At 43.4% G+C, this 127,290-nt stretch overlaps 3 protein-coding genes across 5 annotated transcripts; 1 reads left to right on the top strand and 2 right to left on the bottom strand.

Moving 5' to 3' along the window:
- Window positions 1-38,444: 38,444 nt before the first annotated feature.
- Window positions 38,445-58,624, bottom strand: SETD3 (SET domain containing 3, actin histidine methyltransferase). 2 transcript variants are annotated; one of them, XM_053474895.1, is made up of 13 exons: window positions 58,469-58,624; window positions 55,335-55,462; window positions 54,784-54,876; window positions 52,457-52,605; window positions 51,699-51,771; window positions 51,288-51,544; window positions 44,850-44,908; window positions 44,157-44,271; window positions 43,217-43,291; window positions 42,371-42,537; window positions 40,864-40,949; window positions 39,908-40,068; window positions 38,445-38,945 (listed from the first exon to the last, which is right to left on the bottom strand). In XM_053474895.1, the coding sequence occupies exons 2-13, from the start codon at window positions 55,447-55,449 to the stop codon at window positions 38,496-38,498; spliced, it is 1,800 nt and encodes a 599-aa protein (XP_053330870.1). In that variant the 5' UTR covers window positions 55,450-55,462; window positions 58,469-58,624; the 3' UTR covers window positions 38,445-38,495. The 2 variants fall into 2 exon arrangements, with proteins under 2 accessions (XP_053330870.1, XP_053330871.1); XM_053474896.1 differs by having other exon boundaries at window positions 55,335-55,458.
- Window positions 58,625-58,865: 241 nt separating this feature from the next.
- Window positions 58,866-65,182, top strand: CCNK (cyclin K). The gene is made up of 11 exons (XM_053475309.1): window positions 58,866-58,958; window positions 59,597-59,842; window positions 60,165-60,246; window positions 60,878-61,009; window positions 61,141-61,246; window positions 61,597-61,654; window positions 61,850-62,019; window positions 62,277-62,509; window positions 63,332-63,365; window positions 63,679-63,747; window positions 64,021-65,182. Exons 2-11 carry the CDS (start codon window positions 59,646-59,648, stop codon window positions 64,614-64,616), a joined length of 1,677 nt encoding a protein of 558 aa, XP_053331284.1. The 5' UTR covers window positions 58,866-58,958; window positions 59,597-59,645; the 3' UTR covers window positions 64,617-65,182.
- A 5,158-nt stretch (window positions 65,183-70,340) lies between these two features.
- On the bottom strand, window positions 70,341-113,260 carry CCDC85C (coiled-coil domain containing 85C). 2 transcript variants are annotated; one of them, XM_053475313.1, is made up of 6 exons: window positions 112,214-113,260; window positions 80,562-80,638; window positions 75,291-75,395; window positions 72,267-72,362; window positions 71,463-71,561; window positions 70,341-70,690 (listed from the first exon to the last, which is right to left on the bottom strand). In XM_053475313.1, the coding sequence occupies exons 1-6, from the start codon at window positions 112,926-112,928 to the stop codon at window positions 70,601-70,603; spliced, it is 1,182 nt and encodes a 393-aa protein (XP_053331288.1). In that variant the 5' UTR covers window positions 112,929-113,260; the 3' UTR covers window positions 70,341-70,600. The 2 variants fall into 2 exon arrangements, with proteins under 2 accessions (XP_053331288.1, XP_053331289.1); XM_053475314.1 differs by lacking the exon at window positions 72,267-72,362.
- Window positions 113,261-127,290: the final 14,030 nt, after the last annotated feature.

Below are 127,290 nucleotides of genomic sequence, written 5' to 3'. Positions count from 1 at the left end.
GACTTCTTGGGTTGGCATTGCTGGCCAAATGTCCTGATACATTGTTACCTAACAGGCATCCTTTCTAGGTTTATCAGTTGCAGATCTTGGGGTTTGTGAATGATTTGGAACAGAAGTTGTATTTTTTTTATTATTATTATTACTATTAAAAGGAAAAAATACTGTTGATGATACTGATCTTCAAAATGCTCACCTTAAGTGAAGAAGCAAGGTCTTTTAATATATATATATATATATATATATATATATATATATATATATATTTCTTTTTTTAAGAGGTACCATTGTGTTATCTTTTCACATTGGACATGGCGTTCTCCACGGGAGATTAGAAGGGCTTGGCATTCAAAGGGTTAACACAATTTTATTGATATCTGATTATTATACACACGGTTTAAGCAAGGCAAACATTTGCTTAATTTATTTCGTTTTCTCACGCGCCAGGTTACAGGCGAAGAAGGCACAGAGGAATTTAACCCTTTGGGGAGCCAGGGTTTTTTTTTTTTGCTGCACGGTGCATTGCTCATAATGAAACAGGAACACACATAAAATGACTTATTAAATATCCGTATCAACCCCCAGCAGTTATTTTTTGGTTTTTTTAAATACTACGGCGAAGGCACGAATTGCATTTAGGAAATTGTCTGCCCTCGCAAATCTTGCCATTTTTAAGAAGCTTAGATCACAAAATCTTTTTTTTTTTTATGAATTATTCCATAATGAACCCAAACCTAGAAAAATGACAATAGATATAATATAATTTTTATAATAAAAAATACATAAAATAGTATTTTAACTATTTTTCTGATCATTGCTGAAATGTCATTTTTTTTTCTTAAAGGCCACCATTCCTTCGCAAAATTCAGTGCCAAGGTGTCACAGGGCGACAATATTAGAGAATTAAAAAGACCACAACATTTATACGTGCAGATTAAAAGAGGTTAAAGACGAAAAAAGCCCAAACCCTGCAAATGTATGTCAACATGCAGAAATTAATTTTATTAGCACACATTTAATACAGATTTTCAAATACACCAATCCATATTCATTACTTTTAGAAAGAACACATGGTGATGAAAGAATACAACCAAGAACCGGCAGATTTTAAACCTAGAATGTCTTAGTTCATTAAAAAAAAAAAATCCTAATCCTGCTGTCATTTAAAATAATCTTTCAACAAAAATCCTTTAAAAAAAAAATAAAAAAAATACATATTTATATATATTATTTCCTTCTTTTACATGTAATTTTTTATAAAACACGTCAGTTTGTACGACTGCCAAATAAGATGTGGAAGTTATATTAATATGCAGCTGTCTCAATTAAAAATGTATTCATTGTTTTCAACTCATTTCAATAATATACTTAAAAAAAAAAATTCTCAAGTAATTTTTTTTTTTTATTATTATTTTTTCAAAGGCTAGTAACATAATATTTTTTATTATTTTTTTTTATCCAATGCGGATAAATAAGAATTCTGTTTTTAATTAATGACAATTGTCTCTTTTTATTTTCCTGGATGGCGGTGTCAGCTCCCCTTAATACCCTGTGGGCAGAACACAACAGGATTCTCCCAGCTTGAGGGGGGGGGGAAGGGAACAAGAGGGATGCTTTGCCTCACCCTGCTGTCCTCAGGCAGAATCCTAACAAAGTCCAGTGCATGGAAAGTTATTACTGATATGAAGCCAGCATGGTGCAGTAACTCCTCAGATGGTCAAAGAATTCCAAGGATCTTAACCCATTACCTCCCAGGGGTCTGACAAAGCCATGCGGCACAGGCCCTTTTGGGAGATCAAGAGTTAAAAAGAAATATTATGGAATAGAATAGAATGTGTTTATAAACAATCAATTGTTGTTAGTTGCCTGAAAGAGTGTGTGTGTGTGTGTGTGTAGAGGGGGGGGTAGGTTCAAAAGATTTTCAATGGGTTTCCCAGCAGTGGCTGCTGCACTGAAAGAGTTAATCATATAATTGCTGGTATCATTTGTTCTGTGCTTGTGAATGGAAATGTCCTTAGTGGTATATCAGGGGAGGGATGTGCCTCTTGAAATACACTCACACCCCTCTCTTTTATTCCACTCCCTTATGTTTTTTTGTAAACCAATTCTTTAGTGTCTATCCCTCCACCCATTCTCACCTAAAACACAACCGACCCCCCCACCCCCACCTGCTGTCATAATGATGGATGTCAGGGGGTCCGGGCCGCGTCCGGAATGCCAAAACCTTTACAATATAAATGTAAAAGAACACGGTGAGCTTTAAAACCAAAAACACAATGCAGAAGAACACGGGTTCTAACCTATTTGTGTCTCCTCCAAGAGCAAATATAATTAAATATCTTGCTACAGACATATACAGAGCTGCACCGTCAGTGCGTTTATCAGCAAAAACAACATAAATCTGATGTAAGGAAGTTTTACGTTACCAAGAGGGTGGTAGATACCTGGAACAGCCGCTCAGCAGAAGTGGTAGAAGTTAACACAGTAAGGGAATGCAAACATGCATGGGATAGGAACAGGGCTCCTGAACCCAACACTTTTTATTGAACATAGATGAATGTTGGGCTGCGGCATTAAAATCCTTAATGTACCTCTTTTTGTTTACTGTATCCCTTTGTGTGCCTGACAGACAGGGAAACGCAAGCTCAGGCGATGTGCAGACTGAGGACGATGGGAGTCGGAATCAAGTGCCAGAGCGCTGCCCATACCGACAGGAACAGACCCCATCCACCTGGCCACTTAAGGGTTAAACAAGAGGTGCTTATTGAATTAGGGCACCTGTGCCACGAAATTCCTACGATAAAAACGTTTCAGAATCTTAAGCAGAGTCAGCCGGCGCGTTGCTAGACGCCCGGGAGCGTTATCACGAAACGAAGGGGGGGAAAATCCCACAATAATGTATTTATTCATCTTGACTTTAAATTCCAGTTTCATATAAATAAAATAATTATTAATCATTATTTAAGAGGCTATATAGGCAGCGGCTTCTCCAGCCTTTTACATGGCTTTACATCAGCGTTCCATCGCTCCGGAATGTTTTATGGTTATACTATTCAACCCTAATAAATAAATAATAACGATGATAATAGTAATAATAATAATAATAACGGTGGTTTTTAAGCCGTAGATGGCGAGTTCTCCGCTCTCTCGTGTATTTGCGGATGCTTTGCCGGGTAGTGCTGCGTTCTGCGCTCTGCCGTCTGGCACTTGTGATCATTAGCTGTAAAAGCCGTTAATGCCTTGTCTAACAGCTCCCCCTTTAGTTCCTTTGCTATCTCTGTCTCACGTTCAATGGCAGATCAATAGCAGCTTCTTGCTAACCTTGACCCAACCCGCGACCCAGTCTCCCTCTGCAGCTGGCCCTCTGCTGCGGCTTCCCACCATGCCCCGCTGATACAGAGGCACGGCGGGCACCTGCAGACAAACATAAAAACGGCTCTCTACGGGGGCTTAGTAAATACACCGCTAGGTCTGCAACGGAGCAGAGCCAGACCACAAACTACCTCCGAGAGCTAGTTTATACAACCGCACATCGACTCTTCCATCGATCGGCACAGACGTAAAGAATTACCTATATTGCAAGGAGGATGATAGCGTCATGTTAAATAAATATATATATATACCCACCCTTTCTTTGCCAAAAATAAGGGGCGCTGCTTTAACCCTTTCAGCTGCACACTGGCGAAAAGCAGTTAAAGTACAGCAGGGAAGCGATTGTTATCTTTTATTATATATATATATATATATATATATATATATATATATATATATATATATATATATATATATATATATATATATATATATATAGCGCCAACATTTCCCGCAGCGCTTCTTACAGTCCAAACCTTTAAAGGGTCTGATATATGCCAAAGCAGGAGAAATACTAGAAAAAGAGGTCTTAATCTCAACCTAGAGAGTCAGAGGCTGAAATGTAGTGTAAGGAAGTTTTACTTTATAGAGAGGGCAGTAGATAAGTGGAACAGCTTCCTGGCAGAGGTGGTAGAGGGTACATTGAGTGAATTTAAACATGTATGGGAGAGGCATAGAGCTCCTGACGAGACCAACGACAGATTAAGGTTTGAGTTTTGGAGCTGGAAAGTTTTGTTTTTTTTGGCTTGCTCCCCTGTCTGTCACGGAATGGTTAATGGGGGTCCCCAAAAATACATTCTGGCCCCAAAGCTGCTGTTTTAGAGACTTGTCCTATAGCGCCACCTGTGAGGATCGTGGACGCCGGCGGGTGTCAAGGTCAATCGTCAACCCATCTCAAGCAGTATTTCATAAAATAATTTGAATGTAAGAAATAATAAATTTAACCCATAGGTAACAACTATTGTTAACCCATAGTTAACAACACCGCTCATTAGTTTAAAACCAGGTTGTCTTATTCATCATATAAATTTGTATACAGAAACGGACTCAAAAATTATAATACGCATTATAAATAATAGTTAAAAGTTCTGTTAACGAAAGAGTAAAACAATTGTATATAGATATATTTATACACAAAAAAGTGCACACATAATTAATTCATAAGCATGTATTCTGAGTATTTCAAAGAAAAATAATATGTTAATGCTGTCGCTTGCAGGTTCAACTTTGCCCCCTAACGTATTGGCTGTCGATCCTCTATAAAGCGGATTAATAATAAATGTATTTTTCAACTGCCCTGTGAGAAAAAAGGATTCATTGTTCCGTTTAGATGCGAACACAAGTGCTCCGCGATCCTTTTTTTTTTTTCTTCTGCGGAATAGATGCAGAATTTGCATTAAAAGCCAAAATCTTAATTAAGGATAGTCGGCATTAATGTATCTTTTTTTTTTTGGTGTTTATTTATTTATTTTTTTTGCTTCAAAATTATTTATTAAAAACTCAATTTATCACGGCGCAGACTACCGCGGGAACCTCTTGGAAAGGAATTACCGGGGATGGAAGTTTTGAGTTTTTTTAAAAAAACTTTAACCCTTAAACAGCCAAACATTCTACATAGCAAATCATCAGGCGTTGTTATTGTTGCACCTGTATTCAAGCAGGGATTTCAGCTATGATATATACCAATGAGGAAATGATATATATATATATATACATGGAGACATCATTAAAATAATGTAAATATGAAGTATTTTTTACTCATTGTTCCTGATATTACATTAAAGAACTTGGCAATACAAAAAGGTATAAATATACGTATATTGTTTATTGATTGGTTCAAATATAATTTCAAACTTAAAAATTATTATATAATAATATTATTATATATTAATGTTATTTTATTTTTTATTTCATTTTTAATAAATAAATAAGGGGGGGGCCTGAAGATAGGTCGAAGGTATAATCATCGGGAGTGAAGCCTCATTGCCTGCGATAAGTCAGCCTTCCGATAGAAACGTCTCCCTTTCCCGCATAATGGAGGATGATGTGATCTGAGAATAAATGGCCAGCGAGTTAACGCTGGACGGGGCTGCATTATAGGAATCAATGAACCCGCAGAATGGACTTCCCATCGATCCAGCTCATGAATACTTATTCCCCGAGTCTTTTCGTTGCGTTTTGTCATCTATCTGCACCTTCTGATAGACACATACGCGTTAACAACCCCCCGGCACCATCGCTCAAAGAGATGGCTTAATTGCCTGTTATCTCGGCCACGGCTTCCCGTGATAAAGGCCTCGCGCGGTACACGCTAACTTTCAATACAGAAATCCCACCGGAGTCATAGGGGGGATATTTATAAAGCGTAAAACATGGGCATCTTGGAAAAGTGGTGCAGTTGCCGTAGCAACTGCTTAAACAACGGGTGTCTTTTCTCTCTAGTGCCTGCTGAGAACAAACTTGGAAGTTTAAATTGTAAGCTCATAGGACAAGGCCCTCTTCCCCTCCGACCATCACTTTAATGCATATGATACGGGGTCCTTTAGATATTTATGGTAACCCTTCTAAATGCATGGAGGGACCCTGCAGAGGGATAGAAGGCAATGTTCAGCGGGGTAACCAGGTGGCAGTGGCAGATTCTCGTCTAGGCCTAAGGAGGCCGTTCCGGGGGGAGGCAGCATTCTCTCTGCCGCATAACCCTGGGAAGATTGCCTTGTTGGTCCGTAAGCCTCCCCACTTCTCCTTGGGCTGGTTGGTGAGGTCAAAGGTCTCCGTTGTAACCGGCCCGTATACACTATCGAGCACCGTGCCTGGCCGACACAGGCTCCATAGCGACCTCACTCCGCTCTGCACATGTATCGCACGGAGATATGATGTCATATCCCGACACTCAGCGTGACAGCAGCAGCGGACGTCAGTGGTAGGGGGCGGCTGGGGTATTGCCCCGGGTCAGGCCTAGAGCAATGCCCCACCAAGACTCTGTAAGAGCTGGGACACCATCGGGTACCTATGTTTTGCGCTAAACTTGACAAGAAATTTAGCAGGATCAAAATAACCTGAACCTCACTTATGTAGGGACTTCGGGGTCTGAGGGAATTCTCTATAGTAAATAGAGTCTTGGTGTCTAATAAATCCTCCCGTCTCATCCCCTACCCAATTACCACACTGCTAACACTAAAAAACCCACCGAAAACCCACCACACAACTATACAAATAACCGCATGTGATGGGGCCGGTGGTCCTGTGAGGGTCGGACCATCCTCCGTGTGTGTTTACCACGTCTCCGACACACAACCACTACAACTACAAAAGGATATTTGTAGAGTAATTACGCTTCGTGTCTTGATCGACGTATTGACAAAGGGATTTTCCGCCAACGAGGAACGTCGCACACGGAGCGTTAGAATGAGAGATTGCGATGAGCTGAGGGGAGTACCCGCTGTCTGATTAGTGACCAAACGTTAGCGTGTGTGTGTGTGTGTGTGTGTGTGTGTGTGTGTGTGTGTGTGTGCGTGTGCGGACCCCCACGGGAAACATGTCCCAGCGTAACATTTCTCACAAGCCAGAAAGCTGAACTTTGGATTTCCTTCCCATTATCAACGAGGGCGACGTATAGAATAATAGAAAACATACGCGACCCGATTCCCAATATTTAGGTATATACCAAATACTCATTTCATTCCGCTCTCTCCTTGCTCTAAATTTGTGCTGAAAGCGAAAAAAGGCAAAACTTTTGCAATGAGTGTCGACCAATATTAAAAGCACAAGAATGTCAGAACACCCCCCACTCTTGGCTGAGGATACTGGGAATTATAGTCTGACAAAGGTTTCCACCTAGTGCTATTTCAGACATTAGTCCGTATTAATTATTATCATAGAAACACAGAATTTATCCGCAGATTAGACCCATTCAGCCCGTCTAGTCTGCCCTTTTTTGAGACTCAGACCTTAATTAGTTGTTGGTCTCGCCTTAGATTCAGGAGCCGGATGAATGTTTAAGTTCCCTCACTGTATTAGTCTCTACCACTTCTGCTGAGAGGCTGTTCCACTAATCTACCACCCTCAGTGCAGTAAAACATCCTTAGATTACATCTAAGCCTCTGATTGCAGCTTCTCATTCTAGCCTTTTTTCCTCCTACTCTCAGTCCCCTCACATTATTTCTTTTTACCTTTTTTAACTCTTTTTCTCTATAAACTAATCTCCGCTGATCCCGGTGATGGGGGGTCTTCTTTGAATGGAGCCCAGTGTGTGTGTTTTCATTCTTTCGGTCTGTGGTCTGTGGTGTTCCTGGCTTTGATCTGCGCACACCCTCATTCCTGGGAGGCTGTAACGGTTGTCTGTGCACCTGGACCCTTGAAGCGTAAACAGGCAGGTAAGCGGTTAACCCTGCGCAGACCGTGTTTGATCGGCCGTTAATGGAATGGGTCTTTAAACTGGGGTTTTATGCCTTTAATTGAGCCGTAGGATCGCTGGCGACACATATTGTTTCATTGCACGGAATTAATTTAAAGTGAAAATCTTATATCTACATTATTATTATTATTTATTGTTTTATATAGCGCCATCAAATGCCCTAGCGCTGTACAATCTACATGCTGAACGACTGAATTGTTGGAAACTGGAGTGAAGCTCAGTTTTGGAGCTGGAACCAGCAGAATGTTTTTGTTCCACATTAACGTAAAGTTTTGGCTTCATAAAAAGGAGTCAACAACCCAACGACAGAGGGAAATAGGGCTAAATTCACTAAGCTCAGGATTTCAAAGATGAGCTCCTAACAATATATTTTTTTATTACTAGTATCAGGTCAGGAAACAATTCAAATGTATTAAGCGAGTTTCTTTTTTTTAATATAATAATTCAGTTTTTTTGCCACTGTGTAAATATTCTTAGCCCAATCTACTAGGCACCATTGAATGGCTCAGTCTTAATCACTCAGCCAGAGACTCTGACTAAAGAAAATGTATGGAGGAAGGACTTCATCAGCTTTACCATAAAGCATCAGCTCAGTGTGGTGTTTGAGCAGAGAAAGTCATCCGAAATATCACATGACTGACAGCAATGGCCGCCTCCAGGTCTGCAGATAAAGGAGTAGGTTTTTGGCAATAATAACCAACATTACCATTTACATATATATATATATATATATATATATATATGCACTGGGGGTTGTGTTTAAAGAAAAAATACTCAAATATTGAGTAAGGTACTGAATAAAATACCTGTTGGCTAAACTAGGACTCAGCTTCCCAGCTGCGGTAGAAATTTGGTAGAATTAAGTTCCTACATCTTCCAAGTTTACTTTATAGTTCTCCGTAGACTGTACAGACTGAAAAACCACCTAAGGGGGGCACTGTTGGGGGCGGGGGGGGGGTGCCAGGAGACATTGGCCGGTGACTGGCCTTGTGATAAATAATTGGATAATTGGGACGGCCATTTTGAAAATGAGCCAAAATATTGCATTTAAACATTCATGCTCTTTAAACTGCCATCACTGAGGCTCTGTTACACACAAATACGCTCCTTTCTGAGCTCCTTTGTCCTTCGGTCATTGTAGCTGCCCTACTGAACTGCTTTTTCCATACAGTGGGGATCAAGGGCAGGTTGGCGGGATTCTTTATCTCCGCTGACCAGTTGAGGTCGATGTACAATAAATGGGGATCTGGGCTGCACACGGCCACTTTGTGAGGTCCTGCAGCTGAGCACCCCTTGTTGAGTAAGGTAGACTGGGTGGCCAGGTCTATAGTCCTGGCCAATTCCACTTATGGACTTGCCCACTTGCCCCAGCACAGGGGTCCCGATTTGGACATGTTGAAATGGGTTCAGGTGACCCCAGGTGTATCAAAAATAATAACGAGTCAAAAAATAAATGAATACAAATCTGAAATAATGAAGTAACTTTATGATCTTTCTTCTAGGGTCTCTTTGGGATTTCAAAGATTTGGTGCGTATAGAGAGCTTTCTGAGATCTCTGGAAACGTTGCGTTGAAATGATCCACATGAGCGCTCTAAAAACATGTAGATTGGGGGTATTCAAAAAAAGTACTACTAATTCAACCGCGTACAGGAAGGAAACATTTCTACAAGCAAGAAAGGTGGGAGAACAAGGGTCATGCTTTGAACATAGAGGGTGGTAAAAGGAGTCAGCGTGTCCTCCCAAGAGAAATAGGAGAAGACTTATTGAATTAGTCCCCAGAAGTGCCTGGCGCAGACGTAGCGCTGGTGTAGCATAGTTAGATAGAAAGGCAGGGGGGGATTTAATGCAGACGTAACTGTGGTGTGTATGTTGAGGAATCATATAATCTAAAAACAAAGGAAAATATAAAAGTTAACTGACATTTACATTTTTTTATGTTACATTTACAGAGTCCCAGCCGTAGCGGAGAATACAAGATTAACAGTAAACACACGTTAAAGAGACAGTTTCATGTCCCAGGGGGGCTATTCCAAACAATAATGCATACTTTGTTTAATAGGCATTCTTGAAGAAATGAAAAGCGGATCTTAAAGGTAGAAGCTGCAGCTCCACAGCTGCAGCAGAGTGCATCTTTAGTGGCTCCATGATTCTCATCATTGATTGGCTGCTTAAAGCATGCTTGTTAGGCGGGGAGTCAAGGGGCCACTCAGCTGTCATATACATAAAAGTGCACATGATGGCTGGAGTGTCCCTTTAAGACATACTGATATGTATACACGGAACATAAAATATAGTCTAACCCTCTCCTGTCATCATCATCATCATCATCGTAATGCCGTAGGTGAGGGACGAGACCAAGAAAAGTAATACCAGATTTTCTTGATCTATACATTTGCTTGTTATTTGCAGAGCGGATTTGACGTGTAACTCATGACATGCAAAAAGTTTTTTCCCCAATTTTTTTTTTTCTGTTAGTTCTGTGTAACTTATTTCTGCCCAAAATGTGCAGGAAATGCTGAATTTGTTATTTCAGAGTATATTCCTTTTTTTTTTTATTTAATCAATGCAATTTGCATGTTCCAGACGTTCCTATGGCCGCAGAACGCGCAGAGTATGTTAGCGCTTTATAAATAAACATGGCACACTATTCCTACAGCTGCAAAACAGAACCACATGAAAAGGACGAAGAAAAATAAATATAAAACGAGCATTTCTCCGATTTGACGGGTGAAAATTACCCAAATTATCTGGCCCAAAAATGTCATTTCTCAACATTGTTTAAAACGATGTTTTCAACAGTTACAGCTTGCAGCAGACCATATTTCTTGTACCGTCTTGCCCTCAGTGATCGTAACACTTTCTATGCCAAATGTTATGGAAAGAAATTTCTGAATAAATACATAAAAAATCATTTTCCACAATTTCCCCAATTTACTAACAATGCAAGTCTTTATTTTAGATAAACACCTTGAGGGTCCACGGAAGCAGAACTTTAGAACGCTGATGCTGGGAAGAGCGATACGTACAGAAAGCAGGTCATGGACATGAGAGGAGAGAGAGGAGATGGAAAGGTAACGAGGAAAACACAAAATGAGACTAAATGAAACATAAAACATGCAAAAAAAATAGAAAAATGGCCCAGCATCTACCGAGTGGAGAACTCACCCCCTCCTCCTCTTGCCAGCCTTTCCTTGGGTGAAGTTGGCCAGAGAATGGCCCCATGATGATGATTTTTACTCATTTTCTGAGTATGTTAACGTGCCATCTCTAAATTCCATTAAGAACTAATTGAGCAGATTCAGTAAATTTTCCAGGAAAAACTTGAAGACTCAGTTGCAGTTGATTTTGAGTCTGCATGGAGGTCATTGAGTGGTACTAAACTTGGGATGACTCCACACGTGCAGGAAGAAAAGTGAAGGAAGGCCAAGTTAATTTTGCATTCCAACTCATGGCAACCACTGCTTGCTACAGCTTCCAGGGTTCTGATCTACAAAAAGTAAAATTTCCTTACGTTACATCTAAGCCTCTGACCCTCTACTTTTAGTTTCTGGCCTCTTGTTCTAACATTTCTCCACCTTTGAAATGAAATTCCCTCCTGTACTCTGTTAAATCCCTGAAAATCCTCAGGATACCCACTGAAGACTGAAAGCGAAGGCAACCGCTAACACAAGAGCGTAACATTACATTTGTCAACGTTATGGAATTATTACATCTCTGTTACATAAACATTCACCCCTTCAGTCCCCTATCGACGTACCAGTACTTCCCAAAAAAAACGCATCCCAAGAATCCCCTATGGACGTACCGGATAAGTCCTGCCCTTCTTGCAGAGGCAGGGACACATCGTTTGACAGCTTGGACCCCCTCCCTAACAGCAGAAGCCAGCATCAATAAATAACTTAATGAATACAGGCAATCCGATACAAGTGGCTTGGTTTGTGACTTCATGGAATATGTAAGTGCTGTGTACATTGTGCTGGTTATAACGGGGCATATAAGGAATGAATGCTTATAGGAAGATCAGAACCTGTATGATTCCAACAAGGTCGCTGGTTTCTGATACACTATACACAGTTAATTGTTACAAGAATATATTCCATAGGTCTTCCGTCAACGAAAGCTGCTCTCAACCAACTGCTCCACCTGGACCCCGATTTATTGTGCTCTATAACCACCTGTGCACCCTTTCCCGCGCAACGCATTGATGTAAAATTACTGCGACACCATTATAAATAAGTTATGCCGCAGTTATAAAAGGGAAGAAATTGCGCTGTAGCAATTATGTTCACCAAGATGACAAACTAAATTTCAAGCTCTGTGCCGGTTGTAACCTGGGGAATATAAACCTCATAATTTCCATTCATTTCAGATAATTTGCAGTAATTTCTACATGTAATAACTTTGTAATGAAAAAACACAGTGGTATTGAAGTGCTTTGACTCGTTTTTTTTTTTTTGTTTCTAGGTAAGACATGGTCCCTAAAATAAATAATAAAAATAATATTTCCTATTTTCAGAGCGAACGTTGGATAATTTTTCGCAGGAAAATCATAAACCAATACCAAGGGGTAAATCTCTTGTCCACAAAATGAAAAATAAATTGAGTTAAAGCAAGTGAAAAAAAAAAGTGTTATAGACAATGGATTTTTTTATTGTTAGTTTTATTAAATTGTGTGATTCTTTTGCTCTTAAGTACTTGAACCTTTTCCAACGAAAAAAAAAAAAAAAAGGGGGGAATGCAGGAAAATATACGTGTATATTCTCAGCGAATAATAGTAACCAATTATGCTCATTATTACTGAATATTAACCTTTTCACCTCCCTGTCTCGGGAGTTTTACATAATTTGTGTGGTTTAAATACAAAAAAAAGTCACTCTTGATTCCCAATTATATTTATGTTTTTAGAAAATCGCATTGTAGATGGTAACAGTGATTTATTTTCTCTTTATAATGTAAAAAAGGAACTGGGTTGCCCATCATGGCCGGGTAGGAAAGAGTGTTTATCAGCCCATGAAAAATCATCTTTTGGACCTTTACTTACCGTTTTTTTTTTGTTTGGGTGCATGGAGGATCCAAGATGATCACAAGAAACTAATTTGCAAAATACCATGCATAGATACTCATTATGAACCCAAATTTGAATATTATGTTGTCTGACCAAACATGACCGGCATTGTAGTCCTCCATCAACTGGAGGGTTTATAGAATTACAGCACTCACCCTGGGAGAGAAAATATAGTGTCAAGGGTGGTGGACCTGGAATTTAAAGACTCCTTGGTCATCTCTTATATTCAGGTGCCATATGCCTATCCCGATGAACATTTAAATTCCCTTACTGTATCAATATGCCAAATTACCAATGGTTTGACACTTTACATGTGCCTCAACCATATGTGTGTTGTAAAGACCATGATGACCTATTCGATTTTTGGCTCAGGGGGTGTTCTAACTTTCAACTTAACAACATGGGAAATATGTAATGGCCCAGATGGCTTTGCCCATAATACGTGGGCTACACAGGGTCATCACATTCCACCAACGGAAGGTCCAATCTCCACCAGTTTCCGTCCAGCTCAGGAGGAGTGCATGCGGGCATTCCCATTAAATAAGGAAACTGGCCGGAACAGTCAACACTCGGGATGCAAGCCAAGTTTGTGTCCCTGGCAAATTTGGGGCCGTTGGCTATGCACTGATAAATGGATTGGTGGAAATTTCCACTAGCCCACTAGCTATATCTGTATAGAGTAAAGAGAGGAAACAACACTGCAAAATATCTAAACCTTCACCTTCATAGATTAAAATGATGAAGGATAACAATATAAAGTGGACCTGTAAACAGATAGACGTGGTGGCTGATAAGCAGCCGTCTGATGTTCTCTATATGCCCTGTAATATGGCTTCAGATATACACTATATACATGTAACAGGATGACTGGGGAGAAGGAAGTCGACTCTAAATAAAATCCTATAATCATTTGTCCTGAGCATGGTCGTTCCTAAAGTGGGATAAACCAGGGAATCACAGTGTGCCCGGGCCCCTAGGGGTCCCAAATGGAAAATGTTAAAAAAAAGTTATTACCCCAGTGGCTGTGTTTGGTATTGCAAGTAAAAACCAAACAAATCAAAAAGGCTTAGGAAGTGGACAAACCTGAGAAGCCAAGGGGGGGGGGGATTGCCTCCTGACCCCCTTGGCCGCCTTTTTCTTGTTTCTAGGTTTAATGCTCAGCAAAGAACACTTTAAGCGTATGCTGTGTAGCCGGATGGCCTTTTAATTTGTCTAGTGGCAGGCTAGTGTCCCAATGGCACAGACAGGTCACAGCAGCGCATGTTCCCTATTAATCAACATAGGCCATTGATTAATATTATTACCGAAAAGCACATCAAAACTATAAGGACATAGCTGCCAATTTCGATGTATTTTTTGCATACTGTTGCCATTCTGCTAATTTGCATAAAACCGCATTAGCTGCAGTAGCCGTTCCTCTTTCAAAAAGAATGAAAAATACTGTTAAAAAATATATTTTTTGCCAGGCATTAAAATCCATGCCCAGGTACACAACATGACGGTAAAACTACAGTAACGTTACTGTATGTAACGTACATTCAACGCATACCACAGCGGCCAAAAGTCACGGCATTAGACACATTTATTGGCAATTATCACAGTAATCTTTAACCTTTCGTGACATGACAAGGTAATGCAAGAACAAACAAAGGCAGGGTATATGAACTCGGGTTAAACAAGTTTACTTTCTGTGATGTCCTGGAGTCCTCACCCAGTTACCATCTGGTCATCTGGGGCAGATACGTGATAGAAGGAGTATTTACACGTGAGCGGTGCAATCTACACGGCCGATCGGTTACTATGGTTTCTTCACAACAGATAATATCATATGTTATCTGCTTTACAGGTCTGTATGCTGTTGACCCGTATGAATGACAAGGTCCACTACAGGTACGTATGGCATGTTATGTGTGTGTCTGTCCAGAGAAATGGCGGCAGACATTAAAAAACAAGTTATACCTACCTGACGTTTGGAGCCCAATGTGACGGGACTACAAATACAGACATGCCCACAATCCCCTCCATGTATTCCCAGAATGCTCGGTAGGTAGGTATTGCCATGATCCGGCAGCCATATTTGAAGTACCTGATAGACTTGTGCTTCCGGATTCGTACGAATTGTAATCTTAACGAAATATGGTTAATTTGTAAGAATGTCCGAAAACGAGGAAGGACCCCCAAATAATAAACAAAATGAAGCAGAGAGCTCTGAATTTTCATTTGCGATTCGTTTGCTTTTATACGCTCTCTCGCACCCTTACGTTGACCAAAAATGGTCTGGGACCTGATGGCATAGAGCAGGGGCGTCCAACCTGGGGCCCTCCAGCTGCTGCAGGACTACATCTCCCATAATGCTCTTTCAGCTAAGGGGCTGGCTGAGGAGGATGCAAGATGTAGTCCTGCAGCAGCTGGAGGGCCGCAGGTTGGACGCCCCTGGCATAGAGATTAGTTGGGCAACTCTGATCTAGGTGATAGGCTCTGGGTAATAACAACCATATAATTATGAGCTTTTGGCAAAGTCTGCACTCCTTCCCTGTCCTCCTCTTCTTCCTCCTCCTTTCTCATTATGAAGACTCGCCAAGTGGAGCTACAACCAATCTCATACTGCCTGTGGTAAACAATAGAATGGCTTGGTCTTAATCCCCTACCGGGACACTCTGACTGGAGGAACAGACTTCATTAACATAAATCAGTTCAATGTTAAATGTCATGCAAAATTATGTTGTTACCATAGAAACGTCATAAAAATTCCTGTGTTGTTTCTATGTGATTAAACCTTCAAATGAAAGAATAAAATGACAGATCTGCTAAAGTTTATTTGTTTAACATAAATAGTACAATTCAGGCTTTACCTAAGGGTCAGTATCTTTAGAGAGGTCTATTATATAACTCTAGATTGTAAGCTCTTCGAGCAAGGCCTACCTCACCTTGTTTCTGTAAGTCAAATTGTTCTATTTTTCCCGTGATTTCCTGTTTACCCATTGGACTATATAAAATAATAAATAATAATAATATAAAACATGAAAACAAAAAAATAAAATAATATAAATAATAAGACTCTACGTTCTAGCAGCATTAATCCGTGTGGGATGTGCGGATACATTATTTATTCATCTTTGATAAGGCCACTAGCTTCTGCTCAGTGCCAGCACCGGATCGTGACAGCGTGTTATGTTTTAACTCTCAAATGTCACAAAGAATCCACATTGTTGGAGATTAAAAGAACCCCGCAGTATCTGATTGACTCCGGGGTCCTGGAGGTGACTTTGAAGAAGTACAGTGCAAGTAGCTGAGAGTGACTTGACTCTGTACTCCGAGCAGTAACAGCCGGTTGGGCTCCGTGCACCGCAGGTTAAATAGAGGCAGAAGATGAAACGGCAAGAATAGAACATAGATTCATTGTGAGAAGGGACATTTTAATGGTCCATGAGAAAGAAAGATGTTTGTCTTCTGCTAGTTTGACGAGGCTAACTGTATAAGGATTTTCACCGGAGAGAACCAAAAGACAGTTCTTCCCACCTCCTTTCCTCCTTTTCTTTTTTCTCTCTCTTCCATAGTCTTTTTTCCAGTTCTTGGTTCTCTTCTCTACCTTTCTATTTTCCATTGCTATTTTTCTTTTTTTCATTTCCTTTTCCCAAATCCTTCCCTCTTTTTTTATTCTCTTCTTCATGCTTACTCTATTTTCACTCTGCTTTCTTCCTATCCATAGCCCATTACTCTTCCATTCTCTCCCCTTTCTATCAGTCCACTTTTTCACATTTGGAATGATTAGTTTGGCCAATGGGTAATGGAAGAAGTTGGCCGTGGTAGAGGCAGGGTCTGTTAGTGAGCACCATGTTCCATCTACAAACCACCAGCAGCTTTTTCTCCATAACTTCTATTTTACTTTAATGACCGGGCGGTAGATAAATGGACCAGCCTCCCATGAGAGGTAGTAGAAGCTAATAGTGAGGGAATTTTAAAACAACATGAAAAAAGCATTTGACTCCAAAAGATGAGACCAATGGCTGATTCACGCTTGAGAAAACGGACAGACTAGACGGACCCAATGGTTCTTATCTTCAGTCAAATTCGGTATTTCTTTGTTCCTTATGTTACACTTTTTATATCCCAAGAGCATAACCAATATTATTTATTGAGATCTTTATTTTATGCTATTAAACATAGGCATCGCTTTGTAGGTGGCCAAAACTTTGACCTATACATTGTGATATTGTTTCGTTTGCAAGCAAATAAATATATATATATATAAAAAAAACATTATTTTACTTGGAAGACGCTATCTTCTCCATGTCCTGAGGTACAGACGACACATAAATATTTATTCATTTCATTCATCTACTTGTTCGTGTTCCATAATTCTGCTTTGCCCATTGTCCGTTTATACTCCGCAATATGTAAATGTCTCTCCGAAAATAAGTTTTATTTCTGTTGTTCCTCAAGGATGCACACGCTGTGGCTGAGCCACGTCTCCCTTTGATGCTTCCGATACGATTCTATTAAACACTAGAGTTCGAGAATCTTGCAACGCAGTAAAGTGTGAAGGATGTTTGAAGGACAAACAGTCGCTCAACTGGTTTGTCATGAATGCAGTGACACAAAACCTAGATTCACTCGGAGCTTCCCAGGCTTTGTTTTCAGTCACAGTCGCTTCATATCCGTGATCATGCGACGGAGTCAACCTCATCACCCCAGAGTTTGATCAAAAATCCTTCTTTTCAATAACCCCATGACCGTGTCGTCCATCAGATTAACAACAATTTTGAAATTTAATATATCGATATTAGCACTCAACGGGCTGGAGTCAATAACTTGTGCTATAGATTTACCTTTGATAATAGTGGTTCTACGTTAGGGTGAGAAGATTGATCTTAATCAGATTTTATTGAATGTTGAAGAAAGAATCTTTAGAGGGGAAAAAACTATGAAAACTCATTTTTGGCCAATTCTACAAAGCACTCTTGGTCTCCAGAAGATGTGGCCATTTAAATACTGTACCTTTGGTATGGTCCATGGTCTTCACAAAAAGTCCATAGGCTTTACATCAACATCATAATAAATCTTAAAGCTCAACCTGATTAAAACAATAGATAGCTACCCTTCCCTATGCTGAGTTATTGGCCAAACCACGTTATTTTATATTTATATTCTTATTTTTACTGAATATCTTTATTTCATCCAAAGAAAGCTCAGATGAAACGGTGTCTTCAAAAATGGCTGACACACACAGACGTGTGCAAAACCTGTAACGTCAACAGTACTAATGACAATATAATACACAGTTTTCCATTGTTTCCCTGATAATTTCACATTAAACATAAAAATATAAAGTTTGACAGCAGATAAGAAGAATTAAACCCATCTAGTCTGTCCATGTTCCTACCTGCTATAGGACCTCGAACCTTACTTTGTCCTCCGCCCTGTCTTAGAATCAGGATATTCCCTCTGTATCAACTTCTATTACTTCAGCTGGAAGACTGTTCCACTTATCCACCACCATCTCAGGGAAGTAAGACTTTCTTATATTGCATACATAAGCATTCCAACCTCTTTGTCTGTGACCTCTTGACCATTCATTCCACCAACCTTGTAGACCTTGTACGCCTTACTATTACCGCCCAAAAAAACGCAAGCTAAAAAAGTTAGTCGGACTTTAAAGCAGAAGATTTCCCCGTTAATCTAGCTGTTCCATTTTTTTTTTTTTACAAAGGAATTAATTAGCATATTGGCTGGCGCAATAACATTGTTTTATTTATTTTCAACAAAAAAAAAAATACCAAATTAATTTTGGCTTATAATATGAGCAACATGAAAGTGCCACTGCCTTTTGTCTTCCCCAATTCACGGCTACCCGCTTCTATCTACAATGCACAATTTCAATTATCCGAAATTGTTTTCCACGCGATGGCAGGAAAAAAAAAATTAAAAAAAAAAGCGTGTGATCTGTGAGAATGCGGTAAGTGTCTAATTGAAGGGAACGCCGTGTCTTTGCTATCTATGAAGGAATGGCTCATTCCGCTATTCAAAATGGGCTCTAGATAATGGAACTGAAAATAATTTCAATTAAAACTGGATATATATATATATATATATATATGTCTTTGCTGTTATATTTGCTCTTCTGTGAATTCCGAAAGAGAATTTGCTGTAAATATCCCCAAAAAAAAAAAGCACTGAAAAAGTCCTGTTTTGTATAATTGATGCCGATATACTCATCGTATTAATTGGTCCAGTTTTTCAGCCAGCCTGTTCAACAACTTAATTGTTTTCCACATCAGTGGAAATTATTTTCTATCATTAGCATCAAAACCAACATTCAAGTTGTGTATTCGAGTGGATCTGTCACCTGGACCCGTTTCCAGATCTCGGGTCTGTAACTGAGTGCGGTTCTGAAGACCTCATCTCTAGAGACGTTTGCACCGGAGGGCTACTAAAACGGTGAATGGTTGAAGGACTAAGGGGTCTCAAAATGTCCGGCTTGGGGGAGGGGGAGAAGAGAGAGAGGGGATGAGATACAACAAAAGTGGTAGAGGGTAATACAGTGAGGGTATTAAACATACATGGGATAGGAATATGGCTCCTGAATCTAAGACGAGACCAACGACTGATTAGGGTCCAAGTCTTACATCAGAAAGAATAGAAAGACTAGATCCAAGATATAACCTTTTCCTTGTTCTTAAACTCAGACGGGGTTTATTCACTAAACAGTGTTGAGCTAAAATCAGCTGCTTGTAAATGGCTACAAACATTACTTTTTCTATTGGCCAATATTATGAAACACAAAGGACACGGAAAGCTGTGAACGGGATAAGTAAGCGATTCCGGCTATAAGATGATTTCGTTTAGACAGGGATCGTGTTAAGTCTTCACTGTAAGGTCACGAGGATCCAGAGCGATATACATTCTGGCTGGGTCTGTTTTCCATCCGTGATATTAGACAGAGGCTTATAAGACAGAGGATTTCTTACAGGACTCCATGCAGATCTTAAAATAAACCTTCCTGTTATGTGCATTCCCTCGCGCATCCCGTATATTACTAGTCACCCCCGTCCAGCTTTGTTGAGATTTCTGGGTGAAAGGTAAACTGGGAGATAAAATCAGAGACAGTAAGGTTATAAAGGCTAAACACTCATGGAGTATTTGACAGAGGTAGATAATATAAAGCGTCGGTTGTTCTACAGATGGTACAGAAATGATCAACAAAGCTGGCCCTAGGGCAGTAAGGGGCCGAGGTCAAATGTAACATTTGTTCTGGTGCCCCTTTTCACACCATACGGGAAAACCTTGGAGCCTCCTAGTGATGTTCTCCTTCAGTTCTTCTACTCCTTCTCCTTATGGGAGAGTGCGGGGCAAACTCCAATATTCAGGGTAGGAATAAAGAGTGAGACGAGGATCCTTCCACCCAGAAGAGGTCTAAGAGAAGCCTCACCTCCCCAACCCAGACCCATCAGCTCCCAGTAGAGCCTTGAGGACAAAGCCCTAGTACAGGGGCGTCCAACGTGCGGCCCTCCAGCTGCTGCAGGACTACATTTCCCATACTCCTCAGCCTGCCCCTTAGCTGAAAGAGCGTTATGGGAGATGTAGTCCTGCAGCAGCTGGAGGGCCGCACGTTGGACGCCCCTGCCCTAGTAGGTACCAGATACGGTAGAAGAAGAAAACTAGAATGTCAAGAACCATGAAATAGTCGTCAGTTCATGGGCATGCCACTGGTAGAGGGAAAACCTGCCAAAAAAGAACCTTTGGTAGCCAATAACAGCAAAAATTAAAAATCACGCACACTCTAATGTAAAAAAAAAACCCTGAAACGTCTGTTTGTCATTCATAACAAATAGACCAGGCCAGTTTTTTTTTCGCCCTGATGATGGCTCCTTGTTAGGGCAGAAACGTAAGTTTTTTTTCACATTAGAGTGTGCGTGGTTTATTATTTTTCAGGTAATTTTAATGGGAAAACCTCGAAAACAACACTTTTTTTTTAATCAAGGCTATAATTCCACACCACAGGGTATTTGATTATTTTATTTAAAATTGCCAATTTCCTGTCCATCACCCCCCCCACAAAAAAATCTTGATTATTTTAATATGGCCAGGTAAAAATGTTGATCTGGCTAATAGCTAATTATGTTAGATTTCTAATTTTACCAAAATTTGGAATATCCCAGTCCTAAGGGAGGTATATAGAACGCAACAATGGAAGACGAGTGACAATAATGTTCTAAGAATGAAGATGCTTTACAAATATTACCTTTCATGTAGCGGTTTCCTTCTGCTCTACACCCGATATTGATCTACCTTCCTAAAGTCATCTGAATTTAATTTATTTTAATTAGTTCTTAACATTGGTAAACGGCAGCGGGAAAATGATGAATAATAATTATTTCTCACTTTCCCAGCCTCGTCCGCGGTTTCAGCAGCAATAATATTTAATTAAAACCAATGGTTTGTTGAAATGACGAGCCCCAAGAATTATCATTTTAAAACGAACAGCTTTTTTTTCCAACACTAAAACAAAATTCCCAAGCGAATTTTTTTTTTCTTTTTGTTAAAATATGTGTTAGTTTGCATTTGTTTGTTAAACGGGACAACTTACTGATACTGACAACCTCACCATAGAAGAATCCGTATTAAAATACTTTGCGGGTGCTTTAATTTGTATTTCTTTTTAATTACAATAAAACTACAATAAAAGGCTTGCCTTCAGTAGGAGCTGCAGCCCTGGAGCTGCAGCTTCCCACCTCTTCTGTTGTCCGACAATTCTTGACACTGATTTTCAATTTTTACTTTCTACTATTAAATCAGTTTATATAACTATTATTTTTATATATATATATATATATATATATATATAATACTTTTCATAAATTATTTTTTTTACATTAAATGTTAATATATATTTTATAATTAATATAATATATAATATATATAATAATAATATATTATATATATAATATATATAAAAAAATTACATTATAGAATTTACATTTAAATATGCCAATAACATATTTATAATATAATTGACTATTTTACTGTATAAATAATATATAAAAAGGTGAATATTCATATGATGTGAGTTAGCACTTGATCATGTGAAGGTCTGTAAGAGAATTTTCCCGACTAGACATCATCATGGAGGTATCCGTCCCCCACCCAAGTAATGGTAGTCATGGAGGGCCCAAGGAATGCTTTATTCATAGTGGGGAGACAGAGGGATTGTTTGATATGGAAAGAGAAGGAAATTTGAAAAGGAGATAAAGAAAAGCACTGGAGAAACAGGAAAATAGAACTGGGTTGAAGAAGATGGAGTTGGTGGGAAGAAGAAGAGTGAAGAGACTAAAGAGAGAAGTGAGAACGGCTGGAGTTGGTAGGAAGAAGAGTGAGGAGACTAAAGAGAGAAGTGAGAAAGACTTAAGAAAAGCAGGGGAGGAAATAAGCCAAGGGCAGGGGTGGATCCCAGGGTTAAACCCACCAGGGGAAATCTTTGGAAACTGAGCAGATACAGAGGCCTTCTTCCTTGGAGGCCATTGGCTTCCAGCTCAGTGTAGCAGTATTGGGCTGGTTAGACGAGAGCTCCATTTGGTGTCAGTTGGGTGCCCTATCAGCCAAAAGTCCAACCTGCTCCTGGCCAAGAGTGAAAGAGGGCAAGCTGATAATGAAGGCCCTTGGAGGCAGGGCCAGACTGACAACGGCAAGGGGCTCTGGCTCTTTCAGGCGGGCGAATGCCTGATGACATATGCGCAGCTGACGGCTGGATATACGTATAGCCTCACACTTGTGTATCATGCGGCGCGGCATATCCAGGTGGTGGCCGCACACATCGCAGCCCTTGGTCTGCCTCTGGACTGTGTGGCTCCCTTGGCCAGCAGCCCGCCGGCATCTTCCCCGGTGAGCCAGATAACGGGCCTGCTTGGAGTAAGGCTGGACGAGGAATGCATATTTATACAGATAAATGTATTTTAAATATTATTAAATATTGTATATCTTATCATCAAAATAGATCTGAATATCAAAACAAACCACTCCGCTCTAAATTCATGCGCAACATTTTCAAGCTCAAATATTCTATTTTTTTCATTTTTTTTTTTTAAAGCATACATTAACTCTTTGAGTGCCAGAGTCGGTAAAACAAAGCACTTTGTGGTTTTTATTCAGCAAATCCGAAGGAACAACCCCCACTGTCGCCAGTCCGTTTACTGTATTACTGGAGCCTCTTTAAATGGCGCAGAAGGGAACTATTAAGAGTGAATTCCCGGGCTCCATTCTCGCCGGCTGGCTGGTGCGTCTGAATAAATGTTCCTTTTATGTCGTGTCCAGATGTTTTTCGGGACACATTAAAGGGATCGACAATTAGGCTTATAGTGGAAGGAAACCCTTGCGGGACTTTGTGCTTGATAAAGGGTTAAAAGTGCAATGATAAAAGGGAAAACGCACCGCTATCAGGTACATGGCAATTATGGCGAGGAATTTCCTAGAATATGCGGAGTGTAAATATTTATGTTTTGATCAGCTACAGAGCTGCGGGAATATATATACACAGGACTCTCTAATGACCAGACCCGCGCTGTACCAAGTACTGACGCTCCTCATTCTACGGGGACACCCGTTAACCCATTTAGAACATCCGCCCCATCTAGTCCCTGATATAAAGATCTTAATCAGTCCACCTTAGATTCAGGAGCCATACGTCTATACCATGCGCTTTTAATGTTCCTCGCTGCATTATCCTCTACTGCTTCTACTGGGAGGCTGTTCCACTTATCTACCACTTTCTCAGCAAAGTAAAACATCCTTAGCCTCTAAGCCCCTGACCCTCTAGTTTTAGATCATGGCCTCTCAATACATTATTGGAATTTTCAGAACCCTGGGCTTTATCGTTTAACCCCGCAGAGCCTTCTTCACCCTTGCAGTGCCTTTTCCTTAAGCATTTAACCCCGTAAAGTCATGCTGGGAATGCAGAGCATTATACAGCCACTTTTACCCCTCCGCAGAGCCCTGAGTTGCCCCTTTACCTCCCGAGGAGCCTTATGTGCGCCCCCCCCCCGCATAGCCTTGTGCTGCCTCCGTCCGTTCCCGTACAGCCTTGTGACTCCTTCTTAACTCCTGCAGAGCCTCTCGCTGGCAGGACCCTCTGCAGACTCTTGAACTACATTCTGCTGAGCCAGTCTCGACGTCCCTTCTGAGGGTGATAAGAGTAGTTTCACCAACAGGTCAGCTAGGAACAAAATGACGACTTAGTTAGCCTGTCCCAGATTATTATTATTATTATTTATTTATTGTTTTATTTGGCGCCATTGGATATCAACCACCCTTCCTGTAAAGAGACTCCTCCGCATGTCACCCCGCGGTTTTCCTCCCCTCGGCTTCTCTCCGAATATAACGTTGGCTAAAGACGTTATTATACCCCCCCCCCCGGGCACCGAGTGTGTTTAAAGCTCGTCTGGCACTCTGAGGGTTATGACATTTATTAAATACTTTTAAAAACATTACTTTATGGGAAAAATGGATCTGCCGAATCAACACACATGAATACATTTTCTCTGGCTGCTGTCATTTCTTGTCATTGTCACCCTTTTTGCCTTTAAACCATTTTTTTTATTTTTTTTTACAAAAGATGTTTTTACTTTATAAATGGATATTTTTTTAAAATATTTTTTTCTTTTTTTTAATTAAAAAAAAATAAAAAAAATAAAGCGGCACGTATCTGCCTGCCACCGAGAGACGTTACAAAGGTTTGGAGATAATAGTTTCTAAAAAGCTGTTTTAATTCCGTAGAAAGGCTGCCTCGCTGCCAAGGTCAGCGTTGGTTTCTGAACGTTTTATATCGGAATTATCCATTCAAATGGCCTTTGTTTGGAGTCACATTTGTCACAGTCGGTCTCTTGGGTTTTTTCGCAGTTGTTGGCTCTCAGGTGGTGGGTAACGTCGGGGGGGGGGCTTCGCCCGCAGGCCTTAGCGGCACTTAAAAAAAAAAAAGGTTTTGCTTGCCACTTTGGCAGTGAAAGGGTTCAAGACCCCATCTTTCCTGTGCCTGCGCATACCCTCGCCCAAGTATCCATTTGTAAATCTTATCACCAGTCTGCATGTTGTCACTTGCACTTGGCCAGCCATTTATCATCAGCGCAGAAGCAGGGGTATTTTCTCCCTCCTTTGCCCCTTCATTTCAATCTATTGTTCACCCGTGACCCCCGGGGGGGGGGGGGAGCGGACGAGACAACGGGACCGGAGGGGGGGGGCAATGCAGACTGTGGGAAGACACGATTTTAGCCCTGAGAGTGACAGAGCGGTCTCTCCCCTCTGGCAGGGAAATTACTGATGAGACCGCAGCATTGAGACCCCCTCCCTCTGGCCTTAGCCGGTGTGCAGACTACTCCTTCTTGTCCACTAAGCCCGGACGCCCAGGGGACAGACACGACACAAGACCCCCCATATTACCATAAGGGTCTCATACACAACCTACAGGCCCAACAATGTTATCATTGGGCATTCATTTCTATGGGAGTACAGCGCTCCGCTATATGAAGCAATAAATAATAAAATAATATTATATTAACATATAGGCAAAGTAATAGTTGTAGAAAAGTAATGGGCATCCCTGGTTACGAGTTTCTTTTCTCTCGCCCTTTACGTGTTTTTAATGTTAATAATTGCGGGACGGGGCACGGCCTCCTAATTACAGGGGGGGGGCACGGCGAGCTTGGTCTGTGAAACACAGGAAAGCTTTCACCCGACGGACGCCTTCATTTACAAATTTGCATTTCTTCCTTAAATCTTAGGCCGCGTTCCGACATAGAAAAGCAAATAGAGAATTACATAGAAAAATAAAGCATCCAGACCGAGTGCATGTGACACCGCGATGGTGAGTCTGACACCCATACATCACAGCTGGACAATAAGATCCAGATGTTCCGGCTTTGGAATGTTAAAAATGTCATCATTTATTCTGCAGGCAGATGAGCCCCTGGAAGGGCCGGGCAGATGCTGCCCCCCAACCCCCCCGGGCGTTACACTCGGTGCCAGGACACCACGTATTTAGATATTTCTGTCATATTTATGGTTGATGGACACCGGTGGAGCTCCTGGGATTGGCGATGAAAACAGCCACGAAAAAATTCTAAAATGAATATTCTACGATAAAGCCTATGACATTACCAAATGCTGCTTCACAGCAAATCTGAATACTCTCAGCCAGCCAGAGGAAATAATCCCGCCAGCTTGTGTTCCACTACGACCACCCACACCCAGCCAGGGCCTAATTAAAACATTAACTGAATTGCATTAGATTGTAAGCTTTTTCGGGGCTACTTCTTCAAGCCTAGTATTATAATGTTATCCTTAAACAAGGTCGCCCTGAAGGTCGTTAAATGATAAATTAGCAAGAATGCCATTGCTCGCTTCCTTTCGGCTTTTAAAAGTATTTACCCAGGACATCCAAAGTCCCAAATCTCGATTTCTAGATTAAAGCGTTATGATATTTTCTCTGATGTACCAAGATCTGACTTCCCATCACCCAATCCTTTCCAGCACATGAAGCTTGTCAGAGTGAACGTAAAGTTATAAGGAAAGTGGATACATTTACCGGCATCTGCTTGACCCACAAAATTCTATAACAAATAGAATTCGGAATAGAATAATCAAGAATGAGGATTGTCTTTAAGGAGGATACCCCCCATTTGTTTAGAACATTTCAACATTCGCCCCTATGGGTGGTATATGTCTTCCTCATCCTCGGGTCCTCTACTAGAGGCCTCGGAGTTGAGGGTTCTGCGCAGTATTTTAGCTGTTCCAAGCTCTGCGCTCTTCTGGACAGAGTGTTCAGATAGGTTGTTCCTGGAATCTGTTGGAGCCTCTCTCCCAGCTTAGGAGTCGCAGCCCCAAGCGCTCCTATGACCACTGGGACCATTTTGGCCTTCACTCTCCACATCTTCTCTAGTTCTTCTCTTAGGCACTGGGGCTTCTCCAGCTTCTTGATGTTGCTGTCAATTGGCGCCACTACATCTATCTCCACCGCTGTCCTCTGGTCCTTGTCTACTACCATGTCAGGTTGATTGGCCAGTACCCGCCTGTCCGTCTGGATCTAGAAGTTCCACAGGATCTTAGCCCTGTTATTCTCTACAACCTTCTGTGGAATCTCCCATTTGGACTTGGGAGTGTTTAGCTCATACTCTGTGCAGATGTTCCCATACACAATGCCGGCTACTTGTACGCTGTTCCTGTGAGCTTCTTACACCCCGGCGCCATGTTTTGGATTGTCTCAGAAGCTTCTCTACATTGTCTGCACCTTAGGTCCTGTCTTGTGTGGTAGATGACTGCCTCTATGGATCTGCTGATTAGTTTTTTATATTGGTTCCTTACCAAAATCGAGCACCCTAACCCATACCCCCAAACTTCTTGGAATCGTGACACATTAGGGCACAGCTTGGGAGGTAGAGTGTCACTGAAACTGGCAGCTCTGCTGGGTATGCGCAGTATCCATTCTCTGATGTCTTGGATTGCGGTCTCGCTGTCCCACCAAGCTTAACCTCTGTCTTGAAAAGCAGGAGGTAGAGCTTGGTGGGATAAAGTAGCAAAATCGGGACAGTTGGGAGGTATGTTAGCCAGGCAGAGCCAGCAACCCAACCGCTAATAATGAAGATTTCCATCCGTAGAAATGCATCTGATTAAGCCCTGGTCATGTGACCCGTGGTTGCGCACGGCTGGTCGTCACATGACCCTGCACAGTAGATTTCTGAAATCAATGCACAGATGGCTACTTTGTGGTTGTTCTGTGAACTGACAGCTGCCGGTGTAAAAATAAAATCAATTCGATGGTACATGTCACAATACTTCCCCTTTCTCTGTACATTCACCGGTCTGCTGCCTTCACCTCTCTTACCCACATATGACAACAGCATCGAAAAACAAAATGTATTCCCGTTACCTCTGGTGCCAAAAATGTGTTTTTTCACACAAGAGGCAGAATTCCTTCCCGGAGGTGGCTGCGTCGGATCCCTGATGCTCACGTACCACATTCTGGGGATGAAACTGAGAATTCGGATTGTTTTCTTTAGCATGTGATTTGCCGGTAGCATATGGCTTCCTTGTGTGCCGTAAGCTTTTGGAGTATGAGGTCAAAGATTTGTACACGCTTCGTTTCTGTATCCACCACTGAACCCATAATAATACTTTGATATAACTCATCAAGTATTACATCACATCACATATCGCCTTGTATTACATCACAGCACATATCGCCTTGTATTACATCACAGCACCTATGGCCTTGTATTATATCACAACACATATCACCTTGTATTACATCACAGCACATATGGCCTTGTATTACATCACAGCACATATCACCTTGTATTACATCACAACACATATCACCTTGTATTACATCACAACACATATCACCTTGTATTACATCACAGCACATATCACCTTGTATTACATCACAACACATATCCCTTGTGGTAAAGTGTATGGGAAAGTGGTGGATGGGGTATATATCTCACATATGGCCTTGTATTACATCACAGCACATATCACCTTGTATTACATCACATCACATATCGCCTTGTATTACATCACAGCACATATCGCCTTGTATTACATCACAGCACCTATGGCCTTGTATTATATCACAACACATATCACCTTGTATTACATCACAGCACATATGGCCTTGTATTACATCACAGCACATATCACCTTGTATTACATCACAACACATATCACCTTGTATTACATCACAACACATATCACCTTGTATTACATCACAGCACATATCACCTTGTATTACATCACAGCACATATCACCTTGTATTACATCACAACACATATCCCTTGTGGTAAAGTGTATGGGAAAGTGGTGGATGGGGTATATATCTCACCTGGTTTCCTCAGCCAGGCACGGTAGCAAACCCAGGAGCCCTCAGGTGAGGCTTCCTATGCTCATTACTGGGGAGGAAGCCTTAAAAGAGAGGGCTGTTGGGTTTGCAGGGTGGAGGAGGGACTGAGGCAGGGAGCAGCTACAGCCAGTGCTGCAGCCCACCAGGTATGAAGCTTTACCCATGGACAACCTGTTACTTTGCTTTGTGTCAGACCGTAGGCTTGTAGAGAGGTATCCGGATGTTAAGTTAGAGCCGGACAGGCTTAGAGTTTGTTTTATTTGCAAGGGGCTCTGTGCCTACAGCATCTAAATAAACACGCTTGACTTTTGAAACCTGTGTGAATACTGTCATTGCCGCCCCATGTGTGAGCTGTCCCCTACACCCTCGTATTACATCACAACACATCTCGCTCCAGCTCACATAGATTCCGTTCAAAGGCGCAGCGTGTCATGACATCATATCCCAGCGCTCCGTTGGAGGATGGACAACATGTAGTGGACGGCTGAGGGTACTGACTCTCTGAATATTGCTATTAGATTCCATTAATATAGGGAATAACAGAGACCCAGCTGGCTGCCAAACACGTTTTAAGGATTTGAGATAACTAATACTTTATTTTATTTATATTAACCACCTATTGGGTCTCAAACGTTTCCCAAAAAAAAGCTCTCTGGCCGCCATTCTTTGAGAAAATTATGATTCTGCTATTTTTCTTTTTCCACCAGAATTTTAAATGATTAATCCAGAGAATTTCATGAACTTTCCGGGTTGTAAACGCTCTAGTCGAGGCTCTCCGTGGACAACTTCACCGTCATGTGTGTTTGTATCAGTTAAAGTGCAGCTATTTTAGGTCACGGTGAATAAGTCATGCTCTGCGTACCCCAAGCTTTGTGCAAATGCTTTCTGCTGGTTAATAATACATCCCGCTGTCCATTATAGGGTCTCTGCATGCGTGTTTGGATGGCGGTGTAGTCATGCAGCAATCCTCAGCCTGGTGATCTCTGCATAATGTTCTAAAGAGAGGTCATACGCCGTATGTTTGCCGTGACCATTTTAGGGTCAGAGACCAGACCCTTCACAGAGAAGAATGCATAATTTATAAGGGATTATTCCGGCTATATAATGTCCTTTTTGATACTTCCTTGAGAAATTTCCCACGAAAATGTAGCTAGATTGAATTCTATATTTATTCTTTAATTATTCACATTGCGACGTTAAAGGTGCAGTTCCGATAGTTGCCGTCTCTAGAATGTTATGCAGATAAATCGTAGCAGATGTGTCGTTTTATTCTTTCCTCTGAAGGGTGGATCTCATAGAAACTTTTAAGAAGTGTTTTCAATTTTTTTTATGGCAACAGCCTATCAATGTCTGCTTCTGTGTCACGTGAAAAATAAGGGTTCCCGGCAATAATTATTATTATAGAATTATTATTATTAGATTATTATAGAATTATTATCATTGTTAGATTATTATTAATGATTATTATTGATTATTAATTATTATTATTAGATTCATTATTATTTATTATTATTATTAATTATTATTATTAGATTCATTATTATTATTATTAGATTATTAATGTCGGCCGTACTAGGAGTGTTATTCCAAATGCTGTGTTTCGTTAGAATCGGCGTTAACGGCTTCTATCAGACATTGAATAAGATAACTGAATTTCCCTTTCTTTATTAACTCGATTATCTATATGACCCCTAAATGTTATTGATTTGCACGTATTATGTGGCATTTTTTCCTCAAACGCTGTCAAAAGTTACTTTCCGTAATTTTGGATTATAGATGAGCGCACGTTAACGCGATAAAGCTCACGCTGTCCGCCATCTTGGTTTAGTGCTGTTAGTGCCATAGACTCTTAAAGTGTGATTTAATCATCTGTTTATAAACATATTTCCTGTATAATATACACTAACCATGGGGTTCTGTGAGTTGTAAACGAGCCAGTTCTGAGACTCTTGGAATATTAACCCTTTAATTGCCCGTTGTGATGATTCTACGTGGCTACTCCAAATGTGTTACCTAAATGGCTGTAATGCCCGTCCTTGACTTTGTCATTATTTAAAAATATGCCTAATTGAATCACCTGCATTCAAGCAGGGATATCAACCATAACAGCAGTGAGTCTGCCCCCTTCTCCCAGAGAGTTCCCAGGCATGGTTATGAGTGCTGCAGAATATAATTATAATTTTTAATTATATCGCTTGTATTTCTTCCTTTTACTCAACAATATGGTGGTCTTCACAACAAATTAGTATACCTGGGAACGTTAAGGCTCTGGTTACCCGGAGCCCCCCATGTGTGATGTGGGCAGGATGTCCTCCTGATGAGCAGTTCTGCCGACGTTTCAGGACACATGGCTGTTTAAGGGGTAAATGGGCGGGGAGTGGGCGTGTTACAATACCGTTCCTGCCCACCCAGAGTCTTCCAGTGTCTCTGGGACAATTAGGCACCTTGTCACCATGTTTTTTCTTCTTCAGCATAACCCCCAGCGCTGTATACAGTAATAACCCCCAGCGCTGTATACAGTAATAACCTCCTGTGCTGTATACAGTAATAATAACCCCAGCGCTGTACACAGTAATAACTCCCTTTATCTGCAGACCTGGAGGCCGCCATTGCTGTCAGTCATGTGATATTTTGGTGACGTCCCCTGCTCAAACAACACTTAATTAATCAGAGTGTCTGACTGGGTGAATAAGACTGAGGCATTCTATTGTTTCCCTAAAGGCAGTATGATAATAAGCCAGGATGTTTATCTAGCAGATGAGACAATATAACAGAGCGAGAACTCATACAAATGGCTGATATACAGCTACCTGTAAACATTATATTATTCAAAAACTACAACTTTTTACAAACAAATCAGCACAATATTTGTAATCTGATACTAGTGATAATGCTTTGGGGAGAAGCTGCAGCTTCAGAGCTTCGGTCCGTCTCCTCCCCTGCAGCTTGAAGATTTTCACCACTTGGCATCGGTGGCAGAAAATGATCCTGACGATTCCCCCTTCTGTTCTGTTTATTATGTGCACTGAACAGCCAGTCGAAGGTTCCATCTCATAAATGAACTATACATTATACGGGGCCGGATCAGCCCTTCACAATGCATCTCCTCCAACCCCAACTCACCTGCTACTCACGCTTTAGAGAACGATCCCATTGCAATGGATGAGAAAATACTAAGCCTCGTTGCAATTCATCAAATTGCTGAATAAAATCCATACATTTATAAAAATGTTTACAAAATCGGCTAATTTACAGGATTCCTAAAAAAAAAGGCAAATTGGAGACTTAATGTCTACCATTTCTTAGTAAATACAGAAATCTTGGGGTTTTTTTTTACTAAAATCCCTGCCAAATTAAATGCAGACTGAGAAAGTTAACCCCATAGAGGATGGCAGCAGGGCGAGTACCCAGGGCTTGGGCGCTGGTGGGGATAATCTTCCTCGGTAATTCCGCATTAGGTAGAAAACACGCGTGTTACATTGTTACCAAAACACGATTTGCATTTTTTTCATTAAGCGTGTCACAGGAAGCCCGATCTCCCATCGATGCGCCAATTGAAGCCTCCGCCAGCAGAGTACTTGTGATATTAATTAACATCAAGGATGACGGAAAGATAAAAAAATAATAATAATGAAAAAAATAATAAAAAATAAAATAAAATATAGAACAATTTTCTTGCTCAGAGAAAAAAAATGACCTTTCACAAGTGTTTGTTCTGCTGTAAGAACCGGTCATTACGGGAAATTACGGAGTATTTGCAATAAAGCTTCAATAGCGGAGTCAATTTGTGATTTTAGACACAGAGATATGTTTTGTAATGAACAATCTGCTTTTATCAAAGGCCTGACTTTATCGCAGCCAGGAGCCGGTAATTCTCAAAGACAGATTAAAAAAACAAAAGGAGAGCGGATTCAGCCGGCTCACCCACCACCGGTACTTGCGTTTGATATTTGGAGCGCTTTACATGAATAATCTCAGCATCGATCGTCTTAATAGTGAAATGTTTCGGGGGCCGGAGCGGACGGAGCTACCTTCCTACCCACAGTAAAGAAATGATCAGGGTCTGATTAATCTCCGGGGGGACGGGGTTGATTCCGAAACGTTCTGTTCTAATTGAAAGGCATGATCATGTTGCAAATAGTTTGAGGCATGGCTGTATGGGGAGGAATTATTCCACTGCGCTACGGAATGTGCTGCCGCTATATAAATTAATGTGATGCGATGATGACCCCAACTTGCTCCATTCTGTGTTCTCTCTATGAAGCCCCCTTTTTAAAGGGCTTTTCTGCAAGTGTAGGGAAGCTTAAAAACTTCAAATTAAAGCCGAGGACATAGAATTTTACGGCAGATCGGGCCCATCCGGCCCCTCTAGTCACCCGTTTTCCTGTCGTAAAGACCCAAACCTAATCAGTACTTCGTCTTGTCTTAGATTCAGGAGCCGTATGCCTACACCACGCATGTTTAAATCCCCTCACTCTACCACTTCTGCTGGGAGGCTGTTCCGCTCATCTTCCACCCTCTCCTTACATTACAGATGATGGCCTCTTGTTCTAACATCTCTCCTCCTTTGAAACTTTCCCTTTATGAATTCAAAGATTTCTTTGAAGAGAAAAATAACAGATCCCCCCAGGAGATTTAAGAGGAGACAAAGGTCCCTTTTAAACCCCTTTAGTGGATACTGATGGCAGTCTGTAAGGACCAAATCCGTTTTAAGGTCTTTGCGTCGTATTTGCGTCGTACTTTATCTCCTGGGGTTATATGTTGGAAGCCTTGGACCTCATCGTCACATCGTCGATTATATTATAATGTCTCTTCCGCACTAAATCAGGGGCGGAATAATTCCATCAGCGCCAAAACAGGCAAATAGCTGCAATCATATCTTTATTTTGAAACACTGCTGACTCCTTCCACCTTTTCATTTGAAGTAATTATCACAATTCCATGAGATTAGGCTGAACTCATACCCCAAGCGCCAGGACTCTGTTTTAAGCGAGTAATACGTAGGCACAAAATTGAGACATAAGCTGCGGCCATTAGCGGTTATTAACAGACGTTTCATTTCAGTGAATAAACCTTAAGAGGCACTTTTAAATCCCCCCTGCAACGTCCGCGTCGTTATCATTCATTGTACGAGCCTCCGGCTAAACGTTCCTTCAACTTGAAGTCTTTTTCTGATGTGCAGGAAGGACAATGAACAGATTTAAGAACAGAGGATAAAGACTTCTGAAAGACCGACGCACGGAACCTCTCTATTGGGTCCTATGGTTCTTCGTAGAATTAAAGCTAATTGATTGGTTATTGGCGACCGTGCCGGTTAAGCGTGCGTTTGCGCAATATCATGTTGTGAAGATGGCCCGATCTATCCTCGGGTAGAACGTGTTTTCATTAGACTTGGAGCGCCGGCATAAAGTTTGTGTTCATTGTTCATTTTCGTATTCAACGAAATTTGTCCGTCTCTGTCTTCTGTTCAGATGACATTCGTCCAACATTTTAGAAACAAGAAGTAAACACGTAGAAGTTGAATTCAAATGTGGAGTTTTCCATAACAGGCACATCTTCCATGCTAGTGGGGTCCTACGTCAATATTAGAGTATATGACCTGTTAAGAGTTTCCAGAAGAAGGGCTACAACCATCTCTAATGGGCGAAGTCATGACGAGTGGACCAGGGGACAAAGCACATTTCATCTATAAAGTAGGACCACCATAACACACAATGTTTACAACGGTGGTTGTCAAGCTTTTTTTACACGGGGATCATGTTAGGATGGTGTTGGACAATACCGAAAACAAATGTTCACTTGTTCATTCATTCCATATGGTGCACACTTAGATAAAACCCCATACTACTATACAATACAGCGAGGGAATTTAAACATGCTTATGACTCCAAAATCTAAGACATGACCAACAGGTCCAAGTCCTAACGTCAGGAAAACGGGCGACTAGATGGGGGGAGATGGGTCTTCTCTGCAGATAAATTCTTTGTTCCTGTTTTATATTCATTCACTCGCATTACTTTGTATGGTCTTGGGAACCACCATAAACTGGTTTCCAAAGCTAAAGAACATTGTCCATGACTTAAGTTTATTGGGCGAGGTTGTGCTGCTGTTAAGTTTCCCAACTGCTACAGGTCCATCTAGGCAATACATTAAGGACTGGGTCAAATTTATATTCCCGTTGACTGTATGGGCAAACCACACCGGTGCCCACATCCAGTGGGCAAAAAATAAAAGGTTTTGGAGAAATTGGATAAGCAAGAGCAAGAAGAGACTGTAATCGAACGTAAGTGTGGTTAAACAGAAAAGTGAGAGCGGCGCCCTGGTGGCTATATGAGAAATCGCTAAAAACAAAGCTTTTTGGTGTTCCCAAGAACCTTCAAATGAGAGTTGCCCAGAGAAAATTGGAAAATTAACATATTGCTTCACATTAACTCTATAATAGCCTATAACAAGGTATAACCTTGCATTTAATACACCGGTACTTCTTATTTTCAACGATAAATTGTTATCATATATAAATATAGCATGTTTTTCTCGCATCTAGTCCATAGAGACCCAACACTTCCCTTTTAAATTTGTATTTTTAGTTTATTTTGCAAACTGATTTCTCGAATAATTACTGTTTCCTGATTTACATTTAATTTCTTGTCCCCGGTCTTCAGCTCCTTAATAATGATTTCTAGTCTTTTGTTCCCAAACCAGCTTTTCTGACAGCGGAGCCCAGAATGCATCCATTTAGGGCCATCATATCATTTCATGTTATTCACAGTTTTCAAATCAGTGAAGCCAGAACACAGGAATGGGGACAATGTGACCTTTTATTAACCAACTGAACTGTCAAGTCACCACAGGTACAGAACTAATGGCGACTCAATGGTGTTCTGGAAATCTGACATCTTAAGGACTTGTGTCCAAAACACTTTTTTTAGCTTTTTTTCCATTGAGCGTTTAAAAACGCTGAAAAAAAGTAAAAATTGTGGATGTCTGAAAGTCTGAAAACCTAATTATAATATGGTCCTTGCTGATGTTCATTGTCTTCTAAGACACAAGCTTCCTCATCCCTTGGGTTTTACTCCAGAAGTGGAAGGGCTATGACATCATATCCCAGAGTCCTTGTTGGTTCCTAGTATCTAATAATTTATTTGGCTCCTGAGTTCAATTACCAATAATATTCTGAGGAGGAGTGCTTGCCTTTGATGTGTCTAAGCAGGGACATCCCTAATACACAGAAGAACTAGTAGGTAGCTACCTGGGGCACTTCATTAGAAAGGTCCACCGCCACCATGATGTTCTTTCCCACGTTAACAATGAAATATACGCCGAAGGAGCCACCGGAAACATAGTTTGTTTACACCGGTGGGAGCCATGGCGCCAGAGGTATGTTTAGCAGCATCGTGACATTTTACAGCCAATATTTTTAATATTTCCTTTTCTCACAATTGCTATAAAAGAACACATGGCTTGAGAAATGAGACGATCACCAAACAATAAGATTGGCGACTCTCACGTGTGCTCGCCGTAAGCAATTGTGACAGCTACAAAGCTTTTCGATGGAATCGTCGCACCCGAGAGAAAACATAATGGCGTGCATCCATGTACAGACGCACGCCTGTCAGCGCTGCTCTTGGTGGTCTCGTACTGAAGTCTATTAAACATTTTACACCTGAAATGGTCAATTTGGGGATTTTGGAAACAGCATTTTTCATTCGGCCTGCTCCATGGGACCAAGTGTCATACTATATATATATATATACTTGTATGTCAGCGCATTGTAAAGAAAACCCCAAAAGGAATTGATTTCAGAAGGAGAAGCGGGTCCTTACAGGGCGCTCTGAGTGAAATGCGTTGGATGCGCTTCATTTTCTGACAAGGCCAAGTTTCTTCCTGGAAAAAAAACTGGAATTGCTGTAAACCCAACTTTGGTTTGTCATCGAATGACTTTCTCTTTTCGTTTAGAGACGTTTTAGCGGACCAGCAATCGCAGAGTAATCTGAAGAGCCGCGAAGGTCTCATCATCGGTTGGGGCCTCCAAGGTTTTCGAAGCTTAAGTTGGCTTCATGTTGCACAAACTTCTTTGGGCAATCTCGATGAAGCGTGAACATGATTGCAACACGTGAACAGCGCACTTGATGAAAATGAGATTGTTTTGTTGCAAACATCTTTTTTAAAATGCATATTTTGGAAAATGTCTCCGCACTATTGAAAGTCGGTAGAACACTCCCACGGCGGGACTCCGGGAAGGATGCTTTTGGGTCCTGATGTTCAATTTGTCTTAAAACAGAAGAAATTCCATCCATCTAGAATGGAAATAAACTGCGAGATGCATCCATTATTTTAAGCAGTTAATACGTTTCGAGAGCCATCAAGAGTTCTTTATCAATCTTATCCGGTGAGGAACTTTCACACTCGAAATCATTGCTACAGCGGAAAAGAGGTAGAAGCTCCTTAAAACTAAAATAATCACACTTCACAACAATATTTATGACATTGGTTAGACCTCCTAAAAATAACTAGTAGACGAAGTAAAATGTTTTTCAGTTGATTAACCAACAGAAGAGAAAAGTAAGAAGTCTTAAAACTTCTTGCATGGTCCATTAGCATTAGAGATCGTTAGTGAGATCTTAAACCGTACCAAAGAAGTCTGCCTCGTGTCATCGACTAACCCAGGGCCAGACTGGGGAGGACGGGTGGCGCTGGCACTTTAGGACCGGTGGCTGCTGGAGCTGATCGGGGTAAGTATGGAGCCATGTCGGCAGCAGCCCACCGGTGTAGCCAGTCCGGTGAAGAGTTATCGGAGAACCGACGAGGAGCAAAGCAATCAGAACACGACAACAAGATAATTTACGTTTCTTTTAATGAGGAATAAAAAAAAAAAAAAAAAAAGTATACCTTTCGTTCTATCTAAAGAACACGAGGAGCAACCTTTTTTGAAAACAGTTTTAATAATGCCTATGGTTTCGGAGGTTTTTGTGTAAAACGCTGCTAAGCCCCCCAATACTGATGCGGCTAAAGCTTTAGTGCGGACCCGTAAGCCTCCGAACTCCCAGTGACCGGCGCTGCCTACGAAACAATGGTAATGGTGTAGACCAAGGGTTGTCCAACCGGCGGCCCTCCAGCTGCTGCAGGACTACATCTCCCATCCTCCTCAGCCAGCCCCTTCGCTGAAAGAGCATTATGGGAGATGTAGTCCTGCAGCAGTTGGAGGGCCGCCGGTTGGACACCCCTTGTTGTAGACCCTCTCAAAATATTTGCACGTATATATTACCTTTGCCTTCAATAAAGGGTTCCGCGTTAAAACGAGAAAAGGCCGACCTCTAAAAGAAACGCCTGCAAACATACCAGCTACTGTGTGTTTTTCATCTGAAAAATAAAACGTAACAAAATTGCCGTTGTGCCGTCTAGTTCTCTTTTGACCTAAAAGGGCCAAAAACAAAAGCCGCCGCGGGTAAAACCAGAAAGATTACTAAATCTAAAGAGCTCACAAATGGCCCATCATTGTAAACAAACCAGAAAAAAATAATCCATTTTGGATTTTAAGGGGGGCTTTAGCTTCTTTTTTCTGTGTGTGTCGAGCCAGCCTCTCCGAAACAGAAACGTTTTACATTGTAAGTGAACTAAAAAAAATAAAAAAAATAAAAACAAAAGTCATAAAAGCAGCAACATTTTTCTTTCTGCAGAAAAGTTAACAAGGAAATACACTGACGCCAGCGCGCGGTTTCATAAACTTCTGTTTTAATCTCTTTTTGAAAGTCCTGCTTATTTTCACAATTGCACTTTTGCCTCTTCGGTACTTTCTGAAGGAAAATCTTTGGCGTTCTCGTTTTGCGTGGCGTTTCTTCCCGCGAGGACGTTCTCGTTCTCGGGTTTGGTCCCGTTGGGTAGAGAGTCCTTTCCGTTCACTAAACCGTTCTCGGTGATCTCGGAGATGGCGAGGGCTTCTTGGATCTTCAGATCCCCTTGACCCGCGTCCCCCTCCTCCAGATTCCGCAGCACCAGAGGGAGTTTGGAATCGCTGTTCTCGAGAAACGCAATGTTGCTCTCCTCGTATTTTGGGAGCGGAATTCCTTCCTCAGAGTTCTTAGTAAACAGCTTCCGATTGTCAGACGCACTTTTTACGGCTTTTTCTAAAATCTCCTTCTCCACCAGACGCAGCTTGATGGCCATCGAGGAATGAAATGTCAAGTCTCCCTGCTTCAAAATATATTTATCATCCTGGAAATAACGGACAGATTTGAGAAATTGCCATTTGTCCCCAGTATTACAATATTAATGGAAGCCGATACCTTTTATTGGGCCAACAAAGAAAAACATGGTATACCTCATACGATGGAACAATAGCCACAATATAAAATACACGAGTGAAACCCGGCAACGACTGCATAAAATAACCGGCCATTCCATGGGAAGACGAGACCTTGTGGTCCTGAAATCTTCTGTAGCTTTATATCTTCTTCTATGTCAGCCCAATAAAAAGAATCAACTTCAACAAAAGGCTCCGTTTCCTCTTTGGTCAATATGATGAAATCTATGATTCTTATGGATATTACAATTAGCAGTACATTTATTCCGAGAGCTATATATATATATATATATATATATCTTATATATAAAAGCAGACAAGCAAAGCCTTGGGGTTAATGGGTGGACAACTGCGCAGGCTAAGGGTGTTTAAAGATACTGTACTTATTGGCTACCTCATTCCACATTGACCTCTCTTGATTTTTTGGGGTGATGCCCCGATAAAAGATGGATATCCTTGCAGAACATAAAATTCAATTGGTCTTTTGAATTAGAAATTGTGCAGGAAACTGCTAGTTTAAAGGATATTTGTAACATTGTCTAAAACAGTGTAGCAGCCACCAAAGGCGCTACTTCATCCCCGACTCTGTTACCCAAGGACAAATACACTTTGGAGGATGTTGCACGTGGTCTGGCGGTTAGGATTCCTGGTTTTCACCCAGGTTCTGACGCCTGGTGTTGGAATTATTACGGGAAACGATTGAAATAAATGTATCCCTTATTAAACACGCATGGGATACGCATATGACTATCCCGACTATAAGCCAAGGGCTGATTAGATGGGCCCAGTTGCCCTAACAAAAAAAAAAAAAAAAAACAGACACGGTAATAGAAGAGAAACATGACTGGGACCCAAACCATGCATAAAGTATTACCTCTACTGTGGTTTTATATGTTTTTAAGAGGAGAGAAGCCCTGGCTTCGAGGAACGTCCACAGCTTGATCTCATTATCCCAGCTCACTGGAAAGTCGGCATTCCCAAGGGTGAAGATTTTATCGATGGCGTGGTCTCCTATCAGATGTTCTTTCAATTCATCTGCAAAAGATTCCAAACAGCATGAGGGACCCTGCAACCCAACAAACGGCGCATGGAGAAAAAGCATTTACATGCAATAAACCCTGAGACGGCTGCAGCAAAACGCATCCCCTTTAAATATAATTGATAATTGTTCCTAACGCGGTTCAGGATCTCCTCAGATGAACCCTGGTGGGTCTGCTCAGGGCTGCCCTAGGACCCCCCTGCCCACGTGAACAGAAAACAACCTGCATTGTTGGAGAAGCTTGAGGGCCAACGTCGATCAACTTCTCCTCCGGTAACTCAAACTCGACCAGGCTGGAGATCATTGTTGGGTAGAAGCAGTATATCTTGTGGTCATTAAAGCAGCGCAGGTGCTCAGAGGATCATGGCAGCCTGATATGTAGTATTTACCCCACGGAAGGAGAGCATGATCTTTAAAATGAGTTATTGATTATACGTTTGCCTGGCACAATGTGTAGGTGGAAAGTTACCTCCTACAAATATCTCTGGTGTCTGAATGACCAGCAAACTTTCTACGAGTCCCTTACCCTGAATAATTGTCGGGGGTCACATGGCTTAGCCGCTATTTAGACTGATGCCACATTCGTGCCCCATTGCGAGAGATGGATGCCAGGAAGGTTCAATCCTCAACGCCGCTCTAGGGAAGAGTACTTTGGGGCCATGAAAACATGGACCCCAACCACTGTGTACGGGTGAATAGTATTATCGGCACATACTAAAATATAGATTAATCGCCATCTTTTGCCTGGTCCGTGCCAACATTAGCCGACTCTACAGAACCAGCATACTTACCCTCACTCATACAGAAGACCCGAAGGAAGGCCAAGAGCTGGGCCGAGATCGGAGGCTCCGTGATATGCAGGGCAAACACGTTGGATCTAGAAAGATAAAAGCCATTGGAAAATTACCCCGGGGGCTAAAACGTGATATAAAAGGAGAAAAAACGTGACAACAAACATATTCGGGTACACTGGATTATAGACACTCTTACAAACATAGTTTTATATTGCTATTTCTTCTCTTCCACTTAGATAAAAACTTTATTGGCGCTCTCTAGTACGCAAATAAACCTTGGTGGATCTACTATTTTATTTTTTCCTCATAAATTAGGAATTAGAGGAGGAAGCAGGATGGAGTGATCTGGAACCCAAGAAGGGACTGCTCTATCAAAAGAGGGACACCTGGGAGATATGGCAAACATGATACAGCCACAGAAAACGTAGATCTGCATGCAGACGTGTTACCCGACGTTAGCAGCAGCTACGATATAACGGAAAGCTTAAGCTGTTAACTTTGCTAAGTAACCCCGGTGCGGAGAATAAAGGATTCCGTTGGCGTTTCCGTTGAAGCCGTTATCTGCGGGAACGTTCGTGTCTCGATGGTATCGCGAGCTGGTGTTACGGAGCCTGTCCCTCCTCTATCACAGAGCGGGATATCACAGCGTGTAACGTTCCTCCAGACACGATCTACACGCACACCGTGGAGCTTGATGGATGAGCGGAGCTCGGCACAAGAAGGATCTAAGCGGGCCGAAGCGCAGCGCGGATGACTGATATCAGCGGGGGGGGTGGGTTTTTGTGGTCGCACACGCTCTGCTCGGATCCTGGAAGACTTCCTTTTATTTAGTTATTGTTGATACAGTGAGGGGGCATAAGAAGCAACCGGCTTTATGGATGGAGGGGCAGAAGCACATGGCTAAATACAATGTGGGCAAGTACCCCACAGCATATTCGGGACGCAGCCTCGGGGTTACCTGTCCACCTACAGAGCCAAAGAACGCACGGTTTGGAAAGCAGACTCGCCTGTAATGTTTTTACGTGAATGGAGCCTCAGCCAGGGCTAGAAACATAAAAACATAGAATTTGACAGCATTTAGTAACCAAATCCGATCTCAATCCTTGGACTCGTCTTAGACTCTCGAGGTCTTCTCGTGTTGGATTAAGGGTTCGTATAACCGCCAGTCCTCCGACGGCCAGAAATAGAAAACGAGCAGAACGTTTCGCCCATGTAAGAAAATGAAATCATAAAGCACGAAACTTCTCAACTTTTTAAGGGTTTTGTTTTATGTTTCTGGTGGTCTGCGGGTGGAAGTTATTGGTTTCTCTCCCCCTTCCAGTTTGTTACCTCCCACAGGAGTATTTTTCAACTTTCCACCCAAAAAATAATTTTCACAAGTTAATAGCCTCTTCAAAACAAGGAAACGTGTTTTTTTTTTTTTTGATCACTTGTGCCGACAGCTCCAATAAGACCCCGGCTGCTGCCAATTTTTTATTAAAAAGCCTCAGTATGTGACACTTACGGGGGGATGCCAGCCCGGGCGAGGACTTCGGCCTTCATGGCATACAGCCTGTCGCTCTTACTGACGCCCAGCTTTATTTTCACTCGGTCGTGCGAGTTATTTTCAAAGAAGAAGCCGTTGTGGATCACAAACTCAGCGTTTGAACGAGTGCCATAAAATATGTAGATCTGCGGAAGGGGAAGAGGAGATGCCGTCCAAATTAACGTTAAATAAACAACCGTACGAAAAAGGGCTAAAGCCTTCCACTAAAAATGGTCTCTCTCGTGTTCTCTGGAATGGAATTAGAACTCCCCGCAGCTCTGTTTATCCAACTGTGATAGCAAAATAACAATTATCTGCCTCCCACCCCATAAAAATGATTGTGCCGTTTACGCATTACCGCTCGGCCGTTTTTTTTATTCCGTACATGGCTACCCCTGCAAGGGAAACGGCGGCCAGCGAGATGTCTGCGCGGCGTGCCAAGTGGGCAAGCCTGCTAGATGTGTAAATAATGACCCTGGAACACAGGATCAACCCTCACGCGCGTCCCACAACACATCAAAACCATTAAACTTATACATGCGCTCGGAAACGGCTTCTCTCCTGCGGGCACAGAAAATAATCCCACTTTACTTTAACTGTTTGCACGCCCTGCTACTCCCTTTAAAACGCCCTATTCAACAGGCAGATAAAGAATATATATATATATATATATATATATATATATATATATATATATATATATTAGACATATATATACACACACACACACATATATAAGATATAATAAATTACACACAGCCAATACATGAACAGCGTGCGCCCGGTCAGCAATACGTCGTCAGTAAGTGTCGCAGCGGCTCTTACCTGTTCGCCTTCTTTAAAGTCCTGCAGCGCCACGCACTCACATCGGTCATCCTCTAAATTATAACCTGTAGTTATCTAACAGGGGAGAAGAAAAAAAAAGGAGCAATAAATAAAGATCTCAACGCTTTTACCTGAAGCAAAATCATAAAACATTCATGAAACTCGTTGAACAAGCGGGTCTGTTCTACCCGACGCGACAGGTTTCCAGCTCAATATTTTATGAAACCCACCGGAGATAACAAGTACCCGGGACGTGAGAGCAGCCGAACCGTACCCCATTCAGCAGCTGCCCCCCCATCTCTCTGAAACGCCGATATCAAATCAGCGAGAAAAGGAGAGCTGGCGATACAATCTATTCCCGTCGCGGTATTCTATCGCTCGGCAAAGTCCGCATGGTGGGCAAGTGATGCCTGTTAGACGCGGAATGGATTCTGCGCGGTTTGGGTATTGTGCGAAACCCGGTTCAGGTGACCGCGTGGAGCGATGTGGTGGGCGGCCGTGAGTCACGCGTGTAATCTACGTTCCTTCCCTGCTAGAAGTAATTATATATATATACATATATACACACACACGTTATTCGCCATATTATATATTAATAAAATAAAAATAGCCTTTTGACTTCTCCGCAACCCTGCGGGGGCCGCGAGAAAGCCTCGGGGGATTTAAATGCCAGGCTGAGAACCTTGTAATTAACACATTTTGATTAAAGAACACAAGAAGAGTCCAAAAGCTGCCTCAATTCTGTGTCAAAAGACAATTCACAATGGGGAGAAGTAAGGGGACCGAGTGTTAACCCTCTGAATGCCGCCTGTGGATTTACAGATATGATATGTGAGGGTGGGGTGGGACGGGTTACTATTTTAAAGGCATGAATACACTCCATAAAGGTAAATAGGGCAGGTAAGGGGGCGCTCGCTTATTCCGAACGCCCGGCACTTACCAAGCCGTTGGTGTGATTGCACATATCCCAGAGCGGGATCAAAGCCAAGGTGACCCGACTGCCGTCCTCCGTCGGGATCTGATTCTGCCGCGTCATGACGGAAGAGACGGCCCACCTAGGACAAAAGACACGGAAATCCAAAAAAACATTCCTGATTCCATGATGGCGGAGATGGTTCAGAGACTGCGAGCAGGGGCTGGATACCATTATAGCGGAGATGGTTCAGAGACGGCGAGCGGGGGCCATACGCTATTATGGCGGAGATGGTTCAGAGACTGCAGGCGGGGGGCGGATATTGTTATGTCGGAGATGGTTCAGAGACTGCAAGCGGGGGCCGGATACTGTTATGGCGGAGATGGTTCAGAGACTGCAGGCGGGGGCCGGATATTGTTATGGCAGAGATGGTTCAGAGACTGCAGGCGGGGGCCGGATATTGTTATGGCGGAGATGGTTCAGAGACTGCAGGCGGGGGCCGGATACTGTTATGGCGGAGATGGTTCAGAGACTGCTGGCGGGGGCCGGATATTGTTATGGCGGAGATGGTTCAGAGACTGCAGGCGGGGGCCGGATACTGTTATGGCGGAGATGGTTCAGAGACTGCTGGCGGGGGCCGGATATTGTTATGGCGGAGATGTTTCTGGGTGGGAAATGCGCTTAATATAGAAATTTAGGAAACACAAAATCTGGTCCAACCTGTAATCGTCAAAAGTGAAGGAATCCTTCAGTGGGAGCTTCGCAGCGCTGGGGTGCGTCTGTGGAGGGAAGAGAGAAGAGAATAAACATCAGAAAACATTTCACTTCCGAGTAAATCCTAACAAGGGGCCAAACGAAGCAGGGGGGCCCCCGAAAACGTTACGCGGGGATCATCGCGTCGTTCCGCTCCCATCCATCACCGTCACTTTAATTTGCGGTGCCCAGCAGCTGCCATTAATCTGTGTCTTCGCAGTCTGAGGCTGGGGGCTGCAGGCATCGGGGGCTTTCGCGATATAATGAGGGGCAGCCATCATTTACACACGTCTGGAATTAATTAGGCAGCGAACCGCGCTAAACGATCGGAACGCCTGGCGATCGCTCGGCGGCGGTGGATCGGCACCGTTTAGCGGCCACCCTCCGTGTTTAGGGCTATCTTGTTCGCTGTCGTTCTGAGTATCGCCGGGGGTTAATGACTTAACCCTCTCGGTGCCAATGGCTATGCACACGTGATGGAGGGCGGACGCGAGGGTGCCCGGACGCCTCCGCTCGCCGCGGGAGGCTTTGCATCTGAGTGGAAGGTGATTTATCACTCACTGTAATGTACTCGCTGGCACCGAGCGCAGGACAGTAGGGGACGAGGCAGAAGTGGCTCAAACTATAAATCAATTAGAAAACAAAAGCCTGGGCTCTGTGCGCCATTTAAAGGGAAATTATACCCTGCAAGGGCTGCCAATTGGGTGGGAGATCTCGGCGGATTCCCCCCCTGTTCCTTCCCACATTACTTAAAGTATTACTGAGAGCCTGGTTATTATCTGTAAATTATCGTACCTTGTATTTGCATTTACCTAACTTTAGAGAGAGTGTGGAAGGTAAGTGGAACAGACTCCCAGCAGAAGCAGCAGAGGGGAATATAAACATGCATGCATAGGCAGACTAGATGGGTCGAATCTGCCGGCATTGGCAGGTAGAACTGGTTTGGATGTTGGTCAATTGGTAAGGGGGTTAAAAATGGCTGCCTTAGACAGTACGAGGTGGGGGGTGCATTGGCTCTGCATTCACTGATAAACAATTACAGCTCGATGGCCATTTAAACCCCAGACAAAGCCCACGTTATTTCAATTTAAACATATACATAACCCACAGGAACACTGACAGCAGATAAGACCCATCGCTATATTAACGTGTACCATTTCTGCTGGGAGGCTCTCTCGCTTATCCACCACCGCATCAAGAAGGAAATATTGCATTTCCGTCTGAGCCCGACGAGCCAGATTTAGACTACGATCTCTTGGGTGTGTATATTTAAATACATACAATACGCCACGACCTTTGTGAGAGTAGAAAACCCTTTTTGTAATTATGTTTCAGCTAGAAATGTCCTTGTTTTCCATGAAAACAGCGGAGCGACCCCAAAACTTATAGAAAAGGGAAAAGATAGGATGTAATTTTATTTTTTACATTTAAATCAATCAAGATTTTCACAAGCAGGGCTGGAGTAATCAGTAGGAAAAGGGGTGAAATAGATTGGAATTACACATTTGTGGTGTTCTAGCGCCCTCTAGTGGGATAATATCGTCAATGCGCTATATTACAGCAACAGCACCGTAATCCACTTATTTATCACGGTGACACATTGACACAAGTAAAAACAGCCTATGGACACATAACAGAATCAAACCACGTCTGTTTCACTCAGAGCGCATAAAAATGTTCACATGTAAAAGGTCGACACGTGTTTTCACCAGGTGAAAAACATTTTTTCAATTAAATTCACACCCCGGTGAAGTCCCAGGTTTTTAGGCTTCTGTCCCTTTAAGTGTATATCGGTCACTTTAATTCTGTAGCAGGACTGGAACAATGACGACTGGACAGTGAGTTGCAGAATACAATATGTAGAGCTTTGCAAAATGTGGTAACGCCAAGTTAAAATTATAACTTACACAAGCGTTTTCCATACAAAATCTTTTTAATACTATTTTTTTTTTAAATAAGACTTTTAGCCATTATTAATCTAATTAAAATCCTACTCCTAGAAACCGCTTGATAAAACTATACTGACCCAATATTGCCGATTTCTAGTGGGAAAAGCATTTACCCTTTCAGTGCCAATGGGGGTAAAATGTATTGCAAAAATCCACCGGCCCTCAGAGCTCATGGAGATTTGATGTAGTTTTTTTTTTTTTTTTAATGTTTTTTTATTTATTTATTTTTATTACTTGCGCTGTCGCCAGACGCACTCAAGTAACATCTCAAGACTGGGTTTGGGAGCCGCAGCTGAAAGGTTTATGAGATGATAAATCCATTTTTTATTAAATGAGAGCACCTCTACAACGTCGGAGAGTAATTTGGTAAACACGAGCCGTCTGCGGCACGCAGAGACCGGCTCCCCCGCTTCTCCGCAATCGGCATATTAAATGGATGAATTTACGTCTCGTAAACAGAAAAAACACACATCTCGGAGCCGCGTCTGCAGACCGCGACGTACCGCGCGATGCTACATGGCTGGGTATCGATTCATGGAGCGCAATCATATGCCACGGCGCTGTACAACCAGTAAAGAAATATAAAGGTGACAACAGTGCTGCTCCAATAACCTCTATATTTTAACAATAAATCATGCCTTTGATTTTGTTAGACGACCAAATCGCCTAAATTATTTCCACCCAAAACACTCCCGTAAATGAAAAAAATAATATTTTCTGACCATGTTCATTTATTGTGCTTTAAATTCCAAAGGTCTCGCATTAAATCTTTGCTCCTTTATTTTTAAGTCATATCTTATGTATATTTTATGCAGCTTTAACATTGTGTGTTTTTTTTTTTTAATGAACAGATCAGATGCGACCCCACATCATATGACGCTCAACGCCTGGCACGTATACGCCACGGCCCGTCCATACATAGAACACGCTAGACTCGCGCATTCATTTTCATACAAATGCGTCTTCGGGCTGAATTTTACAGTTTTGTCCGAAAAACGAACGAACAAATGCAACATTTGCCGAAAAACAAACAAAAATACTTTATTCGTTTGTTGGCCGCCGCGGCCGCCACTTTATCTGCACTAAGAAGGAGAATCTCACCATTTTAATTCAACTTTTTCTATGCGTTTATTTCTGGATTCCATGGCAACCAGGACGGACGAATGGGATTTCCCAAAATGAAAAGGTTGGACGAAGAAAATTATTTCCCCCAAAAATGAACACAAACTTTCCACCGGCGCCTAAAGTCTAGAACGTACTTCTCAACGCAGCTCCCAATCTTGTCGGAAGCCAGAAGACTCGATCAGCTGGGAAGGGAGTTACAGAAATTCCTCAAGTTCAAAAACAAGGAAGCACAACGGGCATTAAAACCCACAAGAGCTTTTCCGGATATAAACGGACAGGCCGAGGAAACGCTCTGTTCCGGAGCGGGGAGGAATCCGGCGTACCGTTCTGATGACTACCTAGAACTCTCACAGATACGCCATGCCTGGGGTGCCGTCCATTATATCCAGGAACGGGAGAGTCTAGACCAGGGGTGTCCAGCTCCAGGACAGATTCTCTGGATATCCAGCACGAGCGCCAGCAGCTTAATCAAAACGGTTTTTAAAATCACTTAAAGATTTATGACCCCCGAGGCCTTGCGGTGGACCCCCTGGAGTAGATAAAGCAGCATATTCCATCCTCGTGATCTAGAACGCGAGCGGTTCTTGATAAACGTTTTAAGATTGTAAAGACTGTACGTGCGTAAATAATACTGACTATTGGGATACAGCATGTCTATACCTATTGATCTGCCATAGCCGAGTCTTGTATACAGGCCAAGAGTCCCTGTTTAAGTGGGTAGTCCCTCTTTCCTCCCCTGATGTCCCTCTTTTGGAGCCACTCAGAATGTCTGCAGGGTATGAGGGTATCACAGGGCGCTGCAGCCACCCAGATCCCTTTCTTTAACGTAGAAATATTGATTACAATAAGTGCTTGCATTTACATCAAAATGACGCAAGCCACGTCCTTATGTTACACAGAAATACATAAATATAATTTATTTTAAATGACTTAAGGTATGACAGCTGAATAAATCTGAATATACGACGAGCGCAGTATGGAGTTATGGACACGCGGCGGAATCGGGTATCAAACGAAGACATGGTGGACTCAATCGCCTTCATTCACGTCCTCAATACTACAGACACCAGAGAACAGGCCGCTACTGTCGGAAAATGGTTAGTTTGGAGGGGCAGACTTACCGTTATAATCTCTATTATTATATAGCGCATAGGGGTATATTTTCCATCTAGCAGAAACACTGCAAAGTCTTCCATTTACATAAAGCACTTAATTCTTCTTAGACTAATCGATGGCTCGGAAACAGACGTATATAAGAGGAAAACGCCCGTTTACCACCAACGTCCAGCCAAACGTCACCGCGATGAGGAGACAACGGAAGCAGCTTATGATTGCAGGCGGTCGCCCGATCTCGGTGCCACAGAATGATAAATCAGCCATCCCTGGGAACGGCTGGTCATGTTGTTCCTCGGCCTACGTTAATTGGAGTGAACGCTTGTTGATGACGTGACTGAATACCACAACACGCACTCCCCAAGCGGGATGTTCTGTTCCTTTTCTGGCCATCGTGGTCTATGTTGGCAGCTATTCTCATCGATAACTTTTTTGTTACCTTGTTTAGTCTACCAGCTGTCGGGACCTTCACCCACTCCACATTTGCCCACAAGGTAGCCGGTCACCAAGCCGCCAAGGAGCTCCGAATAGCATTTCAAGAAGAAACCCTTCTTTACTGTTCCTCTAACGCATCGCCCACAATAACTTGTCGATAGGAGCCTAGAATTAGCCCACGCTGGTTTTGGAAGTGAAGTGAATATACTCCCTAACGCTGAAGTCAGGCAGTTGCCCCCCCCCCGAGCCGTGAGTTTGATTTCTCGGTGCCGTTTTGCACATGTTTTTTCTCATCGCCTCGAGCTCTGGCCTCGAGCTTCGGAACAGCAGGTGAAGGATAAACGCCGCGTCAGGGCAGTTGACATCCCGTTGAGGGTTTGTCGGCGCTCTCTCCTCGCTGAATACGGCCATTTATGGGCAAGTGGAGAAAACAAAGCCCAGAGCCGGCTGACTGTTTAGAGGAGAACAGCGTCTGGAGCAGGACGGTCTAACCTCTCCAGACCACAGGCTGTCACATTCACATAATGCAGCTCATTGCAAATTAAAACCGAACGCAGCGGTCAAAATCACCGACACGGAGAGAGAGGGGCGCATGGCGGGATAACACATACGTGGCTGCGTGTATACGAGGGGCAACCTCCCCGAAATAAGTACGCGTCAGAAAACTGTTAGTTAAATTAACGCTGGTATAGTTTAAGGATTCCAACATATAACATTTGATCAAGCAAATTAACCATATGCTGGACTATATAAAGGGTTGGGCCGGCCCTGTATAAAGCACACTAAAAGATACAGCATATTTTTAATCGTTTAAAGTAACGAGGTGCATATTCTCAGACACAGCCCATTTTCTGTAGCCGTCCGACTGTCAGCCGAGGGGCCGCATACCCACGCTGACATCATTAGTTCACTACCCAGCTGAGATCGGGGGGCTGATCATCTCGCTCTGTCCCTGCAGCGAGGGCGGCTCGCTTTGGCTCGCAGAGTGGATCTAATTAAGATCCTCTCCCCTTTTGAAAAAGCCCAAATTATTTTTTTTATTTTTTTAAAGGTTACTGGCACTTTAATAATTGAAAGGTTCTTGAAACATATCTCACTTATTTAACTGGATTATGAAGGGCCTGCTGAGCAAGCCTCGTAAGAGAAGCATGGAGGACTACGCCATACAATATATACGACTGTAGGCATAGAGCATTGCTCCATAGTGTTAGAATGACCTGGCCGCTGGTGCCAATATCTCACAGAGCATTGCTAGAGAGGACTAATATATATGCACACACACACTGTCTATACACACATAATGTATATAGTGTGTTTGCTATTCAACAAAAAGATTAGAAGCTGACCTTTCGGGTGAAAGTATAGTGTATATATACATATACATATATATATATAAGTTAGTAGATATTTTTTTTACAAGGCTCTCCAGAGTTGTAACTAATGCAGTGAGATGAAATTTTCAACTCAAAGTAAACTTCCGGTTTATTAGATATGATCCTAAGATATAAATAGTAAGAATTATTATACAAAACCAGTGTCCCGGAGACTGGGGTGTGACACTACTAGATTAACCATCATATATTCAGCATCGGAGTACCGAAGGTGTTTCGCCTTCCCATCAAATAAAAATTTTGGGTTATTTTCTGAAGGCACTTTGAATATTGTGCCGATCGTGTGATTAGAATATCCAGTATGTGAAGTGCGATGGGTTATACCAATTTCAGAACCCGATTCTCTTGATTTGTATAAGGTTTCTGCCGTACAATAGTCGATCTCAACATACCTGAATGACCTTGTAGAAGTAGGCATACTGGCGGGCTGTGTTCTTATACTGACTGAATACGTCGTGTATGGCTTGGGTCGACTGGAGATGCTGAACTTCGTCTTCCTCGAAGTACAAAGGGGTGTCATACTCGCTGGGGAGGGTTTTAATGTAAGGAAGCCAGAAGGAATTGGGGTCGGCTCGCTCACAAAGGAGGTGGAAAGCCAAAGTGATATTTCCCATGGCCTGCAAAATCCGGTCTTGAGAATAAAGGGAACCTACACACACAAAATTAAACGGTGTTAAGGAGCAACCATAGCCATTTAACCATGCTGGAAAATATTAAAATGTTAATATTACTTTCACTTTTTGGGTACGCTTTAATTACTCTTGACACAGAAAGGTTAAAGAAATAAATCTGAGGAGCCTTACCCAACACTGAGTTTTTAGCAGATTCAACAGTCATCAGTACTTTCCTGGGGACCCAAAGAAATAACTCTTCAGCCTGGGAAAGAAGGGAACATAAACTCAACTTCTTCCAGAGGAATTCTCACACACGGACAAAGAAAGCAACAGGAGACAGTCCCAGTTTAAAAAGGGGCTGCATCATGTAGAGAAGAGTATCTACTATATTATTGTTATCCTTAGTGCTACCTGTCTCTTAAAAAAAACTGTTTAAGAGTTTATTAAAATCCTACAGTTGCCTAGAAATAAAGTCCTGTTGTTTCTCCTCTATGTATTACATCACGTGTGTGCGGAATAGCAAAGCTTTACAGATCCTAATACACAGTGATGGCCAGAGATGGGGAGTGAGTGCGATTGAGTGAGTTGTCTCGTGTGATGGGTGTGGTAAGAGTTATGTGATTTGTGTGATAGAAGTGATGTGTGAAAGGTGTGAGGTGTTTTATGTGAGTGAATGAATGAATGAATGAATGATTGAATGTGCAAGGTAGTCAGTCTACCAAGGCTTCCTTTAACATACAAGCAGAAGGTTACCTTTTTAGCCCTTTCTACAGATCTTATAGAAAGATTGTTAAAACATCATACATCTTAAGGTAACATTTAGCAGGCCGCAAACATGGGGGAAAAGCTAATACAAATATAAATGTCTTGGGATGAGGATTCCAGCTGTTATAAAACCAGACAGCCAATGTGTGCTGCCCCTCTTTACATCGCAAACCTTCTCTTACCTTTATTGCTTTTGTAGCTTTTAAGCCAAAGCCTTCAGCAGGAAACTCTACTAATTCAAAGCCATCTGTCCAAGAGCCGTTCTTTTGGGCCCATTCCATTAGTTCTGGAAAATAATCCTCCCTTTTACCTTCAAATACAACAGATAAACCTGGAAAGATGAAACAACGAACACAGGAGTTAGCAATCACTAGCATCTTCTATATATACATTGTACTGGGATAGGTTTATTGGAGCAGATTGAATGCAGTGACTTTTCTGTATTAAGAACCTCTCCTAGTCTCTCCCAATCTGCCCGTGTAACCCTCCATTTTCTACTGACTTTCTTTCATGTAAATTAGAAAAGTACTTTTTTTTTTTTATATAGCCAATAATTTCCAGTGCTATATTTCACTGGGCACATTTTCATAAACCGGGTTCCGCAAAGTGAACACGGTTTGTTTCTCTGAGGTTTGTTCAAAGTCCTGATTTGAGGCAGAAAACAGCTTTTGTTAAGTGCAAATTATTGTTTTAGACTAAATGTTAATTCAGGGCTCGACAAATCCCAGGCGCCAGGTCGCCATGGCGACAGAGAATTTTGTCCTGGCGCCTAGGTTTTGTCAGCCTCTTACATCCAGAAAAAATTGCGGATGTAAGAGGCTGAGTCACCACACGGGGGCGCTGCTGCTACTGTCTGCCCAGAAGACAGCCACTCAGAGCCCGCCCCCGAGCCTGAGATCACTCCCACGGAGTGATCCTGTAGGCTGAAAACGCGGTTGCTGGAAAAGCAGCAATCGTGTTTTCAGTTGCCACAGGCAGCCTCAGGGAAGGGGTTTGTGTGTTGATTGGGTCCCCACACAAGTCTGGGGACCTCACCCAACACCCCCCAGCTGCCTGATCGCTCCATGGGAGCGACAGCGCAGCGTTAACCCCTTCAATGCCGCGATCGCGGCATTTAGGGGTTAATTCCCGTTTTGGGGGCTTTGCTGCTGGTGGTCTGCCTGGAAGCTCAGACAGACCAGCAACAGCAAAAACGAGCCCCCACAAGCCCTTTGATGACTCCTGTAGGTATGGAAGCCTACAGCAGTCATCATAGACTCCCCCCTGCAGTGGCTGGTCCATAGACCAGCAATTGAGTCCCAGCTGCCAGAGGCAGCTTCAGGGACAGGGGAGAGGGTTCTTCGGTCTCCACATGAGTGTGGAGACCAGCCGCAACACCCCCCGCTGCCTGATCGCTCCCTGAGAGCGACAGTGCAGTGTTAACCCCTTCAATGCCGCGATCGCGGCGTTTTAGGGGTTAACTCCCATTTTGTAAGGGGCTCTGCTGCCGGTGGTCTGCCTGGAAGCCCAGGCAGACCAGCAACAGCAAAAAAACGAGCCCCCACAAGCCCTTTGATGATTCATGTAGGCATAGAAGCCTACAGCAGTCATCATAGACTCCCCCCTGCAGTGGCTGGTCTATAGACCAGCAATTGCTTCCCAGCTGCCAGAGGCAGCTTCAGGGACAGGGTGAGAGGGTTCTTTGGTCTGCCATGAGTGTGGAGACCAGCCTCAACACCCCCCTGCTGCCTGATCACTCCATGAGAGCGACAGTGCAGCGTTAACCCCTTCAATGCCACAATTGTGTATGACACATTCGTGGCATTGCAGGGGTTAACATTTGTCCCCACAAGCTTTTGGGGACTAAATATCTGTCAATGCTGTGCTCCAATGGAACATCAGCATCGAAAGAGTTAAAAAAAATGAAAAAAATGTATTTAAAAAAAAAAAACAAACAGCACTGACCTGAAAGTCCAGGGTGCTTCCAGGTCAAACGCTGTGAGTTTAGTAAGTGGGCTGATGATGATCGGATCCCTCCTGACCAACTGTTGGTTTAAAAAAAATCCTGGCTCCTAACTTTTTTACCTGGCGCCGAGATTCACAACAAATTTGTCAAGCCCTGTGTTAATTTAACCAATTCTTCTGTAAATCTCTAAGTGCGGTCACTTCGGCAGCAACACATAATCTATATTCCTATGTTTGATAAGCAAGTGCTTTACTATTTTTATTTTTAGTCCTTTAATGGATGTGGGTATAAAGCAGTTTGCCGAATATCACCTTGGAGTATCTTAACATGGGCGCTGTGTTTTAACTCCGCGAAGTATAATACCGTTAGGTCCATAGCAGGACGTCATTAGAAATACTTACTTTGCAGGTTAAGTCATATATATATATATATATGGCATGGATTTAAATATTAGGATACAAAGAACAGGTAGGAATCAAAACCTTTGTGTTGTAGCACCTTTACGTCCTTTAAGTAAAGGCGTGAAGGCGATTTGAAAACAGCTAAGACCCAAGAACCACCGACCTTTCTGTTTTTTGCGGATTCGGTCCACAAGTCCTCTGATCTGTACATATTCCTCCCATTCTCTCCCGGGAACGGAGTTCGGGTTGGTGCACTCTACAGGAAATACAATGTATGAAAATATGTATTAAAGAAAATTCTAAATAGGAAAACAAGCAGAACATTCACATTTCCAGATATATGACCCTGGTAGAAACTATTGTTTATTATTTTTGTGGTGAAGGGAGTTGTAGTCCAAAACCATTTATACGCCTGCTTTTTAATAAAATATGGCTTGGATGAATCAGGTTTGTCAAACCTTTCTCAGAACTGATTGTTGCGCGATGTGAACACAAGGCATCTATCTATAAGGGAAGTCTTGCACGTACACATGTGAGATGTCTGCACCCCTACATGGCAGAAACAATTTAATAGCGATTGCCATCAAGTGCATCATTCTAAGCCCTGGCTTCCAGCTTGTGCACCGTATGCTGCCGATACTCTACAGGTTTAGACAGAAGTCTCTGCAATAAACATCGGCTAAAACAGATTAGTGTTTCCCGTGGATCACTTACTCTGCAGCAGTTCACTGACCAGGTTCAGCATTTCTTTTGGTGAAACCTGCGCTGTGGCTCCGCTCCCCGACTTCTGCGTTTTCACTCTGCTTTTCACTCTGCTTTTCTTCCCCATCTCGGAGTGCTGGCTGAAACAAAACAGGCTTTTAATGCGAGTAACTAACGAGACAGTACGAATCCACCAGCGCTCACCACATACACACACAACTGGCTTCAACAATAAGAAAAAAACACGGTAAAAGCATACAAAAAATACTCTAATAAATGTCAAAAAATAAATAAAATTAATGAAATGCAACCTATAGCAGACCACTGCGTCATTTTAAAGACTGGGTATATTGTACCCCCCACCCAAAAAAACTCTTGACACATTCAACTAGTAAGTATTTTAAACCATTAAGAGGGAAACTCCAGCCATCATCTCCATTCCATTTCCATGGTGCCCCCTTCCAAATGCACGGCAGGATTTCCCAATAACGCCTTGTATGAATTTGGCCCTTGCCCCGCACTCCCTAGCCAGCGCCACGCCACGGCGATGTGTTCTGCAGCCAAGCGTCTGACCACCGATGATACACCCTGCTGCATCTCTGGAGCTGCAGCTTTTCCTGCAGGCAAGTAGTTTAATGTTATTACTAAACATTGTTGGTGGGGATCCTGCCAGGGACATTAGGGCACCGCTTTAAGAGCCATACCCCATAGCAATGTCCCATTACACACATTAAGGAGCAGGCAAGCACTTAAAGAAAAGCTTTGACTCAACTACCATTTTTTTCATTTACAACGTAACATTTCGCGTCCGTACCGAGCATTGCGTCTAAACGTCAGGGGCGAAATCGCTGCTGAAAGAGTTAGGGCAGATGAAACGTTCCGTAAGACCCCGATGTTATAGACCATCACACAGCCGACGTGTTATTCCGGTCTAAACTCGCTGACTTTAACACATCAGGCATTAAAAAGTTGTGACAGAGGGCAATGGATTGGGAAATTCACAAATATAGGAATAACTATTTTCGGGATCTGCGCAAAAAAAAGAAAAAGGCTTTTTTTTATAGAATGAATATATAAATTTGTACGTTAGGCGTTTCGCGTTAGATACAAGAACCCCGTATAGTTCCAGCTTAGAAAAGGATAATTATTGTGTCGTCAGCTCCATGGAAACAGATGAAGGGGATAATTTAAATATGACAGAGCGGTCACAGCATATAACGCTGAAATACGGAGAGAATTGGCGTCTAAATGGGGTTTTATTTCTTTATAGAACAAATTCTCAACCCCCCAAAACAATCTATCTGTGTATAGGCGGATTAGGATATAGGCGATTTCAATGCACACAAAGTAAAATCCCTCACTGTATTGGCCACTACCACTTCTACCGAGAGGCTGCTCCGCTTACCTACCACTATCCGTAAAGTTAAACTATTTTAGATTACATCTAAGCCTGTCGCCCTCTAGATTTGGATTATTGCCTCTCTTCCCCTGCTATGGTTTTCCGACACCTGACAAGATTTACCAAACACTCCTGATCTGTTTACACTAAAGGTTTAAATATTTGGACAGATTGTTTTATTTTCCTCAGTAGCAAAAAAATAACAGCGACGAAACCAAGTAAACTATAGGAATGAGGGTAGCTGGGCTTATAGCCAGGCCGGGAGGCTACCGGCCCGCCATCACCTTGGGGGAAACAGCTCAGTCTGACTACGGGGCGTCCACCCAAAAGCCGCGTAACGCGCTACGATAGGAGGGAAAACCTTAAACTGCACTCAAAGGGTTAACGTGAACGCCTCAGAGAACCTGAACTATAAATGTACGTGTTGGGGAGAAATCAACTAAGCAGCTTTTCTCATCATTAAATGCCATAAAGCGGCGTGGGGTGAAACGTCGTTCCCGGGCGTGTTCACAGCTTCGAAACCCTAAAGATGTCAAACATTAAGCCGCATTTATTTGGCGTGAAGTAGCCTCTGCGGGACTGGTAGCTGCCTCCTGTCATCACGTGTTCAGCATCGAGGGGCCGAGTGGGCCAGTCAAATGAAGCCAGTGCAACGTTATGCTTATGTGAAAGCAAAGCCTATCATCATAAGCCACACACATATATATATATATATATATATGTATGTATGTATGTATGTACGGGTAACGCTATAGTAAATTTAGTCTTTGGAGTTTATTCACTAAGAGGAGAGTTGTCGGGAGAGTCAGGGCAGCCCCCATTCACTGCATTAAAAGCTGCCGCGTGCCTTTAAGACACGAGGACTGGGATATGCTGGCGCCGTTTGTCTGTGCGTAGAACCGGCACATGGTCCATAATGTACACGGGCTGGTAGAGGGGTCTCAGTGACACCCCCCCAACTGGCAGCGGACAGGGGGGGGGGGCCTGATCGCCCAAGACGGCGATCTGCCCCCCATCTATCGCCTGTAATATTTTGTAATTAAAGGTAGAGTTGTGAACATCAGCAGATTTCTCCAGCGTGAATGACTGAGCCAGCCCTGTATAATGTATAATTTAAACAGGGGCAATCAACTTCCTTCTGAAACTCTAGCTCAACCGCCCTCCTAACGTATAACAAAGCCAGTCGGAAATACAACTCTCCAGCTGGCCCTTCAGTGACTAGACCTGGACGGGCCGAGCTTGCCATGTACGATGAATAATTCAGTCTTGCTGATTTAAGGGCCCTTTACGTAAAATCGGCCAAATCCTTCCACGGCAGAAGCTCATTGGCTTTTCATAAGGAATAGTGAAGTCAAGAAGCTGAAGCATAAACCACTCCCGCCATTAGTTAATGAACCCAACGTTCAGATGGGGCCAATGACAGGGATAAGAGCCCTTGGCTAGCTGAGAATGATGGGAGTTGAGAATCCTTGGCCTTGGGTCATAGCAACTAGTAGCGATAAACATGCAACCAGTTATCCAGCCCTGGCCCCTGATGGCAAAATGGTGCCGAAAGCTAAGAGGAAGGAAAACGGTTCTCCTCATAAAATCACTACAGACATGTGCTGGGTTTAGTGTTTGACAGCCGGGTGCAGGCATGACACAGGGCACACGCCCCAATTAGACTGCAAGCTCCTGGGGCCCAGTCTATGCCACACTGCGTAAGCGCCAATTAAAGGCCCATGAAGAGGGAGGGGAGGATACTTACCTCCCGGCTCCCTCCCCTGCGACCCTGTTGCAAGACCAGCTCTTCTAAACCGTTACCGGCGGGGGAGAAACCAACCGACTGCGTCTAACAGAAATGAAGAGAAGCTGAGCACAGTCTAACCTCGCACTCCCAACGTCTTTCGCCACTTACGGCTACTCTGCGCCAATTGGGCAGCAGGCGGGAGACGCTGGCACGTTATTTGCTATCGTCCCTGTCACTCCCCTCATGTGTTCCCACCTCCCACGCGTACATGCAATGATTTGCCATCATGCTTGGTTGTGCCGTAGTGCTCCCTCGCGCCGCCCTATTCTGTGAAGAATTGCTCGTCCATTGGCTGTCCTGTTTCTTTCTCCTTTTTAGACTAGCCGGAGGGGGCGTGGCCAACTTTGCGACGTCACTGGCTTTGCTCACTTCCCAAGATGGCTGCTCTAGTAGTGCTGTGCCCGTAGTCTCCCGGAGGAAGAGTCTGTGGCCCCCTGGGACGCAGTGGGTAAGCGTGTGGCCCCTCAAGGCCCTTCCTTATGTTCCCCGCTCCATTATATACCTCAGCCCGGCCAGCAAGGCATTTTTAGAGGGGAAACTAGGGGCCATTACCCCAATATAGTCGTGCCAGTGGCAGAGGCTTTAAATTAACACTTTATCCACCAGGGGGGTAAATAGACTCAGGTGGCTGTTAAAGGGGAAATGGTATCTGTGTGACTCGTTTCTAAAGAGCTTTCTGCCATTCGTTCCTTTCTGAAGTAAAAGTACAGATACAAAGGATGCGAGCTTTATTTAAAGTTTTGTCACATGGCAGTGTGATCATGTGATATGAGGAGATTCCCCTTTAATGTGTTACTAGGTGACAATGCTTGCAAATCGAATGAACTTGGGACGAAACCGAACTTTTTTTAACCCCCCCCAGGGTTTGTTCTCCCGAATATACCAAAGCTTTGTGGTTGTATGTGGTAGTTAGATGCGCTTTGCTGGGAGGGTGGTAGACAAGTGGAACAGCGTCCCATCAGCGGTAGTAGAGACTCAGCTCCAGAATCTATGATCAGACTGACTGATTCAATTGCATTGTAGAAAATGATTAAGAAGTTACTATGGACTTCTGACGGTCTATATAATGCACTAATCTATTTCCAGATGAGACTTAATTTGGAAGCAAAAGAATCCAGAAGACGATCCGGCCTCCATGAAGGAGAACAAGGAAAACTCCAGCCCGTCTGTGCTGTCTGGCTGTCTGGACCATGTAAAACCATGCTGGTATTGGGATAAGAAAGACTTGGCTCATACCCCGTCCCAGGTGGAGGGGCTGGATCCTGCTACAGAGGCAAGATACCGCAGAGAAGGAGCCAGATTCATATTCGATGTGGGAACCCGACTTGGGCTGTATCCTTAAGAAGTAAAAACTTGGGCAAAGATTACGCTTGGCAAAGCTGGCGATTTTCGTAACTCGTCAGGAGTTACCGGTGCGAAGAGACCTGACGCCTAGAATAATCAGGGGAGGGCATACCCGGCACAGCCATGTTTTTGGTGTCTTGCCTCCCACGATGCTCTGCTGAGGATCCTAGGCGCACATTATTAAGGTTTTACGCTCAGCGTTATTGGGGTGTTGGGTTCACATCGCCCGGAGCGTTGTGCGTTACCACGAGTGGCGGGTGCCATTGTGTGACATGTAAGTATTGTTTGTGTTCCTTAACGCAGCCTCTAGACACTATGACACGCTGGCTACCGGAATTATATATTTCCATCGATTCTATATGTTTCATTCCTTCAAGCAATTTGCTAGATATGTAAGTATCTCCTTCTATATCAGAAGCAATGAAGGGTTATACAGATCTATTTATCTTGTTTTAAAAAAAAAATTGGGATAACAACATGAAATCCTTTCTGTAAAAAATGTCTGTTTTTGCCTCTGTTGCACCCAGTGCCTCATGTGGCTCATTGAGCTTGGACTCAGGGGTCCTAACCAAAAAAACCTGCCCCCTCTGAGCGTGATATAAAGTTCCTATAGAGTTGAGCTGAAAGTACTTTACGTGGCTGAGCAAAATCATTGATCAGGCACAAAGATAAAGGAGCCAAACCGTCGCCAAGAGCTACTTTAGAATTTGGCTTGACCTCTGAGTTTAACAAATGGTCCTCTTACCAGGTAACGTAGGCCTTTGATGTCCATAGAAGACTCCAGAGCCATATTTGAATCACCAGATTTGAGTCTGGGGCTGTAGCGATGGTGAGGGTCACTAAGCACGGTTTGAAAAAGCACTGTGTGAAGGTGGGGTGTCAAAACCCCCCTAAAGCCAGCCCTGTCGCATTACAGGGGGTCAGCCTGACATTGGATAGTGCGATCCGGCGTGGAGTAAGTACCTGAGAGTATTTTATAGTCTGTGAAGGGTAATCCCTCTAAACCACTAACCTTCTCTCCAGGTAACCGGCGCCTGCTGTCTTTTCCTGGCCGGGAAAGTGGAAGAAACGCCCAAGAAGTGTAAAGACATTATAAAGACGGCCCGGAGCTTACTGAATGATGTGCAGTTTGGTCAGTTTGGAGACGACCCAAAGGTAACAGTTTTAATGATTGTGGGTGTTCGCATCGTTTATTTTTCAGCAGGTGTGGTTTTTAAGAGTTTTAAAGATACCGTTATGAAAACTTTAGCTTAATCTGATTTATTTTGACCTGTTTTGCCTTCCAGGAAGAAGTCATGGTGCTTGAGAGAATTCTTCTCCAAACAATCAAATTTGACTTACAAGTAGAGCACCCGTACCAGTTCCTTCTCCGATACGCCAAGCAACTGAAAGGTCTGTCTATGCACAGCTAGTTTGGTTTTATGAATGTATACATAAATAATATATATATATAGGGTAAAGCTAAAAAAAAGCCATATCGTTGTTACAGATGGACCTTAGTAAATGTCCCTGTAATATTATACAGAGGTGAAGAACTTTCACTCGCTGATTCACAAGACCTGGCTTTAGTGTCCCTTATAGGCGCTTTTCCACTTAAAACCGGTAGCTTTGGGATTACTTTCTCTCTCCCCTAATTCTTTAATTTTAAGATTTGGTGCAAAATATAGGATTTACTAATGTAAAATCTGTGTGTTTTGCTTCTGTTCACTTTTTTGTGTTTTTATTTGTTTTTTATGTCTCAGGCGATAAGAACAAGATACAAAAATTGGTGCAGATGGCGTGGACGTTTGTAAATGACAGGTATGGCCGAATTATTCTAGACCGGATGCGTTGGCGTTCCAACAAGTCGGAAGCTCCTTCCTGCGACGCTGTCAGGGATAAGCCTGAGACATGAATAATAATCTTTAGAATTCAGAGTTTGCTTGTTGTGCCCATAATATATATATATTTTTTTATGGAACCCGCCTCTTACACGTCTTTTTCTGTTCCCATTAGCCTATGCACCACGCTGTCTCTGCAGTGGGAGCCTGAGATCATCGCGGTGGCCGTAATGTACCTAGCTGGGCGTTTGTGCAAATTCGAGATCCAAGAGTGGACGTCAAAGCCAATGTACAGAAGGTGGTGGGAGCAGTTTGTCCAAGATGTGCCTGTAGATGTCCTTGAAGGTGAATGCCATATTTCACAAATCAACGTCTTTTCCTTATTTTTACTGCGACATCTGAGTAGGGCTTTAAATAGACGTGGCTGTAATTGTATTTATTGCACGGATTTGTATCCTGGGGTGTGCAGTTTGTGGTGAATGCTGTCTGTGTTCACAGAAATACCCAGCTTCACACTTAACACTGTTCCTCATGGTTTGTTTTGTTCCCATCCTCAGATGGGTAGCTTTGACTCTCGTAACACGTTGCTTTTTGGTCCGCAGACATCTGTCACCAGATCCTTGACCTGTATTCTCAAGGAAAACAGCAGATGCCGCACCATGGAGCCCAGCAGACCTCCCCGCAAGTCCAAGCGCAGATCGCCTCGGTGCAACCGCAGCAAAGTACAGACTCCCAGAGCACTCAGCAGAAAGACCAGCAGCAGCCGTCTGCGTCTCAGCAACCCAAGAAGCCTTCTCCTCATTCAAGCCCCCCTAAGCCAGCAAAGCGACCCCTGGTGTGTGTTTTTTTTATTTTTTTTTTATTATTTGCTGTTTAGTACACTGGAATTTGTGGATGTACCATGTGCAGAACTCAGAAAAAACACTAAGACACACCCCCATTTTTGGGGGCCAAAATTAAAAGAAAAAAAAAAAATTGTTATTGTACTGGCTGCCTGGTCATGATATGAGTGTGATTGATGTTGGCTGCTAGCAACTGTTAGCAATCGCACTTCTATCATGCTCAGGCAGCCAGTACATGCACATCACTTTCAGCCTCCCTGTGCCCCCTACACACGGATCCATGCTAACATACATACATACATACATACAATTTACTCCCCAACCTTACCTGAACTGCCGATCTTCTGCTGCCGCTCGCCGACTTCCGTGGGGTCCGCTGTTTCCCCTCTGCCTTGCTCGACGCGACTGCACAGGAACTGAGCGGAGTCATGTGGATGCGATGTGCATTCACGTGACTCCACCGGGTTCCAGTGCAGCCGCGGCGGATCAAGGTAAGCAGCAGTAAGTAAAAAAAATCTACCACCACTGGATAAGAATTTTTAGACCCCATTTTTTTCTAAAAAAGGTGCATCTTATACATGGGGAAATACGGTAACTGGTGAAAGGTGCTTATGATGTAAATTGCTTAAAAGGCAATATGATCTGGATACTGTTATCTTAACTACCTCCCGCAAGGCTACAATTTCTACGTCACATATCGGGGCTGAGTATAAGTCAAGTATTCCTGGTGCGAGCCCTTTATTTGATGTTACACAATATTATGCTATCTAATAAATATACACATATATAATATATTAACAACGTTTGTATTTCAGCCTACTTCGCCCAAGGATGACATGAAGACACTGGGTAAGTGCTTAGGCTCTCTTTTTATTTTTGTCTAGCATTATGCCGTGAAGTAGCTTTATGAAATTTGTTATTCCATTATATGAGCTGGTAGGGTTTGGTTTTCTGTGTTTTTTGCATGGATTTATTTGTGGAATTCCGAATGACTTGGTGATTGCTCTATCAGGATGTGCAGCCAGGGAAATCTTTTGCTTGTGACAGACGTATATGTTATGTTATAGGGGTGTTATAACGATTGTGGTACTTCACACGTAACCGGTTATGAAACTGCACCATCACGGGGCTGCAACTAATGGACTTTTTTTTATATTTGCAGATCAGCCATCTAAAATGCCTAAAATCGATGCCCCCCTCCCACCACTGCCCCCAGTCCCTCCACCACCAGGTGAGTCTTATTTACTGTACAAGTTATCTCTTCTGACCTTCTATTTCTAAGCTTCTACTCCATTCTGTTACCCAGTAATAGTCAGTAAGTGGATATTCAGCATCTATTGTTGTCTGAGGATGATGGGAGTATCATAGGTGCAAACAGGGAGCCACATATTTTTTTTTTCTTCTGAATGTAAGTCCTAAACATGTTTGTGACGGCGAATGAGCACCTTTTACTCATCATTTCTTCACGATTACAAGTTTGTTTGTTTTTCTGTGTTTTTCATAGAGAGGAAATCTTTGGGGTCTGTAATGACATCGGCCGAGGGAGAGACCACCGGAGTTTCCGAGTCGTCAGAATTAACAAAAATTCCGATTCCTCCTCCTGCGCACCCAGCCCCGGTACATCAACCTCCGCCGCTTCCACACCGGCCTCCACCTCCTTCCAGCTACATCACGGGGATGTCCACCACCAACTCCTATATGTCTGGGGAAGGTTATCAGAATCTACAGTCCATGATGAAGACTGAAGGGCCATCCTATGGGACTCTGCCTCCAGCATATGGGCCTCCAGCTCATATACCCTATCACCCTCATGTCTATCCACCCAATCCTCCACCTTCCGTCCCACCACCTCCATCCTCATTCCCTCCTCCCAACATCCCACCTCCTGCACCCGTCTACCCACCTCCGCCTGCTTACAACCCCAACTTCCCCCCACCTAGACTTCCTCCTAGTCATCCGCCTCCAGGAATTGGTATACCGCCAACCAACTACCCCCCTCCCGCAGTGCCACCAGGTGGGCAGCCTCCGGTTCCCCCACCAATTCCACCTCCCGGCATGCCGCCTGTCGCTGGATTAGGCCGTGCCGCTTGGATGAGATAGCATGGGGTACGCAGGCTGATATCTGGGGTGCGTGTCATCGAGGACACAATGCGATAAAACACCCATTGAAACACGTTCAGAGCTTATAGTTCGAAATACGTAGAATAATATGCAACATTCAGTATTCTATCTCAAAAAAAATCTATACCGGGCAGAACAGTGAAGAACTTCAGTTCACCCGGCGTGGAAGGAGGATAATGCTGAGAGACCAGTAACAGACCTCAAGACTAATTGGAATCTGTGGCCTTTATGTCTTGATATACGTCGGCAAGTGTTCCCTATACGTTTCGCTTTATGAAATCCGCTTTGATTTCCGCTCACAGAGAGAAAAAAATGAATTGAGGGCCATATTGGCCGAGCTGCGGATTTCCTGGTCAGATCAAACATTAAACTGGCCTCGCTTCTGACTTTTTTTTTTTTGTTCTTTCTTTCTAAATACCATAATAACTTTTACGAACGCTTGTAAATATTTTTTAAATATAAAGTTCTAACTGTGGCGCTGGCTGACATTAAAAAACTGAAATGGAATTGTCACCCTCTTGAATAAAACAAACATTCCCAAGTTACTGTGTGCTATGTGTTTTTTTTTTTCATACTGGTGCTAAATACTACAGGTCAAAATTTTCTAAAACGCATCAGATACGAATGCAAGTAAATGAAATACTGTCAGAGCAGCTAATTATCTAAGAGGGGTCTTTAATATCTGGAAAGTATAGCCTCGTTTCATCTTACTGAAATGCCTGCTTCTTCTGTAATGCCTGCGTTGTACACAGGGGGGCAATAGTGTATCTGCGGTTCATACATATGCTGTATTCCACATAGAACACGTTCGTTTATGCCGGTGCCTAATATTTGTAGGTTGTACAAGGTTTTTAGTTTGCAAGTTCTCTGCTCCCTTGTTGTTTTCCTTGTGATGATCGTGTTCAGCACTGCGGAATATGATGGCGTTGCCACGAGGAAGTCCCATGGGAAAATATCCTTTACCATACAATCCAGCGAGGCACACGGTAATGTAGGTCTGCAATTGGGAAAAAACCTGATTCTGTTGTGTTTTGTGCCAATAAATTTCTTTTATCTGCTGACCCGAAGGCCGCCATCAGTCTTATGATGTTTTGGGTGACGTTCCTGGCTCAAACACCACACTGAGTTGATGCTTTATGGCAATTCTAATGAAGTCTGTTCCTCCATAGAATTTCAGGAGTCCAGCTGGGCGATTAAGACTGAGTCATTCTATTATTTCCCACAGCTAGTATAATAAGGGGTAAGGGATGGCAGTGGGATAACCAAAAATGTCATGGACCCCTGGAAGGCATATTGTGGAGAGTCTCCAAGCTCCTACACACACAATAACATACTAACATACACGCATACATACTATCATACTTACGCACACAGTAACATACTTACACACATACATACTAACACATCAGAACACATTTACACAGTTATATACTTACACAGAAAAACACTAACATATTTACAGCAATATATTTACACACACAGTAACATACTCATGCTAACATCCCTATATACACACACAGGAACATATTTACACATACGATAACATACTTATACACACAGCAATATATTAACAAATGCATACAGTAACATTCTTACAGTAAAAATTAGACACAGTAACATACTTCCACAGCAAGATATGTATAAGTGCACACACACACAGTAACATACTTACACTCACGCTAACATTCTTATACACACACATACTAACATATGTACTCAAACTAACATACACAGTAATATATTTACACATGCACACAGTAACACAATCACGCTAACATTGTTACACACAAACACACAGTGAAAATTAGACACACTAACATACTTACCAGCAATTATACAAACACACACACAGTAACATACTTACACACACACTAACATTCTCACACACATACATACTAACATATGTACTCTAACACATACGCACTAACATACTTACACACGTATACCCAACCCCCTTGCCCTCCTACTTTGGAAGGGTTGCTCCCTGCACATGGGACCCCCTACAATGCTGGGGCTGAGGGGGCCTCCATTACGCCCATCCATCAGGGTGTTTGTCTAGCACATTGAGCCAAGATAAGAGAACGAGCAAAAATACAAATATCTAATACGCAGCTGTCTGAAAATATTATATTACGCTAAAACCGGAACTGTTTTAAAAAAAAGAAAACAGCTCAATATTTTTAAGTTTCCCTTTAAGGCCACCGGCCGTCCGATCTGAACGCGCTCTTTAACCTCCTGCGATGTGTGGTTCCCCAAACTGACCAGCAGGTGTCTCTAGCAGCCTAGAATATGTTCATGTGCGCCCTGGAACACCTTGCCCTCTCTGCCCCTGTTCTGGGGGCTGATTGCATGCAGGTCATGTGACCCTCGCATGTGACCATTAGTTTGGCACGATACGCACTGATCATTATCCTAAATGCAAATTCATATTGTCTACATACTATACATATATATATATATATCTAGATATTTTTTATCAATTAAAACTATGGATTATTTGATAATGTTTTGCCAGGAACATTTAATTGTCACGTGACACAAAAAACTGGCACCGATAGGTTGTTGCCATACAAACTAAAAAAAAAAAAAAGTTTATGTTTTAATGCGCTTAAAACTTTTTTAAAGGAAAAGGAAACTAACACCTGCTTAGGATATTTTTGCTTAAAATAACAGAGAGTGCAATTAATTGCCAAAAAAAAATGCTCTATAAAAATAAATCCTTTATTTTTGAAAGGAAAAGATTATTTCAATAATGCCACGCTTTGGTTTAAAAATATAAATTTATATCTATACGTGTATTTCTGGTCTCCTGTGGATACGGCGGAGAGGTTAAGATTTGCGAGCCGCGGCGTCTGAGTCATCGAACGTCTTGTTCCCAGATCGGCAGAAAATCCTCGCTGTGCGCAAACACAGCAGCGGCTGGATACTTACCGAGAAAAAACAGAATTCTTCCACGGAGAAACCCACCCACGGCGGGGAAAAAGCGCCATCGTTAAACACTGCGAGGGACGAGAGTGCTGAAAGAAAAGGGTGTTTTTTTTGCCATTTTTTGACACATTTTAACTTAAAAGAGAATTTCAACAGCCAGAAAAACTTTAATAGAATCCAGAAGACTTATTTAAGCCACCGGCCCCCACACCAAAGGCACAAAATCCGCTTCTTTTCTTATGTCCTCATAGAATCATAGAACCTCTACCACTTCTTCCGGGAGGCTGTTCCACTTATCTGCCAATAAAGTACTTGGGCTGGTTATAACCATAAGAATTCGGCGTAATTCTTTGGAATCCCGTAAGGACTTTATGAGTGCATAATATGTCCCGAAAAGATTAAATTCTTTTTTTTTTAACTACTTTTGCTGAAGAACATGCAAAAAAGAGGACCGCAACCCAATGGGCAAATATAACATTTTTATTAATTTTTTGTATCCCCCCCCCAACTTTTCCAAAGATATTTACAACACAATTCACTATAAAATCAGGAAATCATTTTTGAACGGGTGATACTTTGATACGGAGCTTCTGGGAAGTCGACGTTTCGACCCGGAGCTTCTGCACCTCCCTAAAGCTGATACAAACGGGGCGAGTGTTTCGAAGAAGAAGGAAATTCCATTGTTTAAAGAAAAAAAAAAAACACAATTTTTTTTCCAGGGACGAGTAAGGCTGAAAACTAGACAACTACGCCATGTTTAACCCATTAGTGGAAGACCAACGTGATTCCTCTTGATGGAGCTTCTGTCGCTTTGCTATTATTGAATCTTTTAATATAATAAAAAGGTTTAGCCGTTTCTAGTTCCCCGCGGAGGCTATTAAGCTACGCTCATCCCTTGACCCCAAAACCACAAATTTTGGTGGCAGCAATGCCGATTGTATCATTTACTCGTTAAAAAAACGTATACCAAGACCCCCGAACAGAAATCTAGCTTAAGACAAACTGCTGGATACGGCTTGTGATCCGCGGCTGGAGGCCAATATGCTTTAATGTGAATTTCCTACAAAATGATACGTTTGAATTGTTCCAAAACCAGTTAAATGACCCCAAAATAAAGGGGGTATGTGGAAAAAATTTCAATGGTTTATATTTACCGACTTATAATGTCCCTGATCTTCATGTTTTCGACAAAGAACTTTCTTACAATAGAAGCCGTTAATGCGGAAGATTATAGCACGATCGGGCCCCGTTCCGGACTTTTACGGGATCATATGGCAAATATTTTCTGGAGAAGAATCCATTTCCCAAAAAGAACCCGCTCTTTGTTCTCCCCAAAGCCCGGCGGCCGGGAGACCTGCCATAATACAGCCTGCATTCTTCACAATGAAGTCTTTGATATGTGACGACCTGTCAGTGATGCGCGGCAGGGTCTTCAACACCCCTCCAAACCTCCTTCATCGGGGGGAGTCATGAAAAGCCTGCCTATGTACCCATGTATACAGCACCTTCTTACATCATGAATGCCGAAGTCAAAATACAGCTACTGCCACAATCCTTTACCAAAATATATATATATCTATACCATGTCTGTACAATCAAATACAGAGATCCTTATATTTTGGCCGGTAGGCAATAAGGTTATTCATAAAAAAATATGTTCGTTGGTAGCTACATCTTTAATACCCAATAAAATATATCTATCATTACCAAATAGGTCATATTCCGAGGGGGGCTTCATTAGGGGCTCCCTCTATTTCCAGATCTACCCAATCAGCGCCTTTAGTTTCTTTGATATTAAAATGATTCAGCCCCCTCCATGGAGGAGTTATCTGGAGAATATGTATGTAGAAGATATAAACCTGGTCTAATATAAAAGAACATTTTAAGACACTGACTTTGTATATGTGCAGAGCTTTCTATACCTTATCGGAACTCATGGTATCGGAACTTTTTTTTCTCAGCATGGGGGAAGCAGTTTTCGGTTACACTCATTGCTGCTGAGCCTCACTACAGCTTCCTGCTTGAGAAAATGGGATTTCAATGATTGTAGGTTTTGTTAAAGTGTTAGACCCTTCCATCTCTTTCCTATAAGAGACAGAGTGGGGTTTCCCTATAGCTTTTCTTTAACTCGGTTGGGTTTATGTTTTATTCTTGGATATTCCCCAAATGCACAATACTTTCTAGTGACCAATGCTATTCATCTGGAAGAAAATCCCCCAAAATGCAGAAAAAAACCCCCAAAATTCTTCATTGGTAAGAAGTTCAATAAAAATAAAGATTTGTTCCGATCCTCTGAAAAATTTAAAAATACTTACAATTACATAATTACAAAAAAAAGGAAATTATTTTCCAGTTTCCAAGGACGCTTAATCCTCTCTGGCCGTAAATGGCCTTAACCCCCCCCCCTCACCCATAAACATATCTTTCATAAAAATAATGAGAACTTAACTGACTTTACTAAAAATTTGATTTTTATTCTCAAATTAACCCGTTGGGTTATAATTAGGGGCAGCCTATATTTGGGTCAATAAGGTAAACCAGAAAATTGTTTAAGGAGATGCTGCTCGCCGGGGAGAAGCATTCTCAAGACGCCAAAAGCACCTAACTGTCCTGAATCATCCCAGCAGTGCCTGCCGGCTGTAACGTGACTCCGATCACCCGCAGGGCGTTCCGGCAAGGAAACGGCCGAGGACAATAATAGCTCTGAACGTCCCAAACGCTGCTTCTGCCAGATCCGCTTAACATAATACTTAAAAGCAAACACTAGAAAATAAGTGTCCTGATTTTTAAGTGTTAATATTCTTTTTAGACAAATGTAAAAGTCCATAAACATTTTATAACGAATCCTCGGGTTAGTGTTTTATTCCTATTTTTATCTACACAGCCTGTACAGTAAGTGAACTACAATAGAAAATATTCCTGTAACGCGATGATTAAACATATGTACAAGGTAATCGCCGGAGCCTCCGTATTTACAATGGTCACAGTTCGCCCTACGCCGGACTCCCAGCTCACGTCTTCGCTTTATTTCTTCACTACAAGGGTCCTTTGAACTGGTTTCCAGAGAGGTGCTGCCGGATGGATGGCTTAGAATTTGCCGCGTCGCCCAACTTTCGCCACACGACCTGTCGGCCAACAAAAAAAAACACCCATACTTAATGACACGTTATTTATTACATAGACTCCTGCTATATGATTCCCCTATTACGGATTGGTCATAAGGGGTTAATTTTATTACCCCATTGCTATTTAGCCACGCACGTCATGGTTCATCCCCAAAAACCCCTTCCGTTCTACTACATAACTGATTTAATAAACCCCGGGGTATTCATGTTACTGATCACCTTCAGGAAATCCTCGAACACGGTGATTTAAACCGATGAACCAGATGTTTTCCTAACCTGCCTTAAATGAAATCATTGAAATGATTGCCCGATGATCTGATTCTGGATACTATCCCCCTACAGCCAACGGATGCCACGCGGGTCAATTAGCCCAGGTGCAGGAATAGACGCTGACTGGTCCACCTGTGCTCAACGGTGAAGATCCTGAAGATGCACTAATAAGGGGTTAATTGAGGATACAGCATTATATCCCCAAAGTTATAGATGGGTATAGCGATTTAGCGCGGGTATCGGCTGTATTGGGCTTTGCTTTACGCCCTGTAACTGGATGTGATGATGGGTAGAGATTTCGAAAGCAGCCCATGGTCCCAATATCTCGGCATTGTTGCCGTCGGCTCTAGAACGTGGTCTTGTAAACACAGTGAAAAACGGTATCGTCACCGAGGGCTTTATCATTGAATTACACCCTACTTTGTAATGTGTCCTTGGCTCAAAGTCCACGGAACAGGCACAGCCAGAAAAGCTGTTTGAAAAGCGCTGTCCAAATACTCACGTTGCACATTTCTCGAACGATTGCCTTCTCCTTCTCACTGAGGTCCTCCTCGTAGCTATCAGGAGCCTGCCTGTCCAGATTTTCATGGACTTCAAGAACCTAGGTGAAGAAAATGATGAAAATGCAGAGGAAACAAAGTAAATATAATCACACACACGCATTCACCTCTGATCTCAACCACGCCAGAGCCATGATCAGGAGCATGGGGGGGGATCCACTGCCCTGAACTTCTCCTCATTCCAGAATCAACCATCTACCATTGTCAATACATATATTGGTTATTTTCATATTATTATAATAGTATAACATTGGTTTATAGTAAATAGTATGTTACGAAGTTCGGCATGTGAGAGCCACTTGGTGGAAACTGATTAACTTGTCTATTTACTAAAGTGAACTTGACCGCCAACTTGCATGGAGTAGCCATGAAAAGTACAGCAACTCGTTTTACCAAAGAAATCCCAACTGAGACGAGGCAGCAGAATGAACTTAACCGCTCGGGAAGAGCAGAGGTGACCCAGAACTCCATTAAACTGAATAGCACTGCCAAACTCAAGCTTAAGTCAACACTCGCCAAGCTGAACTTGACTGCATCCCCACTAAAGACTCCCAATGTCCATCTCGTCAACAAGGTTCCTGCTTAAAGAGGGGCTCCCACCAAATGTATTTATTACTAGTATCAGATAAACTCACTTTACAAACATTGTCCTGTATTATTTTTATTATAATTGCACTATTTTAGCCCTCACCCCCCTCTGACCCAACGCTATTCTATGTATCGGCATTAAATCACCGGTTTCCTACCTTCATTGCATGCACAACAGCCTCTGGTTTCTGTGCCATGGAGACATATCCAGCAGGAGATGTGGATGAAATGTCGGGGGCTATGCGTGCTGAGCCCTGTAGGAAGGGACAGACTAAAGATTAGAAGGATCCAACAAACACGGTGAAAGTAGCCTTATAGACACATTCTAGGTCATTCAATGTTAGCGCAACCCTAAAGTTCTAGACTACCGAATAAGCGCCAACTAAATGCATGAGCTTATCGTCATGTTTTCTCTCTCACTTTGGAGACTGAATCGTTACAATACAACGTAAAGACCTGAGCTTACTTAAGCCTGGGTTCCCCTAAGACCACCAAGCTCCCATCCTGAAAGGAATGACTTTTAAAATCCCATACATTCTATATGGGACCCAGTGGTCCAGCTAGTCTCAAAAGGTCCATCTGCATCTGTGACCTAACAAAGTCCAGCACAGGTACAGTCCCAAAAACTGGGCTAATGTGACGTGTTCTGGTGTCCAGGACAGTTGGTAAGTATTTGTCGAGGATTAGTCCTAATTACTCCGCTACTTTTGAGAGATGAGGAGGGGAGATCAAGTAAGGGAAGCAATCAATGTGTTGCCACCATCTGCCACTGAATTCAGCTTAAGTAAACAAAGATCTCCAAGAAATAAATGGCACTAATTGTAAAGAAAAAAAACAAGACTGTAAATACATTTAATGAGGCTAAAAGCTGTACGGGCGACACATCCACATTACGTTCCCGAACCAAGTCCCTATTAATACCTGGAGACTTTGTCATTTGCCAGCTGTTCAGAGCTTAGATCATCTCTTAGCCTCAGAGATTAGCTCTCTAGCTCTCGAGCACCAACCGGATTCACAATAATGCCCGACAAAATAATAACATTTAAGATTTTACATAAATAATAATAAAATAATAAAAAAAAGTCCTTATTGCAAATCACATGATTTTGCGTAAGACACGGTTCTAGACTTTTCAGTCCTCCTTGGCTATTTTGGAAAAAAAATTCCATTAAAGGAGGAATTTGGTAAATAAACATGACATGACCTCTCGCATACTATGGTATGATCAGCCATCACACGCTGTTTTATCTGTGTAATGGATGAAAGGCAGAGGCCAAACCCTTAAACAAACAATTAGATGCTGCTGTCTTTATGATAGAATCAGCTCCAGAGGTAATAATGGATCTGTCATACATCACTTTCCTGTAAGTTCAAAGGGCATGGTGTGTTTCAGATGTTCCACTGCCCTAAACTCTTGATGGCTTCACCATGTATCTAGATGTTTACTCCGGGAGATAACGCCGGCAATAAAACTCTTAAACTATGGTGGATCCATCAATACAGGCTGGATGATCAAACAATGACAGACACAGGGGATCCATCAGCCGAGAAGCATCTTCTACCAGGTTTAACCCACCACCTTCTTCAGGCATCCATCCTGGACTGAGAACATCTAAACTATCATTGTAGAAGAGTCTATGGTGGAATTTTCAGGACAATATCAAGACGTCAAGGACAGCTTTCTACAGCCGTGCTGCACACGGACACCAGGGCCAGCCTAGGACATCGAGGGGTCTGACCTTCAATGGTAGATGAAGACACATGGAATAGAATAGTGGATCTAATCCCATGCCTCGGGGTCTTCTCTCCCGAAGAATAACTATTCAGCTGGCAGATATCCGCAGTCTCAGGATCAAAAGACAGGTTTCCAGGGTCTCGGGGGTCGATAGGGACATTTTCAGGATGTCAGAATAAAAGGAAGGGTTCTTAGGGTGAATTTCTGTAGACTATCAGGTTGAAGTCTTATTGTAAGGGTGAAGGGGTGGATTCCCAGTGCCTCGGGCAGATCGATGGGCAGGATATTAGGGTGGGGCAAGGGAGAGGATATGAAGATCTCCAATATAGGAAGGGATAGAGTGAGGGGTTAAAAAAATCAAACATAGCGAATAAGTGATCACGTTTGCCACTGAAACTCCGGGAGAAAGTGACAGCGAAGGAAACACATGAACACATTGCGGCTTTATCGAGAATAAAAGGAGATTGGGGAACAAAGTCAGGAAGCGGCTGACCTTACAGATGTCCTAAAATTCTGCAGCATTGTTTAAAATGACTTTATGAAGTCCTATTAAAAACAAAAACACTTCTGTGAGCCCAGGGCGGACCGGCTGCAGATTACAGACCCAACAGGGGACCTTTAAATTTAAACTACAGAGCGGCGGCTTAAACCCGACCCCCCCAGTATCAGACTATTGTTCAAAGGCCGCTCTGCACAATGCGGCTGGAAGTTCTGGCCAAGGAACCCGGGGGGGGGGGGCTTTCTCTTCTGTATTTATTTAAATGGAAACCAACGAGCGAGACTGGAAACATCTGAAGACCGCGACGGCCCAGAGCTACATTTTACGAAATATGTATTTCTTTATATGGAGATGTCACGCTTTGCCCCAATAAAGAGACCCTCGCACCTGTGTCCCCCCGGGGGGGGGGCAGTTCCTTCCAGGAGATCAGGACAGAGCCTCGGCATTTAAAGGGACAGTATCTGGGACAAAGGTGCAAAATTTCATCAGCGTTTCATCCGGGAAGCAGATTTAGGCAACATGGGCCATTGATGGGAAAAGTCCAACCAACCATTAATGAAGCCATAATGTGAAGGAAGGATCTTATTCGTATTAACGCTGTCCTGTTAAGCGACTGCAAACAAATATTCTTTCCTTGGAGGCCTTTAACCCTATAAGCTCCACGCCAGGGCAATGGTTAATAGCTGGCGGCTACCGTAATAAGCATAAGAACAATGAGAAGTGCATGAGATTTATGTGGCTCTTAAGGTTCGGGTCATAAATATTCATGGTTTCCTTTGTTCGGGGTGGGTAACAATAACCCCCTTCCCATTGTCGTTGCTTATAAATATTCATTTGGTCTCGACGGAGAGAACGAGGGCCGCTCTCCTGCACATACAAACATGCGTGTGGCCTTCGCCTGCGGCTCGTCGTCATGCGTGTGAGAATTAAAGGGAAAGGCTCGCTTACGTTCTGCACGGGCTCCTGGTAGTGGGGTGCGGGCGACAGCTGGGATTCCGAGTGATACGGAGATAAGCCTTTTCTTAACGTCCTCAACTCGCCGTGGCTCGAGTGCTGAAACACAAAACATTCAACGGCCAGCGTGAGCGAGACATGCAAAAAGGTGACATGCGTGACGACGGTCATGGGCACCGATCACACTAAATAAATAATAAAATAACGTTACATGTGCCATATGAAATGTGTTTTTATCATAAAATCATTTATTGTGCATGAAACCGAGAGAAAAAATTCAGACAAAATAATTAACGGATCAGACAAATCCCCCAAATACTGAAAAACTGATTAAAAAAACAGCAGGAGGTGGATATTAATTCCCCAAAACATTGAGATTTGTCTCGGAGAACAGCTGAGTATGATCTGGAGCTGTAGCATACAAGACCAGGTTACGAGTTCATGGACAGATGGGCGCGTGCAGAAAACCGCCTATCAGCAGAGGTGGTACAGGCAAAAAGGTGGGGGGGGAGAGAGGAATCCTTGGGATTAACTAAATGTTCTCTTCACATAACTCTAAGTTGGGTCAATTGCAACTAGATAATTGATGGACATGTGACATATTGATAGATTATTATTATTATTATATTATTATTGTTAATTATAATATCATTGTTTATTTCTATAGCGCCAGCAATTCCTGCAGAGCTTCTTACAGTCCCTACATTCAAAGCGTCTGACAGATCTAAAACCGAGTGCATGAGTTATATAGGGCTCGGCTCGCAGGCTTACAATCTAGATGCATATTTATGAACCTGAGTGCAGGTGAAGAATGATGTATTGTTTAGTTACACAATTTACCGTAATTTATATACACTTTATCCTCGGTTTGTATATTAATTATTGTGGCTTTTAAACATTCTGAGCTCCTAGAAAAGAGTAGAAAAGAGGGGCATCAGGGCAAAAAAGAGGGGCCTTAGGGGAGGTAAGTAGGACAGGGGCATTTGGGTCCTAAAATGAGGCCTACTTGAAGAATCCATAAGTTGTGGCAAAAGCGAACAAAAGGCATGTAGGAGCCTTCAAGGATAGAGAAGACTAAAACGCCCCGATACTGAGTCTTAGATGACAAGGCTTTGTTGCCGCGAGAAGAACTTCAGACACAAAGTAGCAGAATGAATATTTTAACTATAATTTCCATAAAGAGGTGAAATGTTTTCATTTCATAAATATTAAGTATAATAGATTGGCCAAACGCGTGCTTTTCGGGGAGGAAGAGGCTTGGGCTTTGGCCGAACCATCCCACGGTCTCCACAGAAGACGTCATTAGGAGATTCGGAGATACGAGTCACAGCGGAAAGGATTAAAAAGATCAGAAGAAAATGCAGCTACAGAAGGACATTGTAAATCATAACTTCGTCAACACTTCAGAAAGCAGATACGTGTAAGGGATCGTCCGGGCTTCCTTACTGCACATCTACATATCGTCCCTTTGACCAGGATCTGCACCACCTGTGTCTCTCGATCAGGTGGCAGCCAGAGCCGCAGCTCCATCTTCTAGGAGTCTCTGAGGTCTTATTTTAGTAACTCTCATGCTCGTTGTTGGCTAACCCGGCTCACGCAGTCCTTCCCAACATCATAAGCAAGAGGTCAGGGACTAAGCAAAAGTCAGGGCCGGTCCCACCTGAACCGCCATTTTTCTTTGTGTTAGATGTCAGCACAAGACAAGTTCTGCCATACCCAACGAAATTCTTCATCCGTTTAAAATATAGGAACAGCAAGGATCCCAGATCATTCTTATTATTTATTATTTTATACAGCGCCATCATATTCCACAGAGCTGTACAATGGGGCACCAAAAATTATTCCCAAATGTATATTTAATAGTTGGGTTGACTGATAAAGGCCACTTAGCTCGTTGGCTATGCCCTGCACCTAGCTGGTACCCAAGCCCTGGTTTTAACCCTGCCCGTGCCAATTTGGAAGGGATATATTTCGTACCCACCTATCACTCCGCTGTTAACACACACAGTGCTTGCTGATCCCCCTGTTAGTCTTCTTACAGGCCATTAATCTCGTTAAATCCTTTCTATCAAACCGTGAACCGACACAGAGGAAGAATATATCCTTGTAACTCCCTCGGCGGCTGGCGGTTAATTCTTGAGATGCGGGCGAACTTACAGAGTTACAAAAGAGAGTCTAAGACAAGGGTGTCCAACCTGCGGCCCTCCAGCTGCTGCAGGACTGTATCTCCCATACTCCTCTGCCAGCCATTTAGCTGAAAGAGCATTATGGGAGATGTAGTCCTGCAGCAGCTGGAGGACCGCAGGTTGGACACCCCTGGTTTAAGAGGAACATATGAGGCCTGTGATCAGCAGGAACGCTCATCTCAAACCAGCTCTGGGGTTTGGGACTACAGCGTCACTCAAGAGAAACTTAATGGCTCTGAGCACCAACACCAAGAACCAAACCATAATAAAGGGAAATGCTTGTTCCCCGTTGAGTGGCCGGGATCAAATAGACATGTCTGACTAGGGGTGAATACATTATTTAGGAAACGGTCACCCTACCCGGTGACGATCATTGTATATAACGGCACCCAAACTGTATCCAGCTGGCTCATAACCAACAAGAAGCAGAAGGCGGGCGATCCCTCTGCTGGCTCGATGGGCGACCAAACAAGCATCTGTCACTCTGTGCATCTTCTGGATTAAAACCCGCTGCGGTAATCGAGCTGACAAACGCGGCTTAACACCAGAATCCAGCGTGGGCAGCCTGGGCTGATGCATGGCGGCAGCGTGGAGAGACGTGGCGCTCGGGGGCATCGCTGCACGGTTTTGTCTCAGGGTTCCTTCATTATCTCAGCTACTGGTTCTATCACTGATAAGCCACGGTAGAAGCCCCGGCATGACATCTCTACAATATTTAAGAGCCAGGCAATCTTAAGAGCCGGAGTTTCAGAATTTTGGACTTTGAGAAGCCCCGGCTGTTACTCCAACGATGTTCTCCCGATCCCAAACCATGTCTTCCTTCAGACTGATGTGAAGGATCTATACGTTATGTGTTATGGAAACATTAAAAAGTGTCCTTTGTTCTTGACGAGGCTCCATAACACGTTTTAGTTTCCTTTTCATTATTACTTTATCAGGGTAATTTCTGTTCAGTTCCGTTAATTTGAAACGTTGGTAAGATGGATACGTAGCCATATTTATCACGGATTTACGCATCTCGCTTGGAAAATTGTGTAATACTGATTTCTCAATACGTTCTAAATGCGAAAAAGTTATAGAAGAAAATGTTAATAAAAAGAGATTTATTAAAATATATATTTTTAAAAAAACATTTAAAAAGCAAAATATATTGTGTTTTTATCCATAAAAGGTCAGAGAGATGATTTGGGGATAGTGGTAATGTCCCTGCGTTCGTACTGAGCGATCGTTTTGTGAGCTTTACTGAATGAAGCCATTTTTTTTAGGTATGGTGCCCAAAAACGTGATTTTTAGCAGCCTCGGAATTGAATCATTCATGATTACGCCGGCCCATTAGGACACACAACGATTTACATCTACGAGACTCTCTATTCTTCTTCTTCTCTTATTTAACTTCTTTAAAGGTAAAAAAAGCTAAAGGAAGATGAGATAACAGTGTTATGGTCACGGACTTAATGAGTATTTATACAGAACATCAAAAAAAATTGGTTGATTTAAGCGAATATCCATCACAATTAGGAAGAAGGTTCTGATAGAATGTCCCTGAGGTCCGATATTAATAACCATGTTCCGGAGCAGATAGAAAGAGACAGCCCGAGACAACTAGAGCAGAGACCTCGCGTGATAAACGCGCTCTATTTTAAGTAGTGAGTCCGAGAAGGTAAGTGAAGCAGAAGTAATACGCTGCTATGGCAATACTCTAGATTGCACACTGCAGAACTTCGAGTGGGATTAAATCATATTATCCTCTCTGCGCCAGTTAAAGGGAAAGGTCCCTGTATTCATATAAAGAAAGGGCTTACGGGGCAGGGATCCTGCCAGCAGGTAGGGAACAAGGTCATTAGGTAGCCAAAGCATATTATATTCCCCCCCTGCTGGCCAAACGGAGAACTGCCCCACACAGTTGGCTGCCAAACCAGAGGGCATCTGGGGTAAATCCAAAATGATTGAACCAGTCGACATGACTGCCCGAGCGTCATGGGAGTTGCAGCCCATTAAGAGTGAGAGGTCCAGCGCTCGCCGGCCCCGGATCAAAGGATAACATCTTATTAGCCGTGACACACTTCAGTAGCGATGCTCACACCCAAAGCCAGACAGCACCCGGCTCATAAACATGCAAGCACTTCAAGAGAGCGCCACACTTCAAAGGGAAATGAAGGGAGGCTTTCCAGTATTAACCCCCGAGTGCCCGCACAGTGGATGCACTGGTAGTTGGTACAGTGACCGCAGAGATACACTGGCAGAGCTGGGAACCCCCGGACACGGTGAGAATGACACAGCTGTCCGATCACTCCTGGAACCCACGCAACCCACTCTGCTGCCCCATAAGAAGAGAAAAGTGGGACATTTCTCAGGGGCGAAGGGGACAGGGCTGGGGGAGAATTTGTCCGTGGAAGGGTGACGAGACTGGGGGAAATTCCCAGTGGGTAGAAGGGACGGGGTAGTGGGGACGGGGGTTAGAGAGAAGAGATTTTTTTTTTAATAGTTGGTCCAAAGTTCCACAGCACAAATCGATTAATGAAACATTTCTTTCCCGGGGATACATACACGACCGGCTGGCATGCTAAGAGGAGAACGTTACATGCGCCGGCCAGCAATAGGTGAAAAGTCCATGTGTCATCACCCTACATGAAACCGGAGACCCCCTTCCATACCAGGAGCGCTGCTGGAACGTACTCACCGGAATGGACTAAAGAACACAAGATTTCAACAGAACCTGCCCAATTCCGTACAGACATTTCGTTCCTTCAACTTGAGAAAAGGTCCCTCTTGAGTTTTCAAGCAGGGTACGATGCCACGTTCTTGACATTTTTTTCAGATTTGGAATTCCTTTGGCTTATTAGAACTTGCCGATTTATCACTGGTTGAGTGTTTTTGTGCTGGTCATTTATATATATAATTATTTATTTATTTATTTTAATAATTAGGGGCTCTGCATCTCTTTTATCTCACTTTATGGCATTTTCACAACATCAACGCCCTGCTTAACAAGACACTGTGTTGAGCAATTGACACCGTCAGTAATACATGAAAAAGGATCGGATACTAAGCTTTGAGAACACTTTATCTGGATTTGTACCTGAGTTAAATGTTTGCTGTCGTCTTCGAGAAGTTTGACTTTAGTTTCCAACTGCCTGATGTAGCCGGGAGAAGAATCTGGGGGGAAAAAAAGAGAAAGAAAATGTCAGGTTTCTGCGGTTATTACATGTCGTCAGCTGCTAATTAATAGGCGTTTGATATTTAAGTTTATTGCATGGAATGGGTTAAATTCTTTATCAGGAAAAAGGGAAAATCAATACCTTCTTTTTTATATATATTTTAAATATTACCATTTTATCGATTATTGGAATGGGGAAATTGTTTTATTAAATAATTATTTATAAAAAAAAAAAAAAAAAAACACCTTTTCCCCAAATAAGCAGATATTTAAATAGCTTTTTTTAAGAAGACTTACTTATTTGTAAATTATAATAAATATGTAAACCTTTTAAAGGGCAATCGAGAAAGTAATTCATTATGACTTGTTAGGGAAAGCGACACTTGGCGACAAAAGAACAGCGTTTGGAAGGGAAAACATTTGTTGCCAACAAATGAGATCTCTTGATAGATTGTAAGCTCACAGGCCAAGGCCCTCTTTTTCTCTTGTACCTCTTAATATTTATGAGTGCTATTGTTCATTTGAATGTTTAATGTTCCGTATATTAGCTCTCTACAATCCAATCCAATCAATACATCCAAAGTAATTAGAGGGCTAATTAGAGGGGTAAACGCTATCAAAATAGGAACCTATTTATCCAATAATGCATGCGGATCGGTGATAATCAACAAGGTGCAGGGCTCATAGAAAGAGATGGAGACGGCCCCTGTGAGCCGCCACGTCCATGTAACAGATCAGTCTCATGACATACTGTATGTCCGTGGAGATCCGAGAACAGCCAAATTGTGATCAATGGGATCATTTAAAAGGCGCTAGGACTGCCTTCGAGAAACCGATCATTAGGAACTGTCCTCGTAAAGAAAGAAGGGGAAAACTCTGTAAACTTTTTCTAAGCGTAAAAATGATACGACATTATGGGAGAATTAACTCAAACAATGGCTCGGAAACTGTAAGCAGAGCCTCTTGTCCTTAATGAGATCGAGAGGGATTACGTTACTGCAGAAAACGGCCACGAGGGATTAATGACCATCGCTGGAAAACTGGGGCAGGGGACGGCGATTTATCAGTTAAAAAAAAAAATACCGCTGAAGCCCGATTTCTTATTGTACGTATTAATAAATATTAATCCTTACACAAAGATAGAATAGATAGTCAAAAAAGAAATCTACACTAAAGGTATTGATATATTGTAGCTCACGATACATGCTACTGTTCAAAAGTTTGGGGTCACACAGACATGTTCTTGTTTTTTAAAAGAAAATCAGATTTTGTCCATTAAAAGAACATGAAATGGATCAGAAATCCAGGCCAGACGGGGTTAATGTTGTAAATGACTATTGTCGATCTTCATAGGGGTACGGAGGCCCTTTGTCACTCCCATCACTCCTTTGTCACTCCCATCACTCCTGTGTTCCAATGGCCCTTTCTCCCTTCCATTTGCCTTGAAAGACGGGGTTAAATGTATATATTACGATCTGTGTTAAATTTTAACCATCGACCCATAGAATAGGATCCTGCCACATCTCTTTCAACTCGATCGGATTCAATCAACCCCAAGAAAAGTATATTCTGCTTCTCATACAGAGATTTATTTTACTTATTAGTATTTTTAATCGTATTTTTAGATATATTGTGGATATTTTTGCTTAAAAACATAAAACCAGCGTCAGAAAAACATTGCCGGTTTGGAGAATAGAAGTCACTGGTGCAGAAGCATGTGAGTCTGTGTCACGCTTTTAACACCTTCAATCCTCGTGACAACTACCCCCACGCCTTTAAAATCCCCACAATCTCCAGTGGTTCCTCTGGGACGCCTCTCCCTTATCATATCCTCCTCCCAGGTCTCCTTCCTCCCTCTCCACTAGTCTCCATGTCCCCATTTCCCCCCTAAAACTAGAGGGTCAGAGGTTTAGATGTAATGCAAGGACGTTTTACTTAACTGAGTGGGTGGTAGATCAATGGAACAGCCTTACGGCAGAAATGGTAGAGGTTAATACAGTGAGGGAACATGCATGGGATAGACACATGGCTCCTGAATCTAAGACGAGGCCAACTGATTAAGGTCTGAAGTCTTTAGTTTAATAATGGCTACAGGAGATCCAGGGCAGAGGATGTTTTATTATGTAACCGCCATTTGGAACCTCGTAACACGGCGCGTTCCTTGTCATTTCTTTTAAGAATAATACAGAGAGGTTGAATATACCGTATTTGCTCGATTATAAGACGAGGTTTTTTCCAGAGCAAATGCTCTGAAAAATACCCCTCGTCTTATAATCGGGGTCGTCTTCTAATCAGACCCCAAAAAAATGCTGGCGCCATGCTGCTTACCGGTCGCGAGCAGCGTCTCTTCTGTTAGAAGCAGGGCAGGAAGCTTGCAGCGTCCTCACAGAACTCTATCTCCCCCCTCCCTCCTCTGAGGGCGGGGCCAGAGAAGTTGCTACAGCCGGTCCCCTGCAGAAGTCTGCGAGTGGGAGATCTGCAGTTCAGGTGAGGGTGTGGGGGAGGGTTTTTGAATATGTGTGAAGTGTGTGTGATTAAGGGAATGAATGAGTATTTAAATGTTTGTGAATGAGTGTGAGTGTGTGTGTGATAGCATGGATGTGTAAGGGGGGTGGGGGTTGTAGCATGGCATATGGAGGCTGTAATCCCACTGCTATCATCCCCAGGTTCCAGCATGTACTGGCTGCCTTGGCTTGATAGGAGTGTGATTGCTGTTAGCAGTTTGATATATATATATATATATATCAAACTGCTAACAGCAATCACACTCCTATCAAGCCAAGGCAGCCAGTACATGCTGGGTTAAAAGGCATATCATGGGGCTGAGTGGCATATAGGGGGTTAAAATGCATTTCTGGACCTCCAGAAATGCATTTTAACCCCCTATATGCCACTCAGCCCCATGATATGCCTATATACCTCCAGAAATGCTTTATACCCCCCTATATGCCACTCAGCCCCATGATATGCCTTTTAACCCCCTATATGCCAGAGTGGCATACAGGGGTATAAGGCATATCATGGGGCAGAGTGGCAAATAGGGGGGTATAAAGCATTTCTGGGGGCAGAGTGGCATAACTGGGGGGGGCAGGTTGGCAAATAAAAGGAAATTTAAAAAATATATTTTTCTCAATCATAGCTTTTATTAAACATGAAAATAATTTACATTAATTAATATTTACTGGTAAAACTTTTTCCCTATAGGGTAGTCTTATATTCAGGCTTTTTGTTTTTTTCCTAAATTAATATTTTGATTTTGGGAGGTCGTCTTATAATCGGGGTCGTCTTATAATCGAGCAAATACGGTATGTATTGATTGCGGCAGAAAAAATGCAGTCATTTACTAGGGTTTTAGTAATCCATGGTGGTAATCCATAATCCTCGGCTGAGTCCACCATACGCTCAGACACATGTCGCAGCCAAGAGTAATCTGGTTAATTGGCTTCCTTACAAGCAAAACAAACGATTTTGCTCATAATCAATACACATGCTGCATAAACATGGCTTCCCATGATGCGAGGTGGAGTCTGAACGACAACAGGTGATGTCACAGCGTATCTTCTACAAGTTGAAGAAGACAATTAAATAAGTCATTAAAATCTAGGGTTGGTTCGGCATCTTTAAAGCCATGGTCTGCAACACAAAGGTTCGCCATAACCGCCTCTGTGCTTCGTCCTTTTATTCTTTCAGGCCACCCATTCTGGTCTTCAAAGCAAGAATGTCAGATGCCTGCACACCCTCCACGCTGATAAATTGTCTCTTTCAATGAAAATTAAACTAGATATTCACATCCTCTGCGTTGAAACCAAATGAAGAACGAGTTAAAAATGAAATTATGATGGAAAAAATACTATGCAGTCAGATGATGGTGGCCATTGTTCAAGAACCTGCACCCTGATGTTTCTTCCTTATTCTGGAGAACCAACTAACCCATCTCATCCAGCTTCATATCTCCTAAAAACTGCTTATTTTTCAGGTAATCCTCCGAAATGTATATTTTAGTTCCAAGAGGCGATTCATTGAGCTGTTCCTGCATTCACTGAACTGTTGAGAATGGAGTCCCTTTGCTTTTGATGGTGAAGCACACCTTGCAGGAAACACAAGGCTCTCAAGTTGCCATGATCTTCCCATGGGTCAAAAGCATGTGCCAATTCTGTATATTTTTATAATGGGGTCTTCGGAGCCTGAGGTAGCAAGGAACCCTGGTAGGTTCATTTTTGGTCCATATAGATAGCCCTTCCTATTGGTTAACGACATCCCCGAGAGGACCAGCAGACCTATGGGGAGTGGAGGTCCTTGTGGGATAAATTAACTAGGTAATGTACCCTGATCTGTGATCTTCTCATTAATGAGATGACTGTTTAAATACAAAGAGGTAATATCTTGAAGGACCAATACTAGAAGAATCTAAGAGTCAGGACAATTTTCCAGCTATGGCAAAAAAAAGTGTAGTTGCTACATGAGAGGACGCTAATCGGGTCTTGTGAAGCACCATCTCTCGCCTATGCCAATTAACACTCAGTTCCTCTTCATTAAGTCTGTCTTCATACATTTCCGAGTCAGCCTGTGAAACATCAGATAAAACCTCTCCCGTGATTTTTCTACCCATCTCTAAAAACAGGCACGTGAAACCACCCGGAATGTCTCATTCCTCCGCAGAATCTCTCCAACGTACTAAACCCACAGGGGTCAGCGGCCAACTGCCTCCCCTCTGGGTAAGGGTCTGAGATTGGCAATAAGTAAACAGTCATATTGTTTTTACTTGTAAATATAATAAAAATGCTGAGTTTTAGTGTGCAAAAAATAGCATTGAAAAGGAAGTATGGAATATGTTATATACAGTTAAGGGGCAATTTAAAATTCTTATCGCCATAGCGACACGGGGGCATTGGGGGCACTACCTCCACTGAATGCTGGGCAGACACGCTATCTACCTTAGTGATGCGTTCAAGTTATATTTAGACAGGAGGTCGTCATGGGAACCATTCAGTACATGAATGACCTTTTACGCATGAGAATGAGTTCTGATTCTCCCTCCGGTAAGTAAAATGTTTTACTTAAAATACCTCAGAAGGTTTCACACCATCTGAGCTATAAGCAGACGGTGGATTCACTGAGGACCAAAAATTGTGTATTTTAAATAAAAAGGTTTTAAACTCGTTGGAAGGGTCACGAGTGATATATGCTGCAGACACAGGGGCTGGGGAGGGCCAGACGAGAAGAAGTTGTTTGCCCTGGGTTCTTGTGATCTCAACATGGTGGGCAACTGGCAGCGAAAGGATTATAAACTGCAATAAGACATGTGACCCTGAGCTGGTCTAGAGTCATTATCCACGTTCCTTCAATATGGTTTCCATTGGTTAACAAGATTGTCAAAGACCCGATGGCACTCGAAAGGTTAGATGTCCTTCCGTGAGAGATACCGGGACATGCAGACAAAATGAAGAAACAAAGTAGATGAATTACATGATCAGCTCCATGACTGTTTCCTATAAACAATGACCTGGGAGACAAAGCTAAGTCTGTTCACGGGCTGCAGTATAAACAGGACACAGATTGGGGGGGGGGGACTGGGAATTAATGGAAAAAAGAAAACTGTGGAAGATCATGGATGAAGATTTGTAGTCCAATGTTTTACAACGGTGCAACCATTCATAAACCAGATGAAGACGATCATTCTTTCTGATCTTAACATCTACACACCAGAGCGTAAAGAACCTAAAGCTGGCCTCTCTTATTCACGTACAGGATTCCTTCCACTGTATAGGCGGCGCGGGGGGTGGTGAAGGTGCAATCGCTTTTTGATTTACCCCTGGATACTGCAGCTCTTCCCACACCAGCCATCATCCACCACCAATGGTCCAGGAGGTAGGGGTTTACCCGGTGGTCTGTAAGGACAGTTGGTGGTCTGTAAGGACTGTTGGTGGTCTTTGACAAATTGTTTGCAAAATGCTTTCCAAATTAAATTGGAGACGGAACGTTCATAAAACCAGCTCTGCAAGAGTTAAAAGTGACCTGCGGGGTGCCCTCGGCTTTAAGCCTCTTTTAATTCCTCGTGCTCCGTTAATCCAAGCAACATGCGGTCATTCATGGTCACATGACCTGGCGGCACAAACAAGCCGATTACTGGCTCCCACAAGCCAAGCTCAGCCGTACCTTCAATTACACGGCGTGATTGATTTGTATTGGAAGCGGCTCCTTCGCCTCCCAAAAACCAGTAATTGCCATTGGGTCTGTAAGAGTTAAACGAGCCCCCCAGCTGAACAAACATATCACACACACACGCGATATAATTACCCGTACACTTCATGGGTATGTATCACATGCATGGGGGGGGGATCCTGAAGAAGACCCCCCAATGTACTTGTGTATGATGTAACTTTAAAGAGACCTCTCATCATAAGCATCAAAGTGCCCAAGGGGTAAAGTCCGTATGACCGGCCCCTTTAGAGCCCCCTGGGTATGTCATTCGAGGAGACGGGCAATAACGTCAATCTAGATCCTGATTTCCTAACTAGTCATCGAGAACCGCGCCCCCGGCGGACAGAAAACTTTCTCCATCGTATAATTAGCCGTGTGTATTGCAAACAGTAAATCGGCGCGGCTCTAGAATCCGGGCCCTCCGGTTCTAGATTTGATCATTTTAATCCTCAGATCCCGTGTATTTCTAACTTTAGTTAAAGAGATTTAATGCCTCGAAAGCCGAGAGGTCCCTTTACATTTTCATGGGGTCCCCCTTCTGCAGAACCCCCCCATATGCATTTGCCCCCCTCGCTCGCCCACCAGACATGTGATAAACGTACCGCCAGTCAGCTCCAGTGCTGCCTCGGCTACCCCAGTGGGCCGGGGGTCTATGGAGACCCCCGTGCGCATGTGCGGAAAGCGTCCCTTTAATAAAACATGTTGTGCGAATGTTCTCTGCTCTAGTGAATTATTCACGAGCCGGCCCCGGCTGCATGTTGTGTAACATTATATGCCGTATTGTTACACGGCGTGTTTACACAGTGTGTGGGAGACGCATTCCGCACTCGGCCCCTGACACTCCCTATGATCAGAGGAATAAAAGAGTTCCCATCCAGATCATGTCGTCTACTGAGCAGCCCTGAGCCAGGTGGCCAAGTTATAAACGCAGCACTAACATACGTGGGGCACAGACAAAAGCCAGCCTGGCCAACAAAAATGACACAGAAAGACTGAAAAGGGAACACAGAAAGGATCCACTACTGGGGGGAGTGTGCCTGAAAACTACTGCAGCTTCTGCAACATCGCCCCCTATGGCTACCAGCAGAATTGCAGCTGACATTCATCAAATGAGAGGAGTCCAGAAACAACACCCCATGCCAGGTCTCTCCATCATAACACAAACTCTGATAGGATCCATGGCCCCCCGGGGTCTGCTTTAAGCTTCCTATCCAGCTGAAAGGGGGCGACGTTATTTCCCCCATTTACTGGAATAGTGTACACTGATGGGTTTTTGGAAGAGCCATCTGGTTACCCCCAGGTTCTTCTATGTGTGGTTATGGGATAAAGGTTAGTAAAGGTGGGCGAGACAGACAGAGGAACACGAGATGACCACATAGGACATTATTTCCAGGACACGCGTTGCTGGCCAGCGGATGGAAAGTGCTGCCCCCTGCAGGATGGGATGTATGAGCGCACGGAAGGGAATTCATTACTCAGCTATACAGACAACATACTGTAGGGGGCAGCACTTTGCACCAGCCGGTCTACAACATGTCAACGAGCCCTTCTCTCCAGCCAATAGTGAATAACACCAATTCTTTACATGTCTATTTCTAGATTATACACTCTAGATCTGTCAGACGCTTTGAATGTAGGGACTGTAAGAAGCGCTGTTGGTGCTATATAAATAAACGATAATAATAACAGTAATAATAATATAATTTACAATGATTACCATCAGAAGATGCACCCCCCCATGGAAGGGATCTCACTAAATGATCTCATTAAGATTTTTTTTAAATTAAAATTAATCAGGTAAAACATTAATATTTACCGCGACCTACAAGGCTGCGCTGTCCCTTTAAATCCTAATATTTAAGCCATAATGATTATTTTATAAGAGGCGCCATGGAAATCACCTTTATAATAATAATAATAATAATAATAGCCAAATCTCTCGCTAATTACTATTAAGTTTCAGCAAACAGCCTCGCAGGTAATTAGGATTTAATTCAGAAAACTCACGACCCCCCCCCCCAAGGCTTGTATTCAAATCATTTTCAATGCAAATCCTGGGAATTAAATCAACTGTGGGAAGGAAACAAATTAATCTAAAAGTACTCATTAAAAATATATTTTTTAGCTAAAAAAAAAAAAAGATAAAACCTCAGCTTGGATGCTGCATCCACTTTCTATAAACGCCAGCCTCAGCATTTCCAGTGCTGGCAAAAAAAACACACTTCTATCACCAATTCTTTCACGTTATATATATATATATATATCTATAGTTACACGGGGTGCCAAATTGCCACTTTAATAAAGTAATAAAGAGAGATAAAATAAAACATGTAACGCTGCCAATATAACCCTGCAGTATCTATATTTCTGCATTTAACCCTTTCTAAACTATGTATAAGCATGCGCAGAAGAATGGATGTCCGTATGATTCTTCATGGGGGGGGGCTTAGGACAGGAGGACAAACTCATCCAGCAACATATAGAAGTTGTGTTAAAATTGGCCAAAAAATGAAACTGTCTAACAAGACAAGGTCTGCTGCGGGAAATAATCCGGGACGGGGCTCGACCTCTCCACCCCAGCACTGAATGAGTATAATATACAGCAGCCTCCCTAATAATGGGCCAATGTGCACTCTATTAATGTTTTTTCCTCCCCGTGATACTCACTCTGGGCCTCATCAACCAGTTGATGATAAATGACAATTTCATGCACCAATTAGCACAACATTGCATGGGGACTTCTACTTCTTTTCTGCTCCGTACAACTGTGACCCTCAAAGGCTTCTTTTCAAAAGAATTCACTTTGTGAGCCCTTCTCATCCCCATATAGCTTTACACGGTTCCCTGCCAAGTGTCCCGCTTTAAGGGGGACAGTCCCTCTTTGGGACCCAAATCCCAGTGACCCTCTTCTCCAAGGGCTCAGAGTGTTTGTTCCTTAACCAGAATGTATGCAGAAAGGGCAAAAACCAAAAAAAAACTTACATTCTTCTTTTCTGTGCCTTTCACTGAATAATAGTAAATCCGTGCCCCAAGCCATACCTCTAATCACATCCATATCCGGTGTCTCTCCGTAATCTCGGAAGGTTCACGGGCTGAATGGTCCTCATCTGCCATCAAATTCTATGTCCCTATACAACAAGCCAACGTATTCCATTTATATATATATATATATATATATATATATATATATATATATATAATATATATAATTATTATTATATATATTTATTATATATTTACATATACTTTATATTTATATATTATTATATACCAGTATTTATATATATATATATTTATTTTATGTATTGTATATTTACATATCTTATATTTATATATTATTTTATACCGTATATATGTATATATATATTATATATATATTTACATATCTTATATTTATATATTATTATAAATAATATTATTTATATATTATTATATTTATATAATAATATTCTTTAATCAGAGGTACAGCCTCGGGCAAAAAGGGACACTTGACAACTCTGCGCCTCTACTGTTGTAAGATATTTTATTCATTTGAACCCCAAAATGTAAAAAAAAAAAAAAAAAAGCCTGACCCCCCCCCACACCCCTCTCTGAATATACACAGGAGGCGCGATGTACGCAGATACACGCGGCTCTCTTTTTTATTTATTTACTAAATATTTTCCTAGTAATGACACGTTTTACAATCCCAGCAACAATGTTACACGCTTAAATATACAGACATGAATGCATATTAACCCTTTGTGAGTACTTTCATCTTCCAAGCAGCGAGGATTACAAACCTCTTCTCTCTATAATCATTCCTGGGGGGAGCCCTATTTGACCCTGAATCCAGTTCAGATAACGTACCGCTCTCCATATATTGCCCAGTCTCTCAGCAAGGAAACGGTTAAAGTGCTTTTAGGCTGCGGCACGTTCCCGGCCCCCCCGGACAGCCTCATAGATATTAATATATGCAGAGTATATCAACTCAAATGTAATAAATCTTTCCAGCAGATGGGACGCCTTCGGATGGCTTTCCAGAACCTGCCCCGTTTTGGGTTGGTTTGGCGGCTGGCGCATATTCCCCTCCGTGGGGGGGCATTTACAGCAGGCTGCTCGCGGGATCAGGTTTTGCGCATGTTTGCCAAGAAGCACCAGGACAGCTCTTATCTCTTACACTGCGAATATAATTAAATTAAAAGAAAAATAAAAAAGGCAAACGTACCGTCTGTATGATGTCATTAGAAAACTTTAATAAGTGTGATGTGTGTCAATGTATGCCGGATGAGAAGAGACCCTTTTTTTGCCCCAAATCCTCAGGTGTTGCCCCAATAAAAGGTATCTGAATGCCATGTATATTGATTGCTGCGCATGTACTGATTTTTCGCGGGTGTTGTCGTAGATATCAGTCGTAACGTCTAAGTTTCAAAGCTATGGCTGACTTAGAATGATGTGAGTTGGACTCTACAGCCATTAGACATTTTTAGGGATTGATTGAATTAGCAGAAAAGGTTAGTATCCGGATGTAACATTTTCCCGATGTATCCCATTTGTGTGTCTTTTTAGATCAGTGATTCAGAAGCACGTTGGCGAGGACCCCCGTTACTGGATCCAAGTGGCAGTTTGATTTGTTCACGGTTCCAGCCTGTTTGCAGAGTCGGGTGATATTCTCAGCGCTGACTCGGACTCCGCTGATCCCCGGATCTATTCAGATCCATTGAGGGAGAGGCCCCGTCACCCCGAGTTAATCGCTGCCTTTTTAAAAGGCGTAATACCCTTTGTCTGCTAGACAATGGCCGCTCGCAGATGGCAGGGATGTGAGAATCACGTCGCCCGCGCTAATTGTTCATCCCGGCAGCAGGGATCTGGGAGACACGTAGCCGGATCAGGAGCCGCGCGGCCACAAATTATCCAGAGACGGCCGCATCTGCTACCCTCGTGTCTCCAGACCAGTCCCAAACCACAACGCCCCGGAGCCGCGTCTACATCTTATTAACAAGGGGCCATAATCTAACACTACAGGGTCAGAGGCTTAGTTGTAGTATATATGGAAGTCTTACTTTACTGAGAGGGTGGTAGATAAGTGGAACAGCCTCCCAGTAGAAGTGGTAGAGGATATTACAGTGAAGGAATTTAAACATGCCATGGGACGGGGATATGGCTCCTGAATCTAAGGCGAGACCAACGACTGATTACGGTCTGGGTCTTTAAAGCAGGGGAAACGAGAGCACTAGACGGGGTCTGATCTGCCATCAAATTCTGTAACCAGTTCATTGGCTTATTTAAGGGATAGAACTGGGACGCAATGGAAAAAAGCAAGAAATCCACTATTATGCGTCACCCGCCGAGTTTGTTTCCAGGAGAAACCTCGCCTTTAGCTCAAAAGGAACATTCCGAAATCAAGTGCGAACAAGAAATCCTCATACTCAACCTATAATTACATGAAACCAGATTTATATTATATATACTATGTGTGTGCGTGTATATTATATATAAAAATATATATATATATATATATATATATATATATCATAAAATAAATGCCTACTCGTGACCTTAAATATCCTACCAATACTGAGCACTGAATGTTAAATCAGTTGTTAACCATTTGAATGCCACAAGGACCAATTTTGGTGTTTTTCAACACCATTCACCGCGGGTTTTGCCCGGAGACTCTCGGGTTCGGGGAATGCACTCTGAAGGTCGAGGGAGCCGTGTTTAGCCACGCCCAATCTCCGCCCATTTTCCCCGACCACCCCCTTACAAATGCAGAGATTTGTGATTAGCCCTGCCCACATGTACTGATAGCCCCACCCACACAGGCAATCAGTCCCGCCGCTCATGAAGCCACTCTTCTCTGTAGAGGGAGGGCTCCGGGAAGCTGGGCACCATCATATCCCGCAATGAGGATGTGAGTTTATAGAGGGGGTTATTGGTAGGACACATCCTGCTGGAATTTCAGATCCTGAGAAGAGGGACCTTCAGGGATAACCACCTGCCAAGGGGAATCCTTATAACGTTCTTGTGTGATCTGAACCATGTCATCCCTCATATCATATCTCTGGGTTGTATGTCAACACCTGACCAGCTGGAGACCACTAGAAACATTTAAGGCACCAAGGACCATTTCGAGGTATCTGTACTATAAACAGAATGAGGTCTGATGATCATCATTGGTCTTCTGAACCTTCAAAAAAGTGACCTAGTCCACCAAAAAAAAAGCTAGACCCTTTTGAGCACCTCGGCATTTTCCTTGGAATTTCTCGGTAGTTATCAATACAAATAATTTCGGAACCAATTACATTTACATTTTTTTGGCCACAGCCATTCATATCCATAGCCACCAACCCCAACCGTGACCACTGTGGCATTTCCAGAAGAGACAAGCAAGACAGTTACCTGATCGTACGGTAAAAGTTAGGAAAAAAAAAAAAAAAAGTTTTAGAGGTTGCCCCGTCTTTGAGAGCGGAGGGAGAATCGGGTAAATGAACAATGGGATCTGACTTCAGAGCCTTCTCCGTGTCTTAGAAGGATTATGTTTTCCGAGTGAACGGAATAATAACATTGTTAGGCTGAGCGGCTTTCAACTCTTCTATTTCCTCCAACAACAACAAAAAAAAGGTCCTAATTCATCTCCGCATCACGAATGACCTGGTACCCCGGGGAGTTTTTTTTGATTTTCAATTACCAAAAAAAAAAAAAAAAAACAGATTGAGGGAACTGGTCGAATTAAATGTATGTAAGACGCGCGGGGACTCCGGGAACGGATGCCCGGAAAGGAATAATGAACGGCGAAACATAAAAGGAACTGGAAGTCCTTTTCAAAATACAATATGCCAAATGCATTGTTCTCCAATAAAGGACTCAAGGGTCACTTGAAGGGGCGCTCCATCCATCATAGGCGCTTTAATGCAATATTATTATAGCGGAGAGGGCCCTTTAAATATTCCTGGTGTTCCCCATGAAAACGCAATGGGGGGGGGGTTCTACAGAATGTTCCGTGCAGGAGATCTGTTTAGTCATGTGATATGCTTACAGCCAATCAGGTCCACTAAGGGGGTGGTGGGTGCAGCTCTGGGGCTTTCTCCGTCATAAGGTTTATTATATATATAATATATAATATATATACACACACACACACATATATAATATATAAAGCTTTACATTTTTTGCGCAGGAATAGCTGACGAGGCGTGTTTTCTTTACTCCGTGTTGAATGAGATGTTGGGACCGTTTATTTGGTGTAAAGAAAACATACATTCCTCCCGTGATAAGGAAGAATGTCCAAACTATTCATGGAGTGAATGTATATTTATGTTTCAATGGATAGAAAGGGTTCGGTGGAATGTAGCACTTGGACATTAATCACTTCCAGGCCGATTCACCCAGACAGATGGCCGTCATTAAACCAGACCCCACCAGCACCACTGCCCCCCCCCTGGCTAAATCTAGAACTTTATAAAGTGAAATATATAATATAATCATATTTCATCTATAAAACACTAACAACGGGGTTCTATGGCAGCCTAGATTAAGCCAACACGGATGCTTCAGTTCATCTGCCTCTAGATTGTAAGCTTGTGAGCCGAGCCCTCTATACCCAATGTATCGGCTGGTTTTAATCTGTCAGTTCTAGTTTTATCAGACCTTTTGAATGCATGGACCATAAGAAGCGCTGCGGAATTAAATATATAATATATGATATATATATATAATTAAAAGGTAGTAATAATAAATATGAATAAAATAAATAATAAAATAATAATAATTTGCCTGATTCCATGATTTTTAGAATGTGTTTTAATACATTTTTAAAAGCCCTTCTAATAAACCGCTTTTCCTTACCGTAATGATTCCTGCACCAGTAAGAGATAATCTACAAAGATTCTTTTTTTCAAAGATGCAGATAATAATAATAAATAATAAAATCATGGAAAAAAACTATTTATGATGTAAAAAGACTATATGCTCAGGGGATGAACGTTTAGTATGTTAGGAGGCAGGCGTGTTGGAATACACAGCTCTAAACGCATGCTGGTTTTCAAATGGAATCAGTCATCTGACCAATCAGAGAGGCTGTCCCGCGCATGCCGGGGGGTGCCGCGTGTGAATGCTAAGAGCCATGGGGTATGGAGGACGTTCTGTGTTTACAAAGAAGGCGATCGGAGGACAAAGAAAGGTGACGGATAAACTGGCGATGGGGGTGAAACGGGATGAGAACGAGCAAGCGCCTGAAGAGCGGAGGACTCGGCCCCCCACAGACTCAAAAGTCTCCAGCACAGAAGCAGTTAAACGTAGACCCTCTTTGGAAAATAATTATTATTTATTGCTTTATATATAGTGCCATCATATTCTATAGCAATGTACAATGGGAAAATATAACGTACAGTTAGCACCTATCATCCTCAGGCAAAGGCTTGCATTGTCCATGGCTGCTTGCCCCTGTGGGAGTTGTTAGCCCACACGTGGAAGCGGCCACACAAGTTACCTGCACCCCACTGTCCACTTCTGCAATGACGCCAACGGGACACGCGTGTAGATTGCAAGCTCTTTTGGACCAGTCCCTCAATTTCTTGAGAGGGTGGTAGATAAATGGGCCAGCCTCTCATCAGAGGTGGTAGGGGCAAATACAGAGAGAGAATTTAAACATGATATGATTAACTCGCGCTCCGTTCCCCTTTCTGATATCCCAGAGACGTTCCACCCGCTGCTGATATTTCCGCATCTTCCCCCAGTCTCGCTTACAAAATAAGATTTTCAATTCCGTCTATTTTTGAGTCTATTTTGGAGCCGGCTGGAGGAGGATAGATCAGAGTCGGCACCCGGCTGCGAAGCACTTAGATAAACTTCACAGCCTTGGAGACTTTCACAAGAGCAGGGATCTCATCCTCGAGGATTAACCATTTCCCAGCCAGAGCCCCGCACAACACCTATCCCCTTTTAATAACAGCATACATACAAAGCAAATGTCTAACATACAATAAACACCCCAGCGGGTAACGGGGGCCGAGCAGGCGGACACATTAACGGGTGTGTATCAAGATCCTCGATTCCCTGCACCATGCATTTTTTAATTACGCTCCCTGGTTAAAGGGACACCGTCACAGCTTTGTGCATACTCAACTGCGCTTATCCGATGTTGGCAAACAACCCCCCTTCCCCGTCACTCTGTTTGCAGTCCCACTGATTACGGTGTCAAAGTGAAGTCAAAATATATAAGCAGAGGGACTTCTAATAACCGCGTTCTATGAATTACCCTGACAGTCGCAGCCGGGGTGCAGCTTTAATGAGTTGTAATTAAGCCGGAACAAATTATAAGGCAAGAGGGTGAAAAAAATGCGATGGAAGAATTCATGTAAACAGTCATTGTTCGTATAAATTAGGGGGTCTGGGAATAATGGTTACGCTGCGTTTACTGGGAAATAACCAGGGCTGACTTTCTAAAACCCCAAAACGTGCCGGGTCACCCGTCAGGGTCACTCCGGCCATCGTGTGCCCACCCAGCCTCCTTCCACCGCCCGATGACGTTGGGGCCATTTCTGAACCCATCGGGATGGATCTCCCCAGCTCTGCCGCAAGGGAACCTATTTGGTTTGTATTGCGAACCACTAGTTTTGAAGCTCGGTGTCATTGGTATTTTCCAGCAGTGATAAGGATCGCGCTCAACAAGTCTAGAAGACAAACGACACACAAGAGCGGTTCATGCTCTCCGATCATATCTTATCCCGAGGCAACTTCCCCGCCGCACGTAAAACTCACATCCAGAACAATTTCCCTTTCTTGAGACCGAGCTCTAATTAGGAGGAAAATACTTTCCTGCTCAACCGGTCGCGGTGGATCCTTAATGAATGTGAACAAGTCTCTGGCCGTGTACACAGTATCTCACAAACGCGAGCACGCCGACACCCCTCACATTTCTGTAAATATTTTATAATATCTTTTCATGTGACAACACTGAAGAAACGACACTCTGCTACAAAGGAAAGTAGTGAGTATACAGCCGGTAGATTTGCTGTCTCCTCAAATCCAAATTGGGCCCAATTAGCCATTTCCCCTCCCCGGTGTCACGAGCCCCCTTAGGGGTCAGAGAAAATTCTTGCTGAGTCGATGAAATAAACAATAGAAAGTCACCTCCGGCAGGCATACTGGCACCAGCCTGGCCAATATCTGTAGGAAGAGCCCCTCGGGGATCGGTCGAAACGCAGGTAGGAATGATTATCGCAAGTTATTAACCAAAACACGGCACCCGTCCCAAAGGAAAACCCATCAAGATAAATGGAGCCATTCGTTCTCCTTTCAATGTTATGAAGGGTTAGCAGAAGGATGGGAAGCGTCTCCAGAGGCCGTCACACGCAGCTCAACGTAATCGACGCGAAACATACTCCTCGTGAGATCAAAGTTTCATATGAAATTAGCTGATTTAGCCCCAAAAACCTCTCGATAAAAGGCAATACGCTCAGCTTCTTGAAGGGGCTAGCAGTCTGAAGTGTAATTAGTGAGACGGCTGCTGTGAGACGAAAGCCTGATTTGATTTATTTTCATTGCCCTTCAATCTAGTTGTGACCCCCACGAGTATCCGCTGAAGACCACTCATGTCTCCGATCAGCAATTAGCGGAATCGGAGAGCCTCTCTTCGAGTTCTTTCCTTTCGTGCAGGATTAGCCGGTGGCCATGGTCCTGCCAAGTAAAGATTATGCAGGACAGGATTCCCCGACTAGAAGGCTTTTAATAAAAACTCACAGCCAGCACTGGGATTCCACGTGGCCTTCATGGCAATAACGATCTGTGGGAACGGGATAATGGGATTAAAAAGAGGAAAATTCACATCCACGGGAGCCAACAGCCAGGCTAATGATGACCGCCATCCAAGGCTCCACGCGGGGGAAACAGTTGGTGCGTCCTGTAAGCTCCTGCGCGTGGACAGAGCCTGTTAAAAACGCCAACATTTAAACGTCTAAATGAGAAAAATCTGTAAGTTTGAAACCACAATGAATAGCTCATTCTTGAAATGTCATGAAAAATTAAATTGATTTAGGAGACAAACGTCTTCATCCAGGAGACACTGATCGGGGAAACCAAATCCCCAATGGTCACCACGGCTAATTTCCCACAAGGCACATTATTTTAAAAGGGACTGCAAAGAGCAATTGGAGGTGACTGCTTGTCTATCCTAACCCCCCCCCCGACCCCACATCCACCTTAAAAAATACCCCTTACTAACTTTTGGACGGACGCGCATGGCTTTTGGGTGTCAGTATGTGTTACTGTGTGTTCATGCTATTGTTTGTTTAGCATATTGTCAGTTTTAAAGTTTATTGTTCATCTAGAATGAACCCATTCGGCCCGCCTAGTCTGCCCGTTTTCCTGATGTAAAACCAAAACTTCAAGTCAGCCTCTACCACTTCTGATGGATTTATTGACTCCTCTTGCACACTAGGGAAACCGCTGGCCCTCTATAAATCAAATGTATTGTAATATGAGAAGAGTTTAGGTTGAGACGCTAATTAAGTCCATTCTCCATAGACTTCCATTAGTCAAAGTGCCTTGTTGGCGATTAAGACTGAGTCATTCTATTGTTCAGCACAGTAGGTAGTATGATAAGAAGGCAGGGTGTTTCTCTAGTAGACTGAGCGAAGATAACAATATAAAGTCATGTGTTTTTTATCTGATCCCCTTTAAAACCTCACAAGACTGGGGGTTAACCACACACGTCAAGCCCATGTTTTACTCATCTACGGGACTTTAAACAAAGCCCCATGTTTGATGTTTCTCTTTCAATCCAGGACATTTTCCGAGGTTCCAACATAAACACACAAGACGGGACATCAAAGAACACGAAGACGCTTTCTCAGGGACTCGGATTCCATCATCTATCGTGGAGGTGAATGGATACAGGGATGAAAGTTACAGTGAGAACGGGCCATGGTGACCCTCCATGATGATGATGATGACGATAGTCCCGGAGCGCTGAGGGACTGGAGGCTGTCAGACTCCGCACTTTATTTATGTGGAGATAACGGAATCTCTCTGTTTTACAGGCCTTGGAGGGCTCTGGGTCCTCTCAGCCTTTCATTTGTTTCTTTAACCTCTCCGCAGACAGTCTGGAATGACCCCGAACACTCAATGTTTAGCCAATTTTATGCCTGTAGGGTTTCGACTCCAACACAGGTCAGGAGGTCAACCACGGTCTTCAGATAACAACATCTGGAACCTCCATTTGTTCAGCATCACCTTGCCGAAAACTTTGACATCTGCTTGGAACTTTTTTTCCCTCCCATCTATCGATTACTTAAAAAATTGGATGTTTCTCAGTAAAGGCCGAGCTCTTAAAATGTATTTTCAAACAAAACGCATCAAAAAGACCAACCACGTCGGAAATTCCTTTTTTGGGCCTTGACCTGATGAGTTCCTTCCGTAAAATACAGAATCTGAGATATAACGTGACATTTTTATAACATTCCAGTTGCTAAAAACTGTGTTATTTTAATTATTTTGAATTGCTTTTTGGAGGTTATTTTATAGAGTAAGATAGCAAGCAAATGGTTAAACAGTTAAACCCTTACATATTGATTCCCTACACGCAGGCATTAATGAGACGAGCAGATTAACTCTTTACAGATGATTCTGGTAAAGATCAGCGCGACGATCGTCGGATATGAAATCAGTTGTTGACTGCCTTCAGGTAAAGACGCAACGGCTTGGGCCGTCAGTTCTAGTTTTGTCAGACCCTTTGAGCGCACGGGCTGTACGGAGCGCTGCGTAGATTGCTGGCGCCATATAAATAAAAGATAAGAGGAAGAAATTCTATGGAAATGTTTTTGGTTTCGTTAAATCAAAGCGAGGGGTCGCTTATTGGTTGGAAAAAGCAGAGACCTCATTAGTTTAATGAATGTTTGCTCTGCCGTGTTGTTTAATAGACCCTAAACGCAAAGGCTTGCATACCAAGCTATTTGCATACGGTCACAGGGAAGGATAGGTTCACACGCTAATTGCCCCCCCGTTCCGTGTGAGCGGGTTCTCCTCTCCCCGGCGTTACGCATGGTGAGATTTCGACGGGCCGTCGTTTTTTTTCGCTGGTTCTCGCCGCGTAAGCAGTTTCCCGTCGACCTTACTCGGCAGTCGCCTTCCCAAATCGCTGGAAAACCAATTAATGCCACAATGGGCTTAGGCCAGGAGGACGCCCCGAAAGCAGCAGCAGCAGCAACCTTTGTTTTAGTCCATCTCCTCCGCATCCCATCACGAAGGACATGAAGAGGATGCTCAGGTTTATGGATGAGCGTTGGGAGCATCAAGCGGGCCGGATTAACCATTTCAGCTCCTGCTCTAATAGTGGACTTCTACCAATATCTTATTTCCAGTAACAGACAGAGAATAATGGTTTCAGACACAATCTGTGAATTCCCTGCTGATTAGTAAATTGATGAGGGCGTAAATGACCCAATGACATCACCGGCAAAAAAGATAACAGACTGTGACATCGTTCATCAAAATGGGGTTCCCATAACGCGTGAAGCTCTATCCATCTTCCCCCCACCTTGTCCAATGCTTGTGATGCGTCTGTCGAGTCATTTAATCCCTTAAAACCTCGGAATGACTCCCATTTACTGCAGGCTGCTGCTTTATATAAACGCGGGAAGCTGGCATTTAGAGCATGTAAACAATGTGAAGTTTCTGTTTATGGAGCTGGACGGGACCATGAGAAATCCGGGACGCCACGGGACAGGACGCAGAAGAGAGGGGTCTAAGAAGGGCGTCATGATAGCACGGTATTAAGAGACAGATCAGAGGCTGCCGTTATGGGCTCGGTGCACGGAAACAAAGAACGTTTATCTTGAGGAAGCCGGGTTTGTGAATCACACAGTAAGGTGCGTCATTCCACCAAAATAAAAAGAGACGGGGTCCTCTCCTATTATTCCTCCTCATCAATTTGCCGTGCGCAGAACGGATTGCATTGCAATGGAACGCATGTTCTTGATTAGATGGCTTTGATACATACCCTCAGTCATTGTCATCCCACCAGCAGACCTACGGCTGCCCGTATAAAGGCATACATACATAACAGTATATATATATATTATATATATATATATATATATATATATTAAATGTAAACCAAAATATAATTCCTGCAATGTTTCAAATACCCCCATAGAACCCACCAGGGGTAAGAAGCAGCTGGGAGCTGGGATGTTACAGACTTGCGGGGTAAACCCATCCCTTTACACCATACAGAGAGCTGGGTTTCTTTTTCCGACACAAGGTTCTGTATAATTTAGTGTGCAGCCCGATGACCTGGAAAGTCTACCGCAGAAGCCTCTTATCCCTGGAGTAATTATTTAACAAGCGACCTCTCTCTCACCCTCCTAATATCTGCTCTCGCTTTCTTATTTTCCTTATATTACTCTGACCACAGGATTTTTTTTCAAGCGTTCTTCCTAATCCACCACTGAAAAAATGTATAATATAAACCGATTTAATTTTTATTTTGTGTAAAATAAAATAAAAAAATAATATTTTTTTATTTGAATGTATTTATTGCTGGAAGGACAGTTAAGATCTAGAATTCACCATTAAGCTTGTAGATTCAGTTTCTAGCTTCAGACAAAGGGTTTGATGTTTTAAATGCAGGCAGGCACCGAAATGGTTAATCAAATTGTGTAACGCATATACTGAATATTTAAACTGTCCCCATAACTACCCTTTTTTTTCGGATGCTCTGCACTTATTTTTGAGACTCTGCCCCCCCCCCCCAGACAATCCATAAGGGTCCATCTGAAGAAAGAGTCCCACTGTCTATTTGTGATCCTCCCAGTAGGACAGGAAAGCGGTGTAACGTGTGATATTTCCTTGTTCCTGCCAAACCCACAAAAATGGCCAAACACGCAGGTGACCTACCCGCTGAGAGACATCTGGATCCTTCAGGACTCAGTGCCAGACTGGCTTTGTTGCTTTACGTCATCGGTAACAATACTTACATCTCTGCCAGCATGAGCTCATAGTTTACATAAAGGATAAAGAAGTCTGTTCAGAATGAAGTCATTTTCCTTACTGGCAGTGCCCAATGAAAGTGCCAAGATGTCGGGGACCTCGTACTTCTCAGGGAAAGGGTAGAAGGATTTCCGTGTCGGCATAAATTATTAGGCGATGAGATCATGGCTCCCTGCAAGTTACACTCGTATATGTGCATTTATATGAGAGAGAGGAGAGAAGAGAGAAAAGAGAATGGAAAGGAGAGAAGAGAGAAAAGAGAATGGAAAAGAGAGAAGAGAGAATGGAAAGGAGAGAAGAGGAGAAAATTGAAAGGAGAGAAGAGAAGAGAGAGAATAGAAAGGAGAGAAGAGAGAATGGAAAGGAGAGAAGAGAAGAGAGAAAAGAGAATGGAGAAGAGAGAAAAGAGAATGGAAAGGAGAGAAGAGAGAAAAGAGAATGGAAAGGAGAGAAGAGAAGAGAAGAAAGAATGGAAAGGAGAGAAGAGAAGAGAAAATGGAAAGGAGAGAAGAGAAGAGAGAAAGGAGAATGGAGAAGAGAGAAAAGAGAATGGAGAAGAGAGAAAATAGAATGGAAAGGAGAGAAGATAATGTAAAAGAGAATGAAGAGGAGAGAAGAGAGAAAAGAGAATGGAAAGGAGAGAAGAGAATGTAAAAGAGAATGAAGAGGAGAGAAGAGATTGGAAAAGAGAATGGAAAAGAGAGCAAAAAGAATGGAGAGAAGAGAGATGGTTATTCAATAGGCCGCTTGCTAGCTACTGGTAGGTTCTATAATACCCCCTGTGTGACCCCTACGTCTTTTTTAAAGCCCTGCCTTAATTCCATAACTTGCACCGTGGTTTCCGTAGCCCGATTACAAAAGAGAATGAAAAAAGCCTTAAAAACACTTAAAATTCACAAAAAAAGTGTCCATTAAGACACCCGGGTAGCAGAAGAGGGCTCTGCTCAAGAGCTTACAATCTAGCGTGCGGTACGCATGGAGCCGCACGTAGTGTATGAAAGCTTCCTGAACGAGTTTTCCCATCACAGGCGCGACTCCAGCCGAACGCCATTTAGGAAGCGCGAGAAGCAGCAGACTGTTTATCCCATAACAAGAGGCTTTCCTGGCAGCGACGGAGGCACAGATGCAGAAATAACAGAAAAAAAGCCTTTCCGAGACGCGGCGGCGGCAGGCGCTCCATCCTGTATCCCACCTCTCTACTGTGACTCACAGTATCCTCAGCCGGTTACCTCACTGTGCGATAAACACTGGAGTTCTACGGGCTTGTGGAGCCCCGAGCCATGATGCACGCCATCTCTGGAAGGCGGATTTAAAGGGAAACACACATAATAAGACAGCGGGTAAACCTACCAAACGCGGCCGCTTCTATAATACACATCTCTCCTGCCTACAGACCGCACAGCATGCGCGGCCACCGGGTACAGACGCAAGGGAGATGAATCATGTTATCGCACCTCGCTGCGTTATACCGCCGGCCCGTGAAGGAAACCAAATATAACTTCCTTGTGTTGTTCGCGCTGCATTTTGCCTTAAACTCCGCCGATACCAAGCCGAGCAGCGCATGCCCAACGACTACATTTTAACTAAACTCCAGAGCTAAAGAAACTCACAGCTAAAATGCCGGAAAACAGGTTCCATTGTAAAAATATGTTAAGGGTGCTGTTCCACCTACTCTTCGGAATTGAACACCTTCCCTCTGTTATATTTTTTGTCGGGAACAGTTATTAGTCATGCGATACAAACATAAGCACAGATAAGCTGACGTCGGAACAGAAAAGGCGTTCTATTTTTAATATTAAGCAACAAGGTCCCTAAAGGAGGCATGAATCGGACACATGAATCTTGGCTTTCTTTCTCGGTCTTTGTGCGTCTCGCTCTGTCTCTCCGCAGCTCTATAAATCCAGATGTCACTCGGCATCGCAATCAAAGGCTTTGGAACAGGTGAATGAATGGAAGGGTAAAAAAACCTCATCTGCACGGTGATCACGGCGATGAAAGAAAAGTCAAATTATGGAATCATTTACAGTGAAATAAGAGACCGTAAAGCGATGAAACGGAAGATCCGAGTAACGAAGCGCTGTTCCGATGGCATGTATGGCTACCAGCGAGCTTTGCTTTGAAACGGAAACAATGGGCCATTGTCACAGCGCATTATGCCCGACGTGTAACAGTTCTTAGCTGAAATAATATTTCAGGTTGTCACGGTATGGAATGCTAAGCTGCATCTCCTGACAGGAAAGCATGTGAGATAAATGGATTCTAGAAAAAAAAATCCAGAGTACCCCAGAGTGTCGGAGGATGTCTCAGAATGCGGGTTGTGTATTCTACCCAACGGTCAATTTTGATGTCCATGGGCTCGTTCCACTAACGGGATTTTGGGATCTACTGAAATGTGCACAGGTGGAATAACCCAAGGACCGGCGGTGACTGGTCTACCTGTGCAGGTTTTCATTAATTGTGAATACAGCAAAAGGCCAAACACACCATGAGCACACCAGTACTGAGTGGACCATCTGTGAGAAAGGATCCATCCAGAGGAGAAAGTCTGCCTTCAAGTGTTTTATTCCACAGGATCAGAACGATGAAAATTCTGCTGATGACCCAAGTTTTTCAAGACCAGCGGCTGTTGGCCAAATTATCAGGTGGCCACCCAGGTAAGGATTGGGTGCAGCTCAAGAAGCATACAGTCCATGAAAACCCGTACATACAATGTGACAAGCAGAAAACGGCTAACGTTTTGAGCTACCATGAGGCGGCCTTCCAATAACTTTCTGGCTCATTCAAATGCAGAACCACTTGGGCCTTCAACTCACACCAGAGTAGAAACAACCTGTGGACATTCTCAACGGAGCTTTGGTGAGACCAGCAAGACCCACAACAGTATCCATTTTCCTGGGAATCAAATGCCTGAAGAAGAGACCCAAGTACTAATCTAATACAATTTAGCTGGCCAATAAATGTAGCATCTTAGCCAGGATTGTTGGGATTCAAAGAACGAAAACGCCAAATACATATCATACATATCAGGGTCATGGAAAGAGATGGTAGGACAAGTACCAGCGCGTGGCCGCATCCTGCCCTGGCACGTATTCTCCACCGAGCCCTTTTCTCTGCTACAAAAGTCAAAAGCACATATCATCAGCTCTGGAACTCAGGATAATACTTGTGAAAGAGTAACATGAACACCAGCAGGACTGTCCAGATCCAGTCGTGACAGTTGGCACCTACTGGAAAAAAAACTCAGCAAAGAACGCTCCAGGGATTCATTCCTGTGCCGCGTCGGAGACAACAGAGAGCCCCGTTCCCTCATACATTTTACAGGCTTGATTTTCCTTTTCTTTCGCAGTAGACAGAACCTGGTAACGGTAATAGGAACAGACAGCTCTCCCCGGCGTTTAGAAGGCAGGGGAGCTCAGATAAGAATAATCCTGTTGCTATGGAGGAATATAAAATGGTGGCTGCGCGTACCTCCTTTGCCATGGTGCGGCGTTCTTTCAAATTTAAAATTCACTTAGACAATGCCGGGCTTTCTCTACCAGAAATCTATTTATAAAAGTGGGTCAGGAACAATTCGGTCAGAAACGTAGGATTAAAAAAAAAATAAATAAATAAAAAAAAGTATAAAGAAAAAAAAAAACACTTGGAAAAGCCTGGCAGCAGCACATGCCCATCCATGTACAGTACACAAGTAACACGCTATAAACACGCGCCTCTTCGTGGAGTGTCTGTTTTGCCAACAGCAAAGAGCTTGCCATCTGGACGCTCCGCGCAACGCACAGAAGTCACGAAGAATTCATTTTTGCCGAAAACGATATAGGACCAGGGGTGGTTGGTATGTTCCTCCAGCACAGCGGTCGCTGGTCGATCACTCGGCCAAAAATAATCTAGAACCATTACAGACACAGACTGAGGGAACCCACGTTCTACAGTCGTAATAGAACATGGACCTAGCACTGGCGCTCTAATATAGATTCCATTGCCCTTTAAGTCATGGTCGCCGTTGTCCTCTCCCAAGTATACCCTGAAGAATTCCATCTATCATTTTGGTGTGACCAAGGAAATCCATTCCAGCAGCCGAAAGGGTTAATTTGCAACCTGTGGATTCTATCAACTAAAGCAGGTTAAATATTGAGATTTGCACAATGAAGCTGTAAACAAGATCAATAAAAATCCTCGGGGAACGAGCGTCTTTTTGTGCTGGTGATACTGCGTTGGCTGGGAGGCAGATATGGGTCAGCACGGCGGGGAGCGACTGTCTTAGCAGCTCTTCATCGGAGTCGGAATGCATTATGTCAAGGAGAGAAATCAATTACTGATGATTACCGCTTAACTCCTCCATTAACGTCCTCCCCAGAGCGAGCTGCCTGCGATGGAATCCAGCGAGAGCTTCCCGCTGATCTAATGGCTTTCCGCAGGGATCTAGGTTTCCATCGGTGCTGAAAATGAATTTGGGAAACAAGGAACCCACTCGGTCCTTCACTGGTCTGAAGAAACTCAAGCCGTAATTCCGCAGAGCACAGGCTCAGCCAACGGACACTCAGATTTTATACCTGGTGGCCATCGCCTGCGGTGGCCGGGGCTTGCATCCACTGCCCTTTCTAGGTTTAGTGAATAAGCCCCTCTGCAGCATTCACAGACCTGCGCCCATATTGCCGCGGGTGGCATTAGAGAAATGTCACCCAACGTTGAGAATCTTAACGGAGAGAATGAGCGTCCTGGAGGAGATCCCACAGAAACAGCTGTGATCAATTAACCCTTTACTTTCTGCCTGCGCATGAATGCTACATTACATAGGTCCGCATTATGGAATTACAAAATAAGAACTGGAGCCGTTCGCCGCTGCGAGACTAAGGTCTATGATGGTGAAAAGAAGTCCAACAACTAGAGTTTAAAAGTCCCTCTTCTTCCTCCATGAAGCGCAGGCACGTGAGCCCATCATACGGATGCCTTATGTCTTTCATAGCTGGCTCTTATCCAAAATGTACATTTTTTTTAACCCTTTGGGTCACAGGCTGTTTAAATTATGAGCAGAGGTCAGGGCAGGCAAAATGATCCTCCAAATTATCTGCTTAAAAAAAGTCTTTTGATCTATACATTTGACAGGCAACTTGGTCAGCACAATGTTTAGCTCTGATAACATGCTGTACCGGGGGCCGTTCCACATGGTATGTTAGGCAAAGACACCTTAGCAGATCCGTCACTTTTGTTCTTTCATGTAATTATTTCACCACACGGAAACATTTAATAAGATTTTCCGTTTCCATGGTAACAACCTATCAGCGCCTGCTTTTGAGTCACATGACAATTAAGTGTTCCTGGCAAGAACGCTGCATAGGTTTCATGACTGAAGAATTATTTCTGGGAAGGGTTTAGGTGCTAAAAGTACCAGGAATTGTGTTTAATGCTGCAAGAAAAGTGCTAAATTCCGCAGCGAAGGCGGATCAGCGCTTTAAAGAACAGCCACGCGATTGCTTCAAACAACCCGAAAACAGTTCCCGTTTAAGATGAAAGATCACGGCCATTTTAATAGGGAAGCCGTCACCATTCTGCATTCTTTACATAACTTCCCCCTTTTTTAACCCTTCCAGTGACAGGGCCATTGCACTTCCTATAGACTTTCTCCTGGGTGACCTTTTATTTGCACACCATCAGTTTTTTTTCAAGGCTGCATATCATCAGCATTTCAACACTAAATTCCACAAAGGAGAAGTCAAAATCAGGGGTGTCCAACCTGCGGCCCTCCAGCTGCTGCAGGACCACATCGCTCATAATGCTCTTTCAGCTAAGGGGCTGGCTGAGAAGTATGGAAGATGTAGTCCTGCAGCAGCTGGAGGGCGGCAGGTTGGACGCCCCTGGTGTAAATAGTGATTGAGCTGTAGGATCCCCTAAGCTAATTTCTTAATATTACAACAATTTTATTAAGACAAACTCAAATTAGCAAAGGAAGTCGTTCATCTACCCGCCATCACTGACATCTGGGGATAGGAGTGTTCTATATGGGTAACTTAACCCTTTGAGAGCCAGGGGGATAACACTTCATCGGTATGTGTGTATATTTATATATTTGCATGCCACGCTATGACAATCCAATATATTCGTAACGATCTTTCCATAAACAAACAATAATGATGATTAGAATACTTTTCTGTATAACAGACACACTTGGACATATGTACAAAACGCGTATTAAACCTGATCGCAAGCATTCTATACAGGTGGGACGAAATGCCTCTAGGCCAAGAATCAGGCCAGGGACAAAATCAGTGATTGTATTAACAGTGTTCAAGCAGGGATTCCGTCCAGCGCTCGGGAAGTTGAATAAAGCCTCTATTGTTATGAGATCAGTGTGAAAGAACAGGCGTGTAAACCTAGAGCCCACGACCCTGAGAATCTGGCACTGTACCCAGAGGACGAGACACATTTTGGGACTTTTAGATAAGGTATGTGAAACATTGTTGCTATTTTGCGGAATCCGGTGAGAACGATCTCCCGGCGTTTTTCATTTCCTGTTGTGTGAACAGGGGGCGGCTGTTAGATGGAAGTTTGGAGATTTGATCGGAGGCTCAGCAGTCTTCCAATATATCGGATTTGCTCATCTGAAGCTGAAAAAACACCCCGCCTTATACCCGAGGCCATCTTTCATTCAGACCTCAGATCCGCAGCATCGCCGCACAGCCGGGCAAGCTAGGGGTCGACAAATTTGGTTTGGATCTAGGAGCTTTTTTTTCCTTCTTCAATCATGTTTTGATTTTTATATATTTCCCAACCTGGCACCCGGTTTGTCGAACCTTGCCATACACTGACATGCATTTACACACTAACACCATACAGTAACAGACACACACGAACATCTAATGCACACAAACACACTACAGTAACACACGCGTGCTAACACCATACACTAATACACACACCAACACTATATGCTGACATACACACATGCTAATCCTGTACTGTAACAAACACAACACACCAATACACACACTATATGCCATACACACATATGCTAATGCTGTACTGTAACATACACACACTATATGCCATACACACATATGCTAATGCTGTACTGTAACATACACACACTATATGCCATACACACTCATGCTAATACCATACTGTTACATAACCATACACACTGGCTAACACTACATATATACAAATACACACTCTAACCCTATGGACACATACATATTGACACTGGCACTATCCAGTTACACACATACACACTGACTCTATAGCATACACACACTCACAGACTCACTCCAGCACTATACATATACACACTGACTGTATAGCATACACACACTCACACTCACATACACTGCTCCCCCTCTCACCCGCCACACCGCAGCCTATCTTCTTCCATTGAAAATCCAGCACAAGTGACGTGAGGCACCCAGCGCGGTTCTGTAGCGTGTATTATGTGACCCCGCCGGGCACCTCACAGCACCCGCTACACCGGATTCATGATGGCAGTCCAACAAAACCCTAGGCCAACAAGTGGTTTCTAATCGCCATGCCAATCAGGCCCCTAGGGTTTGTCGAGCCCTGTACTAAGGGCTCCTTCATGCTCTCTCACGTTCATCCGATCAGAGAAGATGGCACGCCTGGCCCTTTTGCAGAAGTAGCTGGACAATGGAGCTGATGCAGGAGTTATACACATTTTGTTATAAAATACACGGGGCTTTCCGTTTATACCTCTAAAAGTGAACGGGCTATAAATTCTTACTTATCTGTGTATTTTCCACATTTTACGACTTTATGGAACCGGCTGACTATCGCTTTACAGGCGAGCAATAATGATATTAACCCCCGCATTGTCCTCCAGCAAGAAGAAAGAGTTCATCCAGGCGCTGTAAGTTCAGTGATTACGGTCTTCCCTGCCACAATGAAGGTATTTATCCCCTACCCGACTATCCGGATTCCTTGCACGCCACCTGCACGTTGGCCTGCACCGCACAGAGGTCACCGAGCGCTTCCTGGAATCCTGTCAATCAAAACTTGTGTGATAATCCCCATATCCAACCCTCCCGTCTAAACACCCGCCACGAGAACGGACTCTGGACTCTGCTGGTAATTGCTGTTTATTCTAATGCACAGTTCTCATAACTCTCATGTAAACATATTATTAAATGTGGATGTATATATTATATACACATACACACGCAGGCACGCACGCTCTTCCCATTAGGTTTTATAAGGTGCTATCCTCATAATCTTTCAGAAATTCAGCATGATCGGGCAGGCACAGAGGTGCTGTGTATGGTCTACGAGAGGGTTTATTTGACACATGACAAAAAGTAAAAGAAAAACAGGGCAGGAACTGATCTTAAGTAGAAATCGGATGCTTGACAGCAGATAGGAACATCCAGGCCAATCTAACGCACACCTAGGTCTTCACTCATACACACACTAGGTCTTCGCTCATACACACACTAGGTCTTCGCTCATACACACACTAGGTCTTCGCTCATACACACACTAGGTCTTCGCTCATACACACACTAGGTCTTCGCTCATACACACACTAGGTCTTCACTCTTACACACACTAGCTCTTCACTCTTACACACACTAGGTCTTCACTCAGCTCTGATGAATGAATATCCCAGGGCTTCCGGGTTTCCTCTTCTGTAAAACCAGCGTTTATCACAGCTGTCAGACATCCATTCCGCCTCTCTAATGCTTCCGCTGGGATGCTATTGCATGTACCCACTACCTTTTGTTATACCTTGTCTTCCAGTAGTAGGCATTGACCAGCTTTGGAGTGACATTTTTTTACTAAATGGTACAAAAGGTGAATTCCATCCACAGACGCTTGCTGACTTCCCAACACAATAAAGACTATGTCATAGAAACTGAGATGTTCCGCCGAGGGTCTGATTCGATGTCGACATACACCCTACGAAACTATCCCAGCACGCTGGAGAAGAAAGAGTCCTTCCAATGGAGAGCCATCTTTCCGTGCCATTCCTGAAACATTTCAGTCCACAGCTACACTTATGAATTAAAAAAAAAAGAGATAATTTTGAATGAGCGACTCTGTTATTAGAGCGCGCATGTTAGATATTTCCCAGCTGGCAGCAAGAATAATGTCAGGCAGGAGCCAGGAGAGCTTCCCGAAGCTAAACAACCCGAAGTGATTCCAAGAGCGGCAGGGAATGAACTGAACCAGCACTGGTTCCCACTACTACCTTACCGGTGCTATGAGCAGGACGCCAATAGAGACATCCAATGTTTAACCCTCGCACTGAATCACGAAATAGAGTTTAATCAGGATTCAAACGTTTTGTGAAAGCGTTCTTCATCCTTCTCGGACAGAGCGGTTTATGTATACAATTCTGGTGCAAGGCGCAGTCACCGTGGCAACCAAAGCAATGCTTCTGGTGTCCAATCTTTACCACCTTGCACCAGAACTGTGCTTTTCCGAAGGGTTAAAAAAGCAGCAACTCTTTAGATCGAGAGAATCGCGTGTGCCAGACTGTAAAGACTCTCATTACACATACACCCAGTACTGGACTCAACCCAGCTCCAAAGAGCAAACACTCTGCACCAACTGTAAATATTAACCTTGCACTGGGGCAACGATCAATGCGGGCTTCACGTTGACTGCGTTTACACGGGAGACGCTCGGGGAATGTGTCATTGTGTAATAAACACGAGCGCTTTCACTGATTCACGATCACTATCCCATCAGGGTTGTGTTCTGCGGTTAGCCAGCCATTACGCACCTTAGTACATCAGCTGAACAGCCTAGCATGGGGGACTGGAGAGGATCCTCTGCACTGGCATATGCCCACCATACTCAATACCCCTTTAAATCCATCTTGCATTATGCAGTCAAAGGCGCATCTGCGTACAACCATTGAATATTACTATAAGCACCAACAGAGACAGAAGTGCAGTACAAAGGGGGGAGTAAAGATCATCCGAGTACATCCTTCCTCAATCTATATTAAGACCCCCACACACCACAAATTAGAAAGAGGATTGGGGGCCAGGCGTGGTCCCTAGGTAGGGATTTTCTTCTGATCACACAAGAAAAATACTCGCACAGTAAATTCCATTTTTCACCACTTTAGGTAAGGCATATGGTCCCCAAATCCAATGGGTTCATAAAAATAAAATATAACACATAATACAGAATGCAAATAATTTATGTTGATTAGTAAAGATTCAGTGCAAAAAAATCAAGATCATCTACTTTTAATTAGTAACTCCATGTCATTAAAAGTTAACCTAAAAAACCCATAAATCAAATGAAGTTGGGTTAAAAGTATTTATGTTCTTGACATGCCTGGAAATCTCATAAACTGTCTCCTTCACATGGTTATTTTGCTGAGAACTTCAAACAAGAATCACCAGGGAAACCCTGATGACAAAGCAAGCGCCGCACACACTTACCATTCAGACCATTTGGGATGCTTCTGTGGTGGGGTGGGGTGGAGAGGTCATCGGCTGATCTTCTTATAGTTCCAGCTTTGTTCTCCAATGGTTTGGGGTGAGGAGGATGATGATGATGATGATTGTGGTCAGGACTGCCTACACTCCCAGTGCTGGAGGTGCTACTCCCATCACCTACATCCCTGGTGCCAGATCCCCCATTCAAATTGGTCAAACTGGCCTGGCTGTCTATGGAACTCCTAGACCCAGGTCCATTCCTCTCCTCGTCCATCATAAGGACTATCTCCTTGAGTTCCAGGTTGTCCCTCAGGAGGGACTCCTGCTTCATCTCCAGCTCCTTCAGCTTCTGCTGATAAGCTGCAACCTCCTTCCACAAGACACTGGCAGTGTGTCTACCAAACCTCTGCCATTCCCTGGACAATTTCTTGCCCTTTTGCCTGTCATCATCCAGGAAGCAGCAGAGTTCCCTCAGCTCCTGGTTATCATCCTGAAGTTTTTGGTTGACCTCCTTCAAGCCCCTGATCTCGTGCAGATGGACCTGCAGCCTCCTGTTCACATCTTTCATCAGATTCCCGTGTTCCACCATCAGATTAATCTTCTCCGTCTCCACTTTCCTCAACCGCTTCACAATGTCCTCCTTGCTCCATCTCAGCAGCTCCTCATCAGAGATCTTGCCGAGATCTTCCACAGACCCTCCTTGGGAATGTTTGGCCATATTAGTAAAGGGTTACAAGAAGAGGGGTGTAGATGACCAAAAAAAAAATCCAAAATCTCCCCTCAACTACACCTTCCAAACATCCCTTCGCTATAAAATAAAACGAGCGATGTACCACACAAGCCAACGGGTAAAGGCTCATTCATTGCTGACAGGTCCTCATGTCCCAGGAACTTGTGCAGAACAAATAGGAGAAGGTCCCATGGAGTTGCCCCTCCCCTCTATTAATATATTTACGTCTATTTGCCCCTCTCATGTGCAGAATATGTCCGGTTTGCATATAATCCCCGCGCGAAGCCACATCAACGATCCGCTCCCTCCGGTGTCTCCGACACATCTGAGCCTCTGTGTGTGTGAGAGGGAGAGATTTTTTTTTCTATATCCCTCTCAACAAGCTTTATTGAAAACGACACAACACAGAAGTTTGAACAATGCTCAATCTCTCAAACTAGGTCAACGTTCAGTTCTGGTTACAAAAACAATAACTACAGCTAACAAGAGAAAAATACACCCGGGGCGGAAAGGGTGGCCGCTACATAGTAAGCAAGCTGGCGCCTGTGAGATGATGGCTGAGTGTTGTGGGGGTTGCCGGCTTTTAAGGCCACACGCAATGAAATCATGATTTCCACTGATTGCTTTCCTTTACGGGTTTGCGCCAAGAACTGGTGCGATGAAATCTTCTTCACTTCATTACAATTCCCGCTGGGTTTCTGTTATCCTTTTGTACTGCGCTACAGAACATGTTGAGTCATACAATATACTATACAAGCTGCTGTACGTGCACCCACTGGGGTACTTCTCTTCATCCAAGGGGTCGTTTCTAGAAACAGAATGGTTTTTGGGTTTTTATCAACAGATTAAGCGGCTGCTTAGGACCCCCACTGACCTACGGCGCCCCCTTTACAAAGTGAAGGGGAGAGACCTATGCAAGTCTGACACAGATTCCATAAATATATTTTACTATAATGTATTTTAGTTAAACCAAATTTGTAACAATTTATATGATCATTTGTATTAAAGATAGGACCGCAATAATCAATTTGGCTTAGAACCCCTAAAAACCTAAAGCCGCCTCTAACTATGGGGCACTTACTAAAGAAAAACCCAATTAGAGGTATTTTGCGATAAATCAATTAAACAGGGTGGGAATAGTTTGAGAAAACGCTGTTCTGGACTATTGTGTTCATTTATGGTCATTGTCAGAGACGATTTTACTAAAATGTTGGGAAATTGGGGCTGTAAATTCCTGAATAGCCCCTGTGTGAAGGGTGAGAAGATAAATCTAGAAGTCTTTTGTTGGAGTTGAATTGGTTTTCAGTTGGGGGTGTCCTGCTTAGTGCGACCCCCACCGAGCAGCGAAATCTTCCCATTCACATTCTGCTTCTGTTCCCACCTATTCAAGGACTGACCAAAACTCCCACCCGATGAAGTCCAGGTTTATAGTCCCTTTCAATGAAGGTCACATCATTAAACCCTTCAAATGTCCATATTTATGAGGGCCAATTCCTCTGTGGGACCCAAATCCCTCTGTCCTTAATTCCTACCATGTTGTCGCTCTTGTCTGAGGGGTGAGAATGTTTGGGCGGTATATAGTAAGGGTCAAAATCACACCCAACACCAACTAATAAACATATCCATGTAGCACCCTCACAGGATCACTGAAGAAGAAGGTATATTAAAGTACCCTCAAAGTAGGCAATCAGTGGCAGGAAATTGCCCCAACTAAAATAAATACAGGCGCTTTCCATGTATGCACATGGGGGTCTTGCGAGACCCCACTCGCAGTGTTTATAGAGCCAGCGCTGGAGCTGACTGGTGGTCATACCTGGGAACTTTTGGGCTCCAGCTACCCAGAGCCTACCCTAGTGGGACACGGCAAGGAGGACTACCCGCTGACGTCACGGGCGGAGAGTTCAGCCATCACCCCAGAGGACCGGAGAAGCCACCTTTCCCCTGGAGTCTCGGGGTGAAACCCAGAGAGTTCCCGGGTATGCTGGTGGTGAGTATATAACATGACAATAGCCCGGGTACCTAGCTGTGAGGGGAATATAGGGGCTTCTAGAGAATCCCCTATGCCTGTGCAAAAGGGGCACAATGGAAATATGGAGCAAACTCTCAGCTATCATATACGAATGTCCTAAAACTCATCAGGTAGGCTGATGTCATCGGTAGGAATTGTTAATGACATCAATGGGAGGGGCTGACCTCATCGTGGGGAGGGCTAGCCTTGACCACTTTGTATTTGAATGGGGCTGGATTGGGGCACGTCGAAAAAACATTCCCGCGACACCGAGATTTCAGGCCGTGACCCGGAGGAGTGGCAAACCGGAGAGTTCCCAAGTAGGGCAATAAATAAATGTAAAAGATATGAAGCTCATAGCCGTGCCTTTTCCCACCCTATGAAAAAAAGTGTCCCTTTTTGGGCTGATTTGTTGAAAGATAAGTTAATATAAAATAATCCAGTAAGGAGAGCACTACGGGCCTTTATCCAAAACATCTGAAAATAATATATGTTCCGCATTAAGTTTTTATGGCTTGTGGTGATCCAGATCGTGTCTGTATAGCTGCACTAACGCAATTTCTTAAGTGCTGGCTTGGAGAGTAGCAATTCCAAATGTCAAGTTATTCTACGGAAATTAGAAGAAACTCTATATTTACAGCGAGAAAGCGCATAATCTGAAAAAGCATGCACATTCAGATTCCCGGGTTGCTGCTGGAATAATAACGACCAATTAGTACGCAAAACAAAGGAAGAATTCAGCGCATACCCAGTGAACGCCTATCTGCGCCATAAATACTGGGGATTCCGTCACACTATATGGCCGCGTCTTGCTTAGCCCGCCACTACGTCAATATACCCCAAAGTTTAACTCAGGAGAACTCTGGCATTTGTATTCCGAGTTTGGATATTATTTAGAATGATGTATGTGTACATTTTATATGAAAATTCCATTGTGGTCCCTGTGTTACTCTCTGCAGTCATGTCGTGGTCGGTCTGCCCCCTAGTGGAAAACCCACAGATTGACATCTCCCTAAAATAATCTAAATTGTGTCCATCTAGCTTTTATTATTATTATTAATAATAATAATATTATTATGTATTGTTTTATACAGCTGGTCAGTTCCACTTATAAATTAGTATAAAGAGCCACGGAAGCGATGACCACAATTTCAGAGAAAGAGGCGCAGTCAACCCGATGGGACATTGCGGTAGAGTGACCATATGGCTCCACTAAAATAAGTGCTACCTTGGAAGAAGCGTACTTTTAGATTAAAGAAGTCACTTGGCTCCTGTGCATTTCCGAGTTACGTAGAGAAAGTGATTCAGGGCCAAACATTGGGAAATGGATTTATCGCCATAGAAACCAATGGAGTGGTCAAATCAGCAGGGATATTTAATTTACTCTTTAATTTAATGAACAGGGATATTTAATCTCCCTAACACATAAGGGTATCATGGTGTATGTGCTTTCTCCTACCACAGAGCTTGTATAAAGAGTAAATACCCAAACGGCTCATCAGGCCAAAGATAAACGTTGAGAAACACAGAATTATAAGATACTTATTTTATGGAAAAGTCCAGGGTCAACGTTGTCTTCTAAAAGACTGCAACTTCCCCTGAATAACGTAGTTGCCAGTACTCCAAATGTCACCAGGAATAGCCCCAAACAATAAAATCTGTGTGTGTCAGAAGAACCAAGTTACGAAGTATTTTCAGTGCTCCAGCATCTACCCCCCCAAAGTATTTCCCTTTACACAAGTTCCTCCCCTGGGCGAATGCGTCAAAAGCACTCCCAGCGGTTTTAACCGGGAACGGTTTCCTTGCCACCGATTGGCTGTTTTAAGCAGCCAATCAGTGGACAGAAACATACCACCACATTGGGGGGGGTGTCCTATAGCAGCTCTGGAGCTGCAGCACTCCTTAAGATAAGTAATTTATATATTTTTCAGTTTAAATGAATGCATTTGAAGGTAATTACAATTTGCATTTAAATCATAACACATGCAAGTCAATACATACTGTGGATACAGTAGGTTTTTTTTTATTTTTTTTTAACGATGGTTCGGAAGAAAGTCTCAAAGGTCAGAAGTCTTAATAAAGAGACTGTCCCCTAAAAAGAGGGACACCTGGTCCCCATCAACAACAGGTTTATGTTAGCACAAGGGCCGAAAACTCAAATTCCATCCACCCCATTGTCAATCTAGATCACGATCTGGAGAGAAATCCACCTGGTGGCATCCAATTAATCCTGTTTTCAATGAAAATGAAAGCGGCGGTTTTCTTTCTTTACCTTCGGGATGATTCGGATTTCTCTGTTTCGGTTCAACAAACCCCTCTGTGTTATCCCCTAGGTTCTGGCACTGACTTGCAGGAATGCGGGAGGTTAGAAGACATAATGGTGTTTGTCCTTTAAAGAGATGGGACATTAAGATAAGCTAAATGCCTGTGTTTAACACGGCCATTGTCTCTAAGAAGCGGCGAATAAAGGATTTCCTTAAAGAGATTGATCTGTAAGGTGATCCTCAGTGATTTAAACAGATAGACTCTGGAGGTAAAGTTACCACCAAAAGATACACCTGAAAAGAACGGAGAAATGCCAGGAGGTGGACATTCACAGGGAATGAGTGATTTTAAAGAGGAACTCCAAATATTTGCTTTTTTTAATGTAAAATACTGGTTTTTTTTAGTGAAATTCCATTGTTGCGACTGCCATAGTTGTTTCCTTCAGAAGCTGGAATCTTGTGTAAAGGGAATGCTTTGGGCATGGACGTTTTGAGCTGCGGTCGCCGACCACTGTTTTAGGGGATGATTACTTTTGTACAGCGCTGCGGAATACGATGGCGCTATATAAAACAATAAATAATAATAATAATACATTGTTTACCTTGATGCAGTACTACGCGATCTGAAACTAAAAAGTCCATATCCTACTACACCGTGTTAAACAAGAAAAGTATTATTATTATAAAAATAATAATAATAATAATAAATACATGGTTTTCAGGCTGGGTTGAATTCTGCTTTTATCTTGGATGTGATGATTGCGCTTTGTGTAACGGATACATTGTGTTCCACGATCTGATGTGTTGTGTGGAATTAGGTGTTGGCTTATTCAATAAACGTGTCATGTTTATTGGGGCCAGAACCGGCCCGGATAATCCTGTAACGCCAAGAGAACAAAACATTGCGGCCAATTCAGCGTTTTGCTCGAGCCTTTTCCTGTTATCCTCATAACGAAACAAACGATGGGTTTTAGGAGATGCCGGTGCCGAGATTAACGCTGGTTAACCCTTTGTGTATATTAAAAGTTTCAGCGAGATCTCGTCGGCACATCTATAACATGAGCGGTAAAAACACAAACGGGTTTATGTAAAAAAAATGGTTCTGGCATAAAATTTGAAAAGTGGTCTTATGTCCATTACACGCTACTATTCCAGTGGTTACTATGGTGATAAGTCCACTTTTGGACGTTGGACCCAAATCACTTTTTAGCTGTGTATAACGCTGAGGATTAGCTGTCTTTCTAGAGACATTCTTTTTATTCATACACACCCCGCCATATAGGTTCCTGGTGGCCCTTTTACCACCTGAGGGGCTTGACCAAGAGTTGATGCGACATTGATAGATAGTTCTAGAAACATAGAACTTAGCAGATAAAACCCATTCAGTCCATCCAGTCTCCGGGGTTTTCCTGATGTAAAGATTCAGATATTAATTAGTCCTAAACCACATGCCTATTCCATTAATTAAAAAATTCCCATACCACTTCTGCTGGGATGCTGTCCCACTTATCTACCACCTTCTCAGAAAATGTGATTATTAGCAGGGCCCTCCTCACCTGTTGTCTCTGTAAGTCAAACTGTTATGTTACATACTACTTGTTATGCCCTGTCTACCCATCGTACAGCGCTACGGAATTTGATGGCGCTATATAAAACAATAAATAATAATAATAATATTGCTGTAGAACACTGTGATGCCCAGAAATTATTCTGAGCTCCAAGAACAGAGGTCCATTGTGAGACGGAAGAGGGACAGAGGGATTTGGGTCTCAAAAAAAGGACTGTTCCTTCTAAATAAGAACACTTAATAAAGCGCAAAGTGGAACATTAACCATTCGTTTGACAGGCAGTCAGGAGGGAACGAAGCTCGCACATTTAGTGTGGGTCTCTGCACGCTCGTGTGAATATAATCACATGTGTCGATTAACAGTTTTTGCTCACATCAATCACCCCGTCTATTAGACACAATGAAGCAACGGACACTGAACTGATATCTTTCTATGGAACGTACGGAGAAATATTTTCTGGTGCAAATATATAACCCGTTGTTTCACTTGATGCCCGTCGCGTGTTCGTTGTACCATCTCCAGAAACAGCTTTAGTTATTCTCAGTAAGGGGAACCCGCTATCCTTCAGGCTCATTAATCATGGCAACTAAGGGGAAACGTGGATTTAACCCTCATAACAAACTGTATTTCGTATTATATTTGTACGTAAGCGTGGCCTGCAGCTCAGCATTCTATGTTATGTAACGGTGATGTATTAGGGAGACCACCATGTTTTTCACCGGTTTCTGTAAGTCAAATTGTTATGTTATATACTAATTGTTATGTCCACACAATATGATGGCGCTATATAAAACAATAAATAAATAGCACAATATCATTTTTACATATTGCCTACCAGCATGGGTAAAGTGCTGCCCCCTGCAGTGCGTGAGATGTATAACAGAGTAACAGATTCCCTTCCGTGGGTTATACCTTTTACATACTGCAGGGGGCAGCACTTTACGGGTTGCAGGAGGAGGGTCTTGACACACCCCATTCTCCGCCCATTTTCTCCTTAAATGGGGATGTGACCCGTGACAAATGCCCACTGACATCGGCAGGACCGCCCACTGACGCCAGTAGGCCGTCCTGGCCACATCCCGCAAGAGGGGGCTCTGGGTAGTTATCTCACCCCCTTTTACCCCAGCACCTTATCTGCCATTAGTTTGAATTAGGCACAGCTGGGGTAAAAATGCCCTCTGCATCTGGATGCCCTAGGAAGCTGACGAATTGGTAGTAGTAGACTATCTGACGGTCGGCTAGCTACGTAAGAAGTAAGAAGATGGCCACGATCACCAGAGCTGATGCTGAACATAAAGACGGCTGCACATTTTCACATCCGTACCTTAGTGATGTTTCACATATCACTATTTCACTAAAGTCATTTCACGATGGAATAAACATTATCTCCTTCACCCTTATTACTGCTCAGCAGCCATCACGGAGGAGACAGGCGGCTGAACGAGCGCGCTGAGCCGGGTCCGGCAGCTCGCTGAGAGACCTCACCGATAACTGCTAGATCAATCACACGCTAAGAAACCGACAGCTTCATGGAGACGCGAAACACCTTCCTAGAGATGGAAATGAGGGCTAAAGAAACATTTTATGTTAAAAAAATCTGATTTTAATTGTGTAAAAAATATAAAAGCCATAAAATAAATTCCATTTTTCCTATTTTTGTATTTGGAATATTTTTATTATTATTATTATTATTTATTGCAGTGCTGATTCAGAGTAATGCATTGTCCTAGGGATGATATCTATATGAACTGGAATAGAATCATAAATATATTTCTAAAAAGCTTGATTATTAGGACTATTCGAGTCGGTTTCCATGGAAATAGGTAAACTATAAATACCATAGGCACCCAGAATATACTGATTTATCATGTATGAGACGTGTAAGAAACATAACTGTTGATCACACATTAAATCAATGATGTGAACCCCCTACGTTGACCAGTGGCCCGCAGGTGGCCATATGGCGAGGTGTGATCCACTCCCAGGACATATGCCGTTCCATGTTACTCACTAGCGCATGTAAAGTGCCGAGATGTCTAACCAAACAGCAGAGGATCAGAAACCTGTGAAATGTGTATGTGTGCTGAGAAAAATGGCAAATATTTTCACCTGAATACACCCAGAATTAGACCAGTGACAAAAATTCCCAGCGTGGCAGGGATTATGTGAATATGGGCTACTCATAGCCATTTGGGACATTTGTGGGTTTTATGTTCAGACCCCCCCAAACATTCAGATCTCCTATAAAAGAGGAATATCTTGGGATGAAGAGGGGGACTGTCTCTACTAAAGGGGGGTACTTGGGTGTTACGTGATTATGAAGGGCTAACCCTAGCAAACTTGCCACCTTGGCCATTTCTATCTTCACACAAACAGAGATGACTAGGGCCGGATCGGGGATGACAAGGCCGTTTTGGCACTTTAAGGACGGTGGCTGCCAAATGGTGTAAATGCGGCGGATGGCTGGATACGAGGGACTGCAATGTTGGCCAGAAGCCCACCGAGCATTTGCCTGGTGTGCCAGATGGCCAGTCTAGGCCTGGGGGTGACTGGGTCTATAACTTCTGGTAAATAGACATTTAAAACACAAACCACAAATATATAAACTCACAGAAAAGGAATCAGTTACTCGGTTATACATCCCGCGTACTGCAGGGGGCAGCACTTTCCATGCGCTGGTCAGGAACACGTGAAATGCGTGTGTCCTGGAAATAAATGACTGATCAGACAACCTTATGTGCGCGGCACGTCGTCTAAGCTTCGTTTTAGTTTGAGGAACTTTTAAGACAACAAGAAACAAAGCCTCGTCGTGTCTCCTAACGCTGCTTCTGTTCTCAAATAAAAACCTTTTATTGTTTACTACAATTTAAAGGGTAATAGGTGATCTATTTACTGTAACGGGGAGACTTTGCCCCGGCTCACAGTGGATTCCAACCAACACGAGTCAATGAACCACAGGTGTTTATCCCCAGCAATAAATAAATTCTAACAGGGAGGGCATTTAGGGATATTTAACACTCCCCCCCCTTAGAATCTGGAATACATTCCAATGCAGCCATAGTTCCGCGACGCAGCGATCCTAATATTTATATATAAATTAATTATCCTAATATATATATATATTAATATATATTATATATAAATCATATATAAGTCTGTAACTGACGGGAGATAATGTACTGACGACCTTATAAAGTGCTGCCCCCTGCAGTATGGGTGGTGTATAAACTTACAGAAGGGAATCGGTTACTCAGCGGTACATCTGCTGGTCAGCAATATGTAAAAATTATAGGCATCCTGGAAAACACAGCCGGCTCGGTCACTCTACCGATACGTAACAAATTCACATAAAAAGTGTTCGTAAAGCCGTACCCCCCCACACACTTCATTCAATCCTCTGACATCATCCTCTGATGCAATAGTGTCAGTCTTGGGCTATTTCGGGGCTTAATCTATGAATGGTTTCACCATGTTTTTTGCAATGAACATATTTTATCCAGAGTTTCGGTGTTTGATTTCGTAGGAAAAATTGCCTTTTTTTGGGCAGTACGTTTTGGCACCAATTCCATACTGTTTCGGACACAGCAGGGGGGTAATCCATATAGTTTACCGTGTAGACGGTAAAATGTCTTATTTACGATGCAAAGTTATTTTCAGTTATATGAGTGAAACTCCATATTCTGCCGTTTGAAAAATTTCCAAAAAATGATTTATGATTTATTCTTTTTTTTTTTAAAGTCAAGCTGTCATCGACTTTTCCAGAAACTCACTGAAATCACGCACTTCTATTGTGTATTAAAACCATATGTTCCGGGGGCGTGTCTGGCCGCCGAGGAAGATGGCCGCATGAGCTAGTTGCTCCGCCGCTGCCCGCTCGTTCCTCTAAACTCCCTGACCGCTACACTAGCATGGGACGCAATAAAAAGATGGTCTCTGACCCCTCTCCTGCCGTGGATCGTCACAGGCCCTCCTCGGCTTCTCTCCGCGAATATTTTCGCACTCCGGCTGACTTGGCCTCGCAGGCCTCAGGGGACCACGAGGCTGCATCTCCGGCCAGCTCTTCCTCCGCGGAGGAATCGGCTTCCATCTCGCACCCACCTTCATCATCTCACCCTCCGGAGGTTGTCCAGCTGTTCTCCTCGGCACCATGGAAGGCTGACTTCTCTCTTCTCATCGCCGAGCTCAAGCAGGTGGTCCGCGACGAAGTCTCGGCCCTGCGCACGGATCTCTCCGCTTTGGAACAGAGGGTCCTGACCTTGGAGGATTCGGCGACTCAACAGAGCCTTGCTGTTGCATCCACTCGACGCCTTGGTGAGTGCCACGCGACTTACCTCAGGGAGCTGCATCGCCGGGTCGAGGACATCGACAACCGTAGCCGGAGGCAGAACGTACGGGTCAGAGGGGTCCCAGAGTCGGATGCGCCGGAGGACGTCTTCGGCCTGCTCAGAGAGATCTTCAATGGCCTCCTGGACCGTCCGCTGGACACCCCCGTGCCTGCAGATAGGGCTCATCGCGCCCTGCGCCCCCGTGGAGATCCGGGATCCCCTCCTAGGGACATCATATGTCATCTGACTGACTTTCGCCTCAAGGAATCCATCATGGCCCGCGCAAGGGAGGTTGGTGAGTGGTCCTTTCATGGGCACCCAGTTTCCTTTTACCAGGACCTCTCTGACTTGACGCTCCAGGCGAGGCGGGCTCTTCGCCCCTTGCTGTCGGAGTTGCGGCGGCTCCGCATACCATACCGCTGGGGCTACCCATTCGCTTTGGTCATCCGACATGCCAACCGGTCCCTGACTATCCGTTATCACCACGATATCCCGGAGGTGCTCCGATCCTTGGCCTTGCCTGACCTCCAGATCCCTGACTGGGTGGATTTCTCTGCGGTGCCTGGCCGTCTCGCTGGTCCCCCACCCCGGCCTCGTGGATTGCGACGCCCTGACACGCGACGGAGTTCTCCGCTTGACCCCCCTGCCTTATTGGCCTCTCGGCGTATGGGCCCGATAGAGGAGTAGAAGACTTTGCACCGCACTCAATTCCGGCCTGTCGTGGCGATTTATTTTTGTTTCTTTACTCGGACTGGACTGTCCTGTTTCCTCCATTTATTTTAATTTTTTTTTTTTTTTTTTTTTTTTTTTTTTTTTTTGTTTTTTGTTTTTTGGGAGGTTTCGGGCCTCTGCAACTACTTGCTCCCCGTAGCTCTTCTACCGCCCCCACTCTCCGTGTGGGTTTGGGGGACAGGGGTGCCGTGTCCGCATTGAACCTTCTGTTGCTCGTGTCTGCCAGAACCCCCCCTGATTATGTATGTGTATATATGATATGATTTTCTTTTTATTTCTTCGCTATGTTCACACGCACTCACACACAACACTGCGGCTATGGGCGCCCGGGCTCTCACGCACACACATCCCTTCTCTAGGCAGTGCCTTTGTCCTGTGCCTATGCTTGCGGTCCTCGCTCCTGCCGCATCGCACTCATGTGCCTGCTAGAGCTTCCCTGTGTGGGCTGCCGTGGATCACATAAGATCGCGTATGTTTTTTTTTTTTTTTTTTTTTTTTTTTTTTTTTTTTTTGTACCCTATGCCTGCGGGCGTTGCACATGCTGCGCCGCGCTGGTACGCCTGTCCACCCGTTTGCGGGCCGGCTGACATGGTCCGCCCTGCTTGCGTGGTTGCGTTGCCACCTGCGTTCTTCTACACACACACGCACACTCACGGTACACGATATGTCTTTTCTTGGCCCCCCCTTTTTTTTTTTTTTTTTTTTTTTTCTCTCGTACATTTGCGCAGGTTGCCTGCGCCTCGTCACGCATACGTTTCTCCTTGTGTGGGGCTGCCCTCTGCGTCATGGCTGGCCCTTGGCCCCTTCATTTGCTTTGCCTTGGCACGGCCGGTGACTTGGTCTTACCTCTGTGCCTGCGGGCACTCCGCACGCCACACCACATTAGCGTACCATACGTTTTGATGTTTTGTTCTGTATACACGCTCACACATGATATATATTTTATTATTTCTTCCCCCCCCCCCCTTTTTTTTTTTTTTTTTTTTTTTTTTGTACATTTGCGCAAGTGGCTTGCGCCTCTTTGCGCATACGTTTCTCCTTGCGCGGGGCTGCCCTCTGCGTCCTGGGCGGGCCTCTGGCCCCTTCATTTACATTGCCTTGGCACGGCCAGTGCCTTTGTCTTACCTTTATGCCTGCGGGCGATTCACACACCACATCACACTAGCGTTCCTCCATACGTTTCGATGTATTGTTCTGTATATGCCTGTACATTAATATATTTTTCTGTTTATGTTTAATTACTTTTATTTTCTTATTATTTTTCCTGGCCACGACACTTGGCCTTCCTCTCCCTTGGTGACGGCTTCTGAGGTCTTTCTGATGTCCCCTTTCATTCGTTATGTTTTGATATGCATGGCGGTCTTTTTGTTACCGCTCTGGTTTGCTCTCTCTAGTAAAAGTTAGCGGGCGGCGGCCTGCTCTTGGTTCACTTATTTTTGTGTTTATTTTCCGTTCTGTGGTTTCATCTTTCCTTCCGGATTTGACATCTCCCCTGCACAGGGGCGCCCTGTTGCTGTCGGGTGTATACTACCCGTCGGGCGCTGTTGGTGTTTTTCTTGTCCTGACCCTTGCGGTCCCCCCCTCCTCCTGTTCCCCTTTCCTTCTTTACCTTTTCTGCTTCCTTTTCTCTCTTCTCCCCCCTCTCTTCTCTCTTCTCCCCCCTCTCTTCTCTCTTCTCCCCCCCTCTCTTCTATTTTCTCCCCCCCCTCCCCCCCCCCTTTAATTTTTTTTTTTTTTTTTTTTTTTTTTTTTTTTTTTTTTTTTTTTTTTTTTTTTTCCCCTTCTCTCTCTCTCTCTCCTTTCTTCTCTTCTTTTTGTTGTTGTTGTGTTTTTATTTTGGTGTGTGTTTGTTGTTTGTCCAATGTCGACTCCACCTACCCGCGGGCTTAATCTGCTCTCACTTAATGTCAAGGGCCTCAACACCCCTGAGAAACGCTCCTCCCTCTTCCGAGACCTTCGCAGAGGTCGGGTAGACATCGCTTTTATTCAGGAGACTCACTTCCTGGGGTCTCGGGCTCCTAGGCTCTCCTGCCGCTCATACCCCACCGGTTTTTTCAGTAATAACCCATTGGCAAAATCTAAGGGGGTGGCGATTCTTCTCTCTGCCCAGTTACCCTTTTGCTCCTCGGGCGTCGTCGCTGACCCTGAGGGGAGGTTTTTATTGGTTAAAGGCAAGATCGCGGATCAAATGTACACGCTGGTGAACGTTTACCTCCCTAACCGAGGTCAACACCTCGCCCTTCGTTCTGTACTGCAGCAGCTTGATGGCTTTCAGGAAGGGATTTTAGTCCTAGGGGGTGACTTTAATGTAGCACTGTATCCGTCTTTAGACACTTCATCCGGGACGACGCGGACCCCCCGCCACGTCCTCCGCAGGATCCACTCGCTCCTTACGACCCACAGGCTAGTTGATTGTTGGAGGGCTCTTCATCCTGACACTCGGGACTACACTTTCTTTTCCATGCCGCATAACTCGTATTCCCGTATCGATCTTTTCTTTCTTCCTTGCCACTTCGCCACCCTCCTCCGCAGCTCTTCCATTGGGGCGACGACCTGGTCGGACCATGCCCCCTTGTCTCTTTCCCTGGCCTCCCCTCTCCCCCGTCCTACTGGGGGCTCCTGGCGTCTTAATGAATCTATTTTATCGGATGTGCTGGCCCGCTCTGAGTCGCTTGAGGTTCTCCGCCATTATTTTCAGGATAACCTCCTCCAGGGTACCCCTGAGCTGACGGTCTGGGAGGCGCATAAATGCGTCATTAGAGGGCATTTTATCAAGGAGTGCTCTAAGCGTAAACGCGCAGAGCAGGAGCGGATAGACAGTCTCTACGCCCAGATAGCCGTGGCAGAGCAGGCGCACAAAACCTCGGTGTCTGGCCGCGACCTGCAGCTCCTCTTGTCTCTCCGGGGTGAGTTGGCCTCGCTCCTTAATCGCCGACTGCACACTTCTTTTCTGAAAACTAAGGCAATTTATTACGAGCACGGCAATAAGCCGGGTAAATATTTAGCTCGGGCCTTGCGGGCCATTCGGAAACCGACCTATGTGCCTAGGATTCGCTCTTCGAGCGGCCTCCTACACTCGCACCCCTCTGATATTTCTCGCTGTTTCCAGAGTTATTATGAGGGCCTCTACAACCTTCGCGCGGTCCCCTCCGGCTCCGCGCTTCCTAGTCAGTCCCGGGACATTAGGTCGTACCTCGATAGGACCGTTAAACGGAAGATCACGCCCGATGAGGCGGCCGCTCTAGACTCCCCAATCACGCTGCCGGAGTTTCTCCTTGCCCTTAAGTCCTCCCCGGCGGGGAAGTGCCCAGGTCCTGATGGGCTTCCTTTACGCTACTACTCGGAATTTAAAGATCTTTTGGGCCCCCACTTTGTGAGTGCCTTTAACTCTATTCTGTCGGGTGGCCGTATTCCAGATCATACTTTGTCTGCCGCAATTACTCTCATTCCGAA

Source organism: Spea bombifrons, chromosome 9 (assembly GCF_027358695.1).
Source record: "Spea bombifrons isolate aSpeBom1 chromosome 9, aSpeBom1.2.pri, whole genome shotgun sequence".
NCBI lineage: Eukaryota > Metazoa > Chordata > Amphibia > Anura > Pelobatidae > Spea > Spea bombifrons.
Note: the sequence above shows the minus strand (reverse complement) of the source record. Positions and strands in the feature narration are given on the sequence as shown.

Bases quoted from the DNA above. Each gene is read 5' to 3' on its own strand.
- SETD3 (XM_053474895.1), bottom strand. From the start codon at position 55,449: ATGGGGAAGAAAAGCAGAGTGAAAAGCAGAGTGAAAACGCAGAAGTCG. The intron at 52,606-54,783 runs GTCGGTGGTTCT...TCATCTTTCCAG, and splicing joins AATCCGCAAAAAACAGAAAG to GTTTATCTGTTGTATTTGAA. The intron at 43,292-44,156 runs GTAAGTGCCGGG...CTCCCCTGTTAG, and splicing joins GCAATCACACCAACGGCTTG to ATAACTACAGGTTATAATTT.
- CCNK (XM_053475309.1), top strand. From the start codon at position 59,646: ATGAAGGAGAACAAGGAAAACTCCAGCCCGTCTGTGCTGTCTGGCTGT. The intron at 59,843-60,164 runs GTATCCTTAAGA...CGCAGCCTCTAG, and splicing joins GTGGGAACCCGACTTGGGCT to ACACTATGACACGCTGGCTA. The intron at 61,655-61,849 runs GTATGGCCGAAT...TGTTCCCATTAG, and splicing joins TGGACGTTTGTAAATGACAG to CCTATGCACCACGCTGTCTC.
- CCDC85C (XM_053475313.1), bottom strand. From the start codon at position 112,928: ATGGCCAAACATTCCCAAGGAGGGTCTGTGGAAGATCTCGGCAAGATC. The intron at 80,639-112,213 runs GTAAGTGTGTGC...TTTTCCCCCCAG, and splicing joins CATCCCAAATGGTCTGAATG to ATTCTTCTCCCGGCTACATC. The intron at 70,691-71,462 runs GTGAGTATTTGG...GTTGGCCGACAG, and splicing joins TCGTTCGAGAAATGTGCAAC to GTCGTGTGGCGAAAGTTGGG.